The 128,585-nt window shown below is 42.3% G+C and overlaps 4 protein-coding genes and 1 long non-coding RNA gene across 33 annotated transcripts; 2 read left to right on the top strand and 3 right to left on the bottom strand.

The window, feature by feature from the left end:
- Positions 1-10,891: 10,891 nt before the first annotated feature.
- Positions 10,892-30,749, top strand: MMP23B (matrix metallopeptidase 23B). 4 transcript variants are annotated; one of them, XM_039509088.1, is made up of 9 exons: positions 10,892-11,000; positions 12,184-12,369; positions 15,814-15,940; positions 19,261-19,400; positions 21,380-21,547; positions 26,149-26,313; positions 27,277-27,387; positions 28,527-28,653; positions 29,899-30,749. In XM_039509088.1, exons 2-9 carry the CDS (start codon positions 12,288-12,290, stop codon positions 30,071-30,073), a joined length of 1,095 nt encoding a protein of 364 aa, XP_039365022.1. In that variant the 5' UTR covers positions 10,892-11,000; positions 12,184-12,287; the 3' UTR covers positions 30,074-30,749. The 4 variants fall into 4 exon arrangements, with proteins under 4 accessions (XP_039365022.1, XP_039365020.1, XP_039365023.1 ...); XM_039509086.1 differs by having other exon boundaries at positions 10,983-11,000; positions 15,810-15,940; XM_039509089.1 differs by lacking the exon at positions 10,892-11,000 and adding an exon at positions 11,873-12,013.
- Positions 30,750-35,664: 4,915 nt separating this feature from the next.
- Positions 35,665-73,097, bottom strand: LOC120387844 (cyclin-dependent kinase 11B). Of its 7 annotated transcripts, none has more exons than XM_039509078.1 (20): positions 72,988-73,097; positions 61,054-61,179; positions 60,161-60,276; positions 59,641-59,768; positions 58,767-58,905; positions 58,069-58,205; positions 55,066-55,188; positions 52,112-52,210; positions 51,840-51,992; positions 50,077-50,142; positions 49,069-49,244; positions 47,212-47,302; positions 44,058-44,179; positions 43,592-43,697; positions 42,296-42,417; positions 40,416-40,523; positions 39,199-39,315; positions 38,778-38,926; positions 36,955-37,144; positions 35,665-36,079 (listed from the first exon to the last, which is right to left on the bottom strand). In XM_039509078.1, the coding sequence occupies exons 2-20, from the start codon at positions 61,162-61,164 to the stop codon at positions 35,987-35,989; spliced, it is 2,346 nt and encodes a 781-aa protein (XP_039365012.1). In that variant the 5' UTR covers positions 61,165-61,179; positions 72,988-73,097; the 3' UTR covers positions 35,665-35,986. The 7 variants fall into 7 exon arrangements, with proteins under 7 accessions (XP_039365012.1, XP_039365017.1, XP_039365013.1 ...); XM_039509083.1 differs by having other exon boundaries at positions 49,069-49,238; XM_039509079.1 differs by lacking the exon at positions 72,988-73,097 and adding an exon at positions 63,955-64,072.
- Positions 72,912-102,657, bottom strand: LOC120387846 (solute carrier family 35 member E2A-like). Of its 15 annotated transcripts, none has more exons than XM_039509095.1 (12): positions 102,443-102,618; positions 101,450-101,634; positions 99,137-99,279; positions 92,032-92,160; positions 85,154-85,681; positions 84,219-84,354; positions 83,233-83,360; positions 80,532-80,652; positions 78,165-78,218; positions 77,257-77,329; positions 74,727-74,872; positions 72,912-74,007 (listed from the first exon to the last, which is right to left on the bottom strand). In XM_039509095.1, exons 5-12 carry the CDS (start codon positions 85,476-85,478, stop codon positions 73,806-73,808), a joined length of 1,185 nt encoding a protein of 394 aa, XP_039365029.1. In that variant the 5' UTR covers positions 85,479-85,681; positions 92,032-92,160; positions 99,137-99,279; positions 101,450-101,634; positions 102,443-102,618; the 3' UTR covers positions 72,912-73,805. The 15 variants fall into 15 exon arrangements, with proteins under 15 accessions (XP_039365029.1, XP_039365027.1, XP_039365030.1 ...); XM_039509093.1 differs by having other exon boundaries at positions 92,056-92,160; XM_039509096.1 differs by having other exon boundaries at positions 92,056-92,160; positions 99,167-99,279.
- Positions 101,994-124,510, top strand: LOC120387847. 6 transcript variants are annotated; one of them, XM_039509111.1, is made up of 9 exons: positions 102,173-102,326; positions 103,398-103,494; positions 105,642-105,795; positions 111,764-111,909; positions 113,608-113,784; positions 114,624-114,740; positions 118,813-118,911; positions 122,752-122,899; positions 123,493-124,510. In XM_039509111.1, the coding sequence occupies exons 1-9, from the start codon at positions 102,307-102,309 to the stop codon at positions 123,522-123,524; spliced, it is 990 nt and encodes a 329-aa protein (XP_039365045.1). In that variant the 5' UTR covers positions 102,173-102,306; the 3' UTR covers positions 123,525-124,510. The 6 variants fall into 6 exon arrangements, 5 of the variants coding, with proteins under 5 accessions (XP_039365043.1, XP_039365045.1, XP_039365042.1 ...); XM_039509108.1 differs by lacking the exon at positions 102,173-102,326 and adding an exon at positions 102,686-103,255 and having other exon boundaries at positions 118,813-118,899; XM_039509107.1 differs by lacking the exon at positions 102,173-102,326 and adding an exon at positions 102,686-103,255.
- On the bottom strand, positions 106,935-111,825 carry LOC120387848. Its single transcript, XR_005590375.1, has 4 exons — positions 111,745-111,825; positions 108,573-108,646; positions 108,217-108,304; positions 106,935-107,004 (listed from the first exon to the last, which is right to left on the bottom strand). It is a non-coding gene; the product is annotated as an uncharacterized LOC120387848 (long non-coding RNA).
- Positions 124,511-128,585: the final 4,075 nt, after the last annotated feature.

The following is a 128,585-nucleotide window of genomic DNA, read 5'->3' as shown; positions in this document are numbered from 1 at the left end:
GCTGTGGAGTTCAGTGGGAATGGTCAGCCCAGTGCTCAGATCATCTGAAAACGCCACCATGGACTTTCCAAAATTCTTTAATAATCTCAGGTGTGATTAAGATGGGCCAGAAAACTTTTTCTTTAAAAAATAATGAGAATAATCTGGTTTCTTTGAACCAGACGCTGTCCCTGTCAGGCCTGATCCAAAGCCAATTAACGCCAAGAGGAATCTTTCCATCCATTTTAATGGACTTTGAATCATGCCCTAAATCAGAATGCTGGTCCCAGATCGGCCTGAAGAGCTAGTGGGAATATAACATCGAGTGCTGGGCATCTCCTTTGTCATTAAAATAAGCTTTACAGTCCCCAAAGTACAATACTGTCGGTGTCTGTCCAATCTGTGACAGCTGCACTTACTGCTTTCTGCTGTAAATTAATGATTTTACAGGCTGTATTTAAATCCAATGTCGTACTAAGCATTAAAAGGACATTTTCAGAAGTATACCTCTGCTGCAACAACAAACCAATGCACTGTGCTGTATGTCGGACACATGTTTGTGCTGTTTTGGGGACTGCATATCCTGCAACTTCTGTCCCACTCCTCTCGAAGACTTTGACACTGGGCTTTATCAGTGTACACAGAGAAGGATACAGCGGATCTCTGACTTCTTGGTTTTTTAAAAAATAGTTGTGCGCTAGATGAAGGTATCTCGGATCACTTCTAGGCCTGTGAAAATGGGGAACTGTTTGTAGTGAGAATACACAGTCTTCAACCTTCAAGGTGTCTTTCCGCTTTGCAGCAAATAAATTTTTTTTCTGTTTTCCTCTTTTTTAACTTTGTTTCTTCAACCTTAATTGTTTCTTAATGAAAATTTCCTTCCAAGCTCTTGAGATCTTGTGTATAGATCTGAAAACCTTTGTGTTGCCAGGGTGGTGGAATTTGGTATGGTCCCTGCTTTAGAGCTGTGGATATCTTTTTATAGGTGGATTCCAGGGAGCAATCAAATTAATTTCCTGCCATTGGGTTTAGTCTTCAATAAGAAATTTGAGCAGAGATTTTTACCACTTTCCAGTCTATTATATTTGGTAGGCTTATACTGTAAGTTTGAACCAGACTGCAGTCAGTACAATTGTCACTCCTTCTGCTCTTTTGGTGGTGCTTTAAGATAAGATCTAAGTGGCTTTTAAGAGTGATTTGAGGAAATCCGTTTATCCAGCCTTTCCTGCCATTTAGGAAAAAATAATCAAGTTATTCACAGTTTGCCAGAAATCAAGATTGTTTTTCCATTAGGAAGAACTAAGACTGATTATCAAAGGCCAGAAAAGGCAGATTCCCTACGTCTGATGGCACAGGAAGGATTCAGATAGACAAGAGGGTTTGGGCCTAGTAACCTAAGCACAGGACTGGAACCGAGGAATCCTTTAGTCTTCTATTCCTAACTCTGCCGCTGATTCCTTCCAGGACCATGGGCAAGTCCCTTAATCTCTCTGCCTCCATTTCTCCATCTCTAAAATGCATGATGGGGTTGTGAGAATTGATTAAGGTTTATAAAGCGCTACATAAAAGGTAAGTGTTCTCGATTCCTGACTAACTCATAGAACCTCTGTCCTCCCTCTGTAGCACGAACATCACTGCATTGGCCTATTAATACCAGACCCCCGCAGGTTCACCTGCACGGGGTTGGTAGATGATACTTTTCATATTCATTTCATGTTCAGCTGCGCTGGCAAGCAGAGGGTTAATTCCCCAGTGCAAACTTCACCTCACAGATACTGTTCCAGGCTGCTTGTGAAATGCAGGTTTTGCTTTCTGGAATTGCTGCCCTGGCTTTCTTTTTTAATCAGCTCTAAGTCTGAGCTGTCCACCCCCAGAATCAATTTCCTGAGCACAGGACCCATTTTAAAGGCCATCATGCATGTCTGCTGAGCTCCTTGCCATAGCTTGGTGAGATGGTTGACGAGCATGTGCAGAAGTGTATGGAAGAGCCAGGACTAGAGTGCACTGAGGCAGATACCGCCCAGCATAAAGGAGCATCAAATGGTCCCTGCTAAAGTGGGGACGACTCCTTCGACTTCTGCACCGTGGCATTGGCTAGCGACATCCACGGTGGGCTCTGTGTCTGTGGAACAGTGCAGCTGTTGAATCCCTGCCCTGCAGCAATGCAAGTTGTCATCCTGATGAGAAGCTGGGACAGGGGACGTTCTGCACGTGAGGCTCCTTCACAACAGGGAGAGGAAGTGACCATTGGAGCTGGAGGACTGAGGTGTTTCTGGGAGAAGAAAGACCAAGATGGACTAGGTAAGGGCTATGGTCTCTCTGCCCCCTTGCCAGGGCTGCCCTGAGGGTTTCTGAGTCTGAGACCCCAGATAACTAGGGGGGAGGGGGAATCCAGCACTGATTTGCCTCCGCCGGTGACCCTGCTGACTCTGCTGAGATGGGGCCATGGGTTGACTTATTCTGTCTTGTTGCTGGGTCAGCTAGGCTGGCTGGCCTACACGATGCAGAGCCAGTGTGGGTTTGACGAGCCCCAGTACCTGCTGGGCTGGAGCAAGGGCTGCCGTGTGCACCTGCAGCCTGGCAGCTGCAGTCGTCTGCCTGCCTGCAAGGCTATTTCCTTTCCAGGGGCCCAAGACAGCTCGGGACAGAGACAGTGGGGGCTGAATCGGGGTCTAAGGTCTGACCAGAGGACTCCTCCCACTAGGCAGAGATGGGCCAAGAAGTGATGCTGAGATTGGGATCTGCATTCAGTTGAATGCAGGTCCAAGGCTGAACCCCAGGGTGGGGTCAGGGGATCAAGAGCACCCAAATCAATCACACGAGACTTCTGACAGCTTGAGCCATGACTGAAGAAGTTGTTAAACTGGCCAGGCCTTTCTGGTTTGGGTGGGAGTGGGGTAGGGAATTGGAATTCAACACCCCCCTCCCCCACACACACTTGAAAATCTTGGCCACCATTTATAAGTTGACCCTGGTTTTGCCTGTTGATTACTTAGAACTAATCGCTGAACGAGGCGCGGGCCTCCCTTCGTTGTCGGTTTGGCTTAGTGGGAAGAAGAGCTGGTCCATTTTCTCTCCTTGGTTTTTAGGAATCTTTGTTAAGGCTTGTTGAGGGGTAAGGTTGTCAACTGTCTAATCACACGAACCCGAACGCCCTTGCCCCTCCCGCCTTCTCCGGGCCCCACCCCGCTCACTCCATTCCCCCCTCTCTCCATGGCTTGCCCTCTCCCACCCTCACTCACTGCCACTGGGCTGGGGAAGGGGGTTGGGGCCCAAGGATTTGGAGTTTGGGAGGGGGCTCCGGGCTGAGCCTGGAGCAGGGGGTTGGGGTGCAGGGTGCAATCTCTGGGAGGGAATTTTGGGTTTGGGGGGCTCAGGGCTGGGGCAGGGGTGTGGGGTACAGGCTCTGGGAGGGAGTTTGGGTGCAGGAGGGGGCTCAGGATTGAGGCAGCAGGTTGGGTTCAGGAGGGGGCTCTGGGCTGGGGTAAGGGGTTGGGGTGCAGGAGGGGGTGTAGGCTGCCTGCCCTGGCCCCGCACTGCTCCAAGCAGCTGGCATAGGAGGCTCCATGTGCTGCCCGGACCCTCAAGCAACACCCCTTCAGCTCCCATTGGCTACAGTTCCCGGCCAATGGGAGCTGCGGAGTCAGGGCATGGGCAGCACGTGGCAACCTCTGCCCCTCCACCCCCAGGGGCTCCAGGGACATGCCAGGGCCAGCCGCTTCCAGGAGAGGTGTGGGGCCAGGCCAGGTGAAGAGTCTGCCTTAGCCCTGCTGTGCCGCTGGACTTTCAGCACCTAAAATCTCCTGGTTTGGCTGGGAGATAGGGCGTGATTCTGGGAGACTCCTGGCGAAATCAGGAGGTTGGCAACCCTAGTGATGGGGTGCACTGAAAGAGTTGAATTAAGCCCGGTGGGCCCAATCAGTCAATTAAGCTGCAAACGGGAGATTTCAACTGTGTGGAAGGCACTAATTAGAAGGAAGCTGCCCTGTGAGGAGATGGGAAGTGATTCTATAAAGCCAGGAGGCTGGAGACGGTGTGAGGGGCATGGCAGGGAGGAAGCCTGCAGTCTCTGTCCCTGAGGAAGGGGAGGTAGGAACCCATGAGAAAGGGTTTATCTCGTAGGCCTGAGGGAGAAGGGGCTGACTAGGAAGGCTGGGAAAAGAAGCATGGTAGGAAGCAGTCCCCAGGGAAGAGAGCAGTAAGGGTGGTGAAGTCCCAGGCCTCAACTGCTCACAATGGGGCCCTGGACTGGAATCCAGGGTAGACGGCAGGCCTGGATTCCCCTGCCATCTCCTGCAGAGTGGCAGTGCTTGGGGCAGTGAATGGGACAACTTCCTGACTCACTTCTTGAGTGACATATCAGGGCAGCGGGCCGAGGATGGCCTGACGCTGCTGGTGCAGAGAGACTTTGAAAGTCCTGCCCCCCGCTGCTCCCCCCAGTCCAAAGGGGAAATCACACTGACCAGCAGTACTGCAACTCCATGAGCCAGGGGGAGATCTGCAATGGTGGAAGAGAAGAAAGGGGGCGCTGAACCAGGTGGAGCTAATCCCCGGAATTGCCAGAAGGGGGCGCCACTGCGCGGTGAGTAGAGCACCCAGTGACAAAACCACAGAAGAGTCCTCGGGAACAACCCATCATTGCTCTAGCCTCCCCAACTCTCGCTTTGAGGGTAAGTGCCTCAAGAAACTCTGCAGGAGGAAAGTGGCTGAGTTAGTATTTTTTGTGCGTGCTCTTCTGTTTTTCCTGGCAAATCCTATTCTCATCCAGCTGGGAGCCTGGTATTTGAATTGGCAACTGATTTTGTTAGCAATTTTTTGTGCAGCTGGTTTTGCACGGAAAGTCATTTCTGCAAACCTGCCTCCATGCTGGGCAGCAAGAGGACACAGTCTCATTCCGATTCCTCCTGCCTCTCCTTAAGCCTTTTCGACTCCAAGGATTTGCCCCCATTTCAGTGTTGCTGCCCCAGGGCAAACCCCTAATGCAGACAAGCAATAATGTTAATTTAAAGGCAGTGGAGGTGCTTCGCAGTGGTCATGGCGTTGTCAAAGGGACTGTAAGAAATTCCAGTTGTATAGAATGGAAAAACTCGCTGCATGGTCAGGAGATTCCTGCCCTGGAAACACATTAAAACCTGCAGGAGCATGTTAATAGGGTTGGCTTTATTATATTGATGCTGGAATTACCTGATCCTTGGGGCTTGTCTAGACTGAGAGAACTCACCCCAGCATGACTACAGTTACATCGGTGCGATTCCCTGACATAGACCCCAAGCACCAGTATAAAGCAGGACTGGATGGACTCTCTCTAAATGAACAGCCACCGGTGCCTTTGCATTGTGCTAGCTCCTGGGCTAACAGCTGGTTTACAAATGTCTGGAAGAGCTCTGTAAACGGCTTTCATTATTTCCAGTGGCGGACAAGGCCTGCTTTATTTCTCAGCCTCATCAGAAGATGCTGCTATCGTGACAGGCTGGCGTTCTTTAAGCTTTCCTCTGAGAATGCCCTTCTTGGAATCTCCCCACCATGCTCAGTCCTGCCTTTGCTTTTAATACGTGAATTTAGTGCTGGTGCGGGGGAAGCAGCCCTGGAAACTGGAGGCCTCTCAAGGGCCAGATCCAAAGCTCATGGAAGGCGGTTAATGGGAGGCTTTCCATTGGCTTCACTGCTTTGCTCCGGCCCTTCATCCATCAGAGAGGTACGGTAGCCCTGATCTCCAAGCACTTTGTGCCTTAAAAATCAGACCCAGAACACCAGTGTGAATGAAGCAGGTACATTTCACTTCTCAGCTGGGGAAAGGTTTGCAAGCTAGTCTCATGCTGTAACCACTGGATCCCCCTTTCCCTGATACAACCATGAGGACACTTGTCCAGTAAAAACTGAAATTAAGAAACACCAGACTCATTCCAGGCTATAAGCCAGGCGTAAGAGGGCAAATGATTCTTGGTGACTAGCATGATGGGTGGAATCAGAGTCATCCTTAAACAGGGAGCATGTGTTAAAGAAAATGGTCTCAATACACAAACAGGTCCACCACCGAACTTGAGTTCCAATTTTGTCTCTCTTGTTTACCAGGGACAACACCCTAACTAGAAGTCTGTATGGCACACAGAGATGCTTAGTGGCTGAATAATATACAAGTAAATATGATACACAGCTATTACGATGACCCTCTCCAGTGACCAGAAGTTGAAAGTCGCTACTTATCCTGTTATATATCCCCTTAGCCAGATGGCTTAGCTGTCCATTGCTTTTATGCTCTGAACAAAAGGATGAAATCGTTGAGTAGCTCTTTCAAGGGCAGCTGCTTCATTATGTTTTTTCTTCTCCATCTGAATTTCTGACTTCTTGGCGCTAATTAGCAATGTTTGTTCTTATGTCTTTTCAGAATCATCCACTATCTGGGAAAGAATGTTGTTTGTTTTTATTCTGGTACAAATTGTCCTACACTACTCCTCCCTCCCTCCCTCACCCCCTCAAAAAGAAACAACCCAAGAAAATTCTAAGAATTTGTTGCTGACTGGGATTTTCATGCCTGTTGTCTGTTGTAGTTTACTTTCCCATTGAGATCTTTTGGGCTTTCAACTGCATTTCCTCACAGCATCAAAGATTCCCTGGTGGTTCTAGAGGAGTCAGGCATTTTCCTTTCTCCCTTTCCCTCCCCTCCACTCATGCCCTGTTCCTATCCCAAATGTGGCAGTGTGTCATTGAGCCAGCATTTCCAAACTGCTCAATAGCCAGCCATTCCCCCTTGGAAATCTGGCCCATTCTCCCTATTTTACAGATGAGCAAAGCTGAGGCCCAGCGAGTGAAATTACTTGCCCCAAATCATGCAGAGGCAGAGCTCAGAATAAAACCCAGGTCTCCTTTATTACCAGTTCTGTGCTCATTGGACCATGCTGCTTCCCTCAATGTGAATGTAACCCTGGATTGATACACATGTAGAATTACAGGTCAAGTACTAATGTAGCATACCAAAGTGCAGCAGCAATAATATCTGCTACAGGGTGTTTGGCAAGCAGTTTTCTGCCCCCTGTTTCAACACAGTTCCCTTGTGCATTGGTGAATGTTGCTGCCTCCTCTCAGTCCCATAGCGCTGGTCACTGACCGATGACTGAGCTTCTGCTGGTGTGGGTGAAGCCCTCGTAAGTCCAGGCTATGGTGGACGCTTCTGAGCTGCCATTCTAAATTAACCTTTAGCAAAAATATTCCATCTCCTTTGCTGGCTAGAGGAAGACCTTGTTTTCAGCTCATTTTCTAAACAGCAGATCTCTCTCTCTCTCTCCAAATAACTGCAAGTCTTCAGCAGAAGCTGATGACAAGGAATAATGTGTGCTGTTGAGAGAGATGGAGTTCTGGGGTGGCAGATACTTTGTCTCATGTTGGACTGGGATGCTCCCTAGTGCTGCAGCAGATTAATAACCCTTTATACTGCATAGTCCGTTTACAAGGCAGAAGCTTTTCCTGCCTTTGCCATAGGCAGCAGTCTCTGTGGACCAAGAGCTGCACTGAGAGACGCACACTCTTTTGAGCTGGGCCACCAAGCAGCCAAAGCATGGAAAATACCATTCAGCTGCCACCACCCTGGGCTGGATTTGGACTAGTGTCCTGGAGGCGAAAAGTCACTGCTGATCCCCTGAGATGTCGAAGGTGACATGGATGGAGACTGACCTATCCTCTGACTTCTAAGGTGGGCCTTCCAGAACAGAGCTGAGGACCAGCGGTGGGGTGACATGGAGGAAGCGTGCCCTGCAACTGCACATGCTCTACTTGTTCTGTAGATACATAAAAGGAGTTCCAGGCTCCTGGTCTGTCACATGGCACTGTTCACTCCTGTGCAGAGGGCCAGTAGCGCTTACAGGCCCCCACCATGATCAGGTTCCCACTGTGCGAGGTGCTGTATGTACATGAGACCATTCCTAAGCCCTCAGTTGATGGAACAGGAGTGGTGCATAACCCTTTTGTCCTAGCCTGTTGTACAGGGGTGAATTTTACCCTTAAAAGTTTGACCCGTGTAGCAAAGCCAGATCTGTTTGGAAACACTCCAGAAGGAGGCCATGATATGGTGATGTAACCATTCTAAATGAAGGGGAAGAGGGAAATGCAAACAATAATCCATGTGAATGCAAGTGTTTATTTTATGAGCTAAAAGCTGGACTTGGGAATGCAGCCACGTACTGTGCATTATACATGGAACAACCATGCAATGCTCCAAGCCAAATACACCAGCAGCTGGGGATGAAAAAAATAGAGCAAATATAGAAACCTTGCTCCTTTAACAAAGGAAATGCAAAAGTAACCAGTTCTTGACATTTTGGGGTCTCTAAGTGATAATTTCAGTTCTTTGGAACAGGTTGGTCTCTAAGGGCAAGTCAAAGCCACTTGGAGGCAGCTTTCCCCATGTGATATTTATCACACAAAGTGTCTTAGGAAATGCATCCCTGGTTGGTTGTTGGGGAGAACCAGCCTCCTTAAATGAGATCCGGTTCCAGGTCAGCACTCCTAACTGCCGGGAGGAGAACACTGCATCGTTAGCAGATACATTTAAGTTGGTTATATCCCCCCATCAGCCCATATGGCTTCCCTCAACTGTAAATTGTTCCACTTCGGTTACAACTGTGTGCTGAGACGCAAGCCAGTGTTGCTAGGAGTATTTTCTGTCCAAATGTAGCTGGACTGTCAATTCCGGCATATAATCCAAACCAAGTATCCAGAGAGGAGAATTTAAAATCTATATTGAACAGAGCGGTGGATTAACAGCAGCATTCTGCCCTTGACTAATCCCTTTCATCTCAGGATTTCAAAGCACCTGAAAAAGCTAAGAAAGTATTTTCATCCCTGCTCTGCAAGTGGGGGTGCAAAATCAGAGGGGCTAAGTGTCTTGTCCGAGGTGTTGCATGGAGCCTTTGGAAGAGCCAGGAAGGGAATCTTGAGAGCTGGCAGCAGGATGTGAGAGCAAAGAGCCAGTGGCAGGCTGTGGGGAAGGTCCAGGTCCATTGAGGGCTGCGTGTAAGAAGCCATTGAGACACATATTAAGAGCGACAACTTTCAGAAGTCCACTAAAGGACCCAGACGTGACTGTGACTTTCTCGGGGATACTCGGTGCTCACTGGGTTAAGAGTCTGTCTCCTTTACAGCTCTGTGAGCAGCCAGATAAAACCTGTGAATAGCCCAGCATAAGAACTTTCCTCAGCTGACCCTTTAGGCCCTGCGCTCACTGCCAAAGTAGCTGAGGTTTGTCTTGGCCACGTTGAGCTGATTTTCTGAGCGAGTATTTGGCTTAAATAGAAAAAGAAAGTTCTAAAGGATCCAGCATCTGGTCGGAGCTGCACGCAGGGAGAGGAGTTCCTGTGCTGACTGTCGCAGTGCCTGCCCCACAGAGTGAGAAAGGAGAGACGCCTGCTTTCCAAGAACCACTCTCGCTTCCCATCCAGGAGAACCGTACCCTTACCTGTCCCCTTCAAGCAGAAGCGTGTGACACTAAACAGCCCTGAGCTCCTGTATCTTCTCAGCGGCCACAGTGACCCACTTGGGGTCAGACTGGGCGGGGCTAAAAAGTAGCAAGATTTCTGCTCCTATCCAGAATGTGTCAGATGAACTCTGTCAACTCAGGTCAAAGGCCTTCACTGTATTAAACTGCAGTCTCCCTCTTGAATAACCGATATGCTGCAGCAATTAGAGCCTCCAGCATGCTCCTTGATCAGACGATTCACAGTCTGTGCAGAAGAAAAGTGGGTCGAGAATCAGAACCCTCCAGCCAAACTTTGCTACTGTTGGAATCTGAACCCAATCCATATTTCGCAGATAACCCTGTAACTTTCTAGAGTGGGCCAAAGCAGCCAGCCTCCAACTCTTCCACATGTGGTGGGTGTTTGGGTTCTGGATTCACCTTTTGCAAACTTACACCTATATGATCTTTTCCTTGGAAGGACGGCCCAGTGGTTAGGGGACTAGCCACCTGGGTTCAAGTCCCTGCTCTGCCACAGACTGTGACCTTTGGGCATGTCAGAGAGGTTAGTCTCTGTGTGCCTCAGTGTCTCATCAGTAAAATGGGGATGGCTAGCACTGCCCGCGCTCACTGGGGTGTTGAGGATAAATACAATAGAGTGTGAGGCACTCAATATTCTGGTGGTGGGAGCCACAGAAGTACCTAGATAGATGAATATCACGTTGAGACACTTCATGCATTATTGGTGCTTATTGGCCTGACAAAGGGCTGACGCACTGGGCCGTGGTGGTGTTACACACGCGCTAGTGAAGTTAATGTTCTGGCAGTGTTTGCTAGCGGTGTTTTCCATTTGCGTTAATACTTCTCTGGTCATGTCTATGCTGAGCCGAGGTGTAATTCCCAGCACGGGTGGACAGACCTGGACTAGCTCTGCTCAGGCTATAGTGTGAGTGGCCGTTGCAGCACAGGTGGTGGGGTTGGGCTAGCCCCCGTCCTAGGCATGTATTCAGGCAGCCACACTGCTATTGTTAGCATCTCGCTCGAGCAGAGCAGAGCTAGTGCAGGTACAACGACCCACACTGGGAATTTGCGCCCCCCAGCTGCTATGTAGAAATACCCTCATTGGACAAGAAGCACTAGTCCGTGCCCAGAGTCCAAGTGCCGGTGCAAGTTTGCAGTTTGAGCTTTTCGTTATCGTCAAGGCTTTGCCCCAACTGTGTCTCTGCTCTCACTTCCTGCTGCTATTCCTCCTCCTTCCAGTTCTAACCACCCTTTCCTATCCTACTCTTTGTACCTTCTGCCATGCTGCTCCCTGCTCTGGCTACGCCCTCCCTATGTGCCATGCAATCCGACCCCCCCACACACACACACACTTGTTCCTGTTCTAGTCCCTTTGTGAAACGTGCTGCTGTTTCAGAGACCCTTGCATAACAGTGAGGGGAAAATGTTTGTAACATTTCACAACTGTTTTTGTCACTTTTGTTCCAGGACATTTCAAAACCCCAGAAACTTCATTTTTCACTAAATTCCCAGGAAATGACCAATTCTGCACTGGAAGCACGTGAAATTCTAACCGGTAATAGTTTTGGTTGTGAATGAAGGGATTTTTTGGTCTCAAATGAGATCATTTTTAAAGACACTCACATCAAAGTGCAGAAATCATCCACTTTCTGCGGCTTTCAAATGTCACTTAGGATTTTTTTTTAAATTTTTTTTACACTAGCTGGCAGTGAGCGCTTCCCCTCTTGGGAAAACAGGAGAATTGCACGAAGTCCTGCGTCTCATATGCCTGGCTGTAACCAGATAGCAAAGTGATGTCAGTTCATAGCCGCTTGTTATCAAACACCTAATCCTGAAAGGTGCTGGCCGGAAAGACCAACAAATCACAAGCACGAGATGAGAGAATTTCTGGCTAAGACTTTCAATAGCAACTAGTGATTTTGATTTGGTGTTTAAGGGGAACTGATTGTTCGGGGCTTGCCAAGAACCCTCCCTCTTAAAACCAGACCCTTTGGAGTCCCCAGTCGAGACTCTTGAAATAAATGAAGGCACCCAAAACTGCCACTCCCTTCTGGAACGCTTGAGCTCTGTGTCTCAGTCCCAGATCAGTGATCACTTAACTCCCCAAACCAAAACACAACGGTCCTTTAGGACTCGCCTGCCAATTTCCAATAAGGAGTGAGTTGATGTTTAACTTCATCTGAGCTTTTGTAAACTGACCAAAATCTTCAAAGCAAAAAGGCTCTTGCTGCCTTCAGCCCACAGTTGCATTTTTCATTCTGCTCCTGTCGATGGCCTCTGGCAAATGAGAGCTCTTCTAGCATTAAGCATCCCTCATGAACCGTTCCAAAGGCATGATGCTGGCTTCTGGATTCCTTTTTATTCCCCTCCCCGTTTTTATTACATAAAGCTGACAACTGCAGATTTGTCCTATGCCGACACTCAGCCAGTCAAATGAAGGAGTTCGTGTTCATCCCAGCTTGCTTCACTTTGCTGGTTCCTCCTCCAGCCCTAACTTTCTGCTCAAGTAACATGATACTGCTTGGCAGGGGCTGATAGAATCCCTGGCACATTGGAAAGCAGCTTAATGTAAAGTCTGCTTTAAAAAAAAAAAGGCTTTTTCAAAGGCTGGTGGTGGTTCCTTAGAAATTTTGACTGCAGGGCTCCTTGCAAATGCTCCAGATGCAACTGCGAGCAGGAGGGTTACAAATACAGTCCAGAAATTGATTATTTTCCCCCCTCCCTTTTTTTAATTAAAGGCAGACATGGATCAAATGGAAGGACTTTCTGCAGACAGCAACAAGGGCTTTCTGTCATCTGCAGAGGAGAAGTGTGGGAGATATAAATCCATTGTGGGATTTTTATGCATTTTATACATTTTCCCTCTGGTGGCTTTGCTGGCTACTCTGAAAGATCCAGTGGGAGCTGCAGCTCAGAAACCTCAGGTAGGGATGGGATCAAATTCTCAAATGCTTGGAATGGGATACAGAATATGGGGGGGGGGTGTACTTGTAAACTCAAGGGGTGACCTAAGTCAGCTAGAAATTCCTTTATGGCTGGCTTGTCAACTCCAGTATCTGTTTGTATCTAGTGAGTCCATTTTTGCAAAAGGATCTGAAAGGGAAATGAAGAACCCGAAGATTAGGTTCAGAGGCTGATTCCAGACTTCTGAGGATATGGCAAATGTTTTCTTTGCTATATCCAACCAGTAAATTCTCTAAAACTTGGTGTTTCTGTCCCACAACCTGGCATGTGGAAAAACTCTTCAATTTGGGTCAGAGAGTAAGTACCCTGAGAACCCAGCTGTCTCAGCCCAGTGTGATGTGGCTCATGCATATCCCAGCCTTGTAGCAGCTGAATCAGCAGAGCTCTTTACCGGGAACTCCGCAGACAGGGCTATTGGGAGATCAGAAAGTCCCCAAAGTAGGAGTTAGTGCTGGACCCACAGAACCCATTAGCTGCTGTTGTGATAGATTATTCTGATTCTGGGGCATCCATTAGCAAGATCTTCTGAAGCAAACTGGGATTCATGGGGAACTAAGGCAAAGATGAGGGCCTCCCAGGAGCAGATTTAATTTTGCTGCTTATGTCACATCATGAAAAGTGTCTCTTGCTTCCTCTCCTGTTTGTATGTATCATCAGCTGGCAGTAGTGCTCCAATGCCACTTTGCATCTCTGAAACTGGTTCTAAGCTATCTAGCTGCACTAGAGCGTCGCTAATGGAAATGGAAATCCAGGAATAGGACAGAGATAAACTGGAAAGAACTAAAGTCTGTGCAACTCGAAAAAGCAAATTAGTTTAGACAAATATGGATAAATAGTCTCTGCAATCATTGTAAGAGGGTGGGTGGGTAGTATGAAATCGGTGCATTGGCCGATACACCTTTGTTATCTTTGTGTATCTTGGACTCCATTATAATGAGTAAAGATCGTCCTGAACCAAATGCCTGGATCTGAACACCCTCAAAGACTATGGGTATTTGAAGGCTTAACCCAGGTGGGAATGGGCCCCATCTGTATAATGGGCTGAACTGCAGCCCAGGTCAGACCATTCCCAACAGGTTTTAGTTACCTCCACTGGGCCTGATTCTCCCGTACTCTGTTACGAGGCCAGAGCTGGGGAGGACAAGATGGCTTTAGAACTCCTTTTATCCTGGGTCAGTGCCCAGCCCCTGACGCAAGTCAGAGCAGCTTCAGGGTTGCTTTAATATACACTGCTCTTCCCATGAGCCCTGAGAAACAGACAATAGCATTGTGTCCTCTGGCTGCACATCCCGTTTGCTCTGACACGCAGGGACTGGGATGGAGTCAAGACACCAGCTCTACACCAACTGAGGTGGCCCCCTGTGCAGGGTATTGCCAGGGAGCTGTTTCTACCCATTTTGATGGCTGCCCTACATTGCCAGAGTGGCATAAAAGGGCCGTACTGTAGCTGAGAATGGGCACCACTAAGGCCAGTGGGATTGCTCCTGCCTTATGAAAAGCAGCTAAGGCAAAACGCAGGCACGTAGGACTTGCTTAATTCATTGCCATCGGTGACCTGCTTCGAAATCCTTGGATCAAAGGTGCTGCAGAAGAGCAAAAAGTACCTGATTAGTTGTTATCCCCCAGTCCACCTGCTCTGGTGTCCCATGCCCAGCACTGACCAATCCCTGGGCACCAAGGCAACCTTGAAGTCCTTACATTTAAAGAATTCAGTTGTTTTCAGTTGCTCCCCTGAGAACAGGAATCCATGTCACAAAACTGGGTCAGACCCACAGCTGAGCTGGCATGAGGCCTGTCTCCCCAGTGAAGACAAGTGGTGCTTCCAGGTTAGAGTTAAACCTAAGGTTGGGACGAGGGGGAGAAGCCAGATAACCTGTAGCTGGTGGACCCAGCTGGTGGACACAGAAGAGACTCCGGTTCCCAGCTATGATAGAGTCTCTTGGCCTTTTGAGAAGCAGTGTTAGCTACGGGGGGGGGAGGCAGCGCTGTCTGGTAATTAGAGCACGGGCTGGTAGTCGGCATGCTCGGGTTCTAGCTTGCCACTGCCACTAACTTGTTGTGTGACTTGGGGCTGTTGTTTCACGTCTCTGGGACTCGGCTCCTTCATATGTAAAGTGAAGATAATTCTCGCCTTCTACACAGGCATTAATTAATTAAGCCATGTCTAAGAATTATTAGTCGTATTGCTAATATATTGTATTGTTGTTTTGACATCCTGGGAGCAAAGACATGTAGTAAATATACAGTATATGAATCCTGAGCATAGGAGGCAGTGCTAGTAGAAGGTAGCTTTCAGGGACCTCTGACACCTCATCCTTTCCCCCTCTTTTGGCAGAACTCAGAGCCAGGCTGGCCTCTTGCCTAATCCAATAAAGGCAGGGACAGCAGCAAACTAAAGGGATTGCTTTTAAAGTGTCTCCAGTGCTCCCAGTTTACTTGAAGGGAGTTTCAGGTCCACAATCCAACTTCATAAAGAGCTCCCCTGGCCCAAATGTGAGCCTGTTTGACTCATTCACCCAGTGTTTCATCTCACAGTAGGATGATGCTAGAGAAAGTTGGCAAAATAAAATGAAGTGAGAACTTTCCAGGAACTGCTGCGATCCCTGTGGCCATAGACTCAGGCTTTGACTCATTCTGGGCCACCCAGCACAAGTTAGGGCTGTACAGAGGCAGGTCTGTAACTTACACCACTGATGTAAGGTCCCTTAGAATCCGGAGCAGTGGAACTCTGCTCCCTTCCCTTCCTGCCTGTCCCCTGTCACAAGAACTCCCCCAGCACACACCCTTACACCAGGAACTGGGGGTAGAGTTGGGGGAGCCAGCGTTCCCAGTGGAGTTTCCTGATTAAGAAGAAATTCTCCACTGACTTTCTACTTCATAGTGGCGTTAGCAGACTAGAGAATCCGGACAATAGATGCTGGAGACAGAAATGGCTTATGAGCTCCCATCTAGTTCATCTCCTGCCAGGAGAGGACTCATCTCTATTGGCCATTCCTTGTGCTTTGCACCCTCTGCCTTCTTGCACAGCTACCTCTAGAGCATTCTGAGTAGTCTGTCAATGTAAATCTTGCTGTGTGTTTTCTGTGCTAACGGAGAGGAGACTCCCGCACAGGAATGGATTCCCTAAAACACATTCTCAGCCACAGGCACTGGGAAGGAGTTGGTGGGGGGAAGAGGAGGTTGGTTTTCACCAGATCTCCTCATGGGGGTTACAGTTTAGGAAGATTGCAGCATCATACAGTCAGTGCTTTGCAGTCCTACCAGCAGCATTACGGCTTTGGAAGGGACACCTAGGGGCCCACAAGTAGGTACCAACATACACAAGTGCCCCTAAACGGGCAGGTTTAGGCACGCTGCTCGAGCTGCTCCAACTCCTTTAACCTCCTGTTTGTCTTTCAAGGAAGACGCCGTATTGCCTGGCCTTCAGGGGGTGATTGCCCCAGCCCTCCCACACCTACCCCATACACGGAGAAAACGATACACGCTCACACCAGGGCAGCTGAAATGGGACCACTTCAACCTGACGTACAGGTATGAACACATGTTAACTCTGTGCGTGCCGGGTCTGCAATGTTTGCTTTGTGCCTTCCTGCCTTGGACACTCATGTTTTCCTGCTGTGGATCCTTGTGCTAATTGAACTGCTTGTGAGCAGTGGACAGCTGGGAACAATTAGTTGTCCGGACACACATTAGAGCAGGCTCTATTCATACAAATACTGCTAGGTCTCTCCCACAGGTTGTACAGATCATGCGCAGAGCAGAACTTCTATAAGGAACTAATGCATGGTATGATGCTTGCTAACACCTGCAGAAACCTACAGGTTTCTACTGGATATGGTGCTGATCTAGGATGAATTCTGGGTTGACACACCTACAATTCCCTTTGACTCAATTCTGTGGTCCATTCACCCCTCCAAGGTAAATACATTTGGTCCCAGTTCATTCTGGGTGGGCTCAGCACTGGATGAACTGCTCTCCATGAAGTTGTTTGTAAAATTCTCATTGACTTCAATGGGAGCAGAGATAGTCCAGCACGAAAACCCTCTGTGCTCGTGGCAGAAGTGGAACTTTATCTTTTGGTTTAGATCCTAAAAACCAAGGGCTCATAGGATGGGAGAATTACCTGGCACACTCATAAGAATGGAGGTTCACCTCAATATCTGCGGCCAAATTTCATACCCACAAACGTGACCACCCGGAATGTTGCATGCCAGCTGGCTGCACTGCTCCGTTTCAGAAGTGGCTGTACTTTGGTGGTACTTTGTAGCTGTAAAGGGAGTGAAGATCTGTTTTGGAGGGGATGGAGCAATATACATGTACAATGACGGTATTTTCCTTTGTGAAATAAGCAGGCTGCTTCTACCAATAGCTCAAAGACCAAGTAGCTACAGAACCCAAGGATAATAAGGGACCTAATTCACCACTGGCATAAGCCAGTGCAAGTCCTTGGACTTGGTGATGTTGCAATGGAGAAAATGGCTTTGTGCACGCTGCACAATATGTGTCATATAGACTCCAACAGGAGAGCGCACCTCAAACTTGAGTCAAAACAATGCTCTCTGGAATGGCACAATCCTAAATCTATAGGCCAGTGTGACGAAGTGGGAATGTTCTTAATGTTTCCTCTGAATATTGTGTGGGTGCCTCAGTTTCTGGCCGACCCTCTGTCTCCTGGCAACTAGTGGCCTGGGCCCTTTTCCCCCTGCAAGGGGATGCTAAAGGTGTGGGAGAACAGAGGTCAGGTGATCTCCTGGCCCAGGAAAGGAACTCAGCAGAGAAGGAAGGGCTGGAGGGGGTTTCTGTTGGAAGCTAGTTGGGGACAAGGAGTGAGTACAGACGTGAGTGTCTGGTTCGCTGCCTGCCAGGATGGACCCAGCTGAGGGGTCCTGTTCTCTGTACCTACAAGCTCTGTTTTAGACCATGTTCCTGTCATCGAATAAACCTCTGTTTTACTGGCTGGCTAAGAGTCACGTCTGACTGTGAAGTGGGGGTGTAGGACCCTCTGGCTTCCCCAGGACCCCGCCTGGGCAGACTCGCTGTGGGAAGCACACGGAGGGGCAGAGGATGCTGAATGTTCCAAGATCAGACCCAGGAAGGTGGAAGCTGTGAGAGCTTCTTGCCCTGAAGACAGTCTGCTCCAAGGGAGAGGAGGCTCCCCAAAGTCCTGACGAGCTTTGTGGGGAGCAGTTCCAGAGCATCGCCCAGGGACTCTGTGACAGCCAGCTCCTGCCGATGTGAGCTGGCATAGCTCCAAAGTCATGCAGAATGACACCACCTGAGGATCTAGCCCTTTCTTATTACTTTCTGGCCACACTGCAATAACTGTAATTGTGAAGTGTTCAGCCCTTAAGCAAAACACTGCCTGAAATCACCAGTGGATGAATAGCTTCTGGTCTGCCAATGCTGTGCCCATCAAGCAAGCGCAGTGCAGTGAGTGTGCCTGGGGAATCCCTCCGGAGCCAGCTGAGGCCTGGCAGGTGTGACCATGCCGTTCTGGTGAACCTCAGGCAGCAGGCCAGGGGTCCGGATGTGGTTTGTACCTCAGCCTTGGCAGGAGTCCTCAGGTCTTGCTGAAGAAAGGCCCCTTGTTAAAATCCTTGCTGAGAGGGGAGGGCGCCCTTCTGGGAACTCCTGAGACAGTTAAAAGTGTATTCAGTGTAATATGTGGTGACAACCACCCCTTTATAAATCACCCCCCATCTGGCCAGTCCTTTACAGCAAGCCTTCTCTGAAGTGATTTTCCAAGGCAGCAGCTGCTAAGCAGACCCAAGTCTAACCAGATTAGTCTCGGAGATCTGAAAGTGGCCTCTGGCAGCAGGGAATGCCTGTTGCAGCCTCCGCTCTGCATTAGGAGGAGGGTTGTTTTGGGGCAGGGAGGGTCTTGCTCCAGCTGGGAGGCTTCCCAGACCAGGACTGAAATGGATGGGAAAGTCTCTAAACCAACAAACAAGAAAGGAAGGAGGATCCAGTTATATTTGCATTGAGTTTGCTGTAGGGAGGGGGGGGGGGGTTCTAGCTGCCTGTAGCTCTCACCTGCACAGGAATGGGAGTTCCTGAGGCACTTAAAAAGGGATCGAGTGGGCATTTCGGTGTGAGCAGCAGGCACAGACTGCCACTCCCTGCTCAGTCTAGCAGTGCCACTGCCTGGATTCCCTGGGTAGCAGTTCCATCTCGCTCCTTCAGCCACACAGATGTCTCATTGCAACTTGTCCTCCTGTTCCCCTTCTCCCCAGCACGCACTGAACCATCCCGGTCAGCACTAGGTCAAATCCCCCTAGCAGCCATTGTGGGGTCCTTTTCCTCACAGCCTGGCTCTTGGGGTCACAGACTGTCCCAGGTGCACATTATCATTGTCACAGTGTCCAGTCAGTGGTGGTGAGCTGCTGGCCAGTGGAATAGTCCTTCCAAATGGACAGGGAGGTCTGCCTGCCACCAGCCCAGACAAATAACCAGGGATGCTGCAGAACAGCACAAACGCCCCTGCTCCATTCAGCCCCTGAGCAGAGCAGTGGAAAGCCAGAGCCTGCTATAGCACGGGCAAGAATTAACAGCCATTACCTTGTTGCCTCCACGTTGCCCACGAGCATTGTGGTATCTCCTCATTGCACAGATTAAAGAGTTTATCACCCTAATTAAATTATCTGCTATTCTGCAAATAGGGCCTGCTCTGAACCCATAAAGTCAATGGAAAGGTTCTCACTGATTGCAATGGGCTTTGGACTAGACCCATAGTCTAGTGCAGTGAAACTCTTTAAGATGGGAACCTTTCCAGGTGAGCAGAACTGGAACCTTCAGTTGATGCAGGAGGATAGTCTGGGATCTGTCTAAAGCCAGTCTGTCTCTCCCTGCAGAATCGTGTCCTTCCCGAGAAACCTCATTAATGAGAGTGTCACACGGAAGGGGTTGGCAGCTGCTTTCCGAATGTGGAGCAACGTTTCACCATTCAACTTCAAGGAGGTGCCACCCAACTCGGCTAGTGACCTGAAAATAGGTAGGTCTGCAAAGACCCTGGGGACCTGCGCTAAGGAGAGAGTGGGCTCTGGCACTAGGGGATGTTCTGTGGAGCATTTAGTTGCAGAACTTTTCAGGTGAGACCCAGGAGTCCTGCAACTGGAATGCTCCTCCCCACAGCACAGGCTGGGCCACACCCTCTGGCTGGTATTGGTGATGCAGCCCCAGACCTTTGATGCACCTGCCTTCCCTCTGGGAGGAATCTAATTCGTGTATTCGGCAAGGGAAGGGGCTATAGTATGTATCATGACCCTAGTGCCTGCTATCCAGGAAGCTCAGAGAGTGAAATCTCCCAACACCCCCAGGAAGCAGGATTATCCCCGTTTCACAGATGGGGAAGTGCAGAGAAGTAAAGTGACTCACCCAAAGTCACAGTGAGTCTGTGGTGGAGTCCAGAATAGAGCACAGTTCTCCTGGATCCTAGTCTGGTGCGCTGACTGGTAGCCATGATGCCTCCTGGTATTTTATTTATAGAGAAATCCTAGTGGCACTCCACATGCCCTAGACAGAAGAACACCTCAGCAGTACTCTCCCTACAGTTCAGCCTGCTTCTTCTTCCTCATGCAGAGCAAGGTCTACCTGTATATTTATGTCACACTCGTCCCTATGGTATCTGAGCTGCTCTTACAGGTACAAACACACTAACTGAACAGGAAGTTCAATAGTTTCTCCTTCTCTGGGCTAGCAGTGGTGCCTAGTGGATAGAACACTGGACTGGGACTCAGGTGACCTGGGCTCTATTCCCAGCTTTCCCACTGGCCTGCTGGTGCCCTGGGACAAGTCACTTCACTTCTCTGTGCCCCAGATTTGCCATCTGTAAAGTGGGGATAATGATGCCTCCTTTGTAAAGTGCCTTGAGATCTCCAGATGAAAAGTACTGTTCAAGAGCTAACTATTAATATTATTATTCTCTCTCCCCACATGTACTCCAGACCATTCTTTAAATCCTATTAGTTATTCCTTAATTCTGGTTCCTTTCTCACCATCCACAGTACAATCCCTTGCAAGACCAGGCCTCAGCTTCAAGCTCAAGGATTCCGCTCCCCCTTCCTTGTTTATCTCCACAGATCTTACTGAGCCATTTCCCTTTGTTCCTTCTCAGCTGCTCTGCAGGTTCACTGGGTGCCTTTCTGAAGCTCTCAGCCCTGGGCAATCACAATGCAGTTTTTAATCCTGGATCATCTGGTTAGTTTCACATTCTAGATGTAAATTCCTTTCAGGATTTATGGCCTATGAGAGACATGATCATTCTTTCCTGTGCAGACTGTGGTGTCTTCAGGATTTCCAGCGAAGTTTCCATTGTTTCGCAACATATTTCTTGCTCTGCTATTGCGTGACACCACCTGAGAGCAGATGATCCACCTCCCTGGGGGCCTTGCCTAACAGAGAGCGAAATGCTGCCACGTAGGAGCTCCACAGAGCCCCATTCCAGGCACCTATTAAGGACTGCATGACATGTAATTAGAGCGCAGGCCTGAGAGCCAGGTTCTGCATGGTGGCCTGGAGCAAGTCACTTAACCTCGATATGTCTCTGTTAAATCCAGATTTAAAAGGGGATAACACTTATCTGCCTCCCAGAGGCATTTGTAAAGAACTTTGGATGGACATTGGTTGCAGGCAAGTGGTTATAACTAAATAAACCTTTTAGAAGAAGTAGCAGCTCAGCAAAGGCGTTTTTATGGCGTGGGCACTACTGTAAAGACTTGGTCCCTGCCTGAGGAGCTTTGTATCACTTTAGACGATAATACCTCGCCCTTCTAGTGCGTATTTCATCTATAGAGTTGGGCCTGGTTTGTATTATTCAACCCTCATTTCTAACTATCTCTTTAAGTTTGATTTTCCTTCTGTGCATCTGTGGGATGGAAAACGAATATGTCCCCGAGACACTCTCCTCTTTGTTCAGTCCATGCATGTGTGAAGTACACTGACGAGTCTCACTTTATGTATTCTCTTTCACAGGCTTCTATTCCATAAACCATACTGATTGCCTGGAGTCACTCATCCATCATTGTTTTGATGGGACGACAGGGGAGCTTGCCCATGCTTTCTTCCCGAAAAATGGGGAAATCCATTTTGATGACCATGAATATTGGATATTGGGAAACACTCGGTTCAGCTGGAAAAAGGGTATGTAACTTGTCTCTGAGGAGATCTACTTCTCCCAAGGGATTGATTGCATTTTCCCACAATGATGATGCTCACTCTTATTAAAATCCTGAAAGGTTCACAAGACACAAATGCCAATGGAGTAGGTTGTTAGGGAGAGACCCATGTTGCAAAGTCTGGTTCCAGACTGAAATATCCCCAGCACTCAGAGGGATTTTGAACCTCTTTAGTTGTTATGGCGGCACAGTATCAGTGTCATAAATAAGTCTGCAGGTGTCGTTATTTTCTAGATAGATATTACCTTTGATGGACCAACGTGGCACATGCTACTGACTTATAAAAGGTGTTTCACCCCATCAGTTCAAGCCTTTAGATGCTTCCAACCATGATCCATTTTCCTCTGTGTGTGTGTGGAAGGGGGTGATGAACCTGTGGCTAGATAGATTGCTTTGATATCCATTGTCTCTGCAGGAGAGGCTTTAATGACTTCATGAGGCTGTGATGGAATGGAATCTATAACTTTGTTTATCAGGGGTTTACTGCTGTAGAGGCCAATATCCACCCACCTCCAGCAGCTTGAGTAGAACTCCTTGTGTAAGGTGAGCAAGATTTGTCTTAGGTCAGAGTTCTCAAACGGGGAGTCGTGACCCCTCAGGGGGTCATGAGGTTATTACATGGGGGATCATGAGCTGTCAGCCTCCACCCCGAGCCCCGCTTTGCCTCCAGCATTTATAATGGTGCTAAATACATTAAAAAGTGTTTTTAATTGATAAGGGGAGGCTGCACTCAGAGGCTTGCTATGTGACAGGGGTCACCAGTACAAAAGTTTGAGAACCCTGGCCTTAGGTCTTTTATTTAGGTGCAGATTTTCTCACTGTTTAACTGATACTGGGAGAGTCAAAAGGAAAGTTTGGTGTGATTCTTTGTGGCTATTGGTACTGCTGTCGTGTGACTGAACTCCAGCCATGGAATATTCCCCTTTTGGTGGCAGTTCCAGCACTTTCTGAGTAATTCAGTGGGCTCCAACCACATTGTAAATAATCAGGACTGGCTTCAGTCCAAGCAGCTGTGCTATCTCTGGGGAGGGCCACGTTACGTTTGATTTCTTGGCAGGGTTGTTCACATTTTTGTTGTCCTCTGTAACCAGCTTTCCTGCGTACATAGTCATTTTCAAGCTTGTGGCTACCTAAAGATATCTTGGTTACTTTTTTTTTAAGTCTAAAGTAACATTAAATTACAAGCAGATGGTCCCTGACCAATCAGCAAACTCATTTCATAAGGCAAATGTTCTATTTCTTTGAAGTTAAGTTTTTCGTTTGTTACTAAAAAAGCAGGGTAGGAGAAGCTTTAGAAATGTATCCTGTGTTCCTGTTTTTTATCATTTTAGCAGAGGGTCTTTTATCTCTTTTGTGTGTGCGTGAGAACACATGTTCTGTAAGTGTATGTAATATTACGTATATTATGTATACAACATCTGTGCATGTGTATGTATGCTAAGATGTTTTTAAGTGACTGGTGCTTTTGGGTTTCCAACTTGAGACATCTTAGAGGGACTTGACTTTTCAGAGAGCAATGCTCTATTCTTCCTGAAAATCAGGCTCATTATAGTACTTCAAATTAGGCACCCAAAATCTCTAGTTGCTTTAAAAAATATTGACATTTTATTTACACACACACACACACACTCTCTCTCTCCCCCCCCAATTCACAAAAAAGATCATAACATGACCAAACAGTTGACATGTAAGTGAAAGATTGCGAACACCAAGGATGGAGAGGAATTACTTATGGCTTAGCTATATGGGGCCACTTGGGGAAGAGGGTACATCTGCACTACAGAGACTATACTGGCATAGCCCCATAGTGTAGACACTGACAGAAGGGGGTTTTCTGTTGGTGTAGGAACACCATGTTCCTGAACAAAAAGCTGAACTTTTAAGTCAACATAGCTACGGCTATAAGGCATATGGAAAAATTCAGAGCCCTGACCAAGGTGCTATGCCAGTGTAGCTGCATCTACACTGGGGGTTCTTTGATGAAAGAAGGCTTTTTTCAACGTAGCTACTGTCGATCAGTGTGGGCTGTCTCTACAGTATTGGGTTATGCCAGCATAGCTATGGTTGATAGTCTCCATAGTGTAGATGTACTCAATGTCAGCTGTGTCGATGAAAGCCTTATTCCATTGTCATAGCTGTGTGGCTTTTTCACACCCCTGACAAATGTAGCTATGCCAATATAACTCTACAGTAGGGGTCGGCAACCTTTCAGAAGTGCTGTGCCAAGTCTTCATTTATTCACTCTAATTTAAGGTTTCGCGTGCCAGTAATACATTTTAACGTTTTTAGAAGGTCTCTTTCTATAATATATAACAAAACTATTGGTGTATGTAAATAAGGTTTTTTAAATGTTTAAGAAGCTTCATTTAAAATTAAATTAAAATGCAGAGCCCCTCAGACCGGTGGCCAGAACCCGGGCAGTGTGAGTGCCACTGAAAATCAGCTCGTGTGCCGTAGGTTGCCTACCCCTGCTCTACAGGGTAGACAAGGCCTTAATTTAGCATTAGCTTCTCAAGTGGATTAGTTAAACCACATTAAAACCCCATAAGTATGCTCTCATTCAGAATTAAAGCGACCTTAGTTTGGTTTGGTTTAGTTCACTTTGAAATTAAGACCACTTTAATTCTGAATGTGTGTGTCCACACAGATTAGATATGGTTTAACTAATCCACTTTAAATTTACAGTGTTTTAGTTAATTCAGATCAATTTTTCCCAGTGTAGACGAGCCCTTAGTGCATTACAGCTAGAAGTAATGGGATACAATTAAGAGAGGGAAAATACCCTGCTGGTGAGAGTTACTGGGCTAGAATAATCGCCCAGGGGAAGTGGTGGAAGCACTTGCAACATGTTTTATAGTTAAACTGGATAAAGCCCTAGAAATAGTTCTGCAGTGATTGGGGTGGGGGGAAGACAAGGGATGGCTTGCACAGCTGTGCATAAGGCCAGCCCAGACCTTTACACCAGCTAATTCCCACTTACGCCTACAGCAGCCACACAACATCAGAGTGCTTAGCCAGTGTGAAATGGGAGGGTCTGGCTGAAAATTGGGTAGTTTTGGACCACTTTTGAAGGTGGAAGTCAGACTGAGTGCAGCAGCAGCATGAGATTCTCCTAACTCCCTGCCAATATCTGCTCTGTTCTGGAGAGAGGGATATACCTATCTCATAGAACTGGAAGGGACCCCGAAAGGTCATCAAGTCCAGTCCTCTGCCTTCACTAGCAGGACCAAGTACTGATTTTGCCCTAGATCCCTAAGTGGCTTAATGACTGAACTCACAACCCTGGGTTTAGCCGGCCAATGCTCAAACCACTGAGCTATCCCTCCCCCCAGAGAGTTCAGTCTCTGCGGTCAGCCTGGGTAATATTTTTTTTTTTAATGTGGACACTTGTCCAGTGGCTTACAGCTCATTAGTCACTGTGCATCTGAACTGTTGCCTTCAATGAAAAGACTCTATATCCTACTGCTAAAGTAAGGTGGGAATTAAATGATGCATAGGGTCTGGTGCTGGCCCTCTGCACAGGGGTGAATTTTACCCCTGATCCTAACTCCATTGATTTCAGTAGAGATGCTTCTGATTTGCAGTGGTTTGAATGAAAGGAGATCCAGTCCCTGTAACTGCTTGTCTCCAAAACAGTGATGACAATACTGATGATGCTGCAAGTCTGACTTCACTAATGTTTGTAAAGCACATGGTTCTCCTCAGACACACGATTCTTCAGAAGGGCTGAACTATCTGGGTGCACAGATGCAAATTAACATCACAATAGACAGGGATGAAAGATTCTCTCATCCACCATCCAAAGGTGCCTTGAGAAACAGCCAACAAACAAAGGTAAACAAGCATTTCTAGAGGCCCCCATTTAATGCATTAAGCAAATTTGCAAGATGCCATCTTTCTCTGAGAGCTGCTCTAGTTCAACCACAAATTGACTTGATGCAGAAATTGTTGGGTGAGATTCTCTGGCCTGTCTTATGGGTAAATGATTATAATCATCCTTCTGGTAAAATCTATCTGTCCCTGCTACTAACAGTCTCCAAGTTACTACCAAGAAGTTGCAGTTCAATTCTACATCTTAAGGGGATGCTAAGGTCAGTACAACAAAAATGTAACCTGCCTTGTAGGAGTTTTATCCCCACGTGTATGGAGAACAATCAAAACAGTGTGCTTTATACATGGGTAAATGGCTAATGGTTTCATCTCTAAATGATCATGTCCTAGTTAGAGCATGATGCTGTGGGAATAACATGGGAGAATGTTGCCAGGAACACATCGGCCTGGTCATGCTGGGGTTTTGTCCTGATTTCAGCCACAAATGTAGCAGCTCTAATGTAAACTGTTTGCACAGTGCATGAAACCAGGGTAAGAGCTGCTGGTGCAGATATCCACTGCTGATGCACCGGAGATGGAATTGGGGCAAATCCGCAGGGTAGATAAAACAATTCCTAACTGTCAGAACAAAGTCTGAAATGGTGTCCTGACTGAGCTGAATCCACTGTTATACTTTAAGGTTAGTGAACAGAACCATGCTGTGTAACTTCTGTTGCTGTTCTTTTCCTCTCTCAGGTGTTTGGCTTACAGACCTGGTACACGTAGCAGCTCATGAAATTGGACATGCCCTGGGACTCATGCACTCCCTGAACTCTAATGCCTTGATGCACATCAATGCCACTTTAACTGGGAAAAAGACCATCTCCCAGGATGACATCTGGGGGATTCACAGACTCTACGGTGAGAGGAGAGGAAAGGGTTTGTTTCTTGTAGCTGTTAGTGTAAAGAACACCAGCCTAAAGGCCTGCTCCTGAGCAGCACTGATTTCCTGACACCTATCATGGCTTCAATGGGAGTTGCTGGGTGCTCTGCACTTGACCAGATTGGGCTCTGATTTCACAAGCAAAGAGTTTTTGGCAGCAAGTTGACTTCTTATGCTACCCCAACAGGTCAGAGGGAGTCTAGGTAAGGCAGAAGTGAGTATGTCCTGACATGTGTTAGTAAATTTCATGCTGAAGCTAATGGGAGGGGGTGGAGGAAATGTTCCACTCCCCTCACATCTGCAAAAATACCGTGCTTATGATGGATACGAGATTGACAGGCCTGAAACCTAAAGTCTTGTTCCTTCAATGTATGGATCAGGAGCTGTGGTTTGCACTGCCACTTGCACATTTGCTAAATTTAGAGCTTCGCAGGGGGGAAGGCAGAAAATGAGACTAAGGCATATTTACAGAGTGGGAAGGCAATATGACCAGAGCAAGACCTACCCACAAACCAAACTGGGGTGCAGCAGGAGAGTTAGCTTAACTTGGGCACCAGTATTTATCAAGACATTGCTCAAAATGAGATTGCAGTGCACAGCTGTCTGTGCCAGACTGGCACGTTGTCTACTGCCATTAAGGAATAGTGAGTCAGAGCCAAAGCTGATGTCACAGCTCCATTGAAGTCAATGGGATCAGACTTTCAGCTGGGGCAAATTCACAGTTCCACTGACAGTCCAGCCTAGTTCATTCACTTCATGTCGGTTGTTAATTAATGTAAATACAGCAAAGCGCATACTTCCTATGTTATTTTAGGCTGATTCCCACCTCTGGCAAATCAAACTTGCGCGATGTGATCCAATGTCATTTTATTGCACATCACTTTCTTTCACATTCAGAACTGGCACTTGTCCTTTTAATACTCTGTCTCCTTTCATTGCAGGCTGCACAGACAGACTATTCGTATGTCCATCATGGGCTCGGAAAGGTTTCTGTGAGACTCGTAGGAAGTGGATGAAAAAGCACTGTCCATCCAGCTGTGACTTCTGCTACGGTATCAGCTCCTCTTCTGGGGTTAAGGGTCATAAGAGTTGATAGAGTGACAATGTTAAATTGTGTGATCTATCTGAATGTTAGTGACAAATGACAAGACTCTTCCAGACCAAAGAATTCAGCAATGAGTGATGCCCCTAACACCCTTGCTTTGCCTATTGCATTTCAGCCACAGGATGTGGACATTAAGACACCAGGGAATGTTTTCTAGAGTATGGAAAAGTCTGCTGTCCTGGTTAGTGTTCCTCCTCTCTGATCTAACATTCCAATGCCCTGAGAGGCTGTGAAAATATAATTGTTTCATGTGCCTTGTACTGCTTCCCTCCCCTATCAGATCCTCTTGAGGGAGATACCTCTGGATTTTGTCATGTAAGTTATGCCTCAGCTCCTGAGGGCAATGTGGTAGGAGGTGGGAAAGTTGTGAGCTAAAGCCGGTTGGTCTAACTTATACTGTCTGCATCAGCTCTGCACTTGTCCCTCTATATCTAACCCATCCCTTTGGAAATCTGCAACCTGGTAGTTGCTTTGTTAAACAAATTTCAGTCTCTCTCAGATAAGATAGGGGAATAGAGAGGAAAAAAGTGGGTCATTGGCATTAATGCTGGAATTGCATATTGGGTGTCAATCATGCCTGTTAACAGGCATTGCTGCTTTAGTGTGCCTGCTACAATGCAGTAGGAATATATTTGTGAGCCTGGACTAAAGGAAAGAGGGCACTTTAGTCTGAAGGGAAGTACACAACCCATGTGTCTTAAAATATAAGCACTGTCATTGAAATGCTGTTCTATGTAAACATTCTCGTGTGAATCCAGGACCTAGGATTTTAAATCTTCCTCTTCTCCTCCCCCCCCATCATCATGAGACTTGCACTAAAATCACAAGTGTTGGCAAGACTGAAGCCTGCCAATGTCATCTTGTGCCATGTAAATGCACTGAGAGGATGTTATCTGCATATAGAAATGATAAAGTAATGTCTTTCCAATACTAGCTTATTTAGGAGGAAGCTTTGAAGAACTACTATACAGAAAAGGAAATCTAAAAGTCAGTGTGGTTCCTCACAAATACTGTTATCTTCAGCAATGTTTTGCAATGGGATAAAGTGACTTGACTATTTTTTTCCTCCTTCCTTCTGGTGGACAGAATTCCCTTTTCCAACCATAGCGCCAACTCCTCCTCCACTCAGGACGAAAACCAAGATCGTTCCTGAAGGCAGAAATGTCACCTTTCGCTGTGGACAGAAGATTATTCATAAAAAAGGCAAAGTTTAGTAAGTGCTCTTCCCCTGTTCCAATCGTTTGAGACACGGCATTTTACAGACAAAACGACATCTAGAAATAATGTTCTGAGATGGGTTTTTTCTTTGAATAAGAAGTGATTTCACTGGAATAAACAGTGTTCAGAACACTTTTTTCCTTATGGAAGTGACACTACTGGGACCCATGGACTTAAGGCTTCTCTTTATAGCCATTAAAACTACAATGTATCATTTATTATTAGTATTGTAGTAGTGTTTAGGAGATGCTGCTATGCAGAACAAAAACACAATCCCTCACAATTTAAGTATAAGACATGAGAAAACAGGTGGAGACAAACAGAGCACAAGAAACAATGGAGAATTTAACCCCCCTGGGATGCTTTACTGCTGATTATGAGAATGCAATACTTAGTGTTGCACATGGGTATTGTTGGTTTTAAATATCCCAGAGTCTGACACTTTCACCATAGCTTATTTATCTGATTGTACTTCACTTAAATAGTAGTAATGAGTCTAATAACTCTCACCCCTAGGGAAATTTTCTGGTCTATGTTACACTAGAGGTTACAGTAAATCATCATCTTGGTCTGTTCTGGCCTTAAATTGATGAATCTATAAAATTAATACTTCTCTCAACCTATTGTGGCAAGTAAAGACTAGAAGGGAAAAAAGTCTTTTTTTTCAGCTTGGGTACAATGTGTATGACAGAGCTGTGTCTAGTCATTTTCACTGTTGTCTGCGTCTTTCACCTGACAGCTAGAGTGTGAGCATTTTTTTTTAAACATAGTAAAATCACAAATACTGCCAGGACTCAAACAGGGTCCTACTTATAACTCATTTTTAAAACTAACTAGGGCTAAAATTTTCAAATGTATTTAAAGATAGGCACGGAGCAGTTTAGATGCCTAAATTCCACTGATTTCAATGGGAATCAGGTAACTAACCTGCTTGGATGCTTTTGAAAATCTGGCCTTATCACTGGAAACTCAAGCAACAGTTGAGCAGTGGTTTGGAGAAGGTCAGGGGCACCCAATTAGCCTGCCTAGTGATTTCAGTGGGAGTTAGGTGTCTTCTGGTGGCAGTTTCAGACATGCCTAAGTCCCTAGGGAGGTAGAAGCTTTTGAAGTTTAATCTACATTTCAAGTTGGTCTTGTCTGTGCTATGATACAACCCCAAAACAAATTATTACTGACAAGCCCCTTTAATGCACTTTGATCTATGCTATGTGATTAATTTTCCCCATTTTTCTTATGACAGCTGGTATAAAGATAAGGAGCTTCTGGAATACTCATATCCTGGTTACTTAGCCTTAAATGATGACCACATGAGCATTATTGCCAATGCAATTAATGAAGGAACCTATACCTGCATTGTGAAGAAAAGACAAAGAATCCTGACTACCTATTCCTGGAGGATTAGGGTTAGGCACTAACAAGGGTCTTGAATGAGGACTTCAGTTACTGCTAGTTATGTTTGACAAAAACCCAACCTCTTCAGCATTTTATGTTTAACCTCCAGCAGAGCAGCCACCACAGATATCAGCTGCTACCAATGGTTGGGCAAGAAACTTGGACACTGGGACCTGATCATTGGAAAAAATTCTCCTCCAAGAGTTTACTATTAATGAATTTATCAAGCACATGCTGCTGCAAGAGAAAAAAATCTTGAAGCCAAGATGACCCAGGTAATTGTAGATCATTTAAAAACTAACCAATCCTTCACTGGATTAATGAAACCTGGATTTAGATTAAAAAAAGCACTGGTTAATGTTCCAGAGTTTGTCAAGCATTTCTTTGTATTTAAATAACTTTCTAAAATGCCAATATATAGCATTAGAGGGGCTTGAAACAAAAGACTGATGCCTGGCTGTATTCTCCAAGGAGTGGGGGGGTCCTAACTCCTGAATGAGCTTTTTCCAGAAACTCATTTTTATAGGGGAAATTTCTCTGATTCCAAATGTTGCATTCCCTGACTATTTTAGTTATATATCTCCCCCCTATACATTTTTCTGTGGTTTGCTTTTATCACAATGTGTTGTTTACCTCTGTCTGTAGCCTCCAAGCCTTTGTTAGATAACAAGTTACCAATAAATCACTAAAATAATTATGGAAATGCTTTTGTTTCTTGAATCAAGTAAACATCTGAGTAATGGGACAACCCCCCCCCAGGACAAAAATGATTACTTTGCAGTGATGTATGCATTAAAACAGTAGTTGAGCTGAACTTAATAACCTATTACTGTAAATATAGGTGTTCAATACGTAAACTAGAGGACAGAGCCTTAGCCAGTTTAAATTTGACAGAGCTCTATTTGCAGTGGAGCAAGTTGCTTTACCCCAGTCAAGGGTGTGGGCCCTGTTCATCTTTGTACCACATTCCTTCCCCCACCAATATATAGGAACTATTTCTTATACTACTGCACTTCCATTGTACAGCTGGCTTAGAATGGAGTGTTCCCTGCTTGCAACCTACCTTCTTTCAGAGGGCTTTTCCCTCTCCCCAGTCTATTAGCTCAGGGAGTCCGCTACCCCTGCCAATGACTGGTTGGTCCCTGCAACAAGTTTATTCAGTCCTGTTTCAAATGACTCAAGAAGTAGGCTTTCCACCACTGCCCTTGGCTGTTCTACAGTCAAACAGACCTTACCCTTTTTTTTTTTCCTCTTGTGCTCAGCTTCATCCTTTTCCTTTAGAATTTGCACACCCCCCACACACAAGGAAGGGGTTTCAATGTCCCCTCCCAAGTCAGGCCCACTATTATTATTCTCTGAATTCTAATTTGTTGATGGTCAGGTAAAGGCCATCAGTAATATTATGGAGATACTGAAAACTCTGGTGTCTTTAAGATAAGTTGAGAATTGCACTTAAAGCAGGATTATGTTCCCCTTGTCTCACCTGCCACTCCATTTTAACATGTTATCTAGGGCTACATGGCTTCTGATGTTGTTCCATTTCTATCTGACTACTCAGCCTAGAAGCTCACATTTCGCTTTCTCCACTGCCATACTTCATTACTAGCTACCATCCTGGGCAGTTTGGACATTGCTGTTTTCCTAGAAGTTTCCCATACATTTCCAAGACTCATTAAAGTTCTATTTGTTCAGGTTCAAACTCGTTTATTGCCCTGCCCTCATTATTTTACATTTGGCAACTGCAAACATCATTCACATTTAACTAAAGGAGAGTTTTACCCCTTTCCTGTAGGTAACAAAGATGGTAAATAAACCCACACCTCAAACTAATCCCTGGCTCTGATGCATTTTTCTGGCCATAAACTCTAAAGTACAAGGGGACCAATTTAAGAATGAAGGGAGTGAGTGAGTGGCCTTTACAAGGAGGGAGCTGAAGAATACCTGTCCTGGCAGTTCTCTCTCAGACCATGCTTGTGTCCATTTCAGGAAAGACAACACAATTAATTAAAAGGCTGGATGATAATCTAGTGAAGTCCAGCAGTTGTCTGTTTAGCACAAACATCTCTCAACACACACAGGTACAACTATACCAGTGTAAACTGCCCTGTGGACAACTTATTCTGGAATAAAAGTGATATTTTAGAGTTGAGTTTAAACCCTTTCCAAAGTGACATGTACTAAACTGTGAAAAGCTGATCTTATTCCAGAAAGTGTCCAGAGGCGTTTATACTGCCATAATAATCTCACTTTAAATCCATACTTTAGCTATACTGTTATAACTCTACTGTATATACAAGCTCTAGAAGATAGCAATATCTTTGTTCTAATTCCACATGCCTCATTATGCCCAAGTATATTACAGGAACAATATTTCCCCCAGCTGCTGAGTGGAATAAAGGATGTGAAAGAATTAAAACAGTCTAAGCATGAGGACAGACACACTCTGGCCCCTACTGAGGTGATTGGTGGAGCACAGGGAAATTATACTTTTCTGATTAAGGTTTTTTTGTTTGTTTACTCCCACTAACTGCTGCTGTAACTAGGGTTCTTTCCCAAATTTCAGGATTAATTTAACAACCACATGTGATATGTCAAAATAGACATCTTAAAGCTGCAGCAAACTCAAATTACAGAACCAGCTTTATTCCATCAGTGTTATAACCAAAATGTTCTTCGGTTACTTACAGTGCTGTGGGGTTAAAGTGAACTTTCATCTACCCAGACACAGACAAGAAAAGATCTGAGGAGGGAAAAGGAAAAAAAAATAAGTGTTTCTTTTTAGGGTCTGGGGGGGTCAGTATCAGCTTACACCTAAATCTCACTTTGAGACCCTAACTGCAGCAAATGTTTTGCTAAAAGTCCCTGCCTTGTATCATGTTTGAGATAGAGAAGCTACAATTTTCCACCCATCACTCAGTGTGGATTTCAATCTATCATCTCCAGCTTCCTGTGACACCTTGGCCATGTCAATCTCTCTATGCCCCAGCTCCCCATCTGTAATAGATGGATAATGTTTCCCCTGCCCAAGAGGGGTGTGAATTCATTAGTGTATCTAAGCTGCTCTGATAGTGCGTTACAGAAACATACATTCCTCCATGACTCCACTCTTGGGAATAGCACCACAGGCCTTTACTAGGGATTAACAGAGACCCCTGCTCCCATGACATGTCACAGGGGTTCTGAGAGAGTGGATCCCAAAGGAATAAGTTGTGGAGAGATGAGTATTTTGTTTATAGGCTTCCTGTAGCGCTAAAGTCTTCTGCTCAGCTGTTTTCCCACAGAGACAGGCTGGCTGTTGCTCACATGGATGGTGGAGGAGGGAATGCAGGAAGTGGCTTGCTTAGCAAAGGAGAGGCTCTACACACCATCCAACCCTGCCATACTACCTAGTTGCCATTCATACAGGGGGGGTAGGCACAGCGCACCAATATCTAAACCACCAGCGTTAAATAACCATGCCGACAAACCTACTAAATTTTTAGTCATTGATAGCATCTTCCTGGAAAAGCAAGATAAATGCAAGCAAGCACTTTTTAGAAATATTTCAGGTCTTCAAAGAGCAAACAAGTGCCAATCCTCCCAACTTTGCACAATATAGGAAAATCAGATATTTAAAAGCCTTGTATTCCCATTCCTCTCACCCAGCTTTGATACTGAAAACACTTCACCATGGTGGAATTATATTCTCATGGTAAGAAATGTCGTTAAATTTCACCTCTGCTGTTTGATTACTCTACTCTTGTAATGCCTGCACATTTTGAGGATAAAGTCCTGCTATTTCCTCTCATCCTCACAGAGTAGAATCTGCACAGGGGCCAGTGTTGAAAGCTTATGGAAACACAACACCAGACTGAATTCAAATGCTTGAAAAGAGTGGTCTCAAACCAATTTAACATTACATTCCCTGAACAAACTGTCTTCAAAGTATTTTCTCACCATATTTCAGAGCTTAAGTAAGATTAAAAAATAAACTTACCCCTCTTAAAGGCCCAGCTTTAATAGGAAAAACACCTGACCAGTCACACCTGAAAAGTATATGTAGGGCCTATTAAAAAAAAAAAAGAAAATATCAGTCACTTCTGGGAAAACATGATTAGCATTTCACTATTTTAATCCATTTTTTTCTTATAAATGTATTTAGTGTGAATAAACAAACTTAGGACTCAGTTTTATAATAATAAATTGATTTAGCTACTTTGAGGGTACAGGAACATAAAATAAAAAAAATATTTTTTTGTATAGACAAGTCAAACTAGGATCATACACAGTAAGCACTCCGTATGGAAAAACAGACATCTGAATTAAAAGATTACGTGTTTTCTTTGCTTGTTACAGTAAGCTGAGGCAGACCACTTGGAACATCTGGACTATCACACTTTTCAAAACCAGACCAAATTCCCATCTTAATCCAGCTTTAAAGTTGTTTACTAAAAAAATCTTTGACGCCTATAAATAATCCTGTGTTGCTGGGAATCAGACTTTTCCATGTGCAATGTCCATGGGTGGCTATAGCTGCTGTTGCCAAGGGAACAATACAAAAGTTATGATGTGCAAAGTTTACAGTGGAGCTTGACACAATATAAAGTCACATTTTTAATCCTTTATCAGCTATTGTGCAGGTCATTGCCCAAATGTTCTCCTGCTCTGCAGTCTGAGACATGTAGTACAGAGTCTGCTTTTCCATACATTAACTGCCACATACCCCCAATACAGTGCAATCTTGCCAAAATCCAGCATGTTTCAGAAGCAGACAGGTAACAAGACTAAAAAATCTCCCTCCCCTCCCCAATTCACTGCAAATTAGAAAATTAGGCCTAAGAAAATATTTTATACAATTTCCTCTAAATCTCTCTCTATAAAAATCCTGTTTCTAAGGCTCTGATCCAGCAAAACGCTTAACTTTAAGCACATGAATAGTTGCACTGAAATCAATGGAACTACTCATATAATTCAAATTAAGCACTTTACTGGATTGGAGCCTAATTCTAATTGCATGAACATCCAACTTTTTATAGTATCCCTTTCTGACATCTCAGTTATAAATTAGAAACACGTAAGAGTACAACATTCCAGGACAATTCCTATGGAAGGTAGCACTGTAAATTCAGTACACCTACCTTTTCTTTTTGGGGAAAAAAGGGGAGACATTACCAAGACAACCTATAGAAAATAATAAAGATTTAAATCTTTTTGATTTATAAAATATTGCAGCTCTTGTTCTGTACCACAGCCATTGTGAATATATACATACAGTAGGTCAAACAGTGAAGTGGTCAATCCATCAGAAACCACTTGGGGCCATCAGTGCTCTCAAAAAAGGTCAGTAAGTATTAAGCGCAGCACAACATGGCTCTCTCCAAGGCACAGAATAGGAGAGACACCTCAGAAATGCCTTTAGGGTTTCTTGCTCAAATAAGCAACGGAATTCAAACAGATAATAATCTTTACAAAAGAGCTTTTCTACCTGTGCTGACAATATGCTTCAATTTGTGTAAGCGCAAATGGGGATGATGGAGAGAGAAAAATGTCTCTAAGTTTCCTCTCTAGAAGATTTAGTGCCACCACCATCCAAGTCTGGTGCAGGTGAAGAAAATGAAATCCCTTCACACTGTTGAACAATTAAAAATGGATTTTAATTCTACAAATTTACAAGCAAAAAAAATTAAAAAGTAAAAAAACAAAACCAGTTCCGAGATTGTACTTCAAGTTTTCCTTTTTGAATTTTTGTAATGATCCTTGGCTTTTCAGATTCATTCATTCCAGTCCCCTGAATGAAATGCAGCAGTTATATTCCACACCCAGCAAGATGACATCTGGCTATTTCTGTGTAAAAGAGTCTTCCTGATGCGAAGAACAAAACTGGAGCACTTTGAAATCCATTAATCAACAGCATGGTTGAAGTCAAAGCTCTGTCTTTTTCCCTCCTCATATTAAGTTTAAAACTTGAGGCTGAAGCCAGGTCCTGCTGCCGATGCTCCTTGATTTGTGGTAGTCAGGTGAAAACCTGTATCTTTCAGATCATCATCACCCTGTGAAAATGAATATATAATTCATGTGTTTATAAGAAAAATGTATGTCTCACTGTTCTAACACTACAATAAAAACAAAGTGAACATACTATGTGTAAGATACAGGAAATACCATGTTAAATTTAATGAGTTTTATTCATGTTTTTCAATCAACACTCCAGGGCTATATTTCCAAATGGACTTCATTATAATTTCCTATTTTGAATGCTTATTTTTGAGTGCCTTTATCTCTGAGCATACAAAAACTATTGTGACTGCACTATCCACATTGGTAAATCAGCACATTAGCCAACTGATCAAACTAAGTTTGGGCACATCTGCCATTTGAGATTTTACACCCTCAAAATTATGGATATAGAAACTTACGTCAGTCTGTTCACAGGTGATCAAAAGAAGCTTGAGCACAACCAATAAAATGTATCATCTAACATATACTGGATTTGGGAAGGGAGAGAAGGTAGCTCTGAATGAGGAGTCTGAAGCATATAATGAACGAGATTTTGCAGCGGATCCAAATGGCTATGGCTTCTCAAGTCAAGCTTAGCAAACAGGAACATAGGAAGCCCGGAAAGGGTACGAACCTCACTTTTCTCTAGCTTTTATGGACTATTCTGCCTGCACCTTGGTGCCTACAATCTACCAGGCACGGGACTTCAGTCTTCATCCATGATCAAAATGCCACCACGCTTGCCACATTCACTTTTTAAGAACAATGAACTTGCTAGTAAGTCTAATGATTTCAAACCCAATAAGGCGATACAGTCCAGTCTATCAGTTTTCCCAACAATAGCGCCAGGGGACACAAGAAGGGACAGTAGGAGATTCTATGCTGGATTACCTCAAAATTTGGTTCTTTACCAATTTAGGAAACTTACCAATTGACTATACCCAAGTCCTCCCTCTGGAGGTCGGGGGCTTGTGCCACGCTTAACTCTTTGTTGTTCACTTTTTGCTGGCCAGGTTGGAAACATGGACGGGTCAATAGGAAGGGGAGTCTCTCGGAAATACTCATGCTTCAAACCATCTTCAGCAGTGATTCTTCTGCCTGGATAGTATGTCAAGAACCTGAAAATTATTCAAAGGGATGGAGTTTAAAAAAAAAAAAGGCAGAGAAAAAGGGGGAAAAATATGCAGACATCCAGTTTAAGATATTCCCATTTTCTGAAAAAGGATTATTTTTAAAAGTAAATAAAAACTGGAACTTAAAATCAGCTAGTTAAATTAAATTATTTTTCAGGTGTACCAATACCATCCACACTCAGCACCACTAAAGCCAAAAATAATCCTTTTTGAAGATACATTTGTTGAGTTGTAGAGCATCAGACACCTTAGGAAAAGCATCTGGATGAATGAGAAGTCAGATATAGCTTAGAAAGGATCTAAAGTGGTTCAGTTAACACAATTTTATATGCTGCTTCACTCTTTAGTAAAGATGACTCTTACGCAATTCTGTAATGTAACCTGACCAGTCAATTCGTGGTCAACTATTTCAAGCACTTAACAGTACAAAAGGTTTGTCTCTATTGTGCCATATACCAGGCTCAGCAGAATACGACCATGATACTGCAAACATTTGGAGAGAGAGACAGAGACAGAGAGAGAGATTAGTCCCTCTGACTTCAATAATATGTGTAAAGTTAAGCTTGTGCAGGACCACGGCCTACATACATGCAGCCTGCACTAACGATCTCTTCTAAGAGATAAACCCATATTAACCAAAGTAAGTGTGAGTTATACTACACTGCACTGACAACCATCTTTACTATTTTCAGAGTAGCAGCCATGTTAGTCTGTATCCGCAAAAGGAACAGGAGGACTTGTGGCACCTTAGAGATTAACAAATTTATTTGAGCATAAGCTTTCATGGGCTGTAGCCCACGAAAGCTTATGCTCAAATAAATTTGTCAGTCTCTAAGGTGCCACAAGTACATCTTTACTAGGACAGACTTTGCCTGGTCCCTTGGCAAGTTACTTAAGGGATTCAAAGTAATATTGTTATACTCATTCCAAAGAAAAAGAAGCAACAGCCGATTGGCATGTTTAGTGGCTAAATTGAGAGGACTGAAAATCCTCTTTTACGAAAGATGACCGAAGACTTTCCATAAGACCTGGTACCTGAATCTGTCCTTTCCAGGTACATACGCATGGCATGAAATCTAGGAAAACTTTCTGGAGAAAAAAACCCCTCAAGCCATTGCCAGCATCTTTTTTAAAAAAAGAGTGGGGAGAGACAGGGAAGAGAGGATCTGGGGTCTACAGGTAGAACTAATTATAAAGGCAACCAGAACAGCTGATTTAACAGAATTGACAAAATACAGATTTTTTTTCCCCCTATCAATGGCCATCAGTAAGCTGCAAGAGGGAAGACTCACAGGACAGGATAATTAAATGCAATATGGATGATCTAAACTACTACTGGGAAAACAAACATTATATTTTAGGACTCCACTGTGCTGACAGAGCCGAGGACTGGAATAATAAGAGGTGTTACATGTCAGGATTCAGGTTCTCTATGTGAAGGCCAAGAATAGAATTTAGGGAGTTGATAATTCAAGACTTGAGATGCATCAGTCTCAGCTTCCTGAGAAATTAACCCAAAAGAAAGCCATGCCTTGATGCAGGACTGGTGAAATTCTCCATAATTATAAGGCTGTAATAAACGGGTTCTTCCACTATTCCAATAGAAATTTACACTTACTTGTTCATGAGATCAAAACCTGGATCAGAAAGGAGTGCCCCAAACCTCTTGCGCAAGTTGTTATAGGGATACTCTGTGAATGTCATCTTCTTTACAGCTGGCAGCTCATTGTACCCAGGCCAGATTTTCTCACTCGGGGTACCCAGGTCCTGCAAATCAAAATATTATCTCAGAAGAACATACACACCACAGTGCATCTTTCTTGTTCCTTCCCCATATATGATTTGATAAATATCAGGAGAACACATAAAATAAAAGCACAATCTTTAAGAACATATTGACCACATGTATATGCTGAACAACAAGAAGGCTCTGTTATATCTATATCAGAGATGGGAGGGGGTGTTTATTTGCTTACTAAATCCTTCTAGAGCAGTGCTGGGCTACAACAATTATCAGGGACTCCAAGAGTATCAGTTACCTTAAAAACTTTGTTAATCTGGTCAATTTCTGATTTTCCTGGAAACAGCGGTTTTTGAGTTAACAGTTCTCCAAATATACAACCTACTGACCACATGTCTATTGCAGTGGAGTATTCCTGAAAATAGATAAAATGCACAAGTTACAGGAGGAATTATTTTACGAGACCCAGTTTGCCAGCCAACTCAATGATGATTTGACTACTTAGGTCACTGTACATTATAATTATTTCACCGCACATGAACAATGCATATTCTCAAGTAAAAGTTACTATGGATGATAAAATAATTGCTTATTATACACATAAACACCACATACTGAAATGTGACACTCACGAAAATGTCACCCCTTTTTCCTCATCCCATGTTGAGAATCATTCCCATCACAACTAGCGGAGGGAGTCCTAGCCACTGCCCTGTCATACATTAGCACTGCGTTCTGCATTTGACCCCTCTGCCCCAAGAATAGTCTCAGTTTAAGGGGCAAAAATCTGACCACAACTGTAGAGCTCTCTTCCTAAACAAAAGTAGTCTTTTCACCTGTAACAGCCTGACATATTGCACAGCCCGATTAATAAGATAGGATGAAAGTCTTGGACCCAAAGCATAGGTTCTCTCTGACTCTTGCACCATCTGCTTTGGTGATTCTTGCAGTGTTTTTAATCCCAACCCACATTCTACTAACCAGCCCACCAGCTAGAGTTTCATAAAGGCCTCTTCCAAGTCTGCTGTATGGATCGGCTAAGCAGCAGGCAGACACCGTGATCAAAGTGGTGCCAAATGCTTTGCTCTTTAAAGCAGTGCATCAAGCTTCCACATGTTGTAGAGAAAGGGGGTAAGATGCCCATCCTGCTGTCCCCTCCCCATCTCCAAAAATCAAGCAATCCAGTTCCCTATATGGGACTGATGAACACCACCAATCTCTAGCAGTAAAACCCTGGTAGTTCTCTCCTATTCAGATTCCAAAGAAGTATAGTTACACCCATCAACCTCCCTTCGGAAGCATGTAACCTTTTCAGCTTATGGGAAACCAAATAAAAATTTCTCCACTGAATTAGCAATTAAAGTATGGTTTCAGCTCCACATTTTTCCATCTCTAAATCTAGTATGAAAAATCATCCTTTGTATGGCAACTGCAAAATAAATAAGGGGGGAAAAATCAAGACGCTATAAAGAATAATTGCCATCTTAGCTCAGAGATGGACAGGAAGAAACATACCTTGGCGCCAAGTAACAGCTCTGGTGCCCTGTACCATAGTGTCACAACTACAGGTGTATAAGGCTTCAGAGGTGACCCATACTCTCGGGCCAGTCCAAAATCTCCAACCTGAATGAGAATGGATTATCATTAGCACTATCCACTAAAAAACGTGCATTGTGCAGTCATTTTCCCAATCCTCACTCCCTTAAAATAGTTAAATTTGCAAGAAATTAGCAGAATAAACCACTGATTTAAGTTAGCCTTGTAAAATTCTGCTTCCTCACTCATCTAAGAACAGTAATTTACTTTGACTGGTAAGGCAAATATAATTTTTTTTTTCTATTACTGACCATCATGGCAAAGGTCTAGTAGATTTTCTCCCTAGGCTGCTAAATTTTCATGGCAGAAAAAAAAATCAATATTAGATGGTGCTAATTGCAATCACATAACATCAAAATTTCATACAGTGTGAAAAAGAGTGGTCTTCTTCAGGAAAGGAAACAGCATAGGCTGCACACTACATTAATACCCAAAGGTTTCTGAATAATAGTAACTTTGTAATTTTGCCTCTGGATATTAGAACTGTGAAACTGAGGAAGACTTATATCCTGATCCTACTTGTTGCATACCCTTCCAATATGTTTTTTTAAATACATTAAAAAATGTGTAATCTGTCCCCAAGCATGAACACTCACCTTTTAATGTTATTTCCTTCAACAGGAAGAAAAATACTACAATTTAGCACTTATAAGTACTTTTCAATTAACATATTAAGTCTTACAATATCCTTGGGAGTTAAAAACATGTTATTCCTATTTTACAGATGGAGAAATTGAGGCACAGAGACTAAACAATTTATTTAACGTCACACATGTAGTAAGAAGAGGGCCTGAAACATAAGGCCTTGTATTAGAGGCCTGAGGCCTGGACTAAGGTAGTTAAAACCTTGCTGATATGTCAAGGTCAAGCAAAGTCAAGCTGTGAGCAAGAAGCAGGCCCTGCTCACAGAATTTGGCAAGCAGAGGGCTGATATGGCAAAAACACATACTTCTAAGAGGTGGCAGGCACAACATACTCAGGTAAACACATTCCAGAAGGGTGGTACCAGAACACCCCAATAACCACATTCCCCAAAGACAACAGGAACATGTGGACCAATCTTAAGGATAGGGCCAGGATGACTGCATGATGAATAGAGATGTTTTGATCGAACCAACAGGTACAAGGCAATGGGTAGCACCCTAATACATCAGAAGGTGGCAACCTGATACGTCAGAGGGTGCCGCATAACTTATTTGTATTGGTGTCTAAAGATGCATCTCAGAGGGAATGTCTGGCCTAGGGGATAGTGGAAAGTCCCGACACTAACTAAGCCAGTCCAGTGTCACGAGCAAACGTGTTAGTATACCTGTAACCATTGAGCTGGGGCATTAGCACTGTGCTTCGTTGGCAATAAACCTGACCAAGTGCCTTCGTTACGAACCAAGTCTGGATTTGTTGGGTAGTTCGCGCGAGGTCTGTTGTTCCAGCTCTCTGCGCAGAGCTGGGACAGCACTCGGGAGAACACACACACACCCAAACAACTGACAACACCACATAAGGGAAAAGAACCCTGATCTGGCTCCTAGGTATGTTACTATAAAAACTAGACGACAGTACTTCCCTTGACCACTAAACCATGTTTGTTTATTGGTCATTTCCTGGCATAAAGCCTTCAACCATGACAGGGCAGTCTCTGTATCTAATGGAAAATTTTATTCTATTTTGCAACAGTAGGTTTTCTTGCATGCTACAGCTGCAAGAATGGAAATGCAACACACCATTCAGATATTAACTGCTATCATGCAATGAAGTTCAAGGCCTTTAAAAAAAAAAAACCCACAACATTGGATCCTTACTTTTAAAATGCCTTTATGACTCAGCAGCAGGTTGGAGGTCTTTAAGTCCCGATGAAGTATCCAGTTGTCATGAAGGTGCTTGACTCCACGTAATAACTGAATCATCAAAGTTTTCACTTCACCTGGAAGGATGAAAGAAAGAACCTTGTGTGTTCAGTTCAAAGATGAAGTCTAGTAGTACTATATTTTTTGAAATAGTTAAATCAAGAGCATAGAACAAAACATACATAACCAAAGTAAGTACTAGTTATGCATTTAATTATTAAAAAAGAACCAGCATGGTTTACAGGATTAAGGGGAAAAAAGCAAGGGCCTTTATCAATATGGACCGAATCCTGATCCCACTGAAGTCAATTCAAAACTCTCAATGACGTAAATGGTGTCAAGATTTGGCCACAGAATTTTAGCACAAGATAGTGAATTAAATGTGTTCAGTTTAGTGTTCACAGCACAACCCATGCAGAACAGGCATTTCTCACAATGCCTCGGTGACAGTCAAACAAATCAGATAACGCTCACATGTGCCTAAGTTAGCAGAGACAATGGAATTGCTTTTCAAGGGTACAGAGTAATTCTTCCAGGGGCATCTGAGGAAGCTCACACTGCAGCACATTCAAATGGGAGGAATATGGTACAGTTCTGGGTACAATTAGTTAAATCCCAAATATTTAATTTTTCAGGGACTAATCTTGTTGCATAAAGTTACGAGAATGAAGTCTTTAATACCTGTGTTTCCCATGACACCTAATATTTGAAGTGAAATAAAACTAAATCAAGTAAACCTGCAACCCTAATGAATCAATCAAGGCAACTTCCCCATCAGTTTATATATTTGCTTCATCATCCATTATCATATATGTTGCAGTAGCACCCAAAGGCCCTGACCATCATCAAGTCTACATCATGCTAAGGGCTGCATATATAAAAAAACATAGGCTGGAATTTTCAGAAGAGCCTAAGGTAGCTGGCTACCCAAATCGCATTGAAACTGAATGGGAATTGGGTACAACACTTCCTATAGGCTCTTTGCAAATCCAAACCATAGATTCTTGGGATGCTCGTATATTATAGTGATGGTCACTGATCTAAGATTCTAAATAGAGAGGCCAGACAGGTAGAAAAATGAAACATTCCTGTTTCAAAGAGCTTTCAGAACAAGTTCCATCTCAATGACATATTCTGTCCCACGCTAAGCCAAAAATGTGCCAGTATAACTCAGGGACATATTATATTGATGTTCTTGTAATTCTCATGATTTTTACTTGGAAAGTTGAAGGAGGCTAGGAAATACAGTACCTGGTAAAAATGGCTGTTTCATGGTTTCCATCAGACTCTTGAGGTCATGTTCTACATAATTCATTACGATATAGATTTTATCCATATTACTGCCCACAACAATTTCCTAAGAACAAATACAGCATATTATCAAGGAAACCAAGCAATATTTATAAACAGTTAAGGATGGCTGTCAGGAATGTATAAGCAGGTGGAAAAAAAAGGAACATCAAATTTATAAAATTCACAGGAAATGTATGACACTGAAGTGTTCTAGACAAGTTCATTTTATATACGTTTTAAACAGATTTTATAGACAAAAATGAACTATTTGATTATACAAGGCACACAACTGCATACTGAAAGAAACAAGCTCTAATAAGCAAATACTGTACTTAAATCAGACCATTATAGGGCATTTTAACAGTCAAAGAGCAACTCTTCAAGAACAAAATGAATGTTAATATAAAAGTATTAGTGGTCTTACTCTAACAGTGACTATATTTGGGTGCTGTGCTTTCAGAATGGTGTTTATTTCTCGTAGAGAGGTAATGGGAAAGCCTTCTTTTTCCTTTTCCATTTTCAGTCGCTTCAGAGCCACAATTTCATCTACAAAGAAAATAATATCTTAAATAAAGAACCCAAATTAAATAGCTAATCAAAGACACATGAAGAGGGCACTTCTAACAGCACAGTAAATATTTTACTGTCTTTTTCAATGGAAGTCCTTATCCAGGCATTATATTAGCTTTTGTGTTAAAGACTGGACTAGACTGAGGTCATGGATAAGAATAAAACCCAAAGCAATTTTTCCCTCATATCATTTTCTAGGATTGCTGATTATAGGTTTTATTATAGTCCAATAAAACACAAATGGAAAGAGAACAAACAAAACTACTACTGTACTATATGATTTGCCTCTCACACAAACATTGACTTAACTTCCCAACAGTTGCTGGAAGGAAAAAAATGCATCTTGGGTTAAATTCACCCCTCTGAAGGCCAGGCACCACTTAATGCCTCAAAATATTAGCGTGAATTATCTGCATTGTGCTAGCACTTACGGGTTCAAATCAGGGGTCAGGACCCCATTGTGCTAAGCACTGTAAAGCACGTACCAAAAAAGGCAGTCTCTGTCCCAAAGAGCTCACAGTGTAAAAGTAATACAGGATTTAAAAGAGGAATAGGCTTTATGCTAGCCCCTGCAGAGGTGAATTTTTCCCTGTATGAATTAATTCTATGTGGCGAGAATATAAAATTAACAGCTGAAATGTGAATCATTAGATAGTAAAGTACCCCGATTTATTATATATGTCAATTACAGCGATCAAAGACATCTTTGGCATGTTGTGGTGTTGACTTGCATAGACTCAGAAGTGAGTGAGCACTTACAGACATGGCACCTCTCCTTTTGTAAACCATTTCAGAGAGTAATGTTAATGTCAGCCTCAGAGGAAGGCCACATGCCATGTAGGCTAGAGGAGGAAGTGGCCACCGCAGCTATATAACACAAGGAATGAATTTAAAGAAAATAATACTTTCCATTTGTATAATTCCTTTTCAGAGAGGATTTTAAAACCCTTAAAAAACCAATGAATTCTCACTCTATTCCTGTAAGGATGCTATTACCCCAAACTTGCAGATGGAGGAATTTAAAGTTTAAGTTACAGCAAGCGAGTGGTAGAACTGGGAATAACCATAAATCCTGTCTCCAAGTCTTCTGATCTAAATATCAGAACAAACTTCCTCTTAACAAACTGCTCATTTTGCTCAACACAACAAAAGTTTACAAATTATAGGGTTTTTTTGTTTGTTTGTTTTTTTACTGTCTGTCAGATATATTTTAATATGTACATCAATTTTAAATGTATATCTCTACATATGAGCCTTCTGGTGAAAAGAGCCAGCTTGCAGGAAAGTAATATTATTTGTGACAGCAGCAGTATGCGGAAATCATATCAGAGATGATAAGACAGTTTGCATCTTGCTGTATCGGCTGCTGTACACAATGAAAAGAAGTGATGCAGAATTAGCTTACATTTGGCTTTTGCATTACTGGTATCAAATGGGATAACTTTTCAGCAAGACAGCTACCACCAGAAGCAAGTTAAAAAAACCCGGATTTATTTATTTATTAAGTTTTCAAATACACACCACAGTTTATACCTGGTGAGAAATGTTTCTCAGCATGTGAGCTTTTTAAGTACTGATTAAAACAACTTTAGTTTCCTTCAAACAAGAATTAATGATGGACTTCAAAGCAAACTATAAAAGTGAGCTAACCACAAATTTCTGTAAAGAATGTCCACCACACACAAACCACTTCTTTTATAAAACCATTTAAATCATTTTCCATACCTATAATGACACCTATTGGTGTGTCTACAACTAATCAATTGACAGATCACCCTGCTATGCTCAACCAAGTCTAGTAGCTCGGAAGCAGGAAATCTCTATCTATAGGGCTAAAAATCAAACTCTTGTCAACAATTTCTACATGACTACATCCAATAAAAAGACACTGAATATCTTTAAAAGAATCTTATTTCAAATGCACACCACACTGAGGGGCAGGAATCACTCATGAAAAAGAGCAATAATAACTAAAAATAATATTTTAAACAGTCTTTTCTTATTAGTGGGGGATTTAGAAAATTATTTTGCCTTAGACCATAACTCTACAATGATTAACAATCAAATCCGAGAACAGAGTAGGTTAAAGCACACACCTATCCAACTATTCGCCCACTTCATTATATCAGAACATTTGATACAAGAAGGGGATAGACTGGTCTTGTGGTTAAAGATCAGGACTGAGAGCCAAGAAATCTGGGTTATATTTCCAGCTCTACCGCAGTTTCCTGTTATGTTCCTTACAGAGTTATTGTACGGCTTAATTCTTTCACATTTTTAGAACACTTTTAGGTCCTGGGATAAAAGACTCTACAGAAATGCAAAGTATTATTACATTAAGTTTGCACAATGTTTATACTTAACTTCAAATTTACCTTCCACAAAAGACTAACTGTTTTCCTATATTGAATGACACCCTCCTCAAAGTTCAGAGTTTAGTGCAGATCCCATGCCAAGCACTCAGGATATCTAATAAGCCAGCACAAGTACTTAACATGACATCATGACATCCAACTTTGGACTCCCTTGTTTAACGCTGTATACTGCATCACCCACTGTACAAATACTTTTGTTACATTTCATTCATATTGTTACCATCGTCTTAATGCTTAAATTGTCCACTGCACTAACACTGGAATGTAATATCATGTTGATCATAATGCGGAAGGTTAATATTGTTCTGAAGAAAAAAGATCTCCAGAAGAATTTCAGCACCCACAGTACAAAACAGGGGGAGCACAAAGTGATTATGTTGCATGCAAGAGAATATTCAAAATAATTAGCAACTTCAAGCACAGGTGTTTGTTTTCCAAACTGCAGATCCCTAAAACATACAACTTCCCTGTGGATCACCAAGAGGTGTAGCCCTAAGATGGGTCACTTAAGTTTTTTTAATATTACATGACACTTTGCCCTTAATGCTTAATAAGTATTGTGAAAACATTATGAGACCACTTAATGAACCCAACATTTTTAGCACTGTTTTAAACAGGCACACTTGTACCAACCAGTTTTTTTGTCTTTTGCCCTGTACACCACACCATATGTTCCTTCTTCAATCCTGTTCAAACACTGAAATTCCTCCACACTACGACATCCCTGAGAAAATAAACAGAAATTTAGTCACTAGGATTTACTTTTTTAAAGACATATAAGACATAGTAAGGCAGATTTTATATGAACAGTTTGTTATCCCAGAAGAATACAAAATAAATCTATGCCCAGGAAAACTATTTTTTTTTTGTTCCAAAGCATTTTTACCTAGTACTCTAAGAAAGTGTCCTTTCAGGAACAAAAACTATGTTTAAAAAAAGATTAAAATATTCCAGCTCAATAGCTCCTAAGCCTCATTCATTTCTACAGATGGTGAAGAAATGAGGATTTCAGTCTCAGCAGCAGAGGACCTAGTTCAACACCTTAGATTGATGTCTCTCAGGCAGGCCAATAAGCTGCATTTGCATTCCCTAAGCATGATCTTAGCCATTGACAGCAAAAAGAGATAGGATCACATAAGTCTTCACTGTCCAGATCAGTGTTTCTCAACAACCAGTCCGGCGCTGATCCCTGAGATCTGCCTGACACAGTTTAGGAAGGCAGCAAGCCGGTCCCCAGTATCAAAAAGGCTGAGAAACACTGGCCTAGATACTTCCTCTTGTTAAAATAAAGGTGGCATAGTAATATACAAATTACTTCCCATTTTACTTTCGTGTAAATGTAAAACATGCATACATCTATCTAGATCCAATGCTCAGTTACAAATGTATTATGTGTATATCAGTATTCTGCATCTATAGGAGTCATATGTTGCTGCACTAGCGCACAACATTGCAATACTGATCTGATGAGGTCTATCTAGTCCACTATTCTGTGTCTGGCAGTGGCTAGTAAAAGTTGTTTCAGAGAAAGATGCGCACACAAAAAAACCCACATAAAGAACTGTCCACAGGGGAAATTTTTTCCTGAGTCTCAATCAGTTGGAGCTTTTGTTTATGCCCTGAAGCATGAATTTAGATAGAATAAAAAAGTGTAAGAAATATAATGTACCTGTAGATGTTCTCATTATCCATATAAATGTTCAGTCCTTTTTTGGAATCCTATTAAACTGTTGCCTTGATGGATATCTCGTGGGAATGAGAGCCATAGGCTAATTAGGTGTTGTGTACAAATATTTCCTTTCATCTGTTTTAAATTTATTGTCTTTCAGTTTCATTGAACATTCTTTTTCTATTATGTGAAAAAGCAGGAGTGACAAACTATTGGTTTTATAAGCTTTTGGGGGCAAGAACTGTCTTTTTTTTCTGTACTTGTACAGCGCTGAGCACCTTGGGGTTCAGGTCCATGACTAGGGTTCCTACGTGCTATGATAACAAACAACTTATTTTGCTCACCTTCTCAGTTCCCTGCTTATTCATCTCCTCTATAAACTAAAAACGTTTCCATCTCTCCTCATAGGGACATCTTTCCATTCCAATAAACATTTATATTACTTGTGAACCCTGCCTATACCTGCAGTAGCTATTTTCAAATGAGGTCACCAGAATATCCTAATATCCCAATGTATTATATCCTTATTAAAAACTAAAAGTTTCAACTTGTTTTCACACACAACTTTTAAAAATATTATATGTGAATATTTGATTGATGGAATATATGCCTGGGCTCACTTGACACCACAAGATGCTTTTGGTTGACCCCACAACGGTTTATGCACATAATGACACTGTCATTGGGCAAATGCACTGGACAATATGACATAATATTGTTTTATATCCAAGATGCTCTTGAGAGTACATATGTCATTTTATGTCACTATCCATGGAAATCTCATCTAAGACATTCTGGAGCACTTGGGAAATGATCCTGACCTGCAGTGCAGGAAGGTACTTGGGTAGCTCTTGTTTCAACTCAATGGGTGATGAAGCTGGAGAATCAGGAACATAATCTCCTTCTGTCATTGCATTGGAATGTGGGGTCTCCTCCCCCACTTCCTCCTCTTCTCCTTCACTTCCAGCTGAATCTCGATCAAACCTTGACTCTGTAACTTTAAAATTTAGAATCAGTCGTGGAAACAGGCAGCCATTTGGGGTGTTTGAATTAGTTTTAGATGAACTAGTGAGGCAATAAAATTGTGATAATAAAACAGATACTAAAAAGCATGGCACACAATTTGAGTGTCATGTTAAGAGATGACAAGGAAGGTATTTAAAGAAGCATGATTCTTTTTTCTATGTTTGGGGAGTATTTCATGAGGTTCGGTTATAGTTCCTTGAATACATTTTCAGGGTTAAATATTGCACGTTATAAAACTAAACCAGTATATGAACAGAATGCAAAAGAAGACTGATTCAACTTTAATCTGATACACATCATACATGAATTCTGAGTACCAAGAGGATGGGGCCCAATTCAAAATCATAGCTAGAACATTAGGTTAGGTAAGTTCAGATCCAAACTCCTCTGTTGACTCTTACAATAGGCCAACAAAAAGCCCTTGGATTAGAACTCTCACTCAGACTTTGGGGAAGTTCTGACCCAGGGTGTCTCTACTCTTGAGTACAGATGACCCACAGGACCAAATGGTGTGGTGAATTATAATACTGATGAAAATCCACTAGCAAGTTGATTTAAAAAAGCCAAGGTCATTTCATTAATAAAATACCACTTTATGCAAGATTTCAACTTAGACCTGCAGTAGTAATATTCCCCCTACCCACCAACAGTATTTCTTATACAAGCCTACTTTTCATAATCAAGTCCTGGCGGGCTGGAACATCTTAAAACCTTTCATGTTCTAGACAGTGCATTAAAATCCATAGTTCATGAAACAGAAAAGGAAAAAACTGCTACAACTAAAGCCAATGTTTGTATCTTACCAATTGGAATGTGATTTCCATTCTCTCGCTCTTCTTCTTCACTCATTTCTTCTTCACTCACCTCTTCTAAAACACAGAATGAAGTCCAACAGAAAAAGCTTAATATTGTTCTGATTTCATGTACACGGATGCTTAATACAGTGACCTAGCAATACGAGTGTTATAGCGTAATGCAGAGGTCCCCAAACTGTGGGAAGCACCCCCTGGGAGGCATGGAGGAACATTCGAGGGGGGTGCAGCAGGCCCAGGCAAGCCCCCGTTGGGGTGGAGAAGGAGCATCACCCAGTCCCACCCCTAGCTGTGCTCTGGCCCCACCCCCAGGCCTCACGCCTGGCCATGTTCCCAGCCTCAGCGCAGCTCTGCACCCAGCTGCAGCTCCACTCCTGGCCTCACCCCAGCCTTGGCCCTGGGACCCAGCTCCATTCTTGGCTCAGGGTCAGGGCTGGGAGCGGAGCCACACCCAGTTGCGGGCACAGCCGCCAGCCCCGACCGCAGCCCAGCTGTGGCTCTGCTTCCAGATCCACCTGCAGCTGTGGCTCCAGCCTTGGCCCCCTTACTCTTGTCTGCATTCCCGCCCTCCCAAGCCATGGCCCTGCTCCCAGTTCTGGGGGGAGGGTGTGAACAGGGGTAAGGGGGGACACAACCCTCAAGTTTGGCAACCACTGGAATAATGCCATTTCAGCAGTTTTCCGGGTCCTGCTCACTATGATCTACAGATCTCTGTTTCAGTTGGTAGGCAGAGTTTCTCTAACTGACACACAGCTGAACTAGATTAAGTGAGCTTCAAAACAGGGAAACACTAACATTGATGGCTGCTGTTTCTGCTTATTTTCGTCAATTTTACATTATAAGTGTATAATGTAGCTTTAAAAATCAGTTTTAAAAATCCTTGACTGTTGGTGAAAATGTGGTGCATGAAGAAATTTCATATATATATAGATCTGCTATTCATGCCCTAAAATGGAAGTTTTGGAAACAAATATGCAAGCAAGTTAAAGTGTTACTGACTGTGATTTAGGGCTCTATTGTGATGACTCCCACAAGAAAATCAATGACACCTGAAGCAAATAATTTATAGCCCCATGATTAGTGGCAGTCAGAAGTTATGTTGCAGTCACAGAAAGGAAGAAGTTCGTCCAGTGACATCAGCTCAGCTTAAAAAATTAGAAATTATTGGTGACAAAAAAATTCAAATAACTCTTAGAAAACTTTTTAAAATTGGTGGTTACTTTTCACTGATTTAATAGCAAAACATCCAGCAGTCAGGCCCACATTGTTGTGCTCATTTTTTTTTTTTTTTTTTACTAATTAACAACACACAGATAGCAATTACTAGACTTGCTTAATTTCTTTTGTATTATTTCCATTTTTTTTTCAAAAATGAAAAAAAATCTAATAAAATTTAAAGCCAAAAATAATTAAGAGATGGTAGAGACTTCTCTAGTCCATCGCCCAGGCTAGTGTCAGACTGTTCCCTATAGAACATTTGCTAGTGTCCAACATGGTTTTAAAATTACTCAAATGATGAGGCTTTCAACACCTCTCTTAGAAAGACAAAAATATCTCCAGAACTGTCCATCTTGACTTCTGAGATTGATACCTTGTCTATGCCCTCATACAGAAAGGCTAATATATTACTTGTCCTCAGAAGTTTTAGGTTTCTATCCAGCTGTGACCAGGAAAAAAAGAAAGTGGGCAACGTAAAGCTGTAAGCACAGAAGTGCTTTGGGTGAGCATTTTTGTGGTCATGTTTTACCACTTACCAGCTGACTGTTCAGACACTTCCTCAGAATTGCTTCCTGTCTCCTCCTCCTCCTCCTCTTCCTCCTCCTCCTCCTCTTCTTCTTCTTCCTCCTCCTCTTCTGATTCTCCACTGCTAGATTCCTCCTCCTCTTCCTCTGAACCAGATCCAGATTCTGTCAGGGGATAAGCAGAGAACACACAAGTAACTAGGTGCACTCTCATGTGAAGGATCTTCTCACAAATATGATTACTTCCTAGGGTAAATTCTGTGTATTTGATTGTGTGTAATTACCTCCCGACGAAGACTCTGCTGAGCTAGTTTTTCTCTCACTGTCACTGATGTCTTGCAAATCTGAAAGCAGGTCTCTTTCCTCTGTTTTCTCCTCTTTTACTGAGAAGCAAAAAAACAGACCAGTTTCTAAGTATTACCTCTACTTTATCAAGCGCTGAACACACAAGAACCCTAGATTATTATCTTCGTTAATCCCTTGCCAAATATTTCAGTCATATCCAGCAGAATGTACCCACCGGGCTACTGAATATACTTGGTATAGCATCACATACTGTTGATTTCAATGGTATGTAACTTTAAGAACTGCAGTGATGCAGGATCAACAGTGGAAGAGTTGAACTGTATTTCAGACTTTAGAGAGAGAGAGAGAGAGAGAGAGAGAGAGAGAGAGAGAGAGAGTACACCGAGTTATTAATAAACCCCACTACATGAATTGTGAGGAATGCACAATTTGGTAATGAATTCTGTAAATAAAGTACCATTAGAGCACAATTTCACAAATACAAACACAAAAATCAACACCACTTCTGACTATTCACAGTAGCATGTACAGCGACTACAATCATTTTTCAGGTTTACAACAAAATAAAAACACAACTGAACTTTAACCAGAGGATATGGTTATTTCAATTTCTGAATATTTTCTGTTAATAATCAGAGCCTCTAAGAATGTGAAAACTCAAAGAGCTACTTTTACGGCTTGGGAGCCAAACTGAACTTTCCAAGCCAGAGTATTACCTGAAGTGTTTTCTTTCTTGTACAGGATGAGAATCATAGTAATATTTAAACTATACTGCAGTTTCTGTAAAGTTGAATTAAGCTTAATAAGCTTAATTATTCAATGGTTAGCTCCTTTCTCCTCTAAAAGTATTCAAAGGGATAATACAAATGGTGGCTTTTTAGTTTGGGAGGGAATTAAGATACAAATGTAAGAAAAGAGTCAGAGGTCATTCACCAAAGTCAAGAGACTAAGGCATTCAAGCATAGGCAACATTGTTATATAGCATAAGTACAGCTGAAGTACATTTCATAGCACAGGCCACATTTTTAACCCTCAAGGTTAAGAACTATCACTGCAGAACCGTATTTATTTTGCAGCGGATGTGGTACATGTTTGCTGGGGAGATAAAATAGGCAAAAAAGTACTGGTTATAGTTTCTACCAGCATAGGTTACAATGCCCTTCAATTCCTGCAGCAACTCTGGGGAGAGGACCATTCTGGTGAATACCATGAATGCATATCTGTCTGGTCTGCCCTTATCCTTTTCAAAAAAGGGCCTTCTCTGCTTCTTGGTCACCTCTATCAGCATAACGTCCTCCAATGCAAGGAATGCCTTAAGAGGGGCAGATGCAGTTATTAGCCTGCATCCCCCGCCTCTGTCCCCAAAACCCTCTACACCATTTAAGTAATGGCACATACCACCAAACCATGCTGTCCAAACAAGAATAGTCTTCCACTCCTCAAAACATCCTTGAAGTAAAAAACAGTTCATTGCAACAAGGTCCATAGGCACAGGGGAAATAAGGTGGAAAACAAGTTACCATCAGAAGCCTCTCCCACGACTAGGAAGAAACTATGAGGATGGTCTTTCAAAGTAGAGGGGAAAATATTTTATCATTGCTGCCAGAGAAACCGAACTAGGACCCACAACTGCATGTTAATTTTATCAGCCCCTCCTCCCCCGCTTCAGTTCCTTCAAGTGCCAGGCTTCTCAAGGATAGGACTATTATCAGCATCTGACTGCCTGGCTAACCTGAGGGGGAAGAAATGCAGGGCAAAAGAGGCAACCTCTTGAGAGCCTCCTGGAAGAGATACCAGAAGAGGAGATCAAGCAGCTGCTCGGGGATGAACTTTTCTTGGAGCAGCTTCACTCAGTGCAGCACCATTTCTGGCCTCAGGTAAGAAGCACTGTCTGGTGGGAAACATTCTGCAAACCTGGGATGACCAGCAGTGGCTACATAATTTTAGGATTACAAAGGCCACTTTCCTAGAGATTTGCACAGAGCTCATCCCACAGCTGCAGCGCACCAACATGAGAGCTCCCTTAAGTGTTCAGTATTATGTGGCCATTGCCACTTGGACGCCTGCCATCCTTGCTTGCTACCAGCCAATAGCTGAGGTGCAACAGCTGACTTCCAAAGCAAAAGCCACTTGGCAGCAAGATCTCAAATACATCTCCATCTCCTTCTGCATATTTGTTGTTGTCAGCATTGCAATGTGGAGCACAGTTCTGTTCATGCTGGCTGACAGCAATCTGAAAATAGGGCTGGCTCTTTAAAAAAAAATAAATAAAAAGATGAATCATGGGATGGCAGGACTGGTCATGGAAATTTGAGCGTCTGACTTCATGTCCCAGAATTCCAGTTGCTTCCAGATGGCTTCTGCTATGTAACCCACAATGTGCTGCGAGAGAAATCCCAGAATGCAACCCAGCAAGGCAAAGCACCATGGGATACCCTCCCAGAACGTGCACGCTTACTATGAAGAAAAGTCCCTGGCATGTGGACGTCATGATTTAGATTGAAGTAGCAAACAGCTGTACGTATGGACACAATTACGGTGAAATACCTATTATAGAACAGTCAATGCACCAAAGCTCAGTGGAAAATACACCCTCCAGTTAAACAAGGGCATAATAAATGTTTAGTGAAATCCGTGAGCATTTCTCAAGACTTGTTATTACTAAAAAGGAAAGAATGATTGAGTTTAACAGCATATTATATGGGGTCCCTGCAAACATCAGCAAATCATCCAGATAATAGTTTATCTGCCATTCCTCATTCATACTTTGATACCATGTCACCATTCGTATCTCAAACTGAGTGATACTTTCAAGAAAGTATCATGGAATTCCTTTTAGCAGCCAAAATAAAGCCCTCCCCTCCCCCACCCTTTTCCCCAGCAGGCCCTTTTGACTGTCATGCAATGGCATATTATCAAGTTTAAACACTACCTGGCTTCCTGCCATCTCCTTGCTCAAGCTTCTCTCTTTGCTGTCGTAATGGGCTGCGACTCCAGGTTCTTATTTTTACTTTGTCTCCATAATCTTCCCTCACTGTTCTATGATGTGCAGAAACTAGTGAAAAAACAACAAAACAAAACAAAACGCATTACATTTTCCTGCTACTAATTACAAAGGTTCTCCTCTTTCGTAGCAAGCTATCTGAGGCACCATTTTTATTTCTTTTTTAAAAGGAAAAGAACCCTAACTGCACCTCCAAAAAAAACAAAAAACCCACAAAGGAGAGAGAGAGAGACTTTGGTGATAGCTAATGATCTGGATAAGGACTTACTGTGTCATTCTAAAATGGAATGTAGCAGTAAAAAATATATATATATATATTTGGGCTACATATACTGAGGCATCATAACTTAGGGTCAGAAGGTGCGAATCCCTCTCTTTACCACTCTACGAGACCACATCTGCAATATTACATTAGTTTCAGAGTGCTAATTACCAAAACAAAGTAGACAAACTGGGGGAGGTGCAGAAAAGAATTAAAAAGTTAAGAGGCAGGAGGGATTGATTCATGAGGAAACATCAAACACTAAATAAGGTGAAAATGGCTAAGCAATGACTAAGTTGGAAGACAGGATAATTGTCAATGAATACTCGAATGGTGTAAATATCAAGAAGAAAAAGGAATTGTTTAGCATGATGAAAGATAGTACAAGTAAGGAGTAACAGGGATGAAATTAAGAAATATTTTAGGCCAAATATTTGGAAAAAAAATTCAGAAAGTGAGACCTACAGGACTATAGAATAGCCTTCCAAAGAGAGTAATGAAAGATAGAGTATTTTCCCTTCCATTGCCTTTCTATGACAGTCATACACCAATATTTGCAAAACTGTACTAATTTTTTCACTTTTCAGTAAAAAGGTTTATATGTTGATTCCCACATTCTTATAACCTGTTTTTACATTGATTTGGCCAAACTCCTTTCTGTAACTACATTCTTCCTGTACACATTCCCCCTGAAGTTTCAAGTATCAGAGGGGGAGCTGTGTTAGTCTGGATCTGTAAAAGTAGCAAAGAGTCTTGTGGCACCTTATAGACTAACAGACGTTTGGGAGCATGAGCTTTTGTGGGTGAATACCCACTTCGTCGGATGCTCCCAAACATCTGTTAGTCTATAAGGTGCCACAAGACTCTTTGCTGCTTTTACTGAAGTTTCAAGTGACTATGAATATATCCTCTTCACTTCTTGTCCTGAATTGCTCTGAGCTGTTCAAAAGCTGCCACATTTCACCCCAGGGGTTGCTATGTTTTAGAGGCGGATGAAGTGATCCCTGTGCATTGTTTAAGTTTATAAAGAGTGTGTGGGAACTTGGGGACAGAAGGTGCCACATGAATTTAATATATTATTTCATACAGAAGCCTCATAAGAAACATAAAAAGCACAGTCTATCAGCTGCAACCTCTAGAGAGATGGCTTTAGGTAGATCAATCTTTGACCACCATAGTGGAATCTATATAGGTATTTTAATGCCATAGTTGCCATACTGTCTAGGCAATTCCTAACTTTAGTTACTAGAGCACTTTATATTATTGAAATTGAATATTCAATGTAAACATTTAAGCTACACTAATCTGTGTATAGCAAATTTCATTTACTTTTTCTCATGAAGTTTAAGGGAATGCTTAAAAAAAGTTTCTGATTTTTTTCAAAATCTCAAAAACATTTCTATTAATTCGAAGACTCTCCGGTATCACAGTGGTGGGCACAGTATAAAAACCTAAAGAGAGAAACTATCTGACAATACCCTTTTAAGTATATCTGAAGCATGCAGATGTCAAAGCAGGTAATGTCATTATCCTCATTTTACAGGTTGGGAAACTGCAGTATAGAGATGAAGTGACTTTTCCAAGATCAGCTAGCAGACTAGTAGCAGACCCAGGAACAGAATTCAGGTTCTCTCAAACTCAAGTCTAGTGCTCTATCCACTATACCACAATGCCTCTCATCATACAGCTACCACACAATTTGGCATACATGGCAGTCTGCCTAAGAATGGTCCAGGACTGAAACAGCAAGGGTGCTGCAGCTGAGGACTGAGATGCAGCAAAGATGCATGTAAGGGACACTTGCATAACGTCTCACTGCAATTTTCCTGGTTCACTTTCAGAAGCACCAAATAGAGGGACATTGGAAAAGTTATTAAAATGCAAACCTCTATTAAAATGCTTATTCTATGCCGTTAACAATGCTGCAATAGCCCACATTTGTGTGCACACTAAGCTAACCATTCTTTCTCACATTGGCAGCAGAAAGTTCCATACCATGTTCTTTAATTTCCTCAAGTTCTTAAACATTTTGTCTTTTGGCAGATCAAGATTCTTAAAAGGCTACCATCTCCCTTAGCTTAGTACAAAGTGCAAATGAGAGACTAACAGCATGAGAACTGATTACAAAACAAGAGTCACAGTAAGGTAATACTGGCATCCAACATAAAACGCAAATGGGGAGTGTCCTTATTTTCTCTGGTGCCTCAATCCAGGCACAAATCAAAAAACACGTAATCCTTCATTTTAATCAATTGTCACCTAAATGTATGATGTAAAATATTCGGCAAACTGGAAACATTTCAGGTCCAGTTTGACAACTGTAAGTAGAAATCAATGACCAGTAAAAAGTTTATCTTGTACGTAAATAAAGAACAGGTAAGGATACAGTGTCTACTGAAAACTGACTAATGGCCTGCTTCAATACCAATAGGTCTGAGTTCCACAGTACAGAACAAGCTATACAAGATCAAAGACCTTGCATTCTTTATCCCCATGTGTGATTTTGTCCTCTTGTTCATGACTAATAAAGAAGCCAGACACTCACTCACTCTCTCTTTTTTTAAATAAAACCCTGGCATTGGCCTATATAAAAGAGATGTTTGTTTTATCTAAATTCCACTGTTGTTCCATTTAACACCCCCTTTTACTGTTTACACTGAGCTAGTTACCTTCTCGTCTGGCCTCCCGTTCCTTGCGCCTTTCTTCAGCTCGCCTTTCCCGTTCTTTTAGTTCCCTTTGCTCTTTTTGTTGCTCTCGCATTTTTCTCTCCCGTTCTCGTTTTCGCTCAAGCTGCTCTAGACGATCCCTGGAAACATTCATTTGCCTATTTTATATAATTGAAGTCTGGGCTTTTGTTTTTGTAATCTAAAGCTGTTACTATTCAATAATAGACTACTAAGTTATTCAATTTCAGTGCCAGCTAGCAACAAAATTGTGATATCGTGTATTTGCCAATAGCACAAGCAGTCCTTTACAGAAGCAGACAATCTTTTAAAACAGATTTGCTCTAGTCTGCCTTTCTTTATCAGTTGGCACAGAGTGTTGGGACCACCTTAAAATAAGGTTCTGCGGTCTGTCGGAATTTAAATAAAAAATAAGTAGGCTTAAAACGCTGATTTTTAAAAATGAGCCTTGGAAGCCCACTGTATTCTACAGAACTGACTTGTTCACCAATTACTCATTACGGCACAACAGCAGCAAATAGAGTCTTTAGAGTTAAAAAGATATCCGGTAATGAAACCGCTTCAAAAGGTGCTTATATGCAGGTGAGATCCCAGCCTCTTATTACACCACATGTTCACTGGGGTAATGACACTGATCTAACTGAATTTCTTTGGGTGTTGCAGATTAAGGTTTGGTTTTTTACCTCTCCCTCCTGGAATGCTCCCTAGCCATTTCCCTCCTCTTCTGCCTTTCCCATTCACGTCGAGCCTTATCCTGCTCTTCTCGATGTCTTTTCCTACGTTCATGCTCACGTTCCTTCTCTTTTACCCTGGCATGCTTCCCTAATAATAAAGATAAAAATAAATGCTAGATTGTTATAGTCAAGATGTTCCTATTCTTTAAAAGCAAAAGAAAAAACCAGGGTAGAGTAAAGCACTAATTTTAAGGGCTTTGTGGTTCTGGTCCTAGTAATGTACTAGCAAAATCCTGACCTAGAACTGTGTTGTAAATAAAATTAAATGATAATAAAAACTTGCATGTATCATACTCAATGTTAAAAATATAAAGTTTACCAATAACAGAAAAGCAAGGTTTATTATTATGTATTACTTTATAGCAACAGCATGTTAGGAGCTTTATGGATAGGTATAAAGGCAAAGGGCTCAATCCTGCACCACTGGAGTCCTTGGAAGTTTTAAACTGGACTTCAAAGGCAGCAGGATCAGACTAAAGGTCCCTGTCACAAAGTGGTTTCCCTCCTCCAGGGTGAGTGGGGAACCAAACATACACACACAAACCCCTTAACTGGATTAAATGTAACAGAAGAAATGAAGGAGTCAGACATAAAACTATTGAACAAGAATTCCTATGAATTTCACATTTCTTTTTCAGAATGTTTTACTCCATTTCCTCCACCCCAGCTCCCTAATCTCATGCACTTGTTATGTCTTCTCTAACTCTTTGGGGGCAAGCAACTGACATTTACTATGATTGTACAGTGCCTTGCACAATGTGCCCCAATCAGCTTGACCTCAAAAAGCTAGTGCAATATAAATGTTAAACAACAGCTACAATACCTCCTTCTGCTGAATGACTACGATGTCTACGTTTCTCTTTCCTCTTCTCATCTTTCCTGTGATGTGCTTTTTCCTTCCGTGACATTTGCTGTGGTGGTTTGATAGCCAAGGAATCATCCTCCTCTCCTCTAAAATGCAATTTATATGAATAAGCACAGGAAAGTAATAGGTAATTTAGAATAAGTGAGTATGAATTGTTGCTCCTTTTCCACCCTTTGTGAGAAGGAATAAGTATTTAATCTAATAATATTTAGCACTTCCATAGCACCTTTCATCTGAAGAGTTTGGAGCATGCTACCAAAATTAATACTCCCTCATAACCTCTTGTGAGGTAGGGAGGTATTATTAAATTGCTTTTAATAGATGGGCAAACTAAGATATACAAATCTCAGGGACTCAAGGTAAGTATCAAAAAGAACCCAGCAGACCTGCCTTAATCACAACACACAGAGAACATTTGGATTTTATTGCTTCTAAGGCAACGTATACATCCAGAAGCATTATCTTCCTCTATTCTTACCTATCTTCCATAGAATCTTCTCTCCTGTAAGGTGAATTCCTGATTGTTATCTCCATACGGTGATCTCTCAGCTCCCCCTCTTCAAGGGAATCCCGTTTTGAATCCCGATCATCAGACTATGGTGAAGGGGGAAGGAAGGATAAAAACAAATTGTAGTTAATTTCTCTTGCAGTGAGCTATATTTTTTTAAACTGATGTTTAACTCCACTGCTGGCAGTAAAGCCAAAATGATCTATAGGACACTCAACAAAATCAGTGGTTTATGAAATGTACAGACTTTAATTATAGCTATCACACAGTCAAATGCAGTTAATATGTTGTAATATCTGAAGCAATATCAATTCAGTCTACTTGAGTAAAACTAACCTGCAAAAACTATGCTGATTTATGGTAGTTTTTTAAAGACAAAACCTTTCAACAAATAATACAAACAAGTGATAATGACATCTATAACAACACCTTTTTAATTAGAATAAGCAAAAATTATTTGGGGCAAAAAAAATTTAATCATTTGACAAAATGGGCCCAACATTTTTTCTGTTGCAATCAGGAACAGTTTTAAAAACAGGAGCACTATAAAATTTCAAAAAGGCCAAAATAGTCTAATTATACTGCAAGTAAAGCTTCCAATTAACCAGGCTGATTTCTCAGACTTTTCAACAACTGTGAAGCAAAGTAAAAGATCTAGTGTGTTACCAATCAGGTTTTAACAAAACACAACATTTTGGTAAGCTTTGACACTTAGAGATAGTGCTCACCTGTTAAATATGGAAGTACAAAAGAACTTCATTGATAGTGATAGAGGAAGCCTTGTTCTAATGGAAAAATGACGGGAAAAAAATTAAACCTCCTCACTTTAATTAGAACTATTTATTTACAAAAAGACAGCTTACATTTTTAATGCGTTTTATCTCTGCCTTCTCTTCTTGCTCCTTCCTTCGTTTTTTTTCCTGAAGAATTTCATCTAAAGTTTTCACTTTCCAAGAATCCTTTTCATCACCCATTTGAGTCAGAACGAACTGAAACAGAACACCACATTAATGGAGGTAGATGTATTTGAAATATAATATATTCAATGCTATTGGTTACATCAATGTTTTAGGTAAGTTTTAAATGAACTTTCAATATACAAATAAACATTTAAAAATTATGATGTGATGTGTCAAGTTTCACAGAACTTTATGTAAAGGGAAGTTAGTTAGCATTTGACTTAAGCTACACCAAAATAAGCTTGGTTTAAAATCAGAGTATTCACCCCATTTGTACAACAGTTTAATTAAATTGGTTTAAAAACCAACTTAAGTTAAATCAGTGCAACTTCTGCAATAGTGCCTCATATCTTGCCAGTCATGATGATCCAAAGACACCTAAACATGCTAGTCTTATGGTTTATTACCTTAGCACTGTGAGGCTGTGGGAAAAGGTAATTTTCTGGGATTCTACGATTATTTACAAAGGCTTTGAACCCCATCTGTGCTCGAGCTGCTGCTGCTCTGTCACCAGCACAGTCCTTCCACTGCAGTTCATATGCCACATTTTCGATTGGCAAAAAACTCTGCTCTTTCTGCCTTTTTCAAAATGAATTTGATGGTAGTGAATAAGGCTAGACTGATAACTCTAGTTTTTTATTCATCCAACACTACAGACATAGCAAGGACATCCCGCAATTACATGCCTTGGTTTGACCAGAAAACATATATTTTAATTAAAAGAATAATTCTGTCTCTTCAGTCCCATTAAATGTTTTGCCTCTTTGCTGAGACTGTCAACAAATATGTCAGTATCAGCAGTGGGCACATCTCTACAAAGAGCTGGACTAAGACCCACTAATCAATTTCATTTAGGTAACATAATAGCCATCAAACAGTAGCAACAAGTCTTGGTCCTTTTCAACCTGTTTTTATTCCTACTTCATAGTAGTCTCATTGGCTGCATATATTAATCCTCAGTTACTAAGTGAACAAGATCCTGTTTGTATCACAACTTTTAAAATGTATTAAAGTAATTAGTAAGGACAGCAACCACAGTACAAATTTAAAAAAAAAACATTTTATAACCATGGGCAAACCCTCGTAGGCAGGTGGTCTTCAGCTAAACATGGCTCACTTTAAAAATGATTCAATCACAGTATAGGCACACCTTTACATAGTTTCAAATGTGTATTTCAATTTTCAGAGGCACACATGGCTAAAAGCTAGTTTCATATGTAAAGTCCCACTAGTAGAAGTGACCGAAATAGTCACAAAAATTCAGAAGTGAGCCTTCTGGGAATTTGTTGCAAAGCAGTGCACGTTTTTGCATCCATGTCTGTCACCACAGAACATGCACAAAATATTTTTCCCCCAAGAGGGGTGTGTGAAAATAGACCAGATGAAGCTAGAAAATGTCAAAATATTTTCTGCCTCTTCAAATAGCCCTTGTTAGGAATCCTGGTATATTATACCCCCTCAGGCTCTGTTATCCGACCCACAATTAATCTGAATGGGTCACAGACAAAAATGAGACTCTGAATGAAGACTTCCTGGTTTAGCATGTTGTTTATTAAACTGTACTATACTCAAATACTTTTCAAATTTGGGTCATTTTGAAGTAAGGCAGCAAGGGCTTCCAAGAAAAAGAAAGAAGAGAGGCCTCTGCAGGTTGCTTGGGAAGAAATTATTTATACTGTATATAATGACTTTGCAGAGGTGGTAAGGAACAAGGACAATTTTTTCCTCCTTTGTAAAAGGGTAGTGGAAACAACATTACAAGCAGTTCATGCTATGATTCTCTTGCGGGCTGTGCTGCTTCAGGCCTTGCCTACATAGGAAAATGTTACTGGTTGTAACACATCTATTACTCCACATGGACCCCCTTATTTCAATATAAGCGTGTCTGTTTTGGTTTAGCTTGTCACTGGGGAAGGAGTTTAAGCTATACCAAAGAAGCTGGAATAAGCGTGTCCACATAGGAGGTCATAGCCATATGACTATAGCTATTTAAATTCATACCTTAGGTTATACCAAAAGACTTTCCCATATAAATACAGCCTCAGTGCTTGGCCTTCCATGCATGCTGCCCTCCTGCCATTTATTGCCTTTCTTGAAAAGAATGATTTTATACTACGCATGAAAAGTGCCTCACTATGTACTATGTGTAGCACACTAAATTCACACACAAGAAACAACAGTGTGTAGGCAATGCAAGCCCTATTGCCATCTGAATCCTCCTGGCCTCACTTCTTCAGTGGCAGGATACTCCCAGGTGTGTTTTATTAAGTTCTGCTGGACCCTGGACTCCCAGCCAGTCAGGATTAAGAGCCACAAAGCAACCACAGCTGTTTCAGATACCCCTGCTTGGAGGCGTCTGGGAACTTCCCAAGCAATTTCCTAATACACAGGGACATGGCTTGATAAATTCTGAGTGCGACACCAGGGTCCCCCGTCTCTCCCACACTCCTGTGCAGATTTACCCCACAACGCAGCACTCTCAGCCTATCCCCTCATTCTCCCAACTGTCTCACTCACCGGCTCACCCCTGCCGCCATCAGCCTCACCCCCCTCACCAGTTCCCCAAGCTCCTCTACCTCACTGCTCCCATCCAGCCTCGCCCCCTTCACCGGTCCCCGATCTCTAACTCCCCCCGCCCCTCAGCCACCCCAACATTAAGCCCCCGGCGTGAGCCTCCAAGCCTCCCCCTGCCCCCACCAGTCCTTGGGCCCCCGACACCCTCCTCCCACCCGGCGCCCCACTCCAGAGCGAGCCCCGCTACTAACATAGGGCCCACACGGGGGAAGCGCCGAGCACAGCACTCACCGCCAGCACCGCCCGCCGCCGGAGACTAAGGAGAGAGGCTGCAGCGCCAGCCAGCGCGGGACAAACGCGTCACTTCCGCTCCCCAGCGCATCCTGATGACGTAATGCCGTGACCGTGGAGCAGTGGGCCCGGCCGTCAGCCTAGGCTGCGCGCGTGCGGCCAGCCTGAGGGGCGGGCGCGCGGCGGCGAGGAAGCCTCTAGGCCCGGCGGGGCTGAGCGATGCCCTCACGTCCGGCGCGCGGCCCCGCCTCCCGCGTAGGCGGGGTCCGGCGACTTCCTACGGCGGCAGCGGGGCCTACCGGGAGCGGAGACCGAAGGGTCCCGGCGGGAGGCGACTCCAGGAGGCGCAGTTCTGTTTGAGCAGCAGAGAGTCCTGTGGCACCTTGTAGACTAACAGAGGTATTGGAGCATGAGGTTTCGTGGGTGAATCCCCACTCCGTCAGCTGTTATGTCTGGTACAAGCACTTGTCAGCTGCACACAGCGCTGCTGGTCAGCCTCACCCCGCTGAGGCAAGGCTCGCTCTCCCGCTTTTACAAATGGGGAAACTGAGGCACGGAACCTTGGCTTGGGCCACGCAGAGCACAGAAAAAGCAACAGTCCGGCATCCCTGTCCCCTATTTCATAAGCACTGGACACACTGCCTCTCTTCTTGCAGTGCCATTAGTGAGTCCTTTGCAGATCCTGCTATTGTCATTCGACTGATTAAACTGCCCCTGGTACCTGCCCATACACAGTGACGCTTCTCAGCTACCTCGCTGGGCATGAAAGTCCTGTTCTGCATTCCATCTTTTTACCTTTTCGTTCATTAAATTCTTTCTGAAAAAACTGACACTATAGATTATACTTCACAGCTATTTGTTTTGAATGTTAGAAGTAGAAAGTAGGGCTGTCAAGCAATTAAAAAAATTCTGTTAATAGAATACCATTTATTTAAATATTTTGATTTCTACATTTTTCAAATATATTGATATGAATTACATTTTGTAGTTTGTGTTATACAGTGCTCACTTTATATTTTTTATTACAAGTATTTGCACTGTACAAAAACAAAAATAGTATTTTTCAATTCACCTAATATAACTACTCTACTGCAATCTCTATCATGAAAGTTGAATTTAGAAATGTAGAATTATATACAAAAAACTACATTAAAAAATAAAACAAATTTTAGAGCCTACAAGTCCACTCAGTCCTATTTCTTGTTCAGCCAATCACTCAAACAAGTTTTTTTATATTTGCAGAAGATAATGCTGCCCGCTTCTTGTCCACGTCACATGAAAGTGAAAATAGGTGTTCTCATAGCACTGTTGTAGCCAGTGTTGCAATATATTTACATGCCAGATGTGCTATAGATTTATATGTCCCTTCATGCTTCAACCACCATTCCAGGGGACATGTCCATGCTGATGAGGGGTTCTGCTTGATAACAAATCCAAAGCACTGCAGATGGACGCATGTTCATTTTCATTATCTGAGTTAGATACCACCAGCAGAAGGCTGATTTTCTTTGGTGGTTCAGGTTCTGTAGTTTCTGCATCAGAGTGTTGCTCTTTTAAGACTTCTGAAAGCATGCTCCACACCTTGTCCCTCTCAGATTTTGGAAGGGACTTTAGATTCTTAAACCTTGGGTTGAGTGCTGTAGCTATCTTTAGAAATCTCAGTTGGTACCTTCTTTTCACTTAGTCAAATCTGCAGTGAAAGTGGTCTTAACATGAACATGTGCTGGGACATCATCTCAGACTACTATAACGTGACTATATGGCAGAATGTGGGTAAAACAGACCAGGGGACATACAATTCTCCCTCAAGGAGTTCAGTGACAAATTTAATTAACACATTTTTTTAATGAGCATCATCAGCATGGAAGCATGTCCTCTGGAATGGTGGTCGAAGCATGAAGGGGCCTACAAATGTTTAGCATATCTGGCACATAAATACCTAGCAATGCTGGCTACAAAAGTACAGGTTACACTGTAATTAAGGAGTGGGCAGCATTATCTCCCAGAAATGTAAACAAACTTGTTTGTCTTAGCGATTGGCTGAACAAGAAGTAGGACTGAGTGGACTTGTAGGCTCTGAAGTTTTACAGTTTTGTTTTTGAGTGCAGCTATGTAACACACAAAAAATCTAAATTTGTAAATTGAACTGTCACAACAAAGAGATTGCACTACAGTACTTGTATGAGGTGAATTGAAAAATACTATTTATTTTGTTTATCATTTTACAGTGCAAATATTTATAATAAATAATATACACTTTTATTTCAATTACAACACAGAATACTATATGAAAATGTAGAACATCCAAAATATATAATAAATTTCAATTGGTATTCTACTGTTTAACAGTGCAATTAAAACTGCGATTTTTTTGAGTTAATCGCGAGAGTTAACTGCGATTAATCAAACAGCCCTAGTAGAAATTAAGGGTAAAGTCCCCACAAAACAAAATTTTGCTGATTTTCAATAACCTCTATTAAACCAAATTTCTTATATAAAATATTGAATTTTTATTTAACAACTTAAGCCAAAGTTTTTCCTTGTGGCTCTGTAATGAGCTAGGAGGTTCTAATTACCTCCATCTTACCAGCTAAATGCACACAAGATGCCTTACCTGTTCATTCTGGATTGGAAATTTACAGGAAACGTGTTTGTGTCCACAGTGAAAAAAAACACCACAACTGGTAGTCTCACTGCAAGTGTCAAGAGAAGCCAGGACAGGTGTACTGATACATTCCTTATAATCTGGGTCATCATTCTGACATTAGAGTGCCTCTATCTGATTCAGCTTTTATTGCACATATTCTGTCCATAAATAGGATGACTTAAGATTCCAGAGTTATAATGCCACCATCTTTTATTAACGTTAAATATTTTTAGATTTTAAGACCAGAAGGGACCATTATGATCATCTAGTCTGACTTCTGGCATGAAACAAAGGCACAGAAATTTAACCAATAATTTCTTGCATCAAATCCTAATTTCTGTTGAGCTAGAGCAACTTTTGATGAGCTAAGGCATCACTGTTAGAAAGACATTAAATTAACAAAATCAAGAAATCCAAATAATGCAAAAGCTGAAGTAAAGCATATAAATGTCACAGATCAAGAAAAGAATGCACACTAGGAGGCAGCACACTGAAAGAACAAGCATTACAAATTCTGACGCAATGGTGCCTAGAACCTGAAAACAGGCACTCTCAAGAACAAACAGCAGATGAAGAAAGCCATATATGGTTATAACAGACTAAGAAATTAGATGACAAAAACCAGTCAAAGTGGAATTTAGCTTAATTATACAATTATAACAAAAATTAGTACTGTCAAACAGAAGCATTGAAACATTAAGCCTCACGAACCCTCACCCCAATGAGATACAAATGTATTAATCTTATTTTGCAGATGGGCAAAATTGCTAGGGTGATTAAGCAACTTGCCAAAGGTTACAAGGCAGTTCAGTAGTAGAAATGAGACTGCATTCGGATGGCCCAATTTCCCGTCCCAGACTCTAAACATTAGACCACACTCCACTCCTAGAGACAGCATTTAGAACCTAAGGGTATGTCTACACAGGGATAAAAGACCTGCAGCATGGCTGCAGTTGGCCCAGGTCGGCTGACTTCTGCCTGAGCCCCATCAGCACTGGAGCTAAAATTTGCTGTTTAGACATTTTGACTCGGACTCCAGCCTGAGCTCTGGGACCATCAACCCTTGCAGATCCGAGAGTTCAGGCTCCAGCAATTTTGTTTTCAAAGCAATTTTTCAGCCCCAAAACCCAAGCCCCATGAGCCAGAGATAGCTGACCGGGCCACCATGGTTTTTTTAAAATCCCTTTGTAGACATACCCTAAAAGTCCTGACTTGTTAGCTGCTCTACTCACCAGAATACACTGTTCCCCACCTTCCCCAGAGAGAGATTTACACTGTCTAATAGAAAAAGGCTGGTTTGTTTCCTCCTCGTCCCCAGTATGCCTGGGGTTTGGGAGTTTCAGCTGCATTACCAAGGTACAATCATGGATCACTGAAGAAAGTTTTCATATGTATTTAAATAACCACATTCACAGATAGAAATTTACATGATGGAATTTTTTATTTTTTTCTTAGAATAATAAAAACATTATACATTAATTTTATTCTTTTCGAGAATAAGTAAAAAACTAGGATGTTTAATCACGTCTGTTTGCATCATACACAGGAACAATCATGATTGGAATCCACAGGATCAGATATGTATTACAAACAGAATTAACAGTTATATTTAATTGATTATGCATGATGGATTTTATTTCTTTTTAGAAAGTACTCAAATGTCCTACCTTACATAAATACTGGAATTGTGACTATACAAAATACCTACAAAATAATATGTACAGTGTTTTTCAGTCCAACATTTGTAGTTTGGTATCAAATACATAAAGGTTTGGCCCTGACATAGAAGCAGCAATTAGAGCTACTGTGTTTTCAAGTTTCTCAGACACCAAGGTATCTTCCATTTAAAGGGCTGCTGAATGGTAAGCCAATACCCTTAGCGAGAGTGACCAGACATCCTGATATTATCGGGACCATCCTGATATTAGGGGCTCTGTCTTACATACACAACTATCTCGTTTCCCCTGGGGAAAAAAGGGTCCCAATTTTTCTCACTTGCTGTCTTTTCACCCTACTATTACCCACTTTATAAATTCCTCTCTTCTGTAACACACTTATTTAAATCTTCATTTAGATCCATCTGCCTGCATTGAAATGGCAATTCACTGATTCTTTCTCCTGATCAATGACTAGTTAGCAAAAACTTGGCTCTGGGGGTGCTGAACCACAGCAGCTTTCTGAGGCTTCCAGCAAGCCTTGCCTTACTGCAATTCAGGAACTGAAATTCTCTCAAAGTGGATACTGATGACCATTTCTGGTGTCCTGCTCCTCCTCCTCTTCTCCATCCCTTACTGATAGAATAGAGAAGAAGAAGTCATTTGATTCTCTCCTAAAAACAGTTAGAAGAGGAGCTGCCCAGCTGGTGTAGTTTGACTCATATTTTCTTAGAGTTACTAATTTGACTAGCAAAATGTGGTTCCAGAAGCTCCATTAATTTAGTAAAATGCTGCTTAAATAGGCATGACGTGTTCAGCTTTCTAGAAGAGGCTTAAAAAGCTTTATGAATTATTTGCAAGTCTGAGCCACAATTGCAAGGTATAATTTTGTATTTAGGTGAATTAGATGCCAAGTGTGTAGATTTTGCAGGCTTATTGCCTCACTGCCCCCATTTTAGCTGAATAAGACCCTAAAATCAGACAACCCTATGTAATGTTACCCATACAGTGTATGCAAAAAAATGGACAGGTGTTCATATTTATAGGATTGTAAATTCCATGACACCCAATGCTGATTCATGCCTCAAATCTGCAGCGATACTAGCTTACCAAATACAAATCTGGCTTTTTTGCCCACATGGCCCTACCCACACAGTGGCTAAGATAAGTCCTAATATCCATCCAAAAGGAGACAGGAGCTACCTATGTGATAAGTTTGAAAACAGAACTGACTATGGAGTTGAGAGGGAAAAGCACAATGCCTTTGCTTAACACACAGACCAGGCTTCCATGACCTCCAAAAGAAAACCACCACCCTTTACATGCTATGCTGCAAGAGAAACTCAGTTTATCCCACTGTAGGACTCCATTATAATCATTCCGGTTTGAAGTTTATGTTGAAAAGAAAGGCTAAACATCCACCCCAGTTCTGAGGCATCATGTTGGGCTGGGCTTGGGAGCACTTTCATTCCTTAAGACAAACACAAGAGCGATTATAGAGATCTGCAGTGGTTGGGAAAAGAACAAGAGAAAAAAAAAATGTCCGAGTTATTTTCAAGACACCTATCCCTTGCTATTGGTATGAGGGTAAACTTAAAGCACCTACACTGGGGATATAAAATATTAAATGGTTAACCAGTAAGCATTAGTCTTACTGGTTAACCCACGCTAACCGTTAACCCCCAACCCCGGGCCAGCCAGCTGGAGTGGCCCCAGTCCCGGACCAGCTGATCTTGGCCCCAGCCCCGGGCCGACCAGCCAACCCCAGCGCCTCTCCGTTTAATAGGTTAACCGATTAAACAATATAATTTTAATAGTTTAAACGGTTAACTTTTTAAACAGTATTTACATCCCTAACCTACACCCACTAAAAGATGAAAACACAGGGAAAATAATCCGCAAAAAATAACCTGAATAAAAGTCAGGAATGGGCCATGAGCTATAATTGCCTTTTAAAAAACAAACAAAAATATCAGCTTTGATTCATATTTGAATAAAGTATTATTCCTTATGGCTGCTTAAGTAAGTCACCTATGCTAAAATCCAGTCAGCAGAGTCAATGCAATATAATGGAGTCTTCACAGTAATTCACTTGTGCGACAAATGCTACTCAGATTTTTATAGGAAAGTTAGAGAAAGATCAAATTGCAGTGTGGCTAGAACACTGGGATCACTAGTCATAAGGGGAGAAAGGGATTCAACATGAAATGGTCACAACCTAATTACAATTAACCCAGCATTTTATATCCATGGGGAGATTAATATATATAATAATCATTGTCTGACAGCAGCTTTAACCACCACATCTTCAGATGGTGGATATGTAGTTCTGGGGATAGTATCATCATAGTTAAAATACAAAATGCAGAACTATCTGTTTCCTTATATTTGCAAGTCAGTTGGTCCCTTCAGACAAGCATCAGTATGCCATACTAGGGTTGGGGGGGGCGGGATTTTAAAATAAATACCTGCCCTAGCCTGCTGTGATTTTTGTTTACCCTGTGGTTTTCAGTATCACCATCCTTGTCAAATTAGCTAGATATTTACACAATGGTTTAGTTGAAGGCCCTATGACATTCCAGAAATCCAAGGCTATATATTTATTCGGATGCACTAAAATCATGCATGCAAAATAAGGATATGTCCTTTGGTTTTCAAACAAACATATTATACTCTTTGGCAACAGGAAATTTGTCATGTTTTCCAAAGAGAGAATATTAAAGAACTCTGTTCTTGGAGTTTAATGGACCTCAAAGGCCTGACTGTTGAGCCACCTAATGATCCAAATCCAAGCAATCTTTCCATGCAGTTCACATATTGTCTCGTTAACAAAAAGGCATATGCAACCAAAAAGAAACCGGCAATGAAAATAATGCGTTGGGTAACTTACATCAGGACAAGCTTAAAAAAAAAAAATCAATGCTTTCATTAAGCCACTTATATAACATCTTAAAATGGCAGTTGATGGAAGATGTGTACTTTCCAAAAAAAATATGTTAGATAGTTAAAATATTGATTCCATGCACAATTATTGACAATTATCTACCTTTATGTAAGCCAAGAAGTGATACTGGTCTTTGAAAATCTCAGTGAAATTGCAACTGTAAATTCTTGGCAGAATGCTAAATCAAACTATTGGAAGGCAGAACTTAAAAATGAGCTAGATCTCACATAGTGCACAGCTTTACCTAGGGCTTTGCATCTAGCTGACATTCATCAAAAATTTGGCTCATTCACATAGTTTATTTGGCTAGATGTTGAGCTGTCACAAGGCAAATGGAGCTACAGATCTGTTTGTCCCTTGTGTAGATGAGAAAAAGTGCCAGGCTGGAAACATGCGCCAATTGGCTATGTGCAGAATGTGTCCAATAAATTCTACTGACTATGCTCAACTTATTATGGGATAGATGGTAGGCTCTTTCATATAGACAGACTCTTCTGAAGCTAGCATATTGTCAAACAGAACTCTAAGCTTAATTTTTTATTTCCCTAAAGGGATCTAGACATGCAGCAGATTTGCCCAAATAAGTAAACTGGTCTAAACAGACAACTACAATTGCAAGTTATATCTAACAGCTAAAAGGAAACAGTTTTATATTGCAGCACGTCCACTCTACATTAACTACTGGATTTTTAAACAGTGAATAGCTTTGTTTGGGTGTGGACCCAATATCCCTGACCTTACAGCACAGACCACTCTCCAGATCATGTCAGATGGGCAGACATAAAGCTAGTGCAAACATTAGTGTGTAGGTGGCAAAAAGGATTAACACTTTGAGAATAATACCTTAGCTTTGTTTTTTGTTCCCAATTTTTCACAGCCCAAACACTTCATGATCCCCAGATTGCATCTTACATGGGTTTGTTACTTGTAGTTTAATGTTTTGGTCTACCGGAGAAAATAACTTATTGTTAGCAGTTGAAAGGGCAATTTCTTTTATATTAAAAGCCCTATATAAGTGAGCAAATCCACCACTTGTAAAAGACATTTTAATTTTACTTTAAAATGTCTTGGTTTTTTAAGACAGTACCTATCTAGTAACTACATCTTTAGTAGGATTCTATTTTTTCCCCACACTGTTTGAGAGATAAATCTGACTATACACAGAGCAAGTTGCTATATTTTTGTCTGATAAAAGTTAGGACATGCCGATGGCATGATACACTGTGCTTCATGGCACTGATTTGGGTTTCACTAACATTAGGTAAAACCAGGACTACACCAGTTACTGTAGGAAATTTCTAAATCTTGATGAATGACTGTGGCTGCCCTATGGAGAGAGAGGCCTATGCTGTAATCCTGACGACAATGAAGAAAGATTTAGCATTTTTTAAATGTGAAATAATCAAAATGAAGCTGAAGCTTTCTACCTTCTTTCTCTCAAAGCACTGAATTTTTTTTTAATACTATATCATGCAAAATTTAAAAAAAAACCCTGTTAAAAGAAACAGATGCCAGAATATTCTCAGTTTAAGGTTAAAACTCTAGCCTTAAACTCTATCCACTCTGACTTCTTATCACTGTAAGAGGACATACTAAAATACTTGAGCACAAAAGCTAAAGATAGAGTTGTAGCCCCGAGTTTCAAGAAGTCTATTGTTTTTTTACTGCTTTCCTATAAATTAAAAAAAGAAAAATCAAACTCATTCCTCACTTGCCTTAAAAATATTTTATGATAAATTACAATGCAAAGGAAACTTTTTTATTTCTAAAATTAAGACAGTACTTACTATGGAAATGCTGATGCCTCATTTATTTCTGAAAATTTCCAGTGGTTTTTGCCTGATAGCAACTATACTTATTTGTGTTGACTCCTAGTATATAGGCATGTGTGTGTGTTTCAGTTTTGCAGACACATGAATGTGGTCGGCACCCAGGCAAACTGCAATGCTCCAGTTGTTAGAAAATTTCAAAGGAAAGCACAAATTCTCTTTGCTGGCTTTATACTCAAGAGTAGCTGCTCATATTCATAGTTTACACTAACAGCTGTGTAAACAAAAATGACTGATTTTGTCTTTCAAAGTGCTTTCTTCCAGATCCTCACCACACACACACAAACAGTCTAGGATGTTTACGAAAAGTGGCAACTAGACATCTTTTTCCTATGCACTAGTTTCATCCTACTGCAAGCATGCAGAAAACAGGGATGGGTCATGTTATCACATTACTTTTGTGGGGCTGGGGTACAAGTTATTTTTCCATCTGACACTGAAGTTTTATCTCCAATATAGTCTTGTTATTTATTTGCAGAGTCAAGGAAGGAGTGTGAAGCCAATGTTTACCATGCTGGATTACTCTTGGTCTTCTGTTCTACATGTCAGTTTCTAGTAAACCAGGGCTTATAGGATCTTCTCCATTTTTTCCCCTCTCTGCAGCAAAGTCCATTCTTTCACCTGTTGTGAATTCAAAGAAACCAAGCATTGTCAACAGCTTGGGTAGCATCCATTTAAGACAAAGTTCCTCTGAGTTGTGTCAGGTTGTGGTGGAAGAATTAAGAGCCGTATCAATCATATGGCTTTAAATCCTTGGATATTAGTGGCTTGGTATCTTAAGTTGTGCTCTGTGAGGGTTGTGGGGCTGCCACTGCCAGGCTTTGTATTGTTTCTTGCTGATGTTGCTTTGCCTTGTTATATAGCAAAACGCCAATTGTTACTAGAACTGTCCCAATGGCTGAGAGGCTTGTAATTTTGTTACCAAACACAATAATACTTAGCCAGATTGACAACGCATGCTTCACTGTACTAGCAACACTGAAACAACAAAACACAAATATTAAGGACTGAAAGGCTTTGACATTCGCCACACACAATATATTCAGTATGCTCCATCACACTTGGATCTTTTGGTGCTTTATCTTGCAGAAAGCCAGATTCTACTTTTCCTGCTTAGGTTAATTAAAAATGACTGTGGAATCCTTTAAGTATCAGCAATAATATTTGTGTAATATCCCTAAACTGAGAGCTAATGGGAATAATTAAAGTCACCAAGTAAGAGACATGCTGTTTTTTTAAAAACATACAATAGAATGTCACTAATTCTCCCTTGGCTAATCCACTCACCTACTCATTCCCACCAGAAAACTGGCAGTATCAGCAAATACTTTAAAATTAGAATCACATATCTAAAACTCCATTCAGCAATTTGTAACTGTATTCCTATGTGGTTGCTTATTTATGTGAAATGAAGCTAAGAACTGTGCATACCTGTCCCACATGCATAATGCGAAGGATCAAATCCTGTTTTCCTTACACACAAAAGCAGTAGTCCCTTTGCCTCATACAGTACAAGGATTTGGCCCTATGTTTGATTTTTGGATTTGGAAATCATCCTCATTAATTTGGAGTACATATAGAATTTATTTTATTTTATTTTATTTATTCCACCATATAGCATTTTCAATCAGTTACCAGTATGAGATGGTCTAAGGAAGGAAAGAACCATAATTTTGACACAAAAGCTACAGTTTTACCTGAAAGTTACAGGAGAAATCTTTCCCATCAAGGCATATGCTGTAACACTCTGCAAATGGAACAAGCCTCCATCTATTAGGAGCAGTACAATGACATCTTGGTTGTAACTGAAACGCCTTCCACTTTTCCCAATCACTGGCACATCCTAAAGCCAAAGAATGGAACAGGATTTTAAGAATCTAGCTGTGTCCTCTTTTCTTTTACAAGCAAACATAGGCTAGGCAACTTAATTTTACCCCAGGCCTAAAGGAGGCACTTCTTCATACTGGAAATAAAGACAGGAATATTTAATCTAATTTTCAGAAGTAGGAGATGGAATGTTTATACCCTTCATGTTTTATCTTCTCTGCAGGAGAGAGCAAGGAGAGCCTAAGCCTTATTTATCCAAACTTTTCATTATTTGTCACTTATCCTGTGTGATATTTCCTCCTTTGAATATTAACGTGTTACAACAAAAAGGTTCTCTATTAACCCTCCACCAACCCTGACGCCTAGCATTACCCAAAGTGATGTCAGATTTAATTTTGTAACTGTTGATGTAATTTGATTGTCATGGTGACTTGGCCCATTCACAATGAGTTGAGTTCCTAACCCACCATAAACAGAGCACACTTACCATGAGTTAGTGTCCAAACTCATCCCCTCTCAGTATCTACCCTGAATTCACGTGGAGATCTTAACCAGCTATTATAATTCCACTAATTAAGGGTTTTAGCACCAAAATCTCAGGTGACTCAGTAGAAGAGCTCTCTATTCCTGTAAAGATCCTAAAATCTGCCCATCTGTTGTAGTCACCTAGCACAGGAATTTATGGTAATCAGAGTTAGAGGCATACGTTCTCTCACTATTGCTGCTCTCTTCCTTCCTTTGTATTTGAGCTGTTTTTATTCAGATTTAAAACTAAGGTTCTTCCGCAGCATCACTTTTTGAAAATAATTTGTATTCTCCCCTCCCCAAACACCAAACAATGAAATGGTGATCACACAAGAGGATTTTAAAGAGAACCAAGAACCATGCATCTACTGAATCAAACACTAATGTTTCCAAGCACTGCATGGGGATATTTTTGAAGACCTCTTTAATCTAGCTAGCATGGTTACAATAATTGCTTTTGTTGCAGATATTGTAACTGCCTACAGTATCTTTGGTGGAACATACATTAAGTTTATATATCACTATGGGCCAGGGATTTTATGCCTGATTGTGATCTACTGCATGGTGGAGGATCATCAAAGCTCTTCCAGGAACCAAAACCAGTAGGGGGTGATTAAGTTGACTCATGCAGGATTTAAACACATCCAGAGAGGTACCACCCCTTGGGATCCACACATATGCTGGTTCAAACTGGATTTTCCAGAGACCAAGTAACAAACAAAGAAAGGGTTTTGGCATAAAAGGGCTGCATTTAAAATGACTCAGGGCCTTCTTTCTGATCCAGCAAACAGGATCTTCTGTCGGGGGCGGGGAAGGAAACCCTTGTCCTATTAGGGCCCCATAACTCTGATGTGTGACCTCTAATAAGCTTTCAGCATGTGTATAGGAACTTCCATTGTTTTGTATAAGTTTTCTCAGTAATGCTTTTGCCTTAAGAATAAATGTACTTGATTAGAAGGAGCTGTGAAGTAATTTGTAGCTGCTGGCAATACATTGTTCATAGCTGTTGGGGAGAAAACAAAGCACAGGTGCTGGCATGTAGGCAGACTGGCTTGCTTGGGACCTTACAGTGCAAGGCAGGGAGCTGTGCAGCCTTCAAACCCCAGTCAAGGGGTAGAGAAACCTAAGTCTCCACCTCAAGAGAGGTGATGGCAAGGGAACCAGACACCTTAAGTAAGTGCCTTCAAGGGACAACGGAGGGGAATATGGGTGCAGTTACTCTGAAACTATGATTGCATTTATCTCTTCTATTGTCATACCTAAGGTAATAGGACAGGTCTATCTATCATTATTTTCGCTATTCTATCACTATCTTTCCCACAGCATATCATACTTTCATGTACTGTTAATTAAGTCAACTTTTTTTCTACTGCATTTGGTTAATGCAGTTTAATGGTTGGAACACAGAAATGGGAGCTAGGAACCACACAGTTCTACCCAGCCTCTAACAGATTGTATCTACTATGCCTCAATTTCTTTTTTTATAATTAAGGTTGCAAGTACCATGTGAATACAAAGTGCTATTATCCAAGAAGCCTACAAACATTAGGATTTATTTTTTAAGTCTTCATGTGTCTGCCCCTTTGGATATTACCTCATCCACCTTGCTTCTTTGGAGGCATTTATTCAGACTAAATTACTTGCTCCCTAAACTCCTGAAACAAACTTTATCTTTCTGGTTTATTTGTCATGTCATGTCATGTCAACATGAAACTGCTTCTTAAAACATTTTCTGGATCTCTTGCTTAACCACCAGAAGTAAACAGGGGTGAATGTCAGCATGATTGTATGGAAGGGGAAAAATAAACTGAAAGTTAGCCATCTGCACAAATCAAACAGCAAAATTAATCTTTGTTAACCAATAAAAATTCTTACCATGAAAAATATCCAAGCTGGAATGAGCATAATAACTGCAGCAGCACTTGTGTAAAACTGAAGTTCTGGAGCACTATAAATGGAAATCAAATAAAACAAAAATAAATGTTTTTAAAAGCTTTTCCTTAACTGTAACAGAAAGAAAGCTGTATTAGATTTAAATAGAAATCTCTGCACTGACACTTTACAGTGGTCAAAAAACCTTTTAAAAATCAGCTAAAAGCCTTGTGGAAGACAAATTCAAAAAATTTCTTATAGAACTAACAGTTTGCTTTCCATGCTGGCCTTGATTAATAGGCAAGCTGTTTTTAAAAAACAAATTCAGTTTAAAAAACAAATATATTTATGGAATTACTTCTGAACAACACACTGTAGTGTTCATTTAACATTTCATATCATTTGTTTTCAAAGGTATTGTAATTGTGGATCGGCAGAATTTGCTGCAATAATTGATTACTCATTCATGCGTTCTGTATTGTTCATACCTTCATGTACTGTTCATGAGTTTTAAAATGTGGAATAGAAATGAAGGGTCTGTTTCTGCAAGCTTAGTGATTGCAGTGGGAGTTCTATGCAGATGGAAGGCTTCCAGGTTTGAGCCCCAAAGAGTTATTTTTGTGTTTGGGAGTAGGTGACTGTCATTTTAGGTATCCTGAGGGAATTTCTGGTTGATCATGATTTCATCTCCCCAGCAAATGCTTATGGATATTTTGGATACAAAAGTTTTTCCTCCCTCTCCTGACACACAATCATTTAAAGTACAGTATGTAGGATATACCTGTCATCAGCAAACTACATAGAGAAGACAAAGTCTTGTCCCGGTCCCACATGACTATAAACAAGTGGTTCCCTGATGTTTCCTGGGACCTTTCTGTAAACTGTATATTTGAAATATTGTAGATACTTACGAAAACCTATATTTGTCTCCACTGAGCAGCTTTTTGGAAAAAACATTTTGCAAACTGGGGAAACAAAATCAGAACATTTATCTGTAGGCACCATTTATAGTGAACAGATGAAACAAACAATGAACTTAACAGTAATTTCCATAAGACAGAAAATGAGGTTTTCGATAAAATACTTGCTGACAGTCATATACAACTTCAGATTTACACTGGGTTTTCATACATTTAAACAGAATACTTTACAGATCAGAACAAAGATGCATTCAGAAAGAAGGCCTTTAGTAAGCCATTTAACTTCTTTTGCAGTATATATATCTATAGATATATGTAGATATAGATAAAATGAATATCCTATAACATACTTTAGAAAGTTTTGATATCCTGTTTTAAATTTAATTAATCTGCTTTAATTTCCCATTTTATAAATAGCACACTATTCACTATTAAGTAATAAACTTTTCAAAAAGAAATAAAGTAAGATCAGAGAATTACAGAAGGCACTATAACACAATTACTGTATTGAACAAAATCTTCCCAGAATTATAAAGTTATCACAATGTTATTTTATTTTAATATTCTCCCAACTGCACTACTTTTTTCTTTTAACCAGCTAAGTCTCATATTCATATTACTGTCTTTGAAATATATACAAAACACCAATCTACTCTACACATTCCATATAAATATTGACATACTGCAAGTGAAAATGCTAATTTACATTTTTGCATTGCCTTATTAACTTTTAACATTCAGAAGCAGTGTAAGGTTCCTTTGCAGTTAACATTTTAAATATAAATGGTTTAGACTTTAAATTTTCAAGTGCTTCATAGAGAACGGAACTAAAATACTCCTTATTTTTCTTTTACTGTTCAGCTGTGCTCTAGGAAACAGTGATAAAAACTAATACAAAGCAAGAATATCCAGCCTGTGTTGGTGTTGTGCACTGATATGGGCATTTAGAACAAATGAGTGCATAGGTTTTCAGTATTCAAACTAATCTACAACACTGCAATTAACCAAAAGCAGAAGCACCACACCTGATTTGCAGGTACATAATTTTAAAAATAAAAGATGCACACAGCCCTTTCATGCCTGCACTTGCATCTGCCTTGAGATATAGACAGAAATTATTTGAAATAGAGGCTAGAGTCATCACTGTCTTGCACCTGGTTTTATTTATTTATACTTGTGCTAAGTGAATACAAATGAACAAGTGTGTAGAATCAGGCCTACAATCATCTTGTCTGCCTATTTTGTTTTAACATAAGGATATCTGGACCCCAAATAGATCTAAAAGGCAAAAAACTTTTAAAGGAAATGACAGAGGCTGGACATGAATACTAATCCAAATACAACAGTGGCAAGAACCAGTGTCCTCTGTAAACAATTCTGGACCACAGAATTTGACATTTCGTAAACAAAAATTCCCAGCAGTCTATTACACTGATTATTTTTGAATTGCCCACCATTTAATGCAGATACATGACTAAAGAATTTTGTAGATAATCTTGACAGCCTTAAACATATTTAAGAATCAGAAAGTTCTCTGAATTTTTATTTTACCTTGCAATAGGATATGAAAAGGCTTTCTTTACAGAGAGAAAAGTGTTCTTATAAGTGTATCAGAAAACTGTCATGGCTTTCTGATTATTATAGTTTAACTAGAGTCAATAATGATATACCATGCTTGAAGTTTTCCATTTTCATGTGTTATTTGAACTCATTGTTAACCTAGCATATTAAAACAGTCTCTCAGTAACCTAACTTAGAGTACTTCAATTATCTTACTAGCAACATTAAAATATATATATCTGCTCAACCTTAAGTTTAGAGCTGCTAGTGCTCTTCCATAATATATTAGTTGCAAGATTCTTGTGCATTACTAGTTTTATGCATTTGGCAATTCTTCCATAACATGGTCACATATTTTATTAGAAAACATAAGCAATGTATATTCACCATTTGAGTTCACTAGCAATAAGAACCTGCAGTTGATTGGCTCTGTCCCACCCTCCGCCTGGTAGTTAAAAGAAAAAGCTACCACAGGCTACAAGCCAGGACACTGCTAGTCACAAATCCCTGGTAAATAGACTTTGTCAAGAGTCATGAACAGAGATAATTCAATTGTACATGACATTGTATGACAGGAGTTGTTCTATTCTTTATCCACTGTGTTCTGACAGGTATGGCGTTCTCATCTCTAAGAGCAGTATGCCTTCTGTTAAGAAATAATTCTCTGAATACCAAGAATTAATATACTGTATGGGAAACACCAGCTGAACTGTAGAGTCTGGGAGAAGATATGGCTTAGTTTATTTGTAAACTAACAATTCCTTCTCTTCTCTACATGCAACCTTCATCAGGCCTCACCAGTCCATGATGTTAGTAGACAAAGCTGCCGAAAAACCCAGAATGTTGAAACTGATTTCAGTGGCTGTACATAGAGCTAATCCTCCCATGACAGGAATGAGAGACAGATTCACCAGCAATCCTGTAAGTGAAAAAATAAATTAAAAATTGGCTTTAAACCAGAGCTGTGTGAGTAATGGATTTTTATGTTTGCTAGCAGTTCCAAATTAAAAAAAAACTTTTGAAATGATAATCGTCTCAATTATCACTTCAAAAGTTTTTTTTCTCCTGCTGCTGATGCTCATCTCAATTGATTAGACTCTTCCTGTTGGTATGCATACTTCCACCTTTTCTTGTTCTCTGTATGTATAAATATCTCCTGTGTGTTCCATTCTATGCATCCGAAGAAGTGAGCTGTAGCTCACGAAAGCTTATGCTGAAATAAATTTGTTAGTCTCTAAGGTGCCACAAGTACTCCTGTTCCAGTTAGCACAGACTGTTGTAGGCTTTTGGGTCAGAGAAACCTTCAAATCTGACTTAACTTGATAAACTTTAGGAATTAGACTGCGATTTTATCTTGAATTTCTTTTTGTAACCAATTCTGATCTTCTATGATTATGCCACTTATAATTACTTAAAATCCTTCTGTAGTTAATGAACTTATTTTAATGTTTTATCTAAGTCAGTGTGGTTTTGACTGAAGTTTGGGGAATCTACTCAGGTTACAAAGGCTGTTACATATTCATACCTTTTGATGGAAACACACACTAATTAATGAGTTTACTCTGATCAAAGGGGTCTTAAGCAGTGTAAAATGGACATTTCTGGGGTGCAAGTCTGGACTAGGAATATGCAGGTGTCACCCTGTATGTAATTCAAGAGTGGCGGTGCACAGCACTCTGGTATATGTCTGGGGGTGACTTGCATGCTGGAGGGCTGGAGTGAGTGGGCAGAGTGGCAGCTCGCAGAACAAAGCAGGGCATAGTGCACTCCAGACTGGAGAGTTAAGGAGGCACAACGATCCAACAATCCAGATTGTACTCTGGGGCATGTCACAATTACTTCACCCACCCCGTCTTTCTAAAATGAATAACTGCGACAGAGAGGGTTTTTTTCTGAAAACAATTCACCTAACCAGAAAGAAAATCACAAAGTGTTTCAGTGATGCTGAATCTGCATTTTTCAGTGAAAAAAGTTCCAGCCAAAAAAATTCATCCAGCTCTACTTTACGCTATTGTACATCCAAAACGACATGCATCAGATAATACAAATTGAGAAAAAATGACTGAGCTCTATTTTAACTTGTTTAGTAATGGCTCCTGTCATTTCAAAACTAGTGGATATTTTAGTTTCAATCAAAGGAGATTTCAGACAAGCTGTTGACCTGCATTTAAAGATATTATAGGTGTACTGAGTTACCAGCACATCTGCCTGCAGAGGTAAATTAAAATTGATCTTCTCCAGACTTGTTTTCCTTATCAATGTCCTCAAATGGCAGAAGAAATTAATATTTGCCCTCCTGCCCTGCGATTGTGCTAATCCTCCTTCCTCTGGCTTCATTCAGTCCTCTCCCCCTCAGACTTCATGTCAGGAAGAATGCACATTGCTGATCAGGGCAAGGTCTCTCAAAGACTAGAAGACTAGAATGCAATTGCAATTCAGTGGTGATTATGAAAAAGCATGTAAGAGGCCAGTTTTATTTTTTAGCCTCAGGCTGGACACAGCAAAGACACTCAAGATTTTTAAAATGCTTGTTAGATCAGCAGCTTTCCACATGGGATGAACATATACATAAACTTAATTTTAAAAAAATGTATCGCATAGCCAAATTTTTTTTAGCAAAAAAGGGAAGCACCAGAGAAGGGGGTCAGCTTATGAACGGGCATAGAGAGGGAAAGGTGGGACATAGAGAGGGAAAGGTGGGACACAGCGCCCGCCCGCCCCCCCCTCACCCCCCACACACAGAAGGAGCAAGGAGAGGCAGCACAGCCAGCGGAGCAGAAGGGAAGAGGCGGGGTCAGAGTCTCTCCGCTCCTGGCCACGTTGCTCTCCCCCCAGCCTCTGAAGCAGCTGCAGCTCCGGGGCTGGCCAGATAAGGTGGGAAGGGATGGATTGTGGAGAGTGTGGGGGTTCCAGGCTAGGAGTGGGGTCTTGTAGGGGGTGGTCACAGGGCGTTACTGCCCTGACTCCCAGCTTCTCCCCCCACCAAAAAATTCCCCACCAGTTGCTGTCCCGGCCCATCAGGGTAAGCAGCTGGCACGCTGGGACACTTTGTTTACTTAGGTTTACCTCCGTGCCTGCCAACGCTTGAGGTAAACAAACCATCTTGGCCCACCAGCGGCTTATCCTGATGGCCTGGGAGTCAAAGTTTGCTAACCCCTGAATTATAGGGTCGCCTTATGAACGGGTTATAAAAATTTTCCATTTTTACTTATCCATCTTCTGGGAGTCCGCTTATAAACGAACCAGCTTATAATCGAGTATATATGGTATCTAAAAAATTGTAACAGTTTTTTTTTTTCCAAAAAAGCAAATTTCCAACCAACACTGTCCTTTGACAAATTACTTTAAAAAAGGTTCTTGCCTGCTCAATTTACAGTCTAGACTCTGTTCAATAAGGACAATTTTTCCAGCTGCATTAATCACTAAACAACTCAGATGGAATCTCTTTATCAATCGCCAAATACATTGCAAAATGATTACATTCCAACAAACTACTTACCAGTGTATTCCCCTAAAATCATCCGGGACATAATGACAGTAAAAATAGGTGCAGAGCTTTTAACTGTTTCAGCAAATGAAACAGCCACATTTTTCAAGCTCACTAGACCTAAAACCACTGTTGCAAACCTGAAAGAGACACATACAAAGTCAAGCAGAGACAGTAAAACTATGCTTAAAAGGCCTATTTTAGTTTTAGATGCTTAACAAACAATTTAGTTACTGTGCCACAATTTTTAAATATACACATTTGTGGTATAGTAACTAAATTATGTATGCTACATTTAGCTTCCTATTTCATCAGAATGAAAGGTAGCTTCCATTCAGTTTCTTTTTAAATCATAAAACACAACAGTGCTGAAAGACTCTGTTCTATAGCTGCACCCAGTTTAGTAAAAACCCGTTTAGACTTGAAGTGAAGGTGAGCCCAAACAATGTTTTAATAGCCTCTCATCAGGCATGATACATAGTCTTGCTCTGTCTAAGGCTATAGCAAATACTTTCTTTTAAAGGTGTAAGTTTAAAAACAACATGTAATTTTATAAATATTTTAAGTAACTTCTGATACAAATTGCTAGGAAAGGATAACAGGAGGACACAGCAACACCACAATAAATAGTAATAATCAGAACATCTGGTAGTCTTGAATGAAAACAAAGTATTAGTCTTAAAGAGAAGAGAAACGTCACATCACATCACCAAAAGAAAATATTAAGAAAAGAGAGAGAGGGGTTTTTTTAGATGGCGGATTAAAACCGATGGAGCGCAAAGAAAGTTTCAAAGACTTGTCAGAAGAAAAGAGGTGTTTAGAAAGAGCAACTGAAAGACAGATGGATCATTGTGAGATTTCTGAGAAAATGCTTTGTATGAACATTCTGCCCTCTGCCCTTCTCATGAAGGAAGAAGAGACGTGAAAGTGGGTCTCCTGCAAGGCAGCACACAGTGCTACCATCTATACTGCCCCCCTGGAAATATTCAACCATTTACCTCATCAGTCCAACAAACAGCATTGTCATGATGAAATTGGGAGGGTAAGAGATACGTGTTTTGTGCTGGTACAAACAACATGGAACAAACATTTTTATACAGCCAATGAAAGTGGTTGAAAGCATCTGAACAGCACCTAAGGAAAAATGAGAAACCAAGAGAGGTCAGAAGATGAATACAGCATTAAGTACCAAGCTATCCTAGATACCAAATTAGATCAATTTAGTTTCAGAGATCTTTGGTAGGTGTCAACAAATATAGATGCTTATCTCTAAGCTTCATAAAATTCTAGTAAAAGCCCTTTCTCTCTGAAATGACCAGCAGGATAAGAGACAAAGATGGAGGATTCACTGTGTTCCTATAAAAATTAGTTCATAGTTACCATGCCCCTCTATTCCTTTAAAACCAGGTACGTTAACACAACTATTGTTCGTGGTCATATGAAGACCAAACCTTTGCAATTCAGTGAGACCTTAGATCCATGTAGGTCTTTGGAGATAAGAATATAAACAGTTTATTTAAAATTAGACTTTAAGTTAAAAAAAAAAAAACAACAACCCTAAAAACACAATTTTACCACTCAACAGACTACAAAGTTTCATTGTATACAAAAATTACATAGCACTCCTCTTTAAAGTGCTTTACAAACATTACCTTACAAATCTTCACAGAATCCCTATGAAATAGTTTTATCCCACCTTCTAGGGGGGAAACTGAGACACAGAGATTTAGCAGATTTGCTAAAAGCCAGAGGGAGTCCATGTCAAGGCCAAAATTACAACTTAGGCACTTCTAGATCCCAGTCCTGTGCTTAGACCACTTGACCATGCTGCTCTCACTCTGAACAAACCACTTATCAGTTTAAGTCTATCACACAGAATCTGACACTCAAATATTTTATTGGAACTGAAGCTTATAATGAAAATCATAATTACCTAGCATGCTGGGCTCTCCTTCCAGCAGTGAAAGAATGTATTTGTTAAGAAAAAGGGTACAAAAGCTGAAGAAAAACCACAATGTGAGGTAGATCAGAGCATGAGAATTCCAGATGCCCAAGTCAGACTCAATGACTGTAGTCTCAGTGATGGTTATTTTCAGTACATTTTCTTCTGGTACACTGTCACTCCTGGCAATCACAAATTTCTCACTCCTGCTAGCAAAGAGGGGGCCCAACTGAAATAATGATTTCCCCTTTGACTTTTCCTCAAGGACAGGAGGATCAAAATCCACCAGAGTCTGAGTGTTTGTTACAGACGACATGTTGATGTCAGGAGACTACTGTTTGGTCTTAACATAAAGCAACGTTGACTTAGTACTGAACCACACGGTGAAGAGACGAAAAATAATGTCATGTAATTAATCTTTCGGCTTCAGTGGTCCACAAAAGTTTATTTGGTCCTCCAGACACCATCTTGTTTAGAAATAAACTTCACATACTTCCTTCCAGTGGTCAACTGCATTTTCTGAAGATTTAAAAAAAGAAGGAAAGAGTTCACAGTTATCTGAGTACACTTTCATTTTCTGAATATTTCACATCAGAGAAATGCCATTTTCATCTGCAACTTATGAAGAAGATAAAGATTTGTATTTGTTGCATTTTTTTAAAAATTGATTTCTCCCTGCTAGCATGATCAGGCTATCAAGTCCTAGAAGAAAATCTTGCCTCAACATAGCTTTTGAAGTGCTCCAGATAGCACTTGCAAAATGAAACCTCAAAGGTCTGTTTTGTTTTAAAGGTTTCCTCTCCATCAAAATATATTAAGTGAATACCTTCACTTTCAATTAGAGAATCTATTCTTATTCAATGTGCTGTTCTCTGTTCTGCTTATTCATAGATTCCAAGGCCAGAAAGGACCATTGTGATCATCTATCTCACCTCCTATATAACACAGGCCATAGAACATCCACAAAATAATTCCTAGAGCAGAGCTTTTAGAAAAGCATCCAATCTTGACAACCAATTGGTGGAAAAATCTCCATGTAAGAGTCAATCACTACTTTACAACTCAGTTATTGGCAACAGAGCATGTCTCTTCATTTCTATTCTCTTATCAGTTACACAAAGTCTGGTGAACCACAGAAGAATTTAGTGAGTAAAAGAACAAAGAACGACAATCTATGCTGTCTGTTCTTCCACATAAACTATGAGACATATTGACAGTAATGCAAGTAATCTGTTATCACAAATAGGGTCCAAAGTTTGCAGTAACGGCTAAATTGATCTATAGTAACTTTTTACCATCAGCATAAAAAGCCACCAATCGATTTACTTTTTTAGTTTGTAGTCTATATGCTGAGAGTAGGGGAGAGTGAAGACAAGAGAACAGCTCAGGTAGAAAGGAAATGAATTATAGGTGGGGTCTTTCATGGAGAAGCTACTGGTTCCAAACAAGTAGCTCCTCCATGAATGAGCAAGTTGGAAAGATATATTTAAATCAATGACACAGACTGAAGCTCGAGAGCCACAAGTGGTTCTTTACTGTGTCTCCTGCAGCTCTTTGCAGCGGTTATGTTAAAACATTGTGTGATTTAATTATTAATCAAACTAAGTTATAAACTGAACATGATGCATTTACTATGTTATTAACCAATTATAGTTGATAAAATAATAATACTTGGTCAGTCATTTTGCTATGAGAATACATACATACATATACACACACACACAAATTGGTAAATGAAACAATGAATTCAAATTACTGTAAAAAGAACAGGAGTACTTGTGGCACCTTAGCGACTAACAAATTTATTTCAGCATGAGCTTTCATGGGCTACAGCTCACTTCTTCGGATGCATAGAATGGAACACACAGAGAGAAGATATTTATACATAAATATCTTCTGTCTGTGTGTTCCATTCTATGCATCCGAAGAAGTGAGCTGTTGCCCATGAAAGCTCATGCTGAAATAAATTTGTTAGTCGCTAAGGTGCCACAAGTACTCCTGTTCTTTTTGCGGATACAGACTAACACAGCTGCTACTCTGAAACCTCACATTACTGTGGCTCTTTTGAGTAACGTTGATTGCTAAGTTGGCTCCTGAACCACTGGGTTTGAGAATCACTGTTTTAGAGTATCAGTGGCTCTGAGGATACTCACCTAATTGAAGACTTTAAAAAATGCCACTATTTGGTGGCAGGTTACCATGGACATCTTGGAAACAATGGCTGCAATGAGGTCGTTATACAACAGCGCATCTGAACAATGGCAGCACAGCAAACATACACAGCAAGTACAAAACCCACAGGAGTTAGTAAGAGCTAATGGACCTGCACTGGGTTTTATGGGAAAATGTTTATTCAGTAACTTGGCCAGGATACACATTTGCTTTCTTCTCTTTTTTTTTAAGCCAGACTTGACATGGGCATTACAAAACCTTTGATAAATGAAACTGAAAAGTTAATAAGTTTCACGGTATCACAGCTTTTGTATTCCCACTGAACTTCAACTATTCCGTATTGAAAGTTTCTATTTCACACATATTACTTTTATTCTGTAGCAAAATGGACCTCCTCCTATCCACCCCTGCGTCCTTTTCCTCCTACCAGCAGCAGAACACCCATTGTCATGAAGGAGTGCTAGGGTACTGGCCCTTCCTATACTGATTCCAATACCTCATATATTCATGTTGATCTAAAAATGCTTTTATGGTGGTTAATTTCACTTATGAGCTAACTACATTCAGTATTATTTTTTTAAACAGACAAATTGCTTAAGAGTGCTGCAGCACAAATTTTGGGCAAACTCCTTTCTTCTCTAAGTCTGACACTTTGAAGCAGAGTTTTACATAATTGTAAATTCTATAGTAATATTGAATGCCTCCTTCCCCTTTGATCCAACTAGTTCAGCCCGGATTAGCCCACATGCACCTCAAACATTCACGCAGAACAAGGCCATGAAATTGTAGGATCTCATGATCTGAGGATGACTAATTTCTGCAGCTGTTAGCAACCTGAAACTGCAAACATTTAACATTTTCCTAGGAAAAACTGAACATTTTCTTTTGTTGCACAGTGATAGATTTAGGCTTGGTACTGATCTCTCTCTCAAGTACTTAGTAGTTACCCCACTACCACAGTATCTGAGAACCTAACAATTTGATGACTTGGCCTGACCAAAGGAAATGAATGGCAGAAATCTCACCGAAAAAATATGTCTAATTCTAAAGCTCACTAGCAGGAACACAGTTCATATCAGCTCTAGTAATTATCTGCTGATTATAAATTTATTAAGAATAGCATCAGAGAGATAGCCATGTTAGTATGTATCCACAAAAACAACGAGGAGTCCAATGGCACCTTAAAGACTAACAGATTTATTTGGGTATAAGCTTTTGTGGGTAAAAAACCCACCTTCTTCAGATGCATGGAAAGATCCATGCATCTGAAGAAGGTGGGTTTTTTACCCATGAAAGCTTATGCCCAAATAAATCTGTTAGTCTTTAAGGTGCCACCAGACTCCGCGTTGTTATTAAGAATAGTGTCAATTTTCCAAAGGTTTCAGGGAGACAGCTAAAATATTTGGGAAAAATAAGGGATTCATAAAAATCAGGTTTCAGCATTCTTAAAACTACAATATCCACCTGCTGAAGTGAAAAAACAGATTGACAGAGCCAGAAGAGTAGCCAGAAGCCACCTACTACAGGACAGGCCCAACAAAGAAAATAACAGAATGCCACTAGCCATCACCTACAGCCCCCAACTAAAACCTCTCCAGCGCATCATCAAAGATCTACAACCTATCCTTAAAGATGATCCCTCACTTTCACAGATCTTGGGAGACAGGCCAGTCCTCGCTTATAGACAGCCCCCAAACCTGAAGCAAATACTCACCAGCAACCGCACACCATACAACATAAACACTAACCCAGGAACCTATCCTTGCAACAAAGCCCGATGCCAGCTCTGTCCACATATCTATTCAAGTGACACCATCATAGGACCTAATCACATCAGCCACGCCATCAGGGGCTTGCATCCGAAGAAGTGGGTATTCACCCACGAAAGCTCATGCTGCAAAACGTCTGTTAGACTATAAGGTGCCACAGGATTCTTTGCTGCTTCTACAGAACCAGACTAACACGACTACCCCTCTGATACTCATCAGGGGCTCGTTCACCTGCACATCTACCAACGTGATATATGCCATCATATGCCAGCAATGCCCCTCTGCCATGTACATTGGCCAAACCGGACAGTCTCTGTGAAAAAGAATAAATGGACACAAATCTGACATCAGGAATCATAACATTCAAAACCCAGTGGGAGAACACTTCAACCTCTCTAACCACTCAGTGACAGACTTGAAGGTGGCCATTTTGCAACAAAAAAACTTCAAAAACAGACTCCAAAGAGAGACTGCTGAACTTGAATTAATATGCAAATTAGACACAATTAACTCAGGCCTAAACAGAGACTGGGAATGGTTGGATCATTACACTAATTGAATCTATTTCCCTATGTTAAATTCTCCTCACACCTTCTATGGGTCATCTTAATTATCACTTCAAAAGTTTTTTTTTCTCCTGCTGATGATAGCTCATCTCAATTGATTAGACTCTTCCTGTTGGTATGCATACTTCCACCTTTTCATGTTCTCTGTATGTATAAATATCTCCTGTCTGTGTGTTCCATTCTATGCAGCCGAAGAAGTGAGCTGTAGCTCACGAAAGCTCAGGCTGAAATAAATTTATCTAAGGTGCCACAAGTACTCCTGTTCTTTTTATAAAAATCAGGGAAAGTGGTTTGACTGACCAGCAAGCTTTGTAATATCTGCAATCCTAGTAACTCCTGCCTCATGTTCAATAAGGAGCCAGCCAGTCAACCAGCTTCCCAAAACACCTGTCAGCATAGTGAAGGACACGTCCCTGTTCCACAGTGATCCACGATTGGGGGAACCTACAACAGTGTCTCCGAGGAGAGGCACATGAAATACTAGAGGCGGGGATGGGAGGTAAGCTGCTTCAAGTGCTAACTGGTTTTCAGTAAATCTGTGTTTTATTGTACCTGTGCATAATCTTTGAGAACCTTTTCAACCACTGTATCCTTTCTCACAGAACTCCCTTGATTAAATTTACATTGTACACTGCTGAATCAGTAGAGAATAGGCGCTCAGTGAACCATAATATAGTGAAAATTTAGTTCCAGTACTAGTTGCATTGACTTCAAAAGCATTACCTTCCTTGAGCATAGTTACAAATGTGGACGTGTTCACAGGAAATATATTTACAACATGACAACCAGTGAAACATGTACAGGAAACTACATTAATGCCATGGTGAACAAACTAAAATAGACTACAGCAGCTGCTAGCCAAGAGAGATATTAAATGTCATAAAATATTTATCTTTATCATTCATAGCCATTTAATGTACAACAGAGTTGGATTGAGTTTCCTGTTTTAAGATCAGTACTCTGTTTATTGAATGGTTAATGAAGATAGGGAATCCAAGATTGAGTTCTTTGCCACATATAAAGTAACTGTGTCCTCCCTTCAAGAACTTGGTTTTAAAGGGGAAAAAGAAAGGTACAAGGACACAAAACATGGAGATTACACAGCAAAACATCTTCCTAGGGCAATATGCTGGTCTCTGATCAGGGAAGATTTCACTCGTTGAATTCCTACTACTGCAAAATAGACATTTTCATACAAATAAGATTTTTTTTTAAATATAAGTCAATGGAATAAAAGGGAATGATGCAGAGTGGGGAAAAGCAATGTGTCATTTACTCACTATAAAGCAATTATACTGTAGTAATATTCAGCTATTTCTGCACAAGCATTACATTTGCAGGGGATTAAAAATACACCAAAAAATTCCTCACTCTCAGGGCTTCAACTGTCTTCAGAGCAATCCACTACCTGGAGATGTAGAACAATACTGACAAACTTCAGGGAGGACTCTCCATCTCTGGAGAACTTCATGGGATAGTACAATGTTGTTCTGATTCCTGTTCCTTCCAGCATAAGAATTAAAACTTCACAATTCCCACACTCAAGAAACAAAACTACCAACTGTAAAAATTGTCTACAGGGCAAAGTAACTCCACACAATAATGAAGGACAGGAAGTGAAGAATATATCCACTTGAAACGGCAGCGGGAACTTTGGTTGGTGGAATTTACACAAGTTGGAATTTAGCCAAGTCACTTGGGCTCTTTAGTAACAAATGGTCAAATAATATCAATATGACAGCAGTTTTAGCAACACTGTGTCCCCTACTTCCATTCTAGGATTTCTGCCCAGTAATGAAACAAAGGGAAGACTGCTACCTCCTGAATCAGCATTACTATTCCTTATAGCCCCTGGGAGTATATACCTTGGGAGTACTGCATCAAACCAATGACTTGCCATACCCTTCTGAGATATGAAAGGATCACAACATATGGTGGCTTGGCTTTGCCCCTTGGGCACAGATGTAGTGAATCCAAAACAGTGGCCAATATTTTGTGGCTCCCTTGCGCCTGTAGAATCCTGCTGAAATATTCATAATTTGCAGAGAGAATAGCTACACATTTTTTAATTATTTTTTCCTTGGGTAGAAACATTGTTCCTTGTTTCCTACTTTTTAGCTCAGATAAAATACCCTGAATATTTAAAATGAAAGGGTCATCGCAACTTTCAGATAGTACCACTGGTGCATAGTAAGAAGGGCAACAAAATATAATCATGAGGTTCCCAACCCCCACAGCATTTTTATATCATATTTGGTATCATTTTGTTAAACAGCATGACATTCAGTAAAAGTTAACACTCTAGCAATTAAAGGATTTTAAGAGAAAACAAACACACACACATAAATTACTGACTTGCTACCTTAAATTAACTGGAAAGTCTTACATCGGCTGAAATAGTTCCTCATCTGGGATTAATTTGGTTGCCCTCCCCTGATACCAACGGTCATGATGTTTACAGATAGATGAAAACGTGGCAGTGGTTGGGAGACTGTGTTGGATTACAAACAGAAATTGAATCTTCTGGCGTGTAAGAACAAGCAGCAGACAGTGTACGTTATAGAGCTTCCCTAGTCCACCCCCAACACTAAAAGTGCCTTAAAAATAAAGCATGCTTCATTAAAAATGAGAAAATGAATATACAATAAAACCTCTGAGTGACTCAAATCAATACTGGAGTGTAAAAGAAGGAACTAGATAAGAATCCAGAGACTGCTACTTCTTATTTAGGCATGAAAACATCATATTTGAGAAGCTATTTGAAGGATATCCTGCACTCAGACTCATAGGATACATCTATACTGCAAAAAAACACCACCACCACCCACAGCAGTGAATCTCAGAGCCCTGGTCCACTGACTCGGGACTCATGGAGGTCACACTATGGGCTAAAAATAGCAGTGTAGATGTTCCCACTGGTGCTAAAGCCTGGGCTCTGAGACCCTCCCTGGATTCCAGAGCCTGGGCATGCGCCCAAGCCCAAATGTCTACACTTGAGTCTGCTGACCTGGGCTCTGAAACTTGCTGTCACAGGGTTGATTTTTTTTTTGCAGTGTAGATGTACCCATAGATTCCAAGGCCAGTGAAGACCACTGTATAACACAGGCCAAAGAATTGCCCCAAAATAATTATTGTTGAACTACAGCATATCTTTTTTTAAAAATCCCATTCCCCTTTTCTCTCCATTTCTAGGAATTCACAGTTTGACCATAAATACTCTAAACTGAATCTGACAGCTCACAGAAGCAGCAACATTTTCTTAAAAAATTTGATAAGAGAAGTGTGTTAGTTATAAAGGGAAGAAAACAGATTAGGAATTGGGATTTTTGAATTTGTAAGAGTAGAATATTTTACCAAAATATATGTTTCCTAATAGTACCTAACAGGCTAATCATGCTGGAAAAAAGATGTAACTATGAATTTCCTAGATTAGGGATTTATATCAGATTCCTTATTTTCTCATAGTTTGTTTGACTAGCAAATGGCTGAAACCATTTTCAGTCAGCAAATAAGTGGCCTTTGTCATAAATATAATCTTACTGATGGCAGCACCAATTTGCACAACTATAGGAACAACATCAAGGTGACAATCTGTAGGATACTGTGTAATGGATAAGCCTGTCTTATCTAGAAATTTTCTTCAAGACAACCAGTCATCATAACAGTTCTGCAGAGTATAAGGTGATTGTTCTTCTCCAAGTACTCAGAAAGAAAATATACTTCTGAAGAAAGATTTTTTTCTTTCTAGAAAATACAAAAGAAGGGACCAGTGTCCTTTTAAATCAACTAAATCAACATTGCAGATCAGTACGATTATTGATAATTACATTCTGCTATCTATCTATAGTTCTTTAGTGATAACACAAATTTGTTCATACTAAAGCATAACCTTCCAAACTAATGTAATTGAGTATGGTGGACAAGTTAATACATCGGTCTCAATTAAGGCTTATATAGCAAGACAAATCAATTCCAACTAGAAATGGGAGAATAACTGATTTTCCAGTTTGGTGGCAGTTCGAAATTTAAAAAAAATAATAATAAAAAAAATGGTTTGGGTCTGTTCTAGAGTAGGGATTCAAATTGGATCGCCAACACAGGGCCAAAGATTATAAGGCGGGAGAGGGTGGCACTACCTCTTCCTTCTCCCCCTTTTTTGTGAATGGCCAAAACTGTGTGTGTGTCAATTTTGCAATTATTTTCAGGTCAACCAATACTATTCATCCAACAATTTTCCTCCAGCTCTACTTACAACAAATTTAAAAATACCCAAAAGTTTTTACCTCTAGGAATGCATCAGAGGTGCCAAGGAAACAAGAGGCAGCTGGTGAAACTCCAGTTGGAGACACTGAGCAGAAATGACAACAAATGACCTGAATTTTCCTTGCACAATCCTTTTGAGTACTTCTGTGGCAGAGCTACAGATGATTGGATGGCTTCCACCCAGCTCTGCCTCAGAACACCCAGTAATCTTGTTTACAAAGTGAAAAAGCCAAGAGCTTTTCAGAGCCAGGTGCTGATAAACAACAAAAGACCAGGAAAGATAAAAGAAATTGCAGATTCAAAACCAACTTGGATATCAAACCTTGTTCTGTATAAGACTGCCTCACTATCTAACACAGGATCAAAATCCTCATAACAGTAATTATTTAAACTAACCTTTTGGGAGCAAATGTAATTATAATCCTCATTTTAGAAGTGTGTGTTATTATATATAATATTCAGAAGTTGCCTAAGACTAAAGTCCCGATACGTAAGGATTTATTTTATAGATAAAATATGCATGTGCACAAACAATTGTTTTAAATTGACCAAAAGAAATACATTAAATAAATGAAAGATAGCACATCACGAAAAATACAAAGAACATAAAAGAATCACATTATAAAAGTAAACATGTATGCTAACAAGAAATATGATATACAATAATAGAGTAGAAATAAAAAAGTATCATTCCCAAAATAGTGGGTATCTTATCTCTTAAATGCATATTACAATTCAATTTTTTTAGTACACAGTACACTGCATAATCTTATAAACAATCTATCATGGCAGTTTCAGTAAGCATACTGAGTATTTCTATACTTGAAGAGTTTTCATTGGATGGTGCTGAGAACTTCTTGTGTCTGTGATGTGTGGTCTAATAGTTTCTTCTGGACACTTCCATTTCTCAGCTCACGTCATTTTCAGATATTTCACTGAACCTTTAGTGCAAAATTCTGCTCTTGTACCCAACTGACTGACCTCAAATCAGATATCCTGTGCACCTGACCTAGGTGTGTCTCCCATTAAGTAAGCAAACTCTAAATATCAAGATCTGCCCTGTGCACCTGAGAGGAGAATTTCCTCCTTAGCCCACTTATTTTACAGAGACTGGAAATTCAACAAGCAGTCTGAAGAGACCTGTTGTGATAACTGGGACAACAAATTTACCGTAACTGTGAGTTCAAGTGTAAAAAGTATATGAATGTTCATAAGATGTTACAATAACCGATAACAACAAATGATAATGAAAGTAGGTCAAGTAATTTTTAATAGTGAATGTTATAAACAAGTGCAAGAGAATCAGACTGAGAGACTAGTCCAAACAAAAAGCCACATTGATATGATTCCGGGACCATGTTGGAATCATGTTTGGTAAAAACAAATTGTACTGGAAATTAAGGAACCAAAACTGATGTGTTGTATATTAGGCCTATCTGGAGGACAAAATAATGAGAGGATAGGCTATTCCACTCATCACTCCCTTTTTGGGTCCTTCAAATAAAGAGACTTTGGGGAAAGAACAGATGGAGGCTACTGAAGCAAGCTTCACTATCATGGCTGCCAGCCACACCACCTGCTGGGACCCTTAGCCTTTGTCTTTCTAATTTTGAGAGGTGTCCTGACCAGACCAGGCCAAAGAGAGGGATACCGATAACACTGCCACCTCTACCGGCTCCAGTTGAATCCCAACCACCACCCTGGATGAAATGGGATCAGACTTCAACAGCTCCAGCCCATCTCAACTAACTTTTTCTCTTTTACCCAAAAGAACAGTTATCACCATCTGTGATACCATCTAAGAGACTGTCAGACAAGGGTGGTTTTCCTTCTTAAACTCTCTCCAGCTAAAGGGAAAGGGAACAAGAAATGTTGCTAAAATTAAAACCTCACTTAATACTTTACGTATCAGAGGGGTAGCCGTGTTAGTCTGGATCTGTAAAAGCAGCAAAGAGTCCCGTGGCACCTTATAGACTAACAGACGTATTGGAGCATGAGCTTTCATGGGTGAAGTGGGTATTCACCCACGAAAGCTCAGGACTCTTTGCTGCTTAATGCTTTACATTTCAAAAGCTTTAACTGTTTTTTCTCCTTTTCTGTATCTTTCGTAAAAGGTTAAAAAGGATTTGTCATGGTACTAAGCAGAAAGGGCGGTAGAACAATTTGTATAGTGGAAGTGCTGAGAGCCACTGAACCAAACTGTAAACCCTGTATATGATGGAAACCACTTCAAGCCATGGATTGCGTCAGCACCGCCAGCACCTGTGCTAAGCAGGCTGAGGTCTCTGTATACTGAACACTGTTCAAAACTGTTTAATGTTGCACAGTGACAGCGTTTATAACACCGTTAACACTTTTGACCTTTGAGATTAATACAAAGCATTGCAAGAGGAACACGACCTAGCAAAGATAAAGAAAATCTGTGCTATGTTCTCTCTACATACAACACCTATATGTCTTATATGAAAGAAGATATTCTCCTCGGGCAATTTCTGCAAAGTACCCAGTAAACAAACTCTTTTTCATCTCAAAACACCAGAAAAAGATGGTTGTCAACTGTTTAATAAGTGAATAAGGCTAATCTACTGGGAAAGACAAATCCCAGGCCCCTTTCCCTGCCAAGCATGGTACCCTGCAGACAAAAGCTGCGTGTGCACACCTCTCATTTTAATCTAGTATGCAATATGGGTCAATTAAACACTGCCTACAGCGTGATAAACATGCATAAAATATAATTCTAAACATTTAAAAACATGCATTTCATTATACAGAGATCACAACACTCAAGACACTTAGGAGCAAGTATTTAAGATGTGGCTGCAAAGCAAAGACCACACAACACTCGCTTTTGAGAAATGTCAGCGTTTGAGCACCAAGAGCAAAACTGAAGTTGTTTGATACTTCATTGTGCCCAATAGGTGAAGCATCTAAAATGGAAGTAACTCCGTGAGAGAATATTCAGCGCTAAGCACCACTCCTCCCCGACCTAATGTCACCAAACAGGGTTTTATTTTAAAACAGCACTTGAAACCAGTGTGTAGATAGGTGCCACAAAAGTTTCTCTGCACCCGCAACAGCTTTGCCAGTGCATCTCAATCCCAATGATATCATTCCATGCCACTGACACTCTGGGCTTGTCTATACTTGAAATGCAACAGCGGCACAGCTGCACCACTATAGCACTTCAGCGTAGACACTGCCTATTGCCAACAGGAGGGATTCTCCCATCGGCATAGGTAATCCACCTTCCTCCCTGAGGAGTGGTACCTAGGTCAACAGAAAAATTATTCCAATGACCTAGCACCATCTATAGCAGGGGTTAGGTTGGCTTAACATTGCCACTTGAGGATGTGGATTTTTCAACACCTCTGAGCGACATAGCTGGGTCAACCTAACTTTTTAGTGTAGACCAGGCCTAAAATCTGCTAGTGCACCACAATCCTGGAGCATCTTTACTATTCCAGATCAGGGAACCCCACAGAGCACAGTAAAATCAATCCTGACCTATAATCCAGTGCAAGGCCTCTGCACAACTGTAAACTCATACAGCAGCTTTGCAATGCAGACATCTCTCTCCTGAGGACCAGACTGAGCCAATCAAACAAATGAATACATGTGTTTTTTAAAAAAGAAATATTTTCAATCATGACCACCTCCAGGCTTTGAAGCTTAATCTCCAGAGATGAGAAACTGGTGTATTAATCCAATGATTAATTGGCTTCCAAAATTCCTGATAGTCTCATGCAAGGAACTTTGCAGGAGGGAGAAGGGGAAGCCTACAAACATGCATTTATTTCAAAACCTTTTTCTGTTGCTAGATCACCACTGGTTATACTATGAAACAAGCCTTGGTTGTTTCAAATTCTGCAAACTGTGAGCCATAAAAGTGTTTTTAGTTATTTTACTTCAGAGGTCAGGAGAGTAAACTCACTCAAAACTACCATCTCAGGGAGAGGCAAAACTCATAGCCAAAGAAGATCACATCAATGCCTATATAGCACCTCTATCCACCGATTCCAAATCATTCTACAAAGCAATGCAGGTGATATTATCCCTATTTTACTGAGAGGGAAACAGAGACAGAGACTTCACTGAAGTCAGTTTGCAGAAGTCAGGATTAGACCCCCACAAGCTCCCAACTCCCAGTCCAGAGAAGCTCCAGATTATACCTGCCCTTGTGATACTGCATCTACCCCCTACCCCAGTAGAGACCACCTCCCCCACCAGACCTCCACAAATAAACCACCTGCCCTGCTCCCACAGCAGAGACCTCCCCAAAGAACCGCCTGCCCCTCCCCAGCAGAGATCCCCCAATAAACCACCTGCCCCTCCCCCAGCAGAGAGAGACCCCCCCAAAGAACCGCCTGCCCCTCCCCCATCAGAGATTCCCCAATAAACCACCTGCCCCTCCCTAGCAACCCCCCAATAAACCACCTGCCCCTCCCCAGCAACCCCCCACAAGAACCGCCTGCCCTTCCCCAGCAGAGACCCCCAATAAACCGCCTGCCTCTCTCCAGTAACCCCCCAAGAACCGCCTGCCCCTCTCCCAGCAGAGACCCCCCCTCCCCAAAGAGCCACCCCGCCCCCACCTGCCTCTCGCCGGATCTCAGCCCGGACTATCCCCACCGTTGCCGCCACCTGCCGCAATCCGGGCCCGAGCCATCCCGCCGCTCGGGCTGCTGAGGGGAGGAGGCGGCGCCGCGTAGCTCAGCTCAGCTCCCCCCGCCCGGGCCGACCAAAACTCTGTCCCCGCCCGCTGCCGGCAGGGCCAACCGGCCTCCGCCGCGGAGTTGGGAGCGGGGCAGGCGCTGCGGGCTGCCCAGTAACGCTCCACCGGCAGCCTGCTCCGCCCCGGACGGGGCCTGGGGTAACTCGCCCATTCCCCCAGGCCCCCCATTGCCCCACAGGAAGGTTAACCCCTCAATCCTGGGGGGTGGGAAGCTGAGCACTGCATACCCTCCCAGCAAGGGTACCCCGACCAATCCTTCGAGGGCCTGAGGGCCTTTTGCCCGTTCACAGCCTCCCCACAGAGAAACAAGCAGCAATTTTCTGGCAGGGAGCAGAATGCTTTCCAAGAGATAGTCCAGCCCCCCACCCCCTTCCAGGGACGGGGAACACTGGGTGGGGTGTCAGGGTGAGGTGGGACAGCCCCTCATGTGGGGAGCAAACAAAGGCTGGGAACCAATCCTGTTTAGCAGTGCTACCTGGGCAGTGCTGAGGTTGCCATCTCTGACATGTTGCCACCTTATGATGTGACGCTGTCCACAAAGACACTGGGGCTGCTTGGACTCTGGAGGTTCAGGATGGGGCCATGAAAACCAGGCTTGTCTCTTGCATGGGCAGCAACCTGTGAAATTGTGTGAAATGAGCACAAGACGTCACAAAACCCACCCACATGACTAGCCCCCCTTGGTGGCAGGCAGGCAGCCAAGCAGTAATGAGCTTTGGGGCCAAAATCCCCTCACATTGCTGGAGAGATTTCAGAAACAATTCCTACATTTCTGGAGTAAACAGCACTTAATAAACACACACAAAAAATGTAATGGACTAAATGAAGGAAGCCCTGGAGTTATTTGTCTCAGTCCCAAACCCTGCTGACTAGACTAAATCTACCCAGTTACACTGCAGAAAATCCAGAATAACTACTGAAGTCAATGAATCTGGTCCGGTCTCCTAATTAGGCTAGATACAGGCTTGTATACGTGTAATACTGCCCTCTGCTGTTACATATGTGTTTCAAACCTCCCCATGTTTAAACATACAAAGTTTAAACTCCCCCCACCACTGCCAGAAAGGGGGCTCAACTTTCATAAACCCACTTAGTCCAAAAGTAAAAGAGAAAACTATGCATCAAAAGTAAGGTCTGAAGACTCTACACTTCAACCTTTATTATCCAAACTTTCAATATCAGCAATTCCTAATTATTTGCTACGGGATCATATTATCCAACATCTATTAATCACATTGAATTTTTTCTAAAACCTGGTTTATCTGAAATTATTCATTTTCCTCCTTTACCTTTCAATAACTGAGCTTCCTGTGATACTCCACAATATAAACCCACTAGACAGGGACCATGCATGAAATTCTGGCCCCATTGAAGAAGTTAAGGGAAAAACATGCAAAAAGGCCAGGATTTCACCCCATATTCTCTATAGGTCAGAGGCTACTCTGGATCCTTAATAATAAAAAATGTGCATTGACTTGGTTTTTACTGGTAGTCCTGTAACAATGTCAAGAGCATCTTCTATCACAACTGCAGTCAGGAAAGAATGTTATACTTTACATGTCTGAGTGGGTAAATAATCTACTCATGTCTTCTCAGTGATGATCAACATGTACAGAAGTGAAAACTAGAGGGTATTTTTATTTCAATTTATGTTTTGCAGATTTAAAATGTCAAAACAGACAATTTAGCAGTGTGGTTCAGAAAATAATTGGGTATGGCACAGCAACTGAAAAACACAATCATGCATCCTTTAATCTAAGTATATGTACATTGGCGATTTCAGGACAAAGAGAAATGCTCAACATATAATTTTATGACAAACATTCAAGAAAATGGGAAAAACAAATAGGAATTTCTAAAATTGCTAGTTCATTCGGAGAGTTAAAATTGGGGAGGCTACTAGAATCTGCCTAGTTTGTGACTGTGGAGAGGGGATAGTTGGTGTATTGTCTATTACTGGGTAGACAACATGTTCAAAGGAAGAAGTTTTAGATTAGAGATAAACAGCAATTACACGTAGACAAAACTGAAATATCTAGTCAGATGTAGATACCTGGGTGCAAAACTTACTTAATTTGTTCTTCAAAGATTTACAGTTCATAGGTCAGATTTTGGTCTAAACTATTTGACAAGACAGGGTTATTAATGAGAACAACAACAAAAAAGACCAAGGTGAACTGATTTAAATAACGGATTTAAATGATCTAGATAAATTCATGGAGGATAGGTCCACCAATGGCTATTAGTCACAATGGGCAGGGTTGGTGTCCCTAGCTTCTGTTGGATCACTTGATGATTACCTGTTCTGTTCATTCCCTCTGGGGTCCCTGACATTGGTCACTGTTGGAAGACAGGATACTGGGCTAGATGGACACTGGGCTACTTTGGTCTGATCCAGTATGGCCATTCTTATGTTCTAATCAGCTTTAACCTTGTTTTGCATTTGTACTTTTAGTTATTTTCCTAAAGGAAGGTTGATTCTCATTGACTGGTTACCATTAAAACATCTGAGACTAAATATAGCCTTTACACTACATTTGCTGCTGCTTTTTGCTAACCAGGAGGATAAACTATATATATACACATTTATTTAAGCAATTACAGCATATAGATCATAAGCAGCATTTAAAAACTCCAGGTAATAAATATAAGACTTCTGATAAAAATAGCAAAAATTGGCAACCTGCACCATGAGGAAGGCTGAGGCTGAAGGACCAAGTTCTGGATTCCAGCCTTGCTGGGGAAAAGATAAAAAAAAAAATGCCTGGGAAAGGGATATTATTGGTACCTGGGTAAAGGACACTAGCTTCCCTGCTCTGCAGAAAGATGGAGCACTTGATCTAACAGCTCTTTTCTCTCTATCTTCTATGAATTCATCCCTGTATTATTCTGCAGTGCAGTCATGCTCAGAGAAGACAGGGTTTGGAAGCTCCTTGATCTTGGTACATCACCAGCCAGAACTGTAACCAGCTCCTTTCAGGCCAGTGGAAATACAAAATGTAATAAGCAGAGGCAAGTACTAATACAGCTGCCTGCAAGGACAGAGGTTACAGCAACGTACTCAGCATACTTGTTTCCGATGAAGTGGGTTTTAGCCCATGAAAGCTTATGCTCAAATCTGTTAATCTCTAAGGTGCCACAAGTACTCCTCGTTCTTTCAGTATACTTGTGTCACTGAGCCTAGGCCAAAGGGTTCTTCTGCCCCCACCACAGTCAAGCACTTGAGTTTTAATGCTCCAGTGGACACTAGATCAGATCCTCCTGGAGAAGATACCCGCATGTGACCACTTAATTATATTTATGTCACAATATGTGGGGGGCAGGTTCAGCCTCCAGGGGACCCTCTCCAGCTGTTGGGGGTTCAGCCTCCAGGGCACCCTCTCCAGCTGTGGGAGGTTCAGGTTCATGGGGCCCCTTTCCGGCTGCGGTGGGGGATTCAGCTTCCCGGCGCCCCTCTCCAGATGTATGTAGGAGGGAGGAAAATTCAGAACCAGCCCAGCTACGGGGCGCGGGCGGGGGAAGTGACGTATGCCCGGTTGCCCGGCCCCTCCCGGAAGTGCGCGACGGACCCGCAGGCCCAGCCCAGCAGCTCCAGCCATGTAGCCACCGTTACCGGCGCGAGGGGGGCGGTGCGTCGGCGCTGCCATGGAGCCGCTAGACAACAGGTAGGAGAGGGGCGGGGCCTGGTCCTAGCGGGGACCCGTTAGGAGGGGAGTCGGGGACACCCCCCTCCCTCCCGTTGTTGCCTTGGGGGCAGGATGAGATCAGCCTCCCCCTCTACCTGTCTCTGGTTGGTAGAGTCCAGCCCGGAGTGCGCGAAGGGCTCGCTGCGCCCTCACCATAAGTCCTCACTTCGGTCCGCCTGTGAACAGGCAGCCCGGCCCATACAGCTGGGGGGAGGGGGAGATGGAACAGGCTGTTACTGCCCCACTCGGGGGAGGGGATGACGTCATTGTGTCACTGTGCAGCGCCTCCTCCCGCCCCGTCATCGACTCACTGCACTGGCCTGGGAGCTCATTCCACATCATTTGCTTCACCACACGGGCCAGTGACGTCATGCAGCCTTGCACGGCAACGTCACAGACACACTGTCCTGTGACAGCATTGGAGGACTGCACTTACCCGTGACATCATCACACTTCCCATGACATCACAGAGGCAAAGCAGACGATGACGCACATTGTCAATGACTGCTTGCTGACTAGGTTCTGCAGTGGCCTAGAAGAACTGCATCACACCACTGAAGATGCCTTCGCTTGGCTAGACGACTATGTACACGCTAAATAAATAACAGAAGCATTGTGTCACTACACTGCTCTGTCACATCAGCGCACTATCCAGCATCACATCCAGCCTTTCCCGTAACACATCGCTACTGCCCCAACCTCAGGCCAAGCCAGAATGTGCCAGAGGATGTTGCATGAGGAAGGTGCCACGATGCAGCAGTACAAATGCACCCTGACCTCACGTGTTGCACGAAGATGTCATACTGTGATGCATATCTCCAATGGCATTCCCCTGCTAAAACTGGGCCATCCTGGAAAAATTGGGAGATGGCGGCAACTGAACATCTGCAACTGCATCTCTTAAATAGGTACAGCATGGCAACCTCATGAGGAGGTTGTAAGCCCATGTTTACTAAATGCTTTGAGATGGTTGTACTCCTATCTTTCCATCCTGCAGAATGTTATTAATAAAACATATCTTAGTTCCACTCTTTTTTATTATTATTTAAGGGATCCTCTTTTTCCTCCACCTAATGAGACTGCAGACCTTCCACTGCCAAATTTAACACCAAGGCATCAAGAACTTATTCCTACGCCCTGTGGCCCTGTAAGTACTTGAACTATGTATTTAAAATACAAGTTATTTTAATAATTTTACAGCAGAAAAGGGTCCATAACCCCTCAAGGAAAATCTCTTCCAAACCATCTATAAGATGTAATACTTTGGCTCTCCAAGATGTCAAATGGGCTAGATATGTTAGCAGCATGTTTAGCTCTTTAAAGATTGACATGCAGATATAAATCATTGTTAGAAGGATGGGCAGCGTGAAAATGCAGATCTAAAATGCACAGAATAGTATAATCTTTAGTACCCCACTATCAGGTTAAAATCACATTTTTAAAAACCCACACATTGCCTTTCATATATTACAAAAACATCTTAGATTATTAAAAAGGAAGGAATTTTTAACGCTCTTTAATTTCTAGTTAGTTTCAGAGTTGTGTACTTGTACAACATTGGGTTGCAAGCACAGCAAGAGAATGTGTGTTTAAGACTTCTTCCTACTGGAATTTTAAAAGCAGCAAATGGGAAAAAAATTAGAAAATGAACCAGATTTGATCTGGAATTGCTCCCTTAAAAAAAGAAAAAACAAAACAGTAAATGGTAGGGAGTGTTGAAAATAACGTCCATGTTATCAGTCCAAAGCCCAAAAGCAAAGTACCAGAAATGCCACAGTCCAATAGTTTGAACAGCTTGAACTGTATTAAGTATGCCTGCATAGCTTTTGTTATAAAAATCCAGAAGACAATAGACACAAATGGTTACTTTATATGTGGTCTCATGGGAAATTTTTAACTAATCATTTGTGTTTATAACTGGCAGAGTATTTATGCTGTGAGTTTTTTGTATTTGTTGTTGCTGTGATCTGTAAAGTGAAATCCATTATTATCTATAAACCCACTGTAAAGCAAATTCCATTATTTAATGCCAATGAGTATGTCTAGATGGAGATAAAAGCCCCACAGCATGGCCGCAGCTGGCCCAGGTCACCGGACTCAGGCCCCGGGGCTAAAAATTGCTATGTAGACATTTTGGGACCCTGCACCTTTGCAGGGTCCCAGATCCTGATCCCAAACATCTATACGAGAATTTTTCAGCTCCGGAATCCAAACCCTGCAAACCCAAATTAGCTGACCCAAGTCAGCTGCAGGTTTTTTATCCCCATATAGACATACCCACTGTGGCCAGTGTATTGCCAAAGTACTTAGGTACGTGCTTAATTTTAAGTATGTGCTGAAGTCTCATTGATGTCAGAGAGACTTACACATGCTTACGTGCTTTCCTGAATAGTGTGATTTTTAAGTGTGTGCTTATGTGCTTTCCTGCATTGTGGGGGTCTGTGTGAATAAATCCTAATATTTTAATGGAGAAATGTTACTGATCTATACAATAGATATTGTACACAGGGAAGATAGAATAAATACAACCCTATCATATGCAATCAACTAATATGTAATAATCTTTTACTGTAATCAGTAGGGGGAAGTTACAAAATGAAGCTGTGTGGCAACAATCATGTTCTGCTAAACCCTGCCTTCAGCTGACTCATCCGCTCTATGTGCCTGATAATAAAGTATTTTTCCTGTTGCCAATGGCACTGAGAAATGAAGAGCATTGTATCAACATGGCATAGTTTCTCAGTAACTCAGCTGGGTCTGAGGTTTTGGCTGCCCTGGGAAAAAAGGGAAAATATGGCTCATTTACATTCTCTGGACACTGCTGAGGAATCTGAAGGATTCAGTTAATTTTCTAACAAAAGTTCTATAGCTAAAAACACGTGTGTGTGTGTGTGTGTGTGTGTGTGTGTGTGTTGATGGGGAGAATCACTCAGCATGTTTTAGTAAGTGTATTTGTATGGGTCAGAACCCTTAATTTCAGAGGGTGGAGGATTACAGCATTCTGGCCTTCTATTCAGGGCTACTAAGAGCAGAATTTGGCCCCTCTGGATAAACTTGAAAATTAATGATCAGGTCTAGGGATAGGAACTACTATACAACAAACTGCCCATCTCGGGTCCTCCATAGTTTTGGAGTAATTTCTTCCATTCTATAGAGTTTCCCTTCACCTTTGTAAGTAATGCCCTGTATTTAGAAAAGTATCATTTAAGTAATTTAGTGTAATGCATTTTTTAGGAGTGTTAATGTTCTGATTTTAAAGAGACCTGTCTGAGTTTAAATATTTTCTCATTTCAGATAAAACCTTGGTCAGAATTATCCTCTCCTGTCAAGATCTACTTCTGTGTAACTATCCTCTCTCTGCTGAGTGTAATAGGAATAACCACAGAGACCCTCTTTCAACAGACTCATGAAGATTTCACCATTTCTCTTATACAGTTAATTGGAGTTGGTAAGAAATGAGAAATGAACAGTTTCTGCACTTTAAAAAGAGATGCACTGATTCATATTTACTAATTTGGTAAAGGACACTCAGATTTCAGATATTGTTTTAGTTGATATAATATATACATTGAACCTCAATACCTGCAGAAGCAACATTACACTAGTTGAGGAGTGCACATGCTAGATCGGGGTGGGCAAATTTTTGGCCTGAGGGCTGCATCAGGACTCAGAAATTGTATGGAGGGCCGGTTAAGAGAGGGGGTCATGGCCTGGCCCCCACCCTCTATTTGCACCCCTGGGACTCCTGTCCCATCCAACCTCCTGTTCCCTGATGCCCCCCCAGAACCCCTGCCCCATCCACTCGCCACTCCCTGTCCCCTGACTGCGCCCCACCCCATCCAACCCACCCCCCCTTCCTGACTGCCCCCATTCAACCCCCTTGTTCCCCACCCTCTGGTCGCCCTGACCCCATCCACACCCCCACCCCCTGACCACCACCCCGAACTCCCCTGCCGTCTATCCAACCCCCTCGCTCACTGCCCCCTTACCGTGCTGCCTGAAGCACTGGTGGCTGGCAGCGCTACAGCCATGCTGCCTGGCTGGAGCCAGCCACATCATCACCACCGCGCAGCACAGAGCACCAGGTCAGGCTGGGCTCTGCAGCTGCGCTGCCCCAGAAGCTCACAGCCCTGCTGCCCAGAGGCTGCGAGGGAGGGGGAACAGCAGGGGAGGGGCTGGGGAAAGCCTCCCAGGCCTTTGGGACTTTGGGACCAGGCAGGAGAGTCCTGTGGGCCGGATGTGGCCCATGGGCCGTAGTTTTCCCACCTCTGTGATAGGTGCTTCTGTGGCAGTTGTTTTGTAGAAGGAAGATTGACAATAGATTGAGTGTCATGTAGAAAGCAGTTCTCTGAATAGCATAAAATAAAAACTCTGGTTTTAGGATGTTTTGTCTTAGAACTGTTTTGCTGCTTCTGTTATTATTTGGTTTTAGTATAGTAGTTTCCCATTGGGCAACCGTACCAATGATTTTGGGTTTGGACAACTATCATTTTACTAGACCAAGTCCTCATATGTGCCACAGTGCACCTGTCAGCTCCGGTTTAAATTTCTTGTGCTCTAACCCATCACAGAATTTGGGCAGGTCGACGTGCACAGTACCTCCAGTCATCCCGGCTCTCCTTTGAGTGATATCTGGTTCCAAAAGTGCCTTCTTTCACTGCAGGAAAACAAGCAGAGGCAGTTTGGTTCTTAAACATCAGAAAGTACAGAGCATCTCTCTGTGCCAACTCTTGAAAAGTTCTTGTTTCAGCAAATGTATTTTAATGAAGTGAAATGACCACCTCATTCTTCAGGCCCTTTTTAGTTTAAATCGCTGCTCTTTAGGAAGCATAAAATCCATAGAGCCTCACAGATAAAATATTTCCAATTATCATAACTTTAAAAGAAACCATACCTCACCTTTTGGGATCCTCCCTAATTAAACCAAACAAAGCTTCATTTGAAAATAAATAAAACAAAGATGTGTGAGGAGGCCCTGGAATGTGGTACTAGCAGGTTTTGGCTGCTAGCTGGCCAACATAAGCCTAGGAAGAACTGCTCGTTTGTGTGAGAATCATGCCTGGAGACTGAGAAGGGCAGCTGGCCTTCACACTGGGTGTAAGCAATTTCTGCCAGCCGGCTTTGGTGTTGTCACCAAAACACAACAAAAGGCTGTTGATGATGTTGCATATTCTCTCACACAAACACATTCATTCATTATAGAAAACTCTGCTCTGATTAACAGCTTTTCACCCAGGAATCATCAGTACCAGACAGAATTTGGGACACTCGTCCAGCCAAACCAGCATCCTGCCTCTGTTAGTGATAGAGTCTGAGTCTTCAGAAAAAGATGAAGAGTTGAGTTTAAGTTTTCTACTCTGCAGCCAGTAGGTGGAGACAGGAAATCTATCTATGCATCTCTACCACCATGTTTACAACAGGAAAAAGAGGTCTGTGTTAACATAGGTGACCTAATAGGACTTTAACACATTACTTAAGACTCAACTTAGATAAGCCAAATTGCAGTTTTAACACATTAGCTGGTTGAGATAATAGGAGACTGGGACTGGGACCAGGAACCAAAAGGTGGGGAAGAGACAGGTCTGGAACAGGGACAGGTTGGAGGGGAATGGACAGAAGAGTCTATCCCCACTAGAGCACACTCCCTTTCAGAGGCTGGAAGGTAACCCAGGATTCCTTGAGTCTCACCAGCTCTCAGCTGTCAGCAAATATCTGTAAAATCCACTGGCTAGATTTTTTTTCTTCTTCCAAAAACAGTCTCCTGCCCCCTTTTTTTTTTAAATTAAGATCAGAAACATCATATTTGTTCTTCCTGGTTTTGCTGGATGACCTCTTGGAGGGCTCAGACATGTGAACAGCGAGCTCTCACCTTTCACCTTAATTGAAGGGCCAGATGTCTTGAATCTCTACCAAAGATGTCCTTTCTCTCAGTTGTGCATGAATCATTGGAATTTAACCTGTGTTAACAAGAAATAAGTTTTTAAAAGAGTCTGATTACAATCCCTTTCCCTCTTAATTGGCTAGCTTTCATCTTTCACGATAGCGTAGTTTCATTAGTTCTACTGTCACTATACAGTCTTCCACGGTGGACAAGAACTGAGTTTCTAATATATATAAAAAAAAAAATCAAGCAGAAACCACTTTTCTTTTTGACAAAAACATTTCACATAAAGAAACACACAAACAACAAATTTAGAAGGCCAATTTTTCAGTTTTGCCACTTACTGTTAGTGGCCTCGTTTACCATCAGCAAGAGTGAAAGAGGAAGAGTCCATTGTTCCTTTCCTGGGGTGGTTTGTCTAGGGAAGAATAAGTGTCTATAAAATTATGGTTACATTAGCTGGGAAACTTAGATGATGCTCCAGCCACATGTCCCAAAGAATCAGACCCACTCACATGCCAGTATTTGCTCACTCAATGTAGAGGGAAGGAGAGTTGGGCAGTCAGATGAGTGAAATAGAGTGGGATCAGAGGAGCAAGGTGAACAGAGAACTGATTCCCATTCTTCCAAGGGGAAGGTTTGTTCCCTTGTTCCAGTCTGGGCAGAAGGCGATGCAGAGATGAACAATGGCTGTTGACTAAAAATCTTGGTGTTCTTTGGGGTGCCTCACCACAATTCCACTCTCAAGTATCTGTCCTAGGGTGGTTCTTATCTGTTTTAGGGATTATGATAACATCGGTTTTCAAAATGGGGTGAGGTGCGATGAAGTTATCATGGGGGCACCAGGACCCAATGTGAAGTAGAACATCCCTGCATCCTTGCTACTTTCCGAGGAACAGGAACCAGCACCTCTCCGCTGGCAGGTGTGGCAGGAGCAGCCAGCACACTAGGGGAGGCCTGGAGGGAAGAGTTAGAGAGCGAACCCACCCTCACAGTGCTTATTACTGCTCCCCCCCCCTCACACCCCACTCGGCACATGCCTCACATGCTAGGTCAGTGGCAGCAGGCAGTGGCGTGAGGAGCGGGGATTCAGGCACTAGGATCCTCAGGAGATCAGGATTAATTCCCCAGAAACAATATTGTTTTGTATGGTATGTCTGGGCCAATTGTTATTTTGGGGGACTCTGCATACCCACTCCTACTGTGGTTTATGAAACCGTTCCCCAACATTACTGACTCTGGAAAAAGGGAATTCAGTTACAAGCCCAGCAGCTGCAGAATGGTGATGGAGTGCATAGTTGGTAGACTGAAATCTCGGCTGGCACTGCCTGTACATCCTTCTGGATGCCAATGTGGCAAACATCATACAGTAGAATCTTGGAGTTATGAACACCTCAGTAATGGAGGTTGCTTGTTACTCTGAAACGTTGGTAACTCTCAGTAAAACATTATGGTTGTTCTTTCAAAAGTTTACAACTGAACATTGACTTAAGACAGCTTTCAAACTTTACTATGTAGAAGAAAAATGCTGCTTTTAACCATCTTAATTTAAATGACATGCACAGAACCAGTTTCCTTATCTTGCCAAACCTTTCTGTTTAAACTTTCCCTTTATTTTTTTCAGTAGTTTACATTTAACACAGTACACTATTTGCTTTTTTTGTTTGTTTTCTGCTACTGCCTGATTGCATGCTTCCAGTTCCAAATGAGGTGTGTGGTTGACTGGCCAGCTCGTAACTCTGGTGTTGGTAACACTGAGGTTCTGTGGGGAGGGGAGTGATTCCATCCCAAGAGGGCTCAGAACAGGTCTGGCTTACAAATTCTTCACAGGAAGCCAGATCCCAGCTACGTGCACACCGGTCCTGGTTCCCAGCAGACAAGGGAAATCAGGAATGTCACTTGTTCCCACCTCTTCACACAGCATGGAAGCAGATGACATCTGCCTGTGCCTGCGTGAAGGGACACCTTTGCACCATGCACAGCTGCTGGGAAAGCATGTGAGGGAACACTGGCATGCACTGTGAGGATTTTGTTCCCCTGTAGCAGAAGGTCATTATCCATTTTTTCCTGTGACAATTCACATATTACAGACCATTATAACAGGGCACCTCCACTGGGCTAACACTGCAGGGTTGTGTTTGTGCTGTGGAATGCAGTCATAATGCATTCACTAGTCACATTTGTTTACAAATCTCAGTTTCCGGGAGCACTCCATCTCTCTTAAGGACCTTATCAACATTTGCTTGGCGGGTGGGGGATGAAGCTATTCTTTTTTTAACTGTTCATTGTCCGCAGTGCTAACTGCATTTAGCAGCTGTAATAGAGCATGAAGCCCTACTACAGTTGAAACTGGACAAGGTTTGGGAGTGTGGACGGCAGGTGCCTGCATTGTGTGAACTAAACCATAAAGACATATATCTACCCATTTTCTGCATGGTAGAATTCTGCTGCATTGAAAACTATAGTGCTTTGTGTCAGCACATATCACTAACTGCATTTTCCCCACCCCTCCCCTGTGTTCTTGGGACTGGGGATATTTCTGAATGTGGGGGATGGGGGTGGGAGTGAGACAGAAAAATGTGTGCTGTATGACAGCACCAGACAGTGTCCTTGTTCCATTTCATGGGCTGTGAATCATGGGTATGGGTCAGGACGAAAAGGGTTCAGTACATTTTGGGAATGGGGGTAGAGGACTATTGAAACTTGGGGTCTGATACATTCCTTACCCCAGCCACACTACAGACTGGCACGGGTACAAGGCCATACCACAGCTTGAGGCATGTACTTACCCACCCCCTCAGCTATAAGTAGGGTTGCCAATTTGGTTGGATGTATTCCTGGAGGTTTCATCACATGACATAATCTTTCATTAAAGATTAATCTTTAATTCCTAGAGACTCCAGGACAATCCTGAAGGGTTGGCAACCCTAGGTATAAACTATCTTATTTGTCCTCTGTTACTTCACACACTTGCTTCTGTGAACAATAGGGGATTATTTATGACACAATCATGCACATAGACATGTGTACAGTTGTTAGTGTAGATGTATCCTAATGTTTCAACTCAGCGTAGAAGTTGACATCAGACTGTTGTGAAATCTATTTGTCTACCTTTAGCAATAGTCTATCCAGTAAGGCTTCAGAGCTATCCCATAATGCACTTAGCCAGTTGAGCAGTGCTGTAGATGTGTGTGTGTGTGTGTGTGTGTATGAGCGTGTGTCGTTAATTTCTTACCAGCCATAGAATTATTGATCTCTCATTAATTACTTCCACTAGGAAGGTTAAATGATTTCCCTTGCTTTTCTTTAACACACACACAAAAATACTAATCAAATAGTATTTCATAGAAGCTGCTAATTGGTTGAGGGAGTTGATAGGGTAATATTTTCCAGGTGGAGTATGAAAGGCAAGCCAAAAAATGGCTCTCATATGTTGTGTGTTAAACACATTGAGTCATCTGCATCAGGTGTCAAGAACATATGCCCCTTGTGTGTTCTCCGTCCTAGGTTACTGACCTGTCTTTCTCCTTCTCAGTGTTCTGCGTGTACTATGTAACCAGAGGGATCCTGCAGGAGAATCGCCAAGAGCTCATTGTCTTCGTTCTCTCCATCTTGCTGGTGATGTTTCGATCCGTTGTCAACTTCACAGTTGTCTCTGCTAAACAAAAGCCAAACGTCCTGGTCAGCATCTCAGTTTCATTCTCTTTGCTTTTCTCTAAATACTGACTTTGAAGATCTTAGGGAAGTAAAGCATCCTGCGAATGTGGTAAGACAGCTGACATGGGGAAAGTCAGGCATCTTATTCCATAGAGATTACAATGGTCTTATAGAAGGTGTGGAAGTTTGATTATCTGAGATGGCAAATTTCTCTCTCTCTGTTCAAGTACTTCTGTGGTTTTCATCATGGGAGTATCTGAGTGCAGCACAAACCTCAGTGGATTTTACCTCACCGCACTCCCTCTGAAGTAGGGAACTACTGTCTTCATGTTACAGATGGGTACTGTCACAGTGTAGGTGAAGTGAGTTGTCTAACACGGGAAGTCTGAGCTAGGAATTGAACCCAGGCCTCCTGAGACCCTAGCCACCAGCCCAGATGTTCCTACCATTATGTTCAGTGGGAAAAGCAATAATCTTGCTAAGCTGGAAAGTTGCAGTGTCTATCGGAAAACAAATGGTTGGTGGGGATTGTAGTTTTGTTCTAATGGCTTATTTACACCGCATTTTACTGCACTGCAAGCCAGGGTACGAATTTACAGCAAATCCACCCTCAGTGTCCACACAGGATGTTACTGTGCAGCAAACTAGTGCGCTGTAGATTCACACCCTGGCTTGCAGCACAGTACCTTGACATGTAGACAAAGCCCGATGTATGTGTTTATTATAAGCAAATGGGGGTGCAGGATTTGGAGTTAAGCTGCATCCTTCACATACCTGTCACACCCGGACTGTCCTTCTAGGTAGTCCTTCCCCCTTATTTGCATGCTATCCTCCAGGATGAGAAAGAGGTTCCTACTCCAGAGTGACACTGAAATATGAACTCTAGCAGGGAGGAACACTGCAGAAAATAAGCTAACAAGATGAAAGCAGCTAGGATTGGCCTGCTCAGTTTACATAGCAATGGCTCATTCAATTACTGTTACTTATTGGCAGTGGATAGAATCTTGGGGCTTACCAAGGGAAAGGCATCAAGGAAATGCTGATTAATTTACGTACAAGCCTCAGCTATCTGCCCATACGGTAAACAAGAACCAGGAAGGAGATGAAAACAAAGCTATGTCTATTGATCCCAGACTCAGCGTGAAACAAGCATAATATTAAAATTAAACTGCTTTTCCCATAGAAACCAATGGGAAAGATTCTCAGCCAATCAGATATCTTACCTGGTAACGTCCATAAAGTAAACTCAAAGCCAGCCATGGCCAAAGAAATGTTGGCCCTCCACAGCTATTTCTTTGATATGTAAAATAAAAATCAAGCATAACATTGCAATGACATTATGTTTGAATATCCAAGTTAGGGAATGCAAAGGTTAAGGTATAAATCTCCCACACTGAAGATAGTGATTTGCTAAGTTGCACCTTAAACATCATAATTAGTAATCCATTACATCAAATGGCCAGAATTATAGCTTTATGAGGGCATAAGCAATGCCAGCTTCTATTCTAGCAGTACATCCTATGTGATGTTAACTGCTATGTTAGAACCTCTGCATTTGCATGCAACCCAATTTCCTTGTTCCTGGTCCCCGTGATTTTCGGCAATAACAAATGAATATTGAATGTTGTTCCCATTTTTTCCCTTTTGTTGAAGATTAACCTGACTGTAGTGTGGTCAGTCCAGGTGTGCCATTGTAACTCTCTTGCTTTCCTTTCCCATCAGGCCCGCTTCATTCTGATCCTCTTGGTTGGATCCTTTGACGTGATCTGCGCCATCATCCTCATTCAGAGTCAAAGCATGATGGCCTTCCGAGTGGGCGGGGCTCTAGAAAGCCTCCAGTCACAGTATTTTATGCTGAACCTCTGTTTTTCCATGTTGACCTTTGATCTTCAGGCACAGGTATTAATACATTCTCCATTGCTTCCCTCTCCCACTAATACGGACCATAATTTGGAATTGGACTAGTGTATATAAGAGGCAACTGCAAGCCAGGTCTCCCAGGGTCTCACCAATTGACTTACTGTGCGATCATCTCTAAAATTTTCCTAATAATGCTTACCTCCCTAAGTACCCTTCATAGGGAAAAATGGCTAAAACCCATAAAAATAGACCTAGAAAATATTTTCTCATTGTCCTGCCAGACAAAACAGAAGCAGAATCTCATTAGGAAGTCAGTTTTCCCAGAAAGCCAGTGATTTCCTGAAGTATTGAAACTCGACTGTTTCAATTTTCTAACATAGGAAAGGGGTTATAGCAGAATAACTTTACAGAGTCAAGCTTTCTGCTTCTGTAGCGTCCTATCTGCTACCTACGCTTGGGAACAGGACACTGAGGTACGAGTGAATCACATTCGGATAAAGAACAACTTGACCTAGCAGAGCAATCAGGTCAAGATACCAGCGTGAAACTACAGATATGTAAAGTGAACCACAGAGGCCTGTTTGGAGAGAGATTGTACTTCAATACCTGAGCTACTTTATTACCTATACTTTCACCTGGGAACACATATATCTGCCCTCCCTGTTCTTTTGCTGAGCTGATACAGTGGTAGGGTATAGTATATGCGTATGTCTCCTCTGTTTGGTGCTGGCTATGTTTTCCTGAGAGAGAAATCTTGCCTTTTAAACTCTGCCCATCCATCGTTACTGAGAGTTTGTGCCATTTCTTTGGACACTGTTTGTGGACGTACACACTTTAAAAACTGTAATTTCACTCAACTTCTGCCTCTCACTTTTCAGCTCTGCCTTTGTGCTCTGCTGCTAACGAGTCTGGATAAAATCCCCCTCTTGCATAGCATCATCCTAGCAATTGGCGTCTTCTGGGCTTGCCTGAAAGTGACCGTGGGCATCATCGCAGTGAGTGTGAACCTCAGAGTGACTCCATGAACTTTGTAATGGGATGTGAACTCCTTGGAGGATGGGTTCTCAATCTGGGTTGCAAACACATACGATTAGGTCACTACCACTCTACCCTTCCTGTACTGCTGAATCAGAGGTGGGGTTCTGGCTGGACAGGAGGGAGACTCGGGGGAGCGGGGTTGGAGCAGATCCCAGTATGGAGACTGGAAAGAAGCATTAGAAGGCCCTGTTTAAACATAAATGACTATATTAAGATTGAAAATAAGGGCTTGTGAATTTAAAATTTTGGATTTGATCTTACTCAGGCAAAACTTCCATTGAAATCTTTGGGTGCTCAAGTAAGGAGTGCAGGATTAGAAGCAAAGTAGGTTAACCTCCTTTTGTCTGATACCACAGGGAAGGATTAAGTGTGATTCAGATGCATTGAGTGTTTTCACTTCGTTTCAACACTCTTGGAAATTCTTAATAGCTGAAAGATAGTTTTATAGTTGATATTAAATATATGCTCCTGGATGCCTGCAGTTGGTTTGTTTGTTTGTCCAGCTACACAGAACTAGCCAGAAACAGGGGACTTTTACAATACTACTTCCTTCTAGGTAATATGTCACATGAAATCAACCCTTACCTGTACCCTAGTTGCAACAGTTGTAGTCACCTCTTCCTCCTATTGCTGGGAAAGAATAGTACAAGCTACCTTTAAGAGTTGAGGCCAGGAAGTCAGGTAGTGAGACTCCTGTCTGCACTCCCACTAGCAGCTCCCCACATACCTTTGTAAAGTGTTAAATCTCTGACCCCCATTAGCTCTCTGTAGACAGACAGCTGGGGAAGTGGGAGAGGTGGCAAGATTGCATCACTTTCTCTCAGTGACTGGAAGTGCACAGCCACCAATTTGTTTTTCCACTACCACCTGTCAGCCAATCCTCAGAAACCACCTGGCCTCAGCAAGTAGCCTGCAGAAATCTCTTGGGCCTCTCTGAGTCACCAGGAGAGTGCGAGCATCAGGGTAGTCACTCCCTCATACATGCATTAGATGGAAAGCTCTGTCCTCACACACACACAATCTCTCACAGGCCCTACACGGAGGCAGTGCAAGGCTGGGTATCTCTACATTAGTAACAGCAAATGCTCTAGTGGACCATCTGTCGTCTTAGCCTGCTCAGAGCCCTGTCTACACTACAACTACCTCTGGTGGCACTGCACTGCAGGGGTAACAGTGCTGAACTGTTGTCCCCCATTGTCCCCCAGTACAGACACAGCCTTGCACTGCTCAGGAATAAGAGAGCTGGTATTCATGGTGTAATATACACCTGGTATATTTCAAGCAATAAAAGGGCAAAATCTCAGTGCTACATCTTGCCAGCCTGTGGCACACTCTGCTGCAGGGGTCACAGACAGGGCAGCTGGATTTCAGAAGTGCTAGAATGTTTCCCAATCAGATCCTTGTAGTTCTGCATTCCAAGGTAGGGGCACAATTCCGTCTCTGGCTTTGGGGCATAGGTTCATTGTGACAGGGTCAGGAAGGAGACTCCCTCCCCATCCCCACATGGATGAGCTTCACACATCAGCTCACTGCAGAGTATGTAGAGCTCTCTCACCTCCCTTTGCAGCAGTGGGTCTCAGCTCCTTTGCTTGGAGCCCTCAGCCTGCAAGATGTCACAGATAAGCACCTGCTCTCAGGTTGTGGTGGAGGCAGAAACATGGAGGCACATGAATCTACGACAGGTGTAAAAGCTTTAACAACAATAACCTGGAAGTGTCCCACACAACATGGTCCTCTCTAGAACATGGGGGAATCTCAATTCCACTCCAGCCCTTCCAAAACACCCCCCTGCCTCCACTTATGCACTGACAGTTGCCCCCATCTCACCAGGTTTTGGCCTATATCCTGCTCTTATTTTCTCATCTCATCTCCTGACTTTTGAATCCTTGCTGTAGAGTTTCAGGTACTGACCACTTGCTGGAGGCAAGATCCTGGGCTTGATGGACCTGTGGCTGGTCTGTCCAAACGTAAATCCTGTGGGGACAGTTATTCCAAGCAGGTGCGTGGGTCCTCTCTGACTCAGCACTTTCTCCTCTCCTTGATCAGACCTACTGTTCCGGTTGAGGAGGGCCAGAGGCCAGTCCTGGGGAGAGAGGCTCACTCAGGTGTGATGTGCATTGCACCCTTCCTCTTTCCCTAACCCTGCGCCTGAGCAGAGAGAGAAAACACTTTGTCCAAGTTAGACTTTTTTGCCACTCTCAACTCCCTGAATTTAGTCTTCAGGGACTTGCTTTCCCTCCAGGAAGAAAAAGATTGTCCACACCCTGCACTTTTCAGTCTGCAAGCTAGGTAAACATTAATGTTGTTGGAGCAACTCAGGGTGTACCCCTGGGAACCAGCCAGAAAGAGAGGAGAGAATGATTTTGAAGCATGTTAAGCAAACACCAGCTTCCAGGGAATTGTCCTTTAGTGAAAAGCTGGTGGCATCTCCATTTAAACAAGCTGTCAGCCCCACGGGGAGCTTTACAAGGCTGAATGAATTGAAGTTCAGGGCAGTGGAGGGTGAGTAGACTGGCTCAAACTGGACAGTAGTCAGGTGGGTGTCTACACTTCCCCCATACAGCCAGGCAAACACGCTTCAGTTCTGACCAGGGCCGTAATGATTAACCTTTTGTGGACCTGGCGCCAAACATATTTGTGGGCCCCCATTAAGGCAATGGAGCATGGCGCGGGGAGGTCAGTCCCCAGACTGAGGGACCAGCCAGGGGCATGGCATGGCAGGGGCGGCCCCGCTCCACCCAGCCCAGTGCGAGGGCACTATTTACAAACTGGCAGTTGCCAGATGCATAATGGCCCTGTGATGGCAGCATGCCCCTTCCCGTCAGGGGGTGGGCCCATGCCACGCCACAGAGTCCCCTGCCCAACACCCCCCCGACTCCCTATGACCAGAGCCCCCCCCAGACCCACTATGCCCAGCGCCTCCCTCCAGGCCTTCCCCAGAAATGCACAGCACCCTGCACACCACCACCCCTGCCCAGCACTCCCCTGCCCACAGCCTCACCACAACTGCCCAGCATCCCTCTCAGAACCCCCACTCCCTATTGCCCCAACACACAATCTTCCCTGCCCCCTCACAGCCCATCACCCCCGCCCCAGACTCCCTAGAGACCCACTCCCCCACACCCTGCCTCCCGGCTGCCCTCACCAGCCCTGCTGGGAGGTGACTGTCTGCTGGGCTGAGCCAGCAGCGTAGCCAGGGCCGGGAATTGCTCTATCCCTTCAGGAGTGGTGCCATCAGCCAGGCCAAGGCCTGCCCCAGCCAGGCTCTCTCAAGACACACTTGCCTGGACGGGCGCAGCCAAGACTCCCACACACACTCTCCGTCCCCCCAGGCTGAGACTGGCCCAGCATCTGCACCAGTCCCAGGCAGCTCAGCTCTAGGGAGACAGTCGGGGTCCCACAGGCCTGGAGCCAGAGATGCACTGGGGTCCTGCCAGGGTGGAGAAAGGAGCAGGGTCAGGGGCCCTAGAGGAACCCTCTACCAGGTGGCAGACAGGCCAAGAGGAGCAACTGGTGGGTGGGGGGAGCCAGCGGGGTCTCAGGGCGCAGTGCAAGTGGAGTAGGCCAGGGCCCCTTCTGAGCATGGGCCTGGCTCCATGGAGCCACTGGCACAATTGTAAACCTGGCACTGGTTCTGACCTGCACTATCTCCGGTCACATCAGTCCCTGTTCCCTCTCAAACAGAGCCCCCATCACTGTGTGGTGAGGAAGGTGAGCAGAGACTAGAGGGCAATAACTGAGACTTGCCCCTAGGGGTGCAGCAGTGAAATCTGAGCCCCTCTCACTCTGGGCAAGGGCAGGGGGCTGCTTTTGTGCACAAGTCTTAATTAATCTAGACGGTCTGACGTTGGGTGGAGGTGAGGGGACAATTAAGGCATATGCCCATTCCTGCTAAGGTGCAGCCCTGAATGAGGGGCAGGAGGGGACTTCTAGAGCTGAGTTAAACCACAGATTGGGACCAGCCATATGCCTCTTCAAAGTCTCCAGCATCCAGTTTTAAAGCTGCTTGTATCCAATTTTATGTTACAGATTTTAAAAGAGCTAAAACCTCTGGTCTGGATTTTTCTGAGTCAGAACATACCAGAAGTGGCTAATCTCGTCTACCTGCTCTACATGGTAACTCATCAAGTGTTTGTTGATCTAAAATAAGTCTGGGGACAAAATGTTTACATATTGTTGGGTCCTTGTGACTAGGGTGACCAGACAGCAAATGTGAAAAATCGGGACAGGGGATGGGGGTAATAGGAGCCTATATAAGAAAAAGACCCAAAATCAAGACTGTCCCTATAAAATCGGGACGTCTGGTCACCCTACTTGTGACAAAGCTCTACCCCCAGACCTGCACAATCCAACTCCTGTTAGAGGCAACAGGAGTTGTATATGTAGCCACAGCTCCCACTGAAATGATTGAGAGCTGCAGGCATGCCGCACCGTTCAGAATCAGGCCCGTAACGTTTATCGGCTAGCCAGAGAAAACACACCTAGTGTTAAGTTGCTCTTACGTTGATTGCATACAGGGAGCGGCACTGGAAGTCTCTCCCATGGCCACAGCATCAAGAAAGGAGGCAGAAATCCCCTAGCACAAGATATGCAGCTCTTGATAACACCACCCTCCCTCCCCCAAGAGGTGTCTCTGCATACAAGCAGCTTCTAGACCAGCTGCAGGTCCTCAGGGTCGGAATGTGCTGAAGATTTCCGTAGGCAGAGCAACCGCCACCCTTTCCTCCAGACACAGCTCAGACAGCATAGACACAGCAAACTGCAGTGCCAAGGTGCTTATCACTACGCTGCCCCATCTGCACCATTTGCACGAGAGAGGAGGTAGAGAATGAGCATGGGGAAGGGCAAAGCAGCTTACTGCACGTTGGAAGAGCCTGAATACTAAGAGGAGTTCATGTTTTTCACACCAGCCTGAGGGGTCACTGCTGGACAAGCCCCTTCGCTTTGGGTCTGAGCCAGAGAGACAGGGATGTAAGCCAAATATGGCAGTTCTGAACACTCCCACCAGACCCCTGAGCTTTCTGGACACATTCCTGTGCTATTACTTCTTGCAGCCACGCCTCAGTGAACCCCAGTATTAATCCCAGGTTTCTGACAGCCACAGGGTCAGCAGAATAATTCACGCTTCTCCAGGAGTGAAAAGCACCATGCCTGTACTTAAATAACAGCACGACAAGAACAAAGCCAGCTGGGAGGGAGGTTCCTTTGGTCAAAATAATCCATCCTCCTTGAGGAGGAATTGGCAGCACCGGGGAGCTCGAACAGAGGCCCTAGCCGCCGTGTATGTAAATTATTTAATTTCTGAATATATTATTCATTAAACAGAGATAGTTGCTTTAGCAACCCCACGATCAGATGGTCCCAGGCAAAATTCAGCACACTTCCTGGAAGCTTGGTGCAGGAGACTTCCCAGGAAAGGCAGGTCTGAGATTCTGAATGGAGACTTTTAATTTCTGTAGCAAAGTCATTTTCAGAGAATCAAAAATGAAGGATTTTATTCCATGTCAGTTCCCGCATCTGGGCAGCTTCACTCCTGATACACGAGTGACACAACAGCTCAGGGAAAGTCAAATCCACTTGCATTTCTGCGTTGCCGTGCTCAAGCTGTAACAATCCTCTCTTAGCAAGAGAGCCCACGGGGGAAGGCGTTAAGAAACAAGTCTCCAGCTAGGAAAGTTACCTCAAAATAATTCTGCCTGTCTCTAGCACCTTCCATCTGAAGACCTCAAAGTGCTTTACAAACATCAATGAATTAAGCCTCTCTTTGACTCTAGGAAATCCCTACTAGCAATCAGTTCACCACTGAAATGCAGCCACCTCAGGGCTGCTATATAGCACCAACATCCCCCCACCCCATAACAGTTAAGGACAGAAAGTGAAGAATGCAGCATAATCAACTGAAATTACCTCGCAATTCTTATATACAGAATTGAATCACCTAAGTTGGAATTTGGTCAGAATCTTGCTTGTACATCTCAGCTGGGCAACCCCTAGCACATGCTGGGGCACTAATTCAGTTCAGACTCAAAGGGAAGAGTGCACCAGCATCTCTAATACCACCTCCTGCATCCCTCAATTTTTGTAGAGGTCTCTCCTGGTATTAACGTGCCCAGTCCTGTGCAGCATGAGAGCTGAGTAGCTTACAGCCCCCAACTGGGACAGCTACACAATTTGATAAAAAAAAAAAAAGTCATTTTTAATTGAAAATAACCACTTTGCCCTCACTCTGTGCTCCACGCCCATTCAAACAAGGCAGTGACGGAATTTCACTCAAAATCATAAATCCTCATGGCAAGCAAAGCTGAGGGGGGGGGGGAAATGAGGAGGAGAGAGAAAGCTTGTTATAACACAAACAAAAATCCAACTACACCCACATGCGGCTTTGTAAGTGCCTAACCTTGGACGCTACAGACAAAGTTTGTCCAAGGAAAGCGTGGCAGAGAGTGCAGGATTGGACTTTGTGATTCTTGCACTATTTAGACTTTTCTGCTAAGTCATTATTGAGTCTGCAACGTAAGAGCCAGATTAGCTAATGAGATAAGGAATGTTTCTGCTTGAAAAATTCACAGCAGGGCCCTGCCCAAGAAAGGGTTTGGGATGATGTGTTGGGATGCTATAGTAAGAACATAAGAACAGCCACACTGGGTCACACCAAAGGTCCATCTAGCCCAGTATCCTGTCTTCCGATAGTGTCCAATGCTAGGTGCCCCAGAAGGAATGAACAGAACAAGTAACCATCAAGTGATCCATCCCCCGTCACTCATTCCCAGCTTCTGGCAAACAAGTAAAGTAAAAGTGAATAAGAAAATGGGTTATGTAGGAGCCAGAGATTTTAGGGTTTTGGGATTCGGTGTGTGACCAAAGCGGTTTCCAGCATTAACCTACTTAGAACTATTAAGAAAGGCAGCAGGGGCTACTGTGCATGGAACCATTTCATAGGCAGTGGTTGGAAGACCCCCATTGCCGGTTTAAGTAGAAGCACTGGAGAAACAGAAGCTAGAAATGGAAAGTGATTCCTGAAATAGGCTGTTTACATAGACAGATACTAATAAAAACCTGCAAGGCTAGAGAAAGATCCGTCAGGCTACTAGGAGAGTCATAAAGAGAACGTCCTTACCATTCATGGCAACATCAGTGCAGTGAAAGCCATGTAAAATCAGCTTTGTCCCCAAACCCTCAATGAAGAGAGGTAAGTGGAAGAGAGGGTCCTGGGTGTCTTGTGCCTGATATGGCTAATTTTTCAGTTTAGGGAGAGTGTTGTTTTCACATAGCTTTAATAACGCTATGAGTACCAGGCATAATGCCGTTTGGTTGCCATTCTGTATCAGATCAGTGCATGGCTGTGTGTGATGGGATCAGGCTGGAACAAGGCAAGAACTAAGAGATAAGTGGAGGAATGTGTTGGCATTAAAGGACATCTCAAGGGGAGGGAACAGAACTCCAAGCTGGAATGTACAGGGGCCTGAATAAGATGGGTGCAGCAGAAATTGAAGAAAGGGAAATGTTTGTTTCTCCTTCATTTTTTAATGTAGTACCAGTGAAAGGTGCAGTAGTGTTAGCCGTGGAGACTGAAGCACTGCCTATTTACAAAACAGGTACAGCACAGGAAGCAACATGACAAATTTCCTACCAACATTCCTCCGCCCTGCTCTACAGGGATCACTGCTGTAGCAAAAAGCAGTCTCCTTAGCCCATTAACTCTAGTCATTCTTCCAAGACTACTAACAAGCTGCTTGTTGCGGTAGTTTTTGTGATCTCGTGGGGTTGGACTAGGAAATCATTGTGTAACCAACACAAAACCAGAAGAAGAAACCCAACCACTTGTCATAAATGCAGCTCCCTCCCTGGCATCCACCGCTGCCTCTTCACTTCCCTGTTTTGGCAGATTGATGGCTTATTACATTCAATGGCAGCAGGTTTCTGTCAATGCAAGTGCTGATTGTTTGGTCTCTCTCCTTTTCTCCTCAGGTGATAAGTCACTGGGGCCAGGAACTTTCCTACGCCCTGGAAGCTGCCGTCATCATTGGCTCTTGCATCTCCGTCGCAATAAAATCTGTTCTGTTCTGGGCACTGCTCCATGTCTATCGCAGCTTTGGACAGGGGCTGAGAGAGAGAAGTGAGTATTTAGAGTATAAACTGGCCAGTGCAAGAAGACTGCAGTCTGTAGCATTTCAGCCACAATCAAGCAGGGAGTTTGTCAGGCAGGAAAGGAGATTTGGAACAACTGACAGTTTTATGACAATAGACAGACCTTTAACTACAGCAGATGCTTCTGTAAGCTCTAAATTTTCTGACCTGGCCATAAGCTCCTCAGCTCCTGCAGGGCAGTGAGTGACACATGCTCTCTCCATAAAAGTAACATCAGTCAAAGTTGTGTCTTAGCCTAGTCTGCAGTGAGCACCTGCCCGGAGAGTAGCTTTATGTAAGATTTTATTCATGCATCTAGACTACAGAAACAGGCACTTTTTATCTTCATAGTGCTTTCCAAACCTGCTGAGCCTCACAGGACCTCAAGAAGGGCAGCTTAACAGCTGGAAAAACAGAGGCACAGATTGAAGGGACTTACCAGAACAATTGGCACTGTTGGGATTTGAACTTGCATATTTCCATGGCCCACTCTTGTGCTTAACCACCCAGCCCCTCTTACATCCTTTCTATGGCAATACTAGAAGGTGGCTCTGACAATGACTTTCCCTTTCTCCTCCACAGTGTTTTCTTCCTATGGAAGGATTGACTCCTGAGGGGCAGCAACCCTGTTCGGTCCCATTTGGTGCTCTTATAGAGTGAAACCACAGCGGGAAGGATCACATCCCTCACCCTGCCTAAAAAGCATGAGACGACGGGGTCCATTTCACTGGGGGTTTATTCGGAACACTCATCCCAACCTGGGGAATTCAAGCGCTTCGCTTCTTTGGTCCTCCCATTTCACGGTTTGGTCTCTACACATTCCGTAGTTTGCGTTGTGCTTTCTCAGGTCCATGTGTCCAAGCAGTTGTGGCTGTGCAGCTGATAACTCTTTCCAGAGCCCTCTCTGCTTTCCAGACTAACGCCACCCCTTCCATTCCACCGTTGCTCTTGCTGACAGGATAGCACATCTTGCATTTCATTTCGCACTGCTGCAGCGACCACCACTTTGTGACCAAAGGCCAATAAGACGAGCACGTGAGTGGAGGTTTTATTAATTTACCACCATAGTGGAGATTAATTGCAGAGTTTAAAAGCAGAGCAGCAGACTGCTGTCTTCTGGCTCTCACATACACAACAGAGACGCAGGTTTTCTGATTGAGCAATGAGGCATAAGAGTGGATTGGCCTGCCATAGTTTCCCAGTGTGGTGTACAGCATTGTCCCCAGTATCACTACTGTGCATATCCTCTGTTGCACTACTGCAGATAGTAAATTTTTTTTTTTAAAGAAACAAAATGTTTCTATGATTATTACACATCTCCTGGCTTCTGATATGGCTGTGCAATTGCTTGTACCATAACAGCATGGGTAGGCCTCTTGCTCCTCAACTGTCATCTTCTTAAATTGAAATATTTTTTTTAAATCCAACTAAAAATTAGTTTGCAAAACTAAAACTCTGACTGTGGGAGTGTCTAATGTGCCATTTCATAACTGAGATTGATGGTTACATTAAGCCTTTAATACTATAAAAAAGTTTGATATTTTAGTTATTGGAAGCTTTTGTTACTGGCTTTGTATTTTTCAATAAAGCATAAACACAGTTTGGGGGTGGCAAGTGTGTTTTCTAAGGTTGTCAGCATGGTAATTTGCATGGGAATCCATCATATGGACTATGGATTGGAGCTACAACTGCAGTTTGTGTGTTGTGGGCAGAGATTCAGTTGGGGGGTTGATATTAGAAATCATGGATTAAGTGCTGAGAGTAAGTAGCTAGTGTAATATATATTTTGCATTTTTATGTATCGTTCCTTACATCAGAGGCTCTCAAAACATTTGAAAAATTAATCCTCTCTGTACTCCTGTGAGGTGGAACTACATCCACTTCACAGCTGAAGAAATGGAAGCAGATAAGTCAAATGATTTGTCTGAGGTCATACAGCACACAAGTGGCAGCACCAGGAGCGAACAAGGGAGTTCTGTCAGTGGTCTCTGCCCTAAGCCATTGGACAAATACACTGGCTTCGCTTCACTAAGATAAAATGTTTTCACTTTTATAAATGATTGCAGAAATGCAGAAAGCCAGTAAGATTTGCTCAATACATTTTTTTGAAATAAGCAAACTTGCCCTGGCTCTCTCCTCAGCAGACACTGTATGGTAGTCGCAATACTTCTGCTGCACAGCTAAGCTCTGCCAAAAATGTTATTTCAGTTTAAAAAAATGGACACCTTGTGAATATGTCCTTGTTGTTTACTATTCCTCTCTCACATCCTCCTCCTAACGTGATAGCAGAAATGGTTTTATAACTAGAAGTAACACAGCTGTGACTACACACACACACACACACACTAATCTAAAGAGTAACAAGCTACTTATTGAGTTCATTTTAAAAGCACATTAACAGCTCCATGAATGTCAAGTATCAGGGATAGCCGTGTTAGGGAGGGAGTCCGGTGGCACCTTAAAGACTAACATTTATTTGGGCATAAGCTTTTGTGGGTAAAAACCCCACTTTTATGAAAGCTGATGCCCAAATAAATCTGTTAGTCTTTAAGGTGCCACCGGAGTCTCTGAAGCCCCATAAATGTTTATTCTTTAGTTACCAGCTCAGCATAACTGTCAACATTAATATCTGAGCAATAAAAGCTTTTGTTAAAGCTAAGTTTTTTAGTGAATTCAGTGCATATGCAAGTGAGGGACAGGTAGGGTTGTTTGAAGCAGGCATCCCATGGGTTTGGACCATGCAAGTTTCCCCACATACAGTTACGCCAGTGCATTGGAGTCATGATCTGCAGCACACCCAGTTATACCAGTCCTGCACCCCTCTCACCGGCTCTGCCAATGTCCTCCAAGCCTGACCTGCAACACTTTCCAGCATGTCCCAGATATTCCAATCCTAGGCCACTCTTGAGCAGATTGAATCATTACATTCTAGGGTGAGACAAACAAAATCACTTTCACCAATGACTAAGACAAGAGTTGAATCCAGCTCTCGAGCTGAAAATCCAGCCTTACTCCAGCGGCAATCAGAATACAAAATCATTGATATGACAAGAATGGGATCATTTGTTCCCAACAAATGAATCCCAGATATTTTATACAGAATCTAACGGGACTACATCTATCAACAAGCTCTACCTTGGGCAGCATGGATTTAGGGTTGTAGCGCCTTTCACTTTCAGGTCACGGGTTCAAAACTGCCCTATGTCAGCTGTTACTGAGTAAAGCTGGCTGAAGACTTCATTCAAACTGTCAACCCAGCCCCTATCATCAGCATTCAAAGTTTCCCTTAATTGGATTCGAAGAGGCTAATAGTTCACACCCATGAAAATTGTAAGTGCACACAATAGAGGGAAGATAGGTTTTTTGTTTTTTCTTTGGTATGATCATCTGACCCATGGCTCTTTCCTCAGAACTGTTTCTAACCACAGATATCTAGAGCAATTGCTCAACATGCTGACTTCCCCAGCCCATCTTTCAAAGTTCTTGGCAGTACTTATTTCCATTTCCCTGGTTTTAGACTCTAATTTTTCTTCAGAAAAAGATCCAAAGGGACTTGGCTCAACAGTCCTTGCTCAGGCAGATCTCCTATCAAGGTCAGTGTGAGCTCTGCTTGAGCAAGGACCACTGCTTCAGGTGCAAGGCCATCCATTTTATTTTTACTACCATCTTCTCTCCTTACTGACTACCAGCCCCCTTTGAGATGTTTGAACTTGCAATGGATTATACCTGCTGGCATCAGACACGGATTTGGCTTGGGTGGGGAATCTAAATCTAAATCCTTTATTTAGGACACACCCCACAGAGAAGCACATGAATTTGGAAAACAAATACGGAAGAAAAGACATTTTAGGCCTTCCAACTTTGCAAGTGTTTGAATACAACAATAAGGCATGAATTGTTATCGTGGATATAAATGCCTGTCAAAGCATTTTAACAGCGGTGTTTATTGTGAGATAATCCAACTCAAGAATGCTATTGCAATTGCACTATATATTCCCCTCTCCCACCTTTTTAGTACACGTTGATCTTTGAAAAAAATGTTACACAAGGGCAGGACAACATCAGAAAGATAGTTCCCTACTGTTGTCTTCTTCGGGCCAAATTCTCCTAATTTGCACCCTTTAATACCCATTAATATTGGGGCTGCACAAAAGCAGAATTTGGCCCTATTTCTTTTAGATGAACTGGATGACATGATGGGGAGAGGGGCCAGGCCCCGATCAGTGAACCAAATTCTCCCCTCAGATATACACATGCAGTTCCCACTGGTTTAAATGGGAGTGGTCCAGGTAGCCAAATGGCCCTGATTTTATTGCTACTTTAAATACAAACTAGAAATGCTAGGTTTCTGGAGATTACAAGCATTCCTGTAAATCAGTTTTTTTATGAATATAAGTGGTCCCCTTTTGTGCTTCTTCCTCCTCAACCTGCAAGAAAAATTACAGGACGTATTTGTTTTTGACAGGGGTAAATCAAAGGGTTTTTTTTTTTGCCACTTAAAACCCAGTAATTTAAAACTGGAAATGTTATTTGGAACACACACTTTGACAAGAGAGAGAGAGCAAGCTTGTGACCCATATGTAAACAATTGTGGGAGTTATGCTGTCAGCAAGGTGAGTTCAGCCAAATGATGGGGCAATGCTATTCCCACACAGTAGAGGCAAGAAAAGGAATCACGGTCATGTGAAGGTCTGGTGTGGTTTTGGGTGGTGCTTTGGTTACAAATAGCAATGTTTCTCAACTGCTGAGACATGTCTCTGCACTGAGGAAGTGAAAGCCCTCCTGGCACATAATCTCAGGCATGTCAGCTCTAATGTGGATACATCATTCAAAACCAGCTACATTAACCAGGTGCAGCAAACACTGAATTTCCTTCACTGCTTGTCAATCCTCTTCATGTGGCCTGAGAATATGCACCAGCTGTTGCTTTGTTGGACAGGTTACAGGCTAGGCTAGTTGAGAAATCCTGTAAAGATGCCTTGGATTCCCAAGCTAATTAAAGATTCCTTAAGTATTTATCACTGGGTACGTCAGGATGAGCTGTATGGCATCAGAGCCGAATGTTCATTCATAAACTTCTTTGGGGTCAAATTGTCCTTAATTTCACTAGTTCTTTATCCCCTTCTCTTGTAATTTTTCTTCTCTTGGATCCTTAAGAAATTCAGTGTAGCTATATGAACACAATGCTTTTGTTTTAGCCTATACAGCAAATGCCAGAAGCTTATTTTGTACCTTTCCTTAAAGATTGGAAGTCTTTTCTCATGAGTGCACACATGCTCAGTTCCACCTCCATATACCTGTGACACTATAGAAACTAGTGTTCAATATGTACCCTTAAACACACTGTACTTTTGAGAAATTACTGTGCATCTATTTCTATGATCTAGAGACAGGTCAAATGCTGATGCATAAAGCCAACTTTTTAAAAAAGTTTATTGAAAGGTTTGAAAAATATTTGATGTTTCAGCAATAAGTAACAAGTTTCCAAAGCGTTAACATGAAACATTAGGATTTTTAAGATGTCAGTATACACTGGATTATACTATGTTACATCAGTTTTAGTTCCTCAATAACTTACTTTTTTTTTTTTTTTTAAAGTTTTGGAGAGCACCAACTCATTTTTCCTTTCAAAGGACTAAGTTACAAATCTTAGGCCCTGTCTACATATGAAAGGG

The sequence above is a fragment of the Mauremys reevesii genome, linkage group 21, assembly GCF_016161935.1.
Source record: "Mauremys reevesii isolate NIE-2019 linkage group 21, ASM1616193v1, whole genome shotgun sequence".
NCBI classification, from domain to species: Eukaryota; Metazoa; Chordata; order Testudines; family Geoemydidae; genus Mauremys; species Mauremys reevesii.
This window is presented reverse-complemented; position numbering and strand designations above follow the sequence as displayed.

What these genes read in the sequence shown, in the direction of transcription:
- LOC120387847 (XM_039509107.1), top strand. Translation starts at nt 103,113, where the DNA reads ATGCACCCTGACCTCACGTGTTGCACGAAGATGTCATACTGTGATGCA. An exon ending in CAACTGCATCTCTTAAATAG is followed by an intron (nt 103,256 to 103,397) that starts GTACAGCATGGC and finishes TTATTATTTAAG; the next exon opens with GGATCCTCTTTTTCCTCCAC. An exon ending in ACAGGGGCTGAGAGAGAGAA is followed by an intron (nt 122,900 to 123,492) that starts GTGAGTATTTAG and finishes TCTCCTCCACAG; the next exon opens with TGTTTTCTTCCTATGGAAGG.
- LOC120387846 (XM_039509103.1), bottom strand. Translation starts at nt 85,478, where the DNA reads ATGTCGTCTGTAACAAACACTCAGACTCTGGTGGATTTTGATCCTCCT. An exon ending in GATTTTAGGGGAATACACTG is followed by an intron (nt 80,653 to 83,232) that starts GTAAGTAGTTTG and finishes TTTCACTTACAG; the next exon opens with GATTGCTGGTGAATCTGTCT. An exon ending in ATTTCTCCTGTAACTTTCAG is followed by an intron (nt 74,008 to 74,726) that starts GTAAAACTGTAG and finishes TTGTTGTTTCAG; the next exon opens with TGTTGCTAGTACAGTGAAGC.
- LOC120387844 (XM_039509078.1), bottom strand. Translation starts at nt 61,164, where the DNA reads ATGGGTGATGAAAAGGATTCTTGGAAAGTGAAAACTTTAGATGAAATT. An exon ending in GAAACAGCCATTTTTACCAG is followed by an intron (nt 42,418 to 43,591) that starts GTACTGTATTTC and finishes TCATCCTTCCAG; the next exon opens with GTGAAGTGAAAACTTTGATG. An exon ending in AGATTAACAAAGTTTTTAAG is followed by an intron (nt 38,927 to 39,198) that starts GTAACTGATACT and finishes TTTGATTTGCAG; the next exon opens with GACCTGGGTACCCCGAGTGA.
- MMP23B (XM_039509086.1), top strand. Translation starts at nt 12,190, where the DNA reads ATGGATCAAATGGAAGGACTTTCTGCAGACAGCAACAAGGGCTTTCTG. An exon ending in GGCTAGTGACCTGAAAATAG is followed by an intron (nt 19,401 to 21,379) that starts GTAGGTCTGCAA and finishes TCTCTTTCACAG; the next exon opens with GCTTCTATTCCATAAACCAT. An exon ending in TCGGTTCAGCTGGAAAAAGG is followed by an intron (nt 21,548 to 26,148) that starts GTATGTAACTTG and finishes TTCCTCTCTCAG; the next exon opens with GTGTTTGGCTTACAGACCTG.